We start from the raw sequence: 141,902 nt of genomic DNA, 5'->3' as shown, positions 1-141,902 counted from the left end.
CTCATCCTAAATTGTGAAATTCATGACCCCTCGGTCAGGGGTTCAGGCTCTGGGATGGGGCCGTCAGGCCAAATAGTAAAAATGTATTAAATCTTAGAAAATCTTCTTCTCTACTCCCATATATATTTGTTAAAAACTAAATGCATGATTATGATGTCCATGAGGCTCTCTACTAAAATTGTGAAATTCAAGACCCCTGGGTAAGGTGTTCATGCTCTGGGGTGGGGCCAATATGGCCATATAGTAAAAATGATTTAAATCTTAAAAAATCTTCTTCTCTACTCCAACACATGTGGGCAAAAAACTGAATACATGGTTATGATATCCACAATCTCCTTTACCTAAATTGTGAAATTCATGGCCCCTGGGTCAGGGGTTCAGGACATGGGGGGGGGGGGGCAATATGGCAATAAAGTGTTAATGCATATAATGTTTAAAAATCTTCTTCTCTATTCTCACACATCTGTATTAAAAAAAAACGACTAATAATTATGTTTACCAGGAAGTCCTCTACTGAAATTTTAATGTTCATGTCCCCTGGGGTATGGGTTTTGACTCTAGGGCAGGGCCAAAATGGATGTATAGATGTTAATGCATATAACGTTAAAAAATTATCTTCTTTACTCCCACACACCTGAAAGGAAAACTGAATTCATTATTTTGTAGACCAGATCTTTTAGTTTTTCACCAAAATTATAGGTTTCACAGTTTGAATTAAATGTGGTTGTCTTTACAAATTTATAATTTTTCTACTCCAGTATGAAACCAAATTAATTAGATGCATATATGAGACTCCATGACAAGTTTGTGTATTGGATATATGCTACTCAGGTGACCGTTAAGGCCAATTGGCCTCTTGTTAATATATATTCCTATGTAAAACTTGATCCCCCCATTGTGGCCCCACCCTACCCCCAGGGACTATGATTTGAACAAACTTGAATCTACACTACCTGAGGATGCTTCCGTTTTAATTTGATCTTTTCTGGCCAAATTGATTTTGAGAAGAAGATTTTTTATAGATTTTCTCTATATATTCCTATGTAAAACTTCATCCCCCAATTGTGGCCCCACCCTACCCCTGGGGACCAAGATTTGAACAAATTTGAATCTACACTACCTGTGGATGCTCCCATTTTAATTTGAGCTTTTCTGGCCCAATAGTTTTTGAGAAGAAGATTTTTAAAGATTTTCTCTATATATTCCTATGTAAAACTTGATCCCCCAATTGTGGCCCCTCCCTACCCCTGGGGACCATGATTTGAACAAACTTGAATCTACACTACCTGAGGATGCCTCCACACAAGTTTTAGCTTTTCAGGCCAAATAGTTTTTGAGAAGAAGATTTTTGAAAAATACCAACAAATTTTCAATAATTCTCAATTATCTCCCCTTTAAAGAGAGCGTGGCCCTTCATTTGAACAAACTTGAATCCCCTTCACCTAGTAATGCTTTGTGCCAAATTTGGTTGAAATCTGCCCAGTGGTTCTTGAGAAGAAGATGAAAATGTGAAAAGTTAACGACAACGACGACAACGACGACAACGACAGACAACGGACAAATTGTGATCAGAAAAGCTCACTTGAGCCTTTGGCTCAGGTGAGCTAAAAAGCCCTTGATTAAAAAAGAATACACTGTTATCAGATTCGGCACAACCCAAAATAACATGAATGTTTCTACAAAGTCTGCACTCCTATCAATATGTATAAACAGAATCAAATAAAAGTGAAATGCCAAACAGTTTCCATTTAAAAGTTCAAAGTCTCTATTTCAGAGAACTAGCTTATATTGAAGAATTAAAGGGACCTAGACATGATTTGAGATAAAAAAATTATAAATTTTTCTGTATCAAATGATTTATATGTGTATTTGTATGTGTATTTGGTATGATTTACCAAAATTTCAATGCTAGAAATCAAGTTACAAGCAAGATAATGAGGATGTTTACAAATTCTGTAAAGTAATTATCATTTTTTAGACAAAAAAAACTTGTGGCAACAAGATAAACTGATTTAATTTGTTCCTGAATACTTTTATGAACAACAATAAGCAACATTACAGTGAAACTTATTCCAATACAATGCATATGTAAACAATAACAAGACTCGAGCTTTGTTTACAGAACAAAGAATTTCAACCTCTGTAACTTGCTTGTAACTCTATGTATGACTTTCAAATTTTGACAAAGAATTAAAAACATTCATATTAACCATTACAGTCAACAAAAATGAAAAAAAAAAAAAGGAAAAATTTGAGCTCAAAGGACTATGTGCAGTATGGTCAAATATCTGCCCCCGATTTCAACCAATTTTTAAAGAGTATCGTATAAAAATAAAATCTTCACAAATCATTGTATGGAGGATGCCTATAACTTTAATCTTGATTTTAGTCATCATTGCTCATTCACTGTTTATCTATGACGTCACCTAAATGACCTATTTCCCGCAAATTTGCAAACAAATGAAAATATTCTCATTTTTGCTCTATATTTTGCATTCGGAAATATAGAGCGCAGGTCTGCTCAAGTGCGATTTTAATATATTTTTTTCTTCAGATAGCTATACACATTATACTAACAAATGGTACTTGAGCAAGCCTGCGCTCGATGTTTCCCAGTCGAAAAACCATCGGAAAACACCCATATTTTGCTACAAAACATCAATTTATCAAAATAATGCAATCTTTATGACGTCATTTCTACATTATGACGTCACTGTGGTGATAACCTTTTACACCTTTATTTCCAATATTATTTTAACTATCTTTCACCTTATTTTTAAAGCTCTTTCTAAAACTTTGATTTTGGGGGCAAAAAATGCATAAAACCGCACTTAGTCCTTTGACCAAGTCCATTTAAGTATACTTCTATATACATGTAGTTTACATTCTAACCAATGCATACAGATTCTATGATAAAATAATGGTTTAAGATTTATTACCTGATTTCATACTCTTTAGACAAAATTTAAAACTACTTTATGTTTATTCTAAAAAGGAAACCGTGTGTTCTTGTTAAAAGCTAACCCACAGACTTTGAAGAACTATATGCAGTAGCACATTACTGTATTAACGATGAAGCAAAAAGAAGTAGAAAAAACATTGTCATGTAATCTCATCATCTCTTTAACAACACAAAAACAACAGGACCATAGGCCTGAAAGCAAAAAAAAGAAAGAGAAAAACCATAACCATTGTCATGTCATATCATCTCTCTAACAATACAAAACGATAGGACCATAGGCCACATCGCTCATAACACAGTTCCTTATATCATTCTATTTCAGTTTTTTTTTAATATTTTCCCTATATATTTCTTTGTGAAACTTTGAACCCCTGTAAGGATCTCAGTATCAGTCAAGGGGTCACAATTTTAACAATTTATAATCTACATTATTTGAGGATACTTGCATAGTAATTTTACAAATTGTATCATTTGAACTCTTGAGGAGAAGATTTAAAACATTTTCCCTATAATATTTTTATGTTCAACTTTGAACATCTTTTGGGGCTTCAGTATTTGTCTGGGGTCATAATTTTAACAATTTAGAATCTGCACTATCTTGTGATGCTTGCATAGTAAACTCACAAATTGTAGCATTATAGTTTGTTAAATGATTTTAAAAAATTTTCCTTATATATTTCTGTTAAATTTTGAACCCCTCTTGGGACTCCAGTATTGGTCCAGGGGTCACAATTTAAAAAATTTAGAATCTTCACTATATATACAAGCTTTGGTGTAATCACTGGCATTTCTGATGCAATGGTTCTTACATTTTTTTTATATTTTCACTGGTTTGCTATTATTTACCTTTATAAAATGGTTTTGCCCTTCATTTTAACAATTTAGAATCTCCTTCCCATTAGGATGCTTTTTATCAGGTTTTGGATCAATTTTGGTTCTAGAGAAGAAGTAAAAAATGTGAAAAGTTTACTGACGGACGATGGACAACAGGTGATCAGAAAAGCTCACTTGAACATTCCGTTCAGGTGAGCTTAAAATGTAGCTAGATTTATACAACAACTTTATCTGTATCATTTCTATACATTCACATGTACCAGAGACTTCACAGTCATCTGAAGTTAGTTTCAAAGTAAAATTAAGAAGCAGAATGGGTTATTGGTAAAATAAAAAATTTAACTTGCAAAATATGCCGTTGATTCAAATGTCTAGAGAAAAAATTATGTAATTTAAGATTCAAATCACAAAACGGAATAAGGATATCAAAAAACAATACATTGTAATTCCATAAATTCAAATTACAATTTATATATTCATTGTTTATTTTTTTTTCAATTACCCACTGAGTCTCAACCTGAAATAAATTTTGATAGTAGTATTAAAACAATATTTCAACTTTCATTGAATTGACACAAATGATTGGTTGGTAAAACAAAATTAATGAATATGGTGTCTAAAATTTACTTTCCACCATTCGATGACACTCAGTTTGCTAAAATTGCACGTACTACACAAGAATCCTGCATGCATGCCCCTAATTATGAAACATACCACCAAGTCTAATACATATACATAAGAAATAACACTAGGAGTTTTACATCAACACTGATTCAATGCGTACATAAAATTACAATATTTCCAATTGGAAATGATACCCTATAACCAATTTGATTAAAATTAGATGTTAGATCCGCTCGCTTACTCGCTATACACAAAGATGTTCGAGAGGAAAGCGGATCTAAACATCTAATATTAATTAGATTGCCCTATTACATAATAATGATAGATTTAAAAGAGTGTCATATAAGTCATGAATCAAGTTACAGTACGCTTAAAGGCAACGGACCTTTCGTAAACAAAAAAAATAATGATCTGTAACATGTAATTATAAACATGGCAAAATGAATCAAATTTAATAATTAGTATATGTACCAGATAACTTTGATAACAATCTACAGTGGTGACATGCTTATCTAAAGGTCATGGTCATGATATATACTATAAGTCAAAATAGCTTATATTTGAAATTTGTCAAGGTCTTCAACATTCATTTTATTTATATTTCACCATTAGAATTTTGAATTGATTATTATTCTTTGTTACATGTGCATTGCCATTAGATTGTTCTTATATGATCCACAGACACATTCCACTGATGTTTCACAAAGATTTCAAGTCAAGGACTCTGAGATGACTCAATCAAGTCTAATGGCATTAAAAAAGAAAACAACAGCAAAATAGCAAATTTTCATTACATGCAAAAACTGGTAAAAACATCATAGAAAATTGATAATAGGTGAAAAGAACTTTCTTTTTGGTTTTCTCTTTTGACCAAGCATACTAGATTTGTTATATATTTTACATGTATGTGCAACAAAATTCACATTTAAATTTTTCCAAGCTGATTGCTTTAGAGGGTAGTTGGGGGTTGGCTGTACACCTTCAACAACAATGATGTATGTATTACTGAAACCCCACTCGCTTCCTCCCTCCAAAAAAGGGAAAAGTTATTGAAGTGAGTGAGAGTATACAGATATATATATATATATTATACAGGAAAAACAGTCTACATGCAGAGACACTCAGTGACTAGCACTACATTTGTAATGCTTACTCTAGTCTGCTGGTTTCAGTTTTTCCTGAATCTATCGTAAATAAAAAAATACATTTTATTTTTAAATTTCACAATTCCAAAAAAACCAAAAAAACTCTGTTCTAAACAAGGTATGAAATGATTTCATATCTCTTATATTGGAGTAACTAAAATCATAAACATTTTTGTAAATAAATGATCACTCTTTTGAAGCAGATGTAGATTGAAGAGAGTCAGTGTAAAATTATATACCGGGTATATCACAGACCAAATGAGATTTCATTTAATATCAATACATGCTTACAAAAACATTATTACAGCACAAAAAGTGATAAAAAGTTCTTTTGAAGAAACTTAAAGCTAATGAACACCACTCATAAATATGCACTGTCACACAGGTATACATGTATAAATCCTTTGGTTTTGTTACACCCCATTACAAATCTGAAACTTGTGGCCGATGTGTAGTTTCTATTTTTTAGTCTTACATTTTGTGCTTTTATTTCTGGTTTTATGTGCATTTTTTGTTTGTAAATAATGCCTTAACTTGTATATTTGATCTTAGTGTTCTCATTTCTTGGGAAAAAAAAGCATTAAAAAAAAGCATACAAATTTGATTAATTCATTGTGATTGAGTAACACAGCGATGTAAGATGTAAGTCCACACAGGAGAGACCTATACACTGAAATACTTTGAACTGTTAAGAGGTCTGCTGCTCATATAGAGTTGTAGGGATAGCGACAATGAAGAGAACTATAGCAGACAATGCCTTTTACAAGTAGTGTTTAGCTTTAAAACTTCAGCCATGGACAAACATGAGCATATATTTATACATTTACCTGCTACCCTGTTAAGTAAACAAACTTGATTGAAACTGTTACAAAATCCCATACAGTAAAACACAGTTATAACGAAATGTCAGACCATTTTGCTTCGTTATAAGCATAGTTTGTTATATCTGTCAAGTTTACAACATATAGAATAGTCACAGGGAATGAAAATCACTTCGCTGTAAGCATCAATTCATTATATGCATGTGTGCTATAACCGTGTTTTACTGTACTTATGGTACCCTATTATAAAAATCATACATTTTGTAAGTACATTAATTACAATATTTCTATATAACAATATGTATATTTTTCAACAAAAGTATCAGAATAAAAACCAATGATTGTTTGCAGATAATGCCCTATACGACTTCAATACAACCAAATAAGTATCATTTTGGCATAACAATCATTGAAATTATTTATAACTGTTTAACAGACATTTTGCAGAGGGATACAGTAAATACTGAATTTTAAGTCAGGAATTAATTTTGACATTAATACATAGCTTGTGTGAGAGTTTTGCAAATTTGAATATTTCTTACAATTCATTTACCGATATACAAAGGTTATAATATTACATAAAATACTTCATAAAAGTTATTATTTTGGTTAAAACTACGTAGATATAAGTATCCCACGTCAAAGTCTGCTTATACAGGGTTTTTTTTTTCTTTTTAATGAAAAAAAAATATATTTTCAAATCTACAAATTATATATTTATGAAAATATAAAATATGAATAAGGGTATTGCATGAAAGACATGAATCTCTACTGCTTTCACAAGTAGGTCTGGGGCTCTGATCCTTTGTTAGCTATGTTGTTTACCTCCCTGGTCGTTGCTTTGTAGCTCTCCTCTTTTCTGTTGAATGCAATTCTGGCAAAAATCATCAGCAGAAGCATCTCAATAATCAATATGAAGTAATTGGTTCCTGAAAAAAATATCTCTTTTATAGGACATCATATACATGTATTACAATATCAAGGCAAACAAGAGGCATGGACATCATAATCATGCATTTAGTTTATAACAAATATATATGGTTAGTAGAGAAGAAGATTTTCTAAGATTTAATACATTTTTACTATTTGGCCATATTGGCTCCACCCTAGAGCCAGAACCCCTGACCCAGGGGCCATTAATTTCACAATATTGGTAGAGGGCTTCATGGATATCATAACCATGTAACCAGTTTTTTCCTCACATGCATGGTAGTAGAGAAGAAGATTTTTGAAAATTTGGCTTTTTTTTGCATATTTGGCCCTGCCCGTGGCACCCCAGGGGTGGTAGAGCCATGAATTTCACAATTTAGATTCTTCTTACCATAGAGATGCTTCACACCAAAAATGGTAATGATTGGCCAGGTAGTTTTCAAGAAGAAGTTAAAAATGTAAAATTGTTAACGCACGACGCACAACGATGGACGAAGACCAATTGCAATAGGTCACCTGAGTGACTCAGGTGACCTATTAAAACTGTTGAAAAACTAAAAAACAAGTACTGTAGATTCCTAATTATAAGCGAAGAATTACCGGTAATATCCGCATAAAATTGTGATAAGCACTTTTCACGAATTTTTTAATCTCACCATTATTTTTGAGAGTTGAGAACTTAAGAAACAAAGAGAAAAGTTCCATGTTAGCGATTTCACATTCTTGCAATTTATTAGTATACAAACCAGCGAGATCGTGGAATTAAGTACTCGCATAATATAAAGAATTTACAGTATATTACACTCACTGTATGCCCTAACTGTGGAGCTAAGAGCCCTGACACACTCTGGAATGTTGTACTTGGCCAGAATTTGGAACAGAAATCCTTGGATGTTGACCACCACAATGGTCAGCTGAAGGGCTGCAAACTTCTTTCCAATATTGTAGTCCTGTAATTGACTTCTCAAGGACCTGAAAGTGACCATCATGGCCCACATAGCAACCAAACTGGACACAGCACCAATCAGGTTCAGATATAACGAGGCAGCTGATGGACTCATCTATACAGCAGGCAAAATTAAATGTTTTCCTAAATTTTCTATTTCACAATCCATACATAAAGTATACAAGCAGTCTTAAAATCACATTTATCATACAAACACTGCATTTAAGAGGGATTAGTTTTAAACTTTCAACTTTATTCAAATTTCAAATATCGGTAATATCATCGCTTATTGTTATTTGTTAAAATATCTGTCTACTGCAATTCTTCACTCTCTCACTTACATCTTCTCCTAGGATGTAGCGTTTATCAGCCCAGAGAATCAAAGCTACAATGGTTATTATTGGTCGAACAAAAGCTCCCTGTAATGTCATCAGGTTTACTCTTTTGAGGTTTGTGCTACAAAATTAAATGAATATTACAAGCATAATTTTCAGTCAGATAAATACTTAATTCTCTTCTACCAATAAACCATGTGGGTATAATGAACATATGGATAACCAGTAAATATAAACATGCATCTCCAAAAAATAATTTCAGACATGATCATTTTAACTACAATTTTTTTTGTCTGATAAATGATGCCCATAGTGGTACATTATCTGCAATGTTCTTTCCTATTTTACATACAGAATGCTTGTGAGCTTCACACCAGTAATAAATTGCCCCAACAGTCTAAGCAGACATTCTTTTTAAAACTTTAAAACTTTCCTATTTTTGCTTACTGTAGATTCCTAATTAAGGTCAAGATCTAGTAAATGATTCAAAACTGTCTTTTTGGTGCTAGAACCATTATGACGTCATAATTGATTTGATGAATCTTTTCCCGTATTTTACGGCTTTTAAGGAATTATGTAGTAAATAAAACAATATTTTGACATCCTGTATTTAATCACGGGAAAAGTAATCCCGGTACCTATATTCAATTTGACATTATTTTAAAGAGGATGACAAGGGCTTGGTTAATGTCGTTTTTGGAGAGACTGTAGGCATTCTAGATATATTTCATTAGTCAAAAATGGACAAAACTCCTAAATTTGTAACTTTTATCCTTCATATTTCATTGAAAATGACAGATTAAAACATGATTTAATTTTCACTGTGTTTACCAAAATTTTAAGCCCCGGAACACCCTATGAAACAAAGATATTGTTATGAAGTATCATTAAAAAAATTCATATCTTGAATTTCATAAACCTGTAGGCACCTTTCATTTACTAGATCTTGACCTTAAAAGCGTGGAATTAATATCCACGTAAAATCACGAGAAGCGCATCTCGCAAATTTTAAAATCTCGCTTTTATTTTTCCGACATTTGTAAACTACAGATTATTCATGATTTTATGTTCTCGCAGTTTAGTGGAAAATGGGTGAATCACGAAATTAAGTAGGGTGATTTCACCATGCATCGGACGCCTTTGGATTTTTCCCTTTGTTCACGCATTAAATATCGTCCAAATACAAATAAAACTTGTTTTACAAGTTAAAGTTTTCCCCTTGCTTAATTATTGGAGAAAAAATTGTGAAATTGTTAAAAATGTAGAAAATAAAGCAAATTAATGAAGTGTTGAACTATTTCACCATGGATCGGACAATATTTACCAAGCATCGGACAGCTATAGCAGCACAGTAGAGTTTAAAAATAACAACATTTTCTGGATAAATGCAAAAATACAAAGGTTCGAAAAAAATTAATTTATTCAATTGCTTTTCAGATTTTTTTTAATGTAAATCCCCAAACCTACATATAGGAATTTAGACTAGTGCTTCTGTTTAAAGGAATATTTATCATAAGGGGTTCTTTATCGTGCCAGCTCCTACAGGAACTTTGGACTAAAAAGGCTGTGTCCGTAAAACTCGATTTTTAAGTGGTCTGAGGAAAATGTTTGTATCAATTATTTTTTCAATTTTAATTTTACTTCACATTTAAATTATATCACAAGGAAAAGGGCACATAATCTCCATATAATTAGAAGAAACCATGCAGTGAAAACTGTCCGATGCATGGTTAATTTGTGTCCGATCCATGGTGAAATGAACATATGGTGCAAAAATGACCTTGACATTAATTGTTTAAATTTCTTGGACTTATTTTAATCAAATTTTGTTTCAAAACTTACTTCTTTCTAATTAATTTACGCAGAGAGTGCATTTTCACTGATTCACAATCAAACGCACAACATTCAAATAATGCTTTAGTGTAAAATCTTCGTAACTAAATTTTCATAATGGCGTATTTGATGTCATTTTACTATGCCTATATTGCTATTTCTTTGACAATGTGACTGTCAAATTCTTAATAATGATAAAGTTCATTTGTTCTAATTCAGGAATATACGAAACAACACATGAGCGCATGCACATTTATGTGCATATTTATAAACAAAGTTGTCCGATCCAAGGTATGTGTCCGATGCATGGTTAATTCACCCTACTCGCGTAAAATAAGGAATCTACAGTAATAGGAAGCTAACTGTCCCTGACCTGTTGACCTTCTGTTTGTACACCCCGGGACAGCAGCAACAACAGCAGCAGGGCGGGGTCCTGAAGGACATCTCTTCCCCCTCCATCTCCTTACACACCGCTTTGAATCCACCCATGTAATCCACCACCATTCTTACAAACATTAGAATGCACACAGCCATGTACCTGAAAAATACCATCATGTACGTAAAATACATTTATGTACAATGTTTACAAAGTAACAGGAAAAGATCTAACCTTCAACACTTATTGATCAACCATGTAACACCCCATGATTTGCCATGTCATACTGATCTACTAAGTAACTCACACATGTTTATAATGTAACACATAATGATTTCCTAAATATGGCCTACCATGTAACACACACTGATCTATATTGTAATCCATAATAATCTACCTTGTAACACACATCATAATTTACTATGTACCACACAGCGATAATTACCTTTAACACATACAAATCTTTCTTATAACACACCATCATCTACCATGCAGCAATGCAACACACATCTCACCATAGCATATAATGGTCTTCCATGTAACACACCATATTTTACTTTGTACAACAAATGATCTACTTGTTGTAACAAACAAGGCTCTATGATGTGAAAGACAATGCTCTAGCATATTACAAACAAAGGTCTACCATGTAACACACAATGATCTACCATGTAACAAAACAGGCCCACCATGTAACATACAATGCTCTACCATGTAACACACAATGCTCTACTATGTAACACACAATACTCTACTATGTAACACTTAATGATCTTCCATGTAACCTACCATGATTTACCATGTAACACACAATGATCGAACATGTAACAAAACAGGCTGACCATGTAACAAACAAAGATCTACCATGTAACACACAATGATCTTCTTATTGACAGTTTTGAATAATTGATCCAAAAAATGTAAAAATAAATTGTGGTATACCATATACCAAAAATAACCATAAGCACATATATGCACCTCTATATAATCGTGATATTGTTTATAGTCTATGCAAATGCACATGAGTAATAAATTAGTGCAAAAAGCTGATATAAGCAAAAAAGCTAAGTAATGTTGCTGCTACATAGTATGTTCTCTAAAAGATGAATAATATGTGCAAGTCATTTAAATATGTATATAAATAATTTCTGACTTCAGTTTTTCACAATTTTTATACATGTATAATACACTAGCTATCTTCATTTCACTGTGAGGGAATGAGAAACTAGACTATAATATTTGTACACGTATTATGACAACCAAAGTCAGATACCCAAGTCAGCCTTGCTTCTGTCACTAAAAAAATTAAATACTATACCCATAGTCACCTTTAAATGAGATGGGCAATATTGCTCACCTGAGCAAACAATATCCATATCAGCTTACTGATAATTTATGGTATCAAATACAAATAAATGATAATATAGTAAAAAATATTTTATTATATAAGATCTTCAATTTTATCACATGTTTAACTTAATATGCGATGGATATCACTCATGTGATAAATTTTTGATATTCCACTGTGTGTTTTTACACCTTGTGTCATCATTATTAAACATTACCTAGCTTTTGGCAGATGATTGACTTGGAATGCAAAAAAAATAATTCAGTTGAAAAGTGTAGCATTATAAATTTAAAGCATTAAATGCTGTTTCATTTTTTTCATAAACTGATAAAAGTATATGTCAGAAAATGAAATGCTTGTTTGTTAATCTTCAAGGAACTTTTTTCCATGTGTGAAGTTGTTGACCTCTTGTTGTGAATGTGTTATGTGGCTCACAATTATAATGTTTACAGAAAAGACTGAGGTTTAACAAAAGACATGGTAAAACATGTGAACAGTGATATAAATAGAATCTCTCATGATCTGCGATGGTATATGATTTTTATCTAACCAGTTGTGTGTATTCTATCCCCGAGCCTTACTGAGGTCAAGATTTTAATACTGTACAACATGATACATGTACAAGAAAACTAACTTACAGATGGATAAGCCCACCACAGAAGGGCATATGTAAAATGGTAAGAAATGCAAGACTCACTGGGTTTCAGACAATGTATACAATTAACTCTGCATTGGATTTAGTAGGATCTAACAAGATTAGCATAGATTTAGGATCTAGCTCTTTCACAATGGTTGTCAAACACAGCTTTGTACGGTACACATGGAACAGAAATTATAAACTATACCTGAAAGTTGACTTGCACTTACATTGCAATCATAAGCTCGGCTATCATTGTCGTACGGGGCAGTAAAAGTGACAGCATACAAACACAAGACACTAACTGAAAAAGTATGCAATACGACAATTTACAACATTCCTGTCCTATTGCTGCAAAAAAAACATTCATAGAGTGCATCATTTCAAGACCTCTGTCCTGTATCTAATTAATTATGATTCAGATAAAATTCTTCAATATGTAAATTAAATTGTTCATATGCTGTTTCCACCAATTCTAAACAACCTTAAACACTATAGAATACCCAAACATAGGTCAATGTTAGCTAGATTAAAGAGGTTGGCACAGTGCACTGTTGGATACTTCTCTGTAGACAATTTGTCTACCAATACATTTCAATTTAGGATAAAGACTTGAAGAGAAAGGGAATGAATGATTCACTGTGTCAATTGTTTGCCTTCTTTTTTTACCAAAATTGTTATAAATTGGTATAGGTTAAAAAGGCATCTATATGCTAAGCTCTTGGACAAATTAACACAAGATTTCCTAACAATATTCTTTTTGTTGACTCAGGGTTTTTAGTGCAACATAAATGGCTTCCTCAACATACAAACTAAAATTTAACCCACTGAAACTGTGCAAAAAATACAACTTGAAAAGCATGCAATTCATCATAAAAATTAAAGAATGTAAGATTTATATATAGATTATGATCAATCAAAGATGCTCAATGAAGCTTTTGCAAAGGCATATTACACATGGAAAATAAAGCTGAAAATGCAATTACAACAGATAAGCAAAAATGTTCTACCATCATAGCACAAAATGGCAGTGTAATATGTTGGGTGTTGCTAAAATGCAAAATGTAACATGGAAACAAATCAATCTTTAGCTAATAATGAGTTATTGTTTTGGAAATGATGTCTCATTCATGTATGAGGTTTCCTTCAATTATGGGCATAGCACTTGGTCTGTATCAATACTAGTAGATTAATATAGTAGATTTCCATTTATTTTGTTTTCCATTTCACATTTCAGCAACATCATCATATACCGGTATACCATCTCTCACATCATCATAACAGCACCTAATGTGTTGTACAATGAGATCAAAGTTTTCACTTTTCTTATTTTGTTTGGTTTTTTTTTTTAGTTTTTCTCTGATACTTGAATAATCATGTCATCTTATATGACATCCTAGAATAAACAAACATGTATTTTTACACTCGGAATGATAATGAATGGATAAATCTATTTGTCTTGTTGTTTGAACAAAAATCATAATAAATATGTTTTTCAGAGATTGCACAGCAGGTAGACATTAGGCTGTATATCACAGTACAGAATAGAGGAGGACCACTCCTTACAGAACAGTGGAGGACCACTCCTGACAGAATAGTGGAGGACCACTCCTAACAGAATAGTGGAGGACCACTCCCTACAGAATAGTGGAGGACCACTCCTTACAGAATAGTGGAGGACCACTCCTTACCGGGTAAAGTCCCAGCATTACTATCACTTTGTACTTGTTGATTTTGATTCCCTCTAGCCGGCGGTGGCTATACAAAAACCTCAAGGTGACAAAGTACAGGACCACTGTTGCTATACACATGAATCCTGCTGCAATGGTCAGGCCAAGAATCGCAGGCTGCCTCTCCAGTTCTGTATTTGAGAGAGAAAATATGTGTATACTCTGAAATTCCTATTTCTATAACACATGCATGTGTATAAAGTATAGTTAATCACGTTTACATCAGACAAGAGGAACAATGCACAATGTACAGTATCAAGAATTTCAGCATCATATACGGTGAAAAAGTGTACAGTCTGCCTAAATTATTTCTTTTTTAAGCTTTTTCATGTGATATAATACTGTAAACCAACTTTTATTCGCGTGTGAGAAATTTTTGCGAGGTCCGCGAGGGCCTCATTGTGGCGAATATTTCTCGCCGCAGACCAGTATATACCATATAGTATAATAATATACTAGTCTATATGATATATACAGTACTATATAATAAAAGAAACAGGTGTGGATAAGGTTAAGTCGCGTATTAGTCGCCACCGACCAGTTCATCTCTGATATATTGCAAAATAAAGTTGTCGCAAATAATAGTTGGTTTACAGTATGTAAAATGTAGGTAAATTTTCTTTAAAATATAATTTGCATATTGTGATATTGGCATATTGTCAATAAAAAAGTTTAGGTTCAAAATCCAGTTCACGTTATCACTGAAGCCTTCAGATTACTGAAGTTCAAATCACTGAATCCATACTTTATTTCCTTGCAAAATTAAAATTTTACTTAAACTGGACTGCAAAGTTGTGAATTAGTAACACTGGTACCAGTGCTTTGGATCAGTAATAAAAAAAAAGTCAAGTTTCTGTATCTTTTACGTCAAAACATGAACTTACAGTACCTGAAAACAGAACAATGGAGACGGGGAAATCAGTGTGTCTACAACTCACATCTTCTTCAATACTGCTGTTTGTCATGGTTGCTGTAAATTAAAATTGACATGGCCAATGATATATATATTCAATCCTTTATTTGTCTACTATATAACTCAGCTGCAGATCTGTAACTCTCTGGTTGATAAAATTTGGATAGACAAATCTGTTTTTTTTTCAACCAGAGAGCTACAGATCTGCAGCTGCTATATACTTATGAGCAGAGCATATGATTATATATAGACTTGCCTTTGAATCAAATGCACATTCTCATCCATAAATGTTAAGGTGGACTAACACATCATCACAAAATGCCTGACCGCTGATCGAAACAACATTTCGTTTTATTAAAAGGATTTTATGAACTGAAACAAGTAACTTACTCCATAGCCAAGTGGATAAAGTATCGGACTTGTGATTCGTACATCCCGAGTTCGAATCTCGCAGGGGCTTTTGTTGTTACTTACTGGAATATTCATTTTTCATCCCCAAACTGCAAATTTTTCACTTATTTGACATTTGTACAGTTTATTTATCATTATATCTTTCATTATCAAAAAATTTCCTGTTAATTTGAGTGACTTTTTCCAGGTATGCTATTCCACCTTAATGAAAACAAATGAACAACAATATAGCATTTTTAAAAATGATGAACTATATATGATTCAAAGCTTTAATTAAAAAAAAAAAGGGGATTTTTATAATTACATCATTTTTCAAGGCTAAGTTTAATTTAAGTTAAGTCTACTTATCAATATGTAACTGACTCAAAATATGATGAAAATAGACAAACCATATAGCTCAATTAAAGTCATAAATTAAGGGGGGTATGTATAACAGTTTAATTTTTTATTACTTAAAAGTCATACTTTTAAAATTACACATTTTCATCTGAATTAATTAAATAAAATAATGTACCGGGAGTCTGGGACAGAAATTTAATTCATATTTATCCTTCTGTATTATATCTTATTCTCCCTCTTTTATCTGAAAATAGACTATTGCTTATACCTGTAATTAAATCTTGTGCATTGTGTTCCCCACCTGCACCCATTCCCACTTAACAAACACAGATCTACCTGTATTTTACCTGTATTTTTTCAGACTGTTGGCTAAGTGAAAAGACACCCAAAGTAATGACAATAGTTCTTGCAGGCCTATATTTATACATGCTTAATTAACGTTATATAAAATATAGATATTCATCTTACAGTGTTTACATTTTTATAAATAATTACGAGCAAATGATATTTTGTGCTGTTTTTAATTAGGTCCAACTAGACTAGTCACATCACATCACCTGTTCAAAACAAAATCCTCTACCAAATACACATGCTGCATAAAGTTGAAAAACTGGGTGTTTACTCTCAATCGGAACTCCTCAGATGTTTCCCACACTAAACATCCGAGGAGTTCCGTCAATGTTTACACCAATCGTAACTACTCGGCCATTTTTCGCCAGCGGAAATGGCCGAGTAGTTACGATTGTGTTTACACAAAGGGGGTAGACTGGGAACCAGTTTAAAAGTTACTTAGGTAAACAATATGGCGGCTAGTGGAGGGAAGTGGCGAATTTTCTGTCGAGTTTCTTTGGCAGTCTTATTTCTCGTGATTCTGAATTGTGAACTCATTTACACAACAAAACCAACAATAGCTGTTAAAGAATCGAAGCCTCTTACATGGGGTAAATAACTATAAAATAATATTTTATGATCATGATGATTATTGAAACACAGGTATTTTGTATTTATAAATAGAGGTGGTAGAATTTTTTAATATTTGGCTTATTAAGTGACTGATTGATAATAATTCAGGTGTCTGTGATTGAATTTATTAATCCGACCTAAAATCTGGTCCAACATATTTATGCAGCACATTTGGACGATTTTTAATAAATATACACATACCTGTGAAAGAAGGGTATATGTAAAGTTCGAAATCGAAACGAAACGAAACCGAACGAAAGTAAATTTTACCTACTGGTATACAATGCCATTATATACATGTGCAAGTATTATCAAAAATGCTTTCCATACCTTCAATTAGGATTGAAGGATTACATTTATCTCAGAGAGACTGAAAATTTTCTGAGAAGACCTCTGTTGAAAATGTAAAGAATCATTACTTTTCAGATTGCACAGATAACAACGGTGCAGTTGTTGGACATGAAGCAACATGGCCTACATCAACAGGTTCCTGTGATAAGAATAAATGTTGGCATGGAACGCTCAAGAAATTTGTCCTTACATACAGGTACTAAAGTATATCATTATTATCAAGGCCAAAATAAAATTATAATTGTTTGAAATTGCCTCCCTCCTCATTGAAATATGCCCAGCTGATAAATTTTATAAGCAAAAAAAAATTATTTGGATATTTTTATTTTTTAACCAATTTTTTTATTAGTTATACTTCAAGTTTATAAAATAATTTAAAAAATTTCCTCCCTCCCTCCTCGATCTGGAAACCTGCTAGTGCCAATTCCAAACAAAAATATTTTTTAAGGATAACCTATGGACAAAGGACCCCACAGGTCACTTTGTTTTTCTCGTGTAATTGTGCAGCTAAAAAAAGTGATAATTACAATAGACATGACTCTAAATATGACATTACAATCACTTATATTTTTCATTAAAAAGTCTTTTATGATGCAATATTTACATACATGCAACTATGTGAATATGTTTCCCTAGATGAGCCATTATAAAAAGCAAAAACGTTCATTACTGTGTAAACTATAAACATAACATTCTTTTGCAAAGTTAAAGTTGCTAAAAGATTCTATTACACGTATAAGTAATGTAAAGTACACTTTAATTAGCCTTTTAATAGTTTCATAAATCAACTCAATTAAATTTTTCCTTAGAGTTTGCCCAAATAATTCTTTATCGAATATTTTAATTAAAGAAGATATTTGATGTTCATGTAGTTGTGCAGTAGATATTGTTTATGAGATATTCTCCTTCATGTTTTAATGCAGATCTCAGTGTGATTATTTAGTGAAAAGTTAGAGTGACTTACTTCAGGCAAGAATTTGGTTTAATTTGAATATTTTTGTTGCAGTTGCCCTTCATTGAAATCGGGCGAGAACCCTGACACAGATAACTGCTTTGAGACGTCCAATTCAGCTCTGAGCTTCCCAGATTGCTGTCCAACTCTTACCTGCAATTCCTCCGCTCCACTGACAACTTTAGCCCCAACAGGTCAACATTTTATACTCACAAATTAAAAACTGAAAAACAAAAATGATGACATATGAATTGGATATTTAATTTTGAAGTATTTTAAAGCATTTGTCTTATCATCTGAGGAAGTGAAAAATAACTGTAAACTTTTTTGTGTGTGTACTTTTGATACTTCAAGGGTTAGTAACGTTATGTTTGTTGCAAGTACTTTTTTGTGATTTCCAGCCTGCTATGACTTGGGGTCAGACTTTGCCTGTAGCGTGTGGTCCAACATGACCGCGGGCTGTGTCAGTGGGACGGACGGGTACGGGGACAGGATATACAACTACACGGTCGTCTACTGTAGAAAGACTTGCAGGTTAGTGTCTCCAACGTCAGTCATGAGAGAGAGAGAGAGAGAGAGAGAGAGAGAGAGAGAGAGAGAGAGAGAGAGAGAGAGAGAGAGATCTCGAAATCAATAACAAGTATTGGGCATAAAATCCTAATAGTTTAGTTATGTCACAGGAACCGAATATTATAATTTACATTTCATTCATAAATTATATAATATATGCCTGATTTTAATGTTTTTTGTCACAATATTTATATGTATTACTATATAAAGAATTCTTTTTTTTTATTTTAGGTTTTGTTGAACAAGACACTCATCAAGTGACAGAGGGATAAACATGTATTGTGCTCTGTCCAGGATATTGTAATATTGTACAATCAATTCTATAATCACCCTCACAATTAATACACATATTAACCAAATGAATTTTATAGCAAACATTTTGTACTTTTTTAATATTCGTTTGTTTTTCTTGTCATTATTCCACATACTTTGTATATTTAAACTCTTTATGTTAAGCAGTTATGCTTAATTGCATTCAATCAAACCAAAAGACCAAAAACTGTAAAATTTTGTAAATATTCAGGGAGTAAATATATGTAGCTTGTGATAATTTTTGCAGGTGTTAAGACTTGTAACAAAAAATTTTGATTTTTTTTACCCGAAGCTTTTTCTTTTCATGATGATTTTGCAAATCTGAAGTTATTTTAAAATTTGAAAAGCACCCTAGAAATGCCTCCACAATATTGTAGTTCTGGTCTTGTCTTTCAGTTTTGTTTCATCTTGTCTTACAATTTAATGTTGATGGATTTCTTTCTGTGATAGTTTTTTTTTTTTAATTTCTTCTTATAAACTTTGTTATACATGTTTACATTATATTTTAATACTTTATATTTTATGAGATTATCATTATCCACCAAATGCTGTATATTAGGGCAGGTCCCAATGTATATAAAAGAAATTTCCTTGTTTAATAAATCTTATTTAATACACATGCCAGGTTGGAGTGGGGTGTTTTTTATGCTGAACGACTTTGAGTCGCTTATAGTTGACCAACTAATCTTTTTCTGCAACATTTTAAATAATGTCAACCTACTTTAATCTTGGCATCCCTTCCACCACCCAAACAAAGCAAAAAAACATGCACACACACCAAAGTCAATGTTTTAGGTCCCTTACCAAAGTAAAATTATTGCTGCAACAATGCGGCAATATTGCAGCAACACATTTTTGTTACCAGAAACCAGATTTTGAGACAAGTGAAATGTTGCCACTAGCAGCAATAACTTCTGGCAACATTCTGGCAATACTATTAGAGTTATTTCTGTAAAAAATTATATTAACATGCACCTAGAATATTGCCACTAGCTGCAACGACTTCTGGTAATATTCTGGCTATACTCAGTATCATACTGACAGAAATAATTTTCTGGTAACATCTACATGTATTTGATCATTTAAAATCATGAACTAATTAATTTATACATAATGTATAATTCTGGCAATACTGCTAGGCATCATATTTGATTTCTGCATTAATTATAACAAGCTGCATTCCAGCTCGAAATAATTTGTGTCAAATCTTCTCTGATCAGAATGCAAACATGCATTTAAATTAAACCACTTACTTAATTGAAAAAAAAATAAATGCATAAGTAATACAATAAAAATTTCATTTTAATTTTTCTAACAATAATAAACATTTTAATTTAAGGAGAAGCCGAGCAGTGGAGGGGGGGGGGGGGGGGGGGGTTAACAAATTGTCAATTATTTAGATATGATTTAAATTATAACACCTCAAAATTTGCCAGGAGTTTACCACAAACTTTTCTTTTTTCTCTGATTGATTATGCTTACTAAGCTTGCAAAAGCTTTACCAGAATTCAGACTTATAAAATTTTACACATTCAGCACAAGTCTAAAACTGTCAATTATAATTGCATGAATTGCTTTTGTATATTTTCCCCAAAAAAATAATAATAAGTCGAAAAATTAAATCTAATAAAGATTTTATGATTAAAGTCTTATTCTAAGAAAATCTCAATTAAAAAATCCAATGATATTCCCTTCCATCGCATATAACTGTTATGCATGGTTACGATGTTTCAAGCATCTGATTGAACGAGATTAGAGTTAAATATTGCTTGGATCCAGACATGTGTACAATTTTTAGAAATATTTCGATTACTGATACATAGTTTGATGGAATTAATTTTATCTTTTAATACTACACAACATGATTCATATGGGGTTTTCTCGAAATTCTTGTCGGAAATGTTCGAGAATACATATTATAAAAATGTGGGTAATTCAAATACAGATTAGAAACTGCTTGCCTTGCAAAATAACATATCGTTGATTTAAAATTAATAATAATCGATAAAATCAACTCCCGTCAGTACTTCAGTACTTTGATTTTTCTTGGATGTGTAGTTGGATCAGCACCAGAGCACGTGACAGAAGTTCACACCCTGATGAACTTATCACAAGTCACATGACTTTATAGTACAAGTGAAGTCGCCAGGTGTTGTGTTGATTTATATTGACCCTTTGATAAGTAAATCACAGTCATACATGCTTACATTTCTGTACAATTATAACGAGAAATTTTAAAATTAAAAATTAGATGAAAATAATATGACATCCATGAAAGTCCATTTATTATAACAAGTCTGTAAAACACAGCAAAAAAATCAAGAATCTACAGACCATCAACATACAGAGTATATGAATTCATCAAACAATTTACGATTACATCAGAAAATATTATAAGTCGGTCATTTTTAATAAGAAAAAAGATCATTATGTATTTCATAGTAAAGTCTACAATTCAAATTGATCATTTTTTTCAATAGAATTCTATCATAATATACTTCGATTAATGTAAAAAAAAAAAGTTCTATTTAGCCATAAAAGGTTTTCTCAAGCCAGCAGGGAACAAACAAACAAATTACATAAAATAAATAAATATCACACAATTCTTGCACAACATGTGTATTACATATAATCGCTATCACGCGACCCCAGATCATGAATCCACGACCCGTGTTATCACATAGTCAATTGGACGACCGTGCTAATTGATTTTGAACTCTCTATTTATATAGATTACTGAATCTGGAAAATATATGTTTTGTGTGTCTAATTATAGAAATATTTGCATTACACAAAATATATGCAATTGATATTTCCCCCAAAAAACCTCTAAAACATAAAAATGTTCATTTCACGTAAAAAAGTACAATATTTTAGATTCATGAAAATAAATAAATGATGTTTATATAAAATGATTATTATATAAACAGTTTCAGTGCAAGGCGTCCATTCAGCTCAAATAAAAAATAAGCAATTCTTAAACAACACAGAGACTTCAGCAAATAAGGGTGGCAAGCAGAATACGTAGAGTTCATAAAATATTGATAAATAATAGTAAAGCGAGAAAGGATTACAATCCTTAATCCCTGTGACCTTTCATAGCTTATGAATTCTTTTGGGTTAAATATATCATATAAGGTAAATCGCGCTTTACTGAAACCTGTGTTTTTCATCTTAAATTGTCATTTTGGACATAACACAAATATTAATGAGAAATCATTTCATCTTGTGTTATCCAAATATCACTTCGTAATGTAGCTTTTTGAACCATACGAATAATACACAATATATGTATTGACGTAAAACTTTGGAAAAAAATGGGTGTGGGTTTTGTTCCTTTTTTTGGGGGGGGGGGGGGGGCAATGGAAGTCAACTTTCTAAATATCACGTTTCTGTTGTGCATTTGACGTTGTCGTCTGCTTTGAGATACTGATCAAACTCCGTGCTGTCAATCTCTGTCACATCTCTTAGTTCTTGTGACGACAACACGTAGTTTTCCGGAGTTTCCAACTCTGGACACTGAATTGCAGACGACATGGCTCCGTGCAAGAAGGTCAAAGGTCGCTCTTGCAAATAATGACACATTTCGACACGAGTGTTGGAACAACCATCGGAAAAGTCAAAACCCTTAAATCTGTTGTAATAGGGTGGAGTATCCGGGTATTCTCGGAAGTTCAAAGTCGCATCGGTCATCGTGTGGTCAAAACTCATTTCCTCCGAGACAGAGAACGGGATTACCATCTTCGGATGTGATGGCACAGGACTGGCAGGAGGCGTTAGGTGACCAGAATTAAGCACGACACCTTCGATTTCCCCGAAATCGTACGCAGTCCGATTGTCATCATGGGGTACTTTGAACTTGGCCTTTCTCCGACGCGGGCGGTACTTGTAATCCGGGTATTTTTGCATGTGGAGATCTCGCAACTTGTCAGCCTCTTCGCTGTAATACTTCTTTTGAGAAGGACTGAGCTCTCGCCATTTTTGTCCTAAGAAAAGATTTTACAATTTAGACAGACTGATTTTAACAGAAGTGAATATCAATGATCTTGGTTTTTTTGTTTTTTTTGTAAATTAGATTTTTATCATTTTTTAATTATGTTACCAATATTGGTGATGATTTTATTGAAATCTTTAAGAGTTTGGAAAACATGTATTGTTTATTAACGAATAAAAACTTTAATTTAAACAATTATAAATGAAAATGTTTGTGAGAAATATCATTATGTAATGTTTATTCATATTAATCGTTCGGTGTAAGGGTTTTTTTTATCGATAAAAATCATTTTGGGATTTTTTTTTTTTTTTGTGCGAATGAAGAAAATTATAAAATAATACAAATTTTCTAAAGAAAGAGTTGATTGCATAAAATTTGCGTTTTATTATCTGAAGAACAGACAGTTAGTGTCGTTTTCAGTTGTAAAACTTCCAGATATTGCATAACAACAACGAAGTGTTCACAGTATTTTATTACCATTGTAAATTGTCTTTGAATGTAATGTCTGAAGTAAATACGCGACAGATGATTAAATATATTGCGTGTATGTACTTTAATACAAATGATTTTTTAAAATGTTTCCACATGATGTAATAGCCTCTAATGATTTAACATGGCTTTTTTTAAATAAAATAAGTTTCTTACAAATTAATTCTACTTGTGCAATATGAACGATACAGCATTTTTTTCAAATAAAAGAATTATGCAAAAATGTCATTATTTAAAATAATGTAGAGAAAAATATGTGTCATTTAATTTTTTTTTAATTAAAAAAAAATACTACTTTGTTGGATAAATGGTAAATTTCTAATACAAGCATACCGGTCATCATTCATTATGCGACAACTCACCGAGGATTTTACTCAGGTCAGCATTGTGAACTTCCGGATTTTCCAGGGCTAATTTCTTCCTTTCCGTTTTGGCCCAGACCATGAAAGCGTTCATTGGGCGTCGAATGCGTTCCTCCCCTCTTTTACCCTGGGGTGGGTTCGGTATAAACTCGTGACTAGAACCAGTCTCAGGCATCTGGTACGAAGTAAAGATATCCTTAATCGGTGGCAACTTCATTTTGTTATCCGAATTATCCATAGCTGGGGTTATTTTTTCAGTTTATTTCCCTGTATAACAAATCGGTAGGCACACGTAGTCTATGCAGTGAACTCATAATTTTTTGTAAATAAATACCCAGGTAAATTGTGTATGTCACTTAAAATAGCAGGGGAAATTGCTGTACATATATCAGTGGGCGAGATTCATGTCAATCATCTACCTTTATTATCTTATCACAAATTTCAAAGGGCAGTAAAAGTGAAACTTTTATATACAAGCACATCCATACCCGTAAAAACCACAAAGATACAAAATCCAGTTCGGGCGTCACGAGTCTCATTACATTAGCTACATGTATATCAAAATCACCCAGAGTTTAGGAGCGCTTTTTTCCTTTCCAGTACTCTTTTATATGTATATATTTTTAAAGTTTTGTGTTGTTTTGTGGGGGTTTTTTTCATGAAGTTTTAGTTATTGATTCATAAATTCATCTTATCAATTTATTTATCATTTACCTATATATTCAGTTGAAAAATGAGAAAGACTGTAACGCTTATAACAAAAAATGTATAAAAAAAAAATAAAAATAAAAAAAAAAACAATTTAAAGGGACCTAGGTACGATTTGGGGTCAAAATTTTATTTTATATTATTTTTCATGCATAAAATAGTTTACTTGAGCATTTTGAATGATATACCAAAATTTAAATGTTAGAAGTCAAGTTAATTACAAGCAAAATAAAGAGGTATAACAAATGAATTGTTATGCAAAAAAATCTCGAGTCTGCTATTTGTTTACAAACAATATGTAAAGAAATTGCCATTTCCTTGACAAATTAATGAGTTGTGACAAACAAGATAAACTGATTCAATGTGTTTGAAAATAGTATCATCAACAAAAAAGCAACAGAGAGAGAGAGAGAGAGAGAGAGAGAGAGAGAGAGAGAGAGAGAGAGAGAGAGAGACTTCAGATTTTTATAAGCATGCATCGTTTCATAAATATTACATTCGTTTTTCACTCTAGGAGTTTTGAAAAGACGTTGTTAATCGGGAAAAAAAGAACATAAATTGAAAAAAGTACATATTCTAATCATATAGACGCCTTGGAAAAAACAAAGCGACATGATCGAAGGGATTCTTGTCACAACTTTTTAAGCATTTAATGAAATGCCAAAAAGTAATCTCATAGTTTCTGTTCGCCCTTGAACAACACTGATCATTATTGACGGATTCCTGGTAAATATAGCGAGGCATTCTAAGCCATCGCGGAGGATGAGCATTTGGTTGGGGAAAAGTGGAAACAAATGTATCTACAGCACGCGCACTGTCATGCAGGGAACTGAATAGGATATCTTTCCTGTCTACAGTGGGGATCTGATTTCTGCATGTGCGCGCACCTTGTTGCATTAGACATCACATACTACACAAGCCGACCTTGCCGGACTCTCTTCCGTGAAGGTAAACTGACCAGCAATGTTTTTTTGCTTCATGTATGCATGTTTACCTGTTCTTAATTAAGGTTCGCTAGATCCAAACCTTATTAAACTTTTTTTTATTTTTCGTTGATGTATTTACGGATATTTCGCAAGGTTTTGGATAAGTTATCAACGTAATTAATCAAGAGCGATATACTTATTTTCATGAATAAAGTCAAATTATATTAACCCTTATCGTAAGTAAGAAATTAGATCTGCGATGTCTTGGCAGCAGCGCAATAAGCTTGTCTCAGTTTGGTGCTAGAAGTGGTGTCGTAATTGAATAGTGGTTTGTGGATGATGATTTTTGACGTCAATGCAGTTGACGTATAATCGAATTAGAAAAAGAGAAAAGAAAGCTGAATGTTATTGCCTACACCTGCTGATGCTGCTGAAGTAGTTGCACAAACATTCCTTGTTCCGAGGTATGCACGTGTGGCTAAGAGGATACCAGGAAGTATAGGTATAGAGCAAAGCTCGCCGCTGACCGGACTGTGTGTATAACGATAAAAAGCGGAATGTCGATTGAAGACTACTATAAATAAATAGAGAACAATTGTTCTTATTGAAACTTAAGTAGAGGTTGGATGATACTTATAGATATTTTACACGAGAGAGAGAGAGAGGGAGAGAGAGAGAGATTTTTTTTTAAAAACACCTTTTTAATCAAAATGTTTTGCTTCTTTGTTTCAGTACAATATAAGTCATGGCGTCTGGACCATTAAAGATTTGTGTCTGTGGGGGTGACAACAACACTCATCTCGTCGCAGCGTTCTCTGCATCCAACCCGGAAGCTGAGACGCGCATTCTGGTCCTTAACGAAGAAGAGGCCACTAAATGGGAAAATACACTGGACAAGAAAGGGGGTATGGTTCTAACCATCAACGAGGAGTCTGGTACTAAGAGAGATGTTAAGGCAAAACCTAGGCTGGTGACAAGCAATCCAAAGGAAGCCATCAATGCTAGCGACCTTATCATCCTTACAACGTCAGCTCTGGACCACGAGAAATATCTCCAAGCAATTGAACCGTTTGTAAACAGGAACGCCGTCATTATTGGTTTACCGGGAAGGCCCGGATTTGAATATCTGTGTTATAAAATTTTAGGGAGCAAAGCCGATCTTTGCACGTTTCTGTCTTTCGAAGAACCGTCTTGGACATCCAAGCTCATAGAATTTGGTTATCAAGTAGAAGCCCTGAGTGCCATGAAGGTTTTGGTCGGTTCAATTGTTCGTGGGCGAGGAATTTGCAGACGACCGCCCCTGATGTGTCTTCAAATGATACATGGAAGTCAACCGTTGTTTCGACCTTCTAGGCATTTTTTAGAGGTCACACTATCGCCAAACACGTTCCTTCGCCCAGTTACTATCTATGGGCAATGGGGCAAATGGGACGGAAAACCCGTATCAGAGGCACCACTATTTTACCATGGAATTAGCCAAGAAACAACCGAAATTCTAAACGTCTGCAGCCAAGAATGCCTGGATATAGCACAGGCATTAACGACATCCGAACAAGTCCGAGTTGATGTGACGGGCGTGCAGGATTTGTACCAGTGGTGCATGGAACGATTCAAGGGGGACTATAGTAGCAATGCCGATTTGCACAGTATCCTCACTACCATAAAGCAATTCGCCGATTTGCGGCACGTGATGAAAGAAGCAGATGGCGGTCTGGTACCGGATTTCGACTGTCTTATCGAGGATTTAGAAGCGGGATTAGTGGTCATCAAAGGTATTGCACTGATAGCCGAAGTACAAACTCCTAAAACAGATGAACTTATTACGTGGTGTCAAGAGAAAGTCGGCAAACAGTATTTAGTGAATGGAGAATTAACTGGAAGTGACGTTGCAGCTTCCAGATGCCCCCAGAGGTTCGGTCTATCAACGCTAGAAGCAGTCGTAAATGGAAAGCTACTAGATCAAGAACTTTAGCAAATTACGTTTAAAAGAATCTTCATTCCATTAACACTGTCCATTACCTTAAATATGAAATGCTAATATAATTTTTCACCCGCCCTCATTTATGTATAATTGAGTGATTTTATATATAAAATATATATCGATAAACGAAGGTTTGAACACACTCCTTCCAAATTTCAGAGGTACACGTGTAAACAAGCATACACTGTACTGATTGGTAGTACAATACATGTATAGTACATCAAGAGAAAGCGAGACAGCGTGAAGTCAGCTACTAATGAGCTGTCGCGATCGTTATCGGGGTAACTATGACGGTAGGGGAGATAATGCTGTCAGACGGCCTTGGTGTAACTTATCAACAAGGTAATCCGAGAATATCCTAACTCCACTCACAAACAAACCCACAAACATACGAAATTTATTATGAAACTTAAAATTGACCAGAGACGCTTTTTCAAATACGCTTACTATGACACGGAAGAGCCACAGAAACCTATATTAATTAGGGGGAAACATCAAAAGAAATTAATGAATGTTAAATTTTCTAATTTCAAATAAAGACATATCAAAGTTCATTTTAGGTTTAGTTGTGTAAATCAACTTGTAAAGATCACTATTTTGCCTTGGACCTAAATGACGCAACGCCATTAGATAAAGCGCCTTGTGCGTTGCCGTCGATAATTCTGTAGTCAGCTAGTACATGTAGTAAACTATAGACTGCAACATAGCGATCGCGTCTTCAATTTGTTAATATTAATGAAGTTTGAGTCCCTGAGTCCTTGAGTCCAAAACAAATCACTTATTAGGCTAGTTCCTGAATGTCCAGGGAATATGTTTGGTTTCAACAAACCTAATATAATACTAGTATATGCATATTAGGTATTTCTATAAAATTCTTACAATTCAAAGATCATAATTTCAAACTCAGACTCTCAGTCAAAACTTTAATGATAACATTGACAAAAAACAAATATTGAATGTTCTTTGCAACCAAAAAAAAAATTGCTTAAAAAAAATGTGAAATAATATTCCACATTTCAAAGACAGACAGTTTTAAATGAGTATACAGTGTATCAACTTTAATATTCTCAAGAACAGTAATAAATAAATAAACTAACTCTGAAAAAAGTAACATATGCAAATAAAACTGATATCAAAGGATTGCACATATTTTAATGTCAAAAATACACTGCCACATGTTTGGTGCACATGAATAGAGATCAGTGGGAAATAAACATATATATGTATGTTATTCACAGCGATTGGCCCATTTGAGGACAGAATCAGTTTCTAGATACAAATTCAAAAGCATTATACAATTAAGTTACTTATAACAAATGCTTACTTTTTCACTATAGCACTTTTAAATTTAGACAGAACATTAAAGAGACAAATTACAAAAATTTTACATTTGTCAATGAATTTGAAATAATATCCCACCTGTTATCCTATTGCACACATTCTTTTAAAATATTTCAAGTTTCATACATATATAGAAATATAATAAGGGGAAAAATAAATAAAAATAAATGGAATTTGCAAAACACTGTCTTTCTGTGCATTCCTAAATTAATAATATAAATATTGTAAATTATTCCTAACATTCATTTTCACTCTTAATTAATTCTACATTTTCTTCATGAATTTCATCGATATCGCATAACAACTTGCATATAATAATTATCAAAAATTTAGTAGATGTATAACAACATACAAATGCTAACAAAGACTACTCTACATACTTATACTGGTATCTATACAAACATCTTCCAATAATTAAATATTAACCTCTTTATATGAGAGTTTGATGTATATTCTAATTTAGGAATGTAAAACATTTAACAGACACTGTACTACATCACAATTCTATGATTTGTATATATAAATCTAAATGCTGTTCAAAATTGTTTACTCACTTTATATACAAGTGGTGGTATCAAATTAAGAAAACTAAAAAAATAATATCAAATGCTTGTTCTTATTGGTAGCAACTATATAAAAAGTAAACTGCTCTTCTGACTTTTATTTTTACACCTAAATCTTTTTAAAATTAGACTCGTAAAACCGCTCCTCTACGATATGCTGTTCATGATCTAACAATATCCCTTACAGGGTCATCTCAGAGTGACCTTTCAAATAGCCAATGAAATCACTGCTGTCGAAATCTTGACTGGTAGTTTGAACATGTGTTTCTTTATCACTGATGAACTTCAATCCCCGAGATGCCTCGTAAAGTGAACAAAGTTATGGCGAAGTTTCTGAGTTTTTGTACGGTAATTGTCATTTGCATTATTCAAGGAAAAATAGCAAATCAGAAGGATTTTACACACAATATTGGCAGAAAAACTTAAATGGGCACAAAATAGACAACCAAGCATTAGAGATAGTTATAAGAAATAAAGCTATCAAAGTATGTAAGACTTGTTTACTAAAGCTTGAATCCGATTGGTTTTCATGTATATGTTTATTTATACTTAAAAGGTCGTCCTGAGATGACTTTGTATGGAATGTTGGTGGATCTTGTATAGCTTATTGTAGTGGAGTGGTTTTACCTGTCTAATATTAATCAGATTTCATCTAAATCGTAGTTAATATCACAAAAGTTTCTATCAAATATTCATTTCCACATTTAGATGGAAGTACATAGTGTCTTCCATCCACAAATGACACCCACCCTTTCTTTTTAACTACAAGATGATGATTGTTGAAATATTGGAGATATGTTGCTTTCAAAGGGAATCAAACAGACAAATTGGAATCAACCTTTTATGGCAGTGGGAACATGGTATACTTATCTGAAGAACAGTTGATTTCTACACACTACTCCTGAGAAATTGATGAAAGTAGGGACCTATATTTAATAGTATACATGTTTAGGTCTCTGATGAAAGCCAGCACTGGGTAATGGGCGTGTCTGCCTGTCTCACACAAGTCTGTCAATCAGGGCGAAGAGAATATTGCCCGGCAGTCTCTGATGCTGATATATCAAGGTTCCTACGGAATTCATTACCTAGCAAATATACACATATACAGTACTGATCAGACCCAACTTAACAGAAAGTAAACCCCAACTAAACCCTGGGTTTACTTTCTGGGTTTACTTTGGGTTTTACCCCAGGGTTACTAAAGTGGACCCAGAGTAAACCCAAAGTAAACCCAGATTGGACACAGAGAGTAAGCCTGGTCAGAAGTATACCCCTGAAAACAGTCGCTAAATGTGTATTCGGAATATACAAGGGACAGGGATTACAGGCAGTAGGATGGTAAAATAAAAGACGGGTCTGCTTCACATTTCAGTGCGTACAGTTGACCTCAAAAGCAATTTCCAAGTAAACCCAAAGTAAACCCAAATTTTCAAAAAGCAAACCCAGAGTAAACCCCAAGTAAACCCCAGGTTCAGTTGCGGTTTACTCTAGTGTTAGGTTGGGTCTAATCGTTACTGTATGTACACTCATAAAAATTTCTAAAAAACTTAATTGTGAGCAATTGCAAGATCCATTGAAAACATACAGATGAAATACAGAGCTTTGTTATAAACAACATCATGCAACATTTTTAAAGATTCAATACAGATAAGAAGCAATATAATTAATCAACAGGTTTCTATCAACTGTCTGGATGAACTCCCAAAATGGAGTTAACGGAAGTGAATTTCTGCAAGCATTTTGGACTCCGTTTTGGGAGTCTACGCATGCGCACTGGTACAAAATATGGCGATTTTTCGATGAAAACATGGGGTCAACAAGAAATCGTCTTGCAAAGTGCTGCATGTGTTGGCAGACTTCTTATATGTTTTAAAAGACCCAGAATATAATTTACTATCGATCGAATTTGCACAAAACAGGGGTTTATTTGCACTTAAGAAAGTTATTCATCTACGAAGTTGGACGTTTGGACGATGCTTAAAAAGTTATATTTTTGTGTTTTCCATGGAATTTTATTGTTAATTAAAGGTAAATTGCATTAAATTTTACTTTTTTCATATTGTGTTACAATTTAAAATCACCAAACATACAAATTGATAAGTGCGTAAACGAAAAAAGCTTCGATTACTAACAAAAACTGGCTGCTTTAGCAAAAAGTCTTATTTGTATTTAAAAAATAGGATTGATTGTTTAAAAGCCAAGAAAATTAAACAAATTGTCACTCTAGATAAAATATTGAACTGCTAATTATCATTAAAACAATTATAGTCGCTCGCAGCATTTGCGATGTTAGAAAACCATGTTAATTATATAATCATTCAAGATAATTGAATAATTTAGCATGAAAATGATTGAAATGAAACTAAACTTTAAACAAACAATGATAAATAAACATATCGAAGTTTTCGGTGACTTTTTCATTTTAAAAATTAATCTTACGTAATTCAAGTAAACGGCTATGAACATAGGATATCAATATGACACATAAACGTTCAGAAATGTTTTTTAAAGTTTAGAATTAATTTTTGTTGTGTTTTTGGCCAATTTTAGAGATTTATTTAGAACCAAGGGGCATAACTCCCATGTTTACACTAGAAACGCCATTTTACCGCAATGCATGATGGAGCCAAAGACTTTATTTTGGGAGTTAACTCCGTTTTGATAGTCTTGTCTAGACTGATCAAGATTTGTTGTTAAACTTTGTAGGAATATTTGTGTAAGTTTGCATGTACCTCATTAGAAAGTGATTCTGAAGTTTGGTCCTTTTTTGGATAAATGGGATCCCCTATAAACATCCTGGAAGAAACAGAGGAATACATCATCATCATCAAATCTAAAACCTTAATATGACAGAGTTACCTTTGCTAAAATTACATGTATGTTACTTTGATGCCCAGATTTAATTTCAAAACACAGATAAAATGAGCTAGAATGCCCCCCCCCCCCCACCACCAAATATTTTTTTAACTCTCTTAACAAAAAAAAATTATGCGGGAAAATTTCTTACTTGAATTTAACAGGAAAGAATCCATAGATTGGAACAAGAGGAAGGCGAGTCTTTTCATACAACCTTCGTAGACAAGCTTCAAGAAAAATTGTAAATCCTGAGACATCAAACTTCATCAAAATTTCTAAATTTGGTAGAGATTTACAGTATGGACTAATGCCTTAGCCATCTCAATATTTGGATTGACACCTTTCATCAACAAGAGTGTTAGTCCAAATATCAAGCTGAGCCAAATTTTTATCAAGATTATAAATTTAAAGTTCTTCTATCAAAATGAATACTTTTCATTTGTTTGTGATGTAAATTACATGTAGGAACAGTAAAGTATTTTTGGCAGATATCTGACTGCTTAAATTCAACATATTTAACATTGTACATATAACTACAAAAGGCACTTCAGTCCTACTACATAGTACTTGTAATTTAAAGGGGGAATAACTCACCCCTGGTAACCTTGGGGGTTCTAAAGGCTTCTCTAACATTCTGTGTGAACACTGGAATTATTGGCTGTAAAATGAAGACAAACATTACATATCAAGGGTTGTGGAAATTTGATTGACAGGATCAGCCCTCTTCTGGTAACACACATTCTCTAATTCTAATCAAAGATCAAAACAAACCTTAAAATGATATCAATGAACCCTTCACAAATAGTCATACCACATTTGCTTGTATAGCAGCTTTGGCAAATCCCTGACGTTTTCCCCACAATATGGGATAGTTCTCATCACCAAACAACGCTTCTCTCACCCCACCTGTAACGCACATGTACTGCATACAGAAAACCAAGCAGATTAAGTCACATAATTAATAAATGATAATCTCATAATTCTCAAATACGCTGCCTACAAAAAGGATATATTTGCTTATCAAGTTATTTTCATAATAAAAAACAAACATTTTGAGAGTATGGCATAAGCAATCAATGTCTCTTTCCTGCATCCTGATTATTTTATTTATGTACTAAATAGGTTTCAAGAAAATTTGATTGAAGATTCTTTTCAAATGACGAATCCCATTAGTAAAACAACGAGATGTTTTATAGTAAAATTAATTTCTTCATCATCTGTTCATCAATCTTAATAAAACTTAAACTTTATCTGTAGTTTCTCATTTTAAAGCTACACTGCAAGTTTCAAATAGATTCACTAAACCATAACAAAAAAAAAAGGTTTGGAAAAAAAGTTGGTACAGAATGACCGACAGATAGCAATAAAGACTTAAGTCCCCTCCAGTTTCACCAGCAGGGGACTAATGAAATTAAACAAGTATACCTGGAGCAATGGCCAGCAAGTGTCCATCATTCAAGACACTAACACAGCTTTGTAGTGTGCCAGGGGTGACTCTGAAGACCTCCAAAAACCTTCTTAACCCTGTCAATATATGATTTGGAAAAAACAAAATTACAAATTCTACCGTTATAGATTTGAAAAATAATACATTTTGAAAACTTGAAGGCATTGACCTGGTATGTGGAAAAGGAAGTTGTCGCCTACTGCTCTTATATGTCTCTTCTTTTCCAGTAAACATCTGGCAGCAAGGTAATAGAAGTCAATGGGTAAAGTTCCATGGTAGTACACAATCAATGCTGCACCCTTGTCAGGGATCTTCTCCAAACCATCTATCTCAAAACCTATCACCGGTATATTATTAAGTACCAGTACCAGTATATATTTCAGAAAAAAATACTGTGACCAGAAACAGCATGTAAATATTTCATTTCTGTTATCAAACAAAGTTTTCATATGATTATGATTTTTATAGTGTAAAGTTTATATGCAAATCAAATGTCAATTTTAAACAATGTCATCTGATACATGTACTAATAAAAAAAAAACTAATCAATAAAGTTAGAAAGATACTCATGCAGATAATGCATTATTAAGTGAAATCCTTACCATGCCAAATTCTTCCCTGGGCATCCCAGGCAGCAGCTATGGCTGTCCTTGCACCATCCCATACATCATGATTGTAAGCCTCTCTGAAGTTGTGTCGGTAATTGTATAAATGAAGAAAGAATGCTGAACAGTATAGAAATAACAGGATAAAGATTGGAAGTAGAAATGAAAGAATAATGGGATATATGACCCAAAGCACCCAGCGCCAGTAGTCTATGTCAAGGTCACTCAGCGTCTCTTGGAAACCTTCCCAGTAACCAAGGCAATATTCCCAAGTCCCTAAAAAAGTGTAAGAAAAATTTATTTTTTTGTGTAGGCTCTTTTAGTAAAAACATATTTACTTATTTTTTTGTGGGTTGGGGGGGGGGGGGGGGAAAGGGGGGGGGGGGGGTTAAGAGATAAGTAACTGCCTATGCAATTGAAGATTTGGAAAAAGATTTTTAGTGTCTTATTGAACAAGTTAGGCCAAATTGTCAATTTTCCCTTTACCACAGGATTCAAATTCACTTATGATTCTTTCATTAGAATGAGTTGAAATAAAAAAAAAGGACAGACAGACAATTATCTTATATCTACAGCTATTTTATACTATCCCGTCTTTGAAAAATTGCTGTTGTAATAGCAATTGTTTCAGAGTATGTTTTGGACCGAATTTTCTCTATCTTTAAATGGGAGTTTATCCATTTTTCACAAAATAATCAAGAGATTCACATTTTCTTTACCTTCCCATATTCCATTATTAGAAGCTGACATCATCTTTATACATCGAAAAGTCCTTCTACCTTCTTAACACTACATGTTTGTTGAGTAGTTGTGTTCAATCCGACTCTTTGCCGATTGAAGATTCAGAGTTGGTTTTATCTTTAATGAGGCCTACGAAACTTCCGGTATACAATCTTTCTATCAAACACACACAACAGACTGTTACCATTTAGCTACATTGACTCTCAAGTCACATAGAATATTCCTTTTCACAGACAATTACTATTTCTATGTTTCCTTCAGGAAAAATAGTGCGATATGGTATGCCGACATCTTAATTGACTCTAATCTCGACTTTTATCAGGGCAAAAAAAGAGGTGTGCATCTGCACGAAATGGACAAGTACACGCAATAGGATGTACAGCTATTACTATTTGTGCAAAAATCGATGTAGTACGTACATGGGTTGTCACAATCATACTATACAATCGAAGAATTGTCAAACTCAGGCATAAATGACTAAAGATGGACGATAATGTCCAGAAAAGAGGAGAATTAGATCTGCCACTGTCATCTAACTTCTCGGATATACAAGTTCATCACTACTTGATAAATCTCAAATGTGATCTCTGTAACAATTTTTTTCAAGGAAGTACATCTGTTTATTTTACCACACAAAGGAAGAGAGATCGACTTCCAGATCCACTTGATATCGACTCTGGTATCTCTGAAAATACAAGACCAAAAAGTGCAGATTCTGATAAAACCCCGCTAGAGGAGAAAGAGGACCTCAAAAGTAAAAGTTTTGTTGCAGAATTATCAAGTGAAACTGAACCAGTTAACAATTACATTAAAATTGTAGATGAGAAATGTAGAGTGATTTGTGATGAAGGAAAAACAAGTATGAAAAGAAAAGTCAACGACACAGAAAATTCAGCAGCTGTACTCCCAATGAATAAACATTTAAAGCAATCAGTTTCTTTAAAAGATGATACAAATATATCTTATGATGCAAGCCTACAGAGGTTTGACTGTGAGGAAAGTAATAATAAAGATTTTATACTGATATTAGACTGTCATGAACTGGAAATACAAAGTGTATCAGAGACGGAAGTAACTACAAGCATTGATGCACAAACACTAAGCTCACCCCATTGGTCAACAGACGTGGGACAGACGTCAGAGAACTCGCTTCAGTATGATTTGGGAGATCAGTGTTTAAAAATTAAGGTTCCATGTCAGAAAGAATCTGAGGACAATCTCAGAGCAATCAAAATATCGTACAAAACAACCACAGATGGTCTGTCTCTGAAATGGACCAATGATCAGGATGGCAAGTCAGTACCATTTCTGTTTATGTTCTTGAATATAATAAAGCATGCCGAAACTTTATTTTTATTTATATAGCGTCCATACCTTTAAAAGTCCAGAGATGCGCTAAGAAAATTTACGAAGCCCAATCAATATCAATTTTAAATCCTTTATATTATACGTGTTTATAAATTAAATTGATTGCCATCCAAAATGGGTAAATCATTTGTTTGAAAATCCAATATTTTGCTCTCTTTTTATGATGCAGAACTCTATTTTATGGTTGCAGTGATTGTGTGTACACACATGGGCACTGGGTCAACAATCGCTCACTGTTTCCAAGTCAGGATGTCCCAGAAGCCCTGGCTACTTGGCAGGCCTACATAACAGTACAACAGGGACTCACTGTCATTATGAGTGGAGACCTAGAGCCACAATGTAGAGAGTGTAGTGATGGTGAGTAGTCTTTCACATCAGGGGGAATTGAAAAAAAGGAAGATACTATCAGTCCTTCTTCATTGCCAGGAAAATTTTTGTTCTTTGTGATGCTCTCCCTTTTTTGAATATTCTTCTAGAAAGTAGGTTATGAAGGAGTCTCTCATCAAAATTGAGTGGATATTGGTTTGTTTTAAAAAAGGTGATACAATACAATGCCTTACTAGTATATGGATATCCACCCATTGTAAGTACAAATGTATATGCCTTGAACTTCACTCACTCATTTAATTTTCTTTGGGTATAGGCTTGGAATGTTTCTACTTTTGGACAACCTTCCCGATGCCTAGTTCTACTCTTTCTCTTGCTGTTGGATCTTGGAAGGAGTGCAAAAAGCCAAAACTCCAAAATCAGTCAGTCATTGTTTGAACTGCATCATGAAAAGATACAATCAATCGTGTAAATGACTAGCATAATAGAATTATTTGGTACATTTGACATGTCATTTCAAAGACAAAATTCCATTTTGATTTATGGTAGGTCTGCCAATGAGATTATCCCCTACCGTGTCTTTGGTCCCGAGACATTGATGACCAAAATGAATGACATTCATAGATACATCCCTCTGTGTCTGAAGGAAGTCACCACTGTGTTGGGCCCACATCCCATGAAAAGACAGGATATTCTAGTGGTGCCCTCATCTTTTGACAGTCTAGGAATGGCAAGGCAAGGATTAAATCCTTTTCCATTCTGTACACTAATTAATGCTTTAGTAATGTAACAGGGGTCCTATGTAATGAGTATAAACAGACACCTGCGGGTTCGTTGATATATGATTTATTATATTATCACAATAAATCACCCTGTAAATATGCATAGATATAATTCAATTTCATATACATGTTCAATGAACATAATATTTATAATTGATTTCACAAGTCATAAAATACATGGTTTATAAATGCTATAAATAAGACAGAGTTATTCCCCTTGTCACAGCATTTTATAAAACACTTAATTCAGATCTATCATCATGATCAGTATTGAACATTCATATTTCAATTATGTATTCTTGTAAAAAGTATAAAATTAAGCATATATTTATGACAAGAATAAGTACCTGTTTACGGAACAGAGCTTTCAGTCTAATTTACTGAATCTACTGTATGAGTATGAAGTACTATGACTGTAATTAAAAACAAAGTACTGAAGAACTGACGGGAGTTGATTTTGTCAATGTTTATTTATTTTAAAATCAATGATAAGTTATTTTGCATGACAAGTACACGTAGTGTCTAATTTGTATTTGAATTACGCTTATTTTTTTAATATGAATTTTTGGACTCTTTCGACAAGAATGTCGAGAAACCCCCATATGAATCATGTTAAATAATATTTAAAGATAAAATTAATTCAATCAAACTATGTATCAGTAAGAGAAAATATTTCTCGAAAATTGTATGGATCCAAGCAATATTGTACTCTAGTCTCGTTCAACCAAACGCTCGGCTGACACCGTAAATCTCCGACAAGCAAGAGAGACTCTCTGCTTGTTGGAAATTTACGGAGACAGCCGAGCATCGAGTTGAACGAGACTATATTGAACTCTGGCGTAGGAATATATACGACTACAAAAAATATCTAAATTGTTCGTGCCATTTAAAATCTGACTATTTTCAAGGTATTTATAAATAAGTTTCCTTGAAAAACAGTGCTTTAGCATACATTTTATCGAATTTATTAATTATTTCCAAGAACTAAGTCTTGTCAGCAGCGATGATTTGTGCTGAGGTCCAAACACTGTTTCACTTGTGGTTTGTCCAAGTAACTGCATAGGAGAGTTGATTAGAAACAACTACCAAAAACACATTCACTCTAATATCTTTCACACTTTATACATTGAATTTAGTTTGATAACTCAGAATAAAGTATGAGATGATTAATTTACAACTTGTTAATTAGAAGAGAAAAGTTAGTACTTACATAATTATGGGTTCTGCTCAGTCTCTTATAATATTTCAAGTCAGTCTTGATTGGCAGTAGCTTGTCTTAGGTCAAAGTTTTGGAGGTAAAAGTTTTAACCAATGAAATTTTAGGAATAAATAAAGGTTAAATACTACTCAGGTACCTCTTACAGGTGTACTGAGAGTATCAGTGGTGGATCAAAAGTATTTTATTTTATTATTTGATTAATTATTATCTTTATTCAATGTATACACAATGTTGATAAAATGATACATACATTATTGCTGGTCAATATTAATTGACACATAGCTTTGTATATTATTAATTAATTAAAATAGAGTTACATATTCATAAATGTACAATCATGAATTATTTAAAATATACCAACTTTTACAGTAACACCAAATAAGGACGTCTGCATTTTATTCCCTTGCAACCTTAAATGATGTGTCTTTGCCAAATTGGTTTATTTAAAAATTTTCTATGTTGCTCTAGATTTTTTCAGATCTTCTTACTATATGCAATTTATTTGAAAATACAATTTTTATATTTTTGGATGGTTTATTTTTCAGCCCAAGTGTTTTGTACATCTCCCAGTCCCTCCTACATTCAGATTTGTCCATGTTTTACCGGCTGGCACACGAGGTTTGTCACACATGGTTCGGCATTGTGATTGGTCCGTTAGACTGGACAGAGGAATGGCTGACCGAGGGCTTCTGTACCTATCTAGAGGACATCATACACACCAGAGTCCTAAAAGTAAAAAAAAAATTATGCTCTGTGCTTTCATCAGTATTTGTTGAAATTCGTTGGGTTGAACTACGAAAAGAAGTGATCTTTGAGCTGCAGTGTCTAATAACAAATTGTATTAATAAGATAATTTGAAATTAATTTATGTTTGCTGTTTTTTGCATTAAGTCCACCTGTCTAATTTATTGCTGTTTTTTGCATTAAGTCCACCTGTCTAATTTATTTCTTACTGAAGGCCCCCTACACCTTTATAAATATTTTTACGATACATACAGTAAAACTCAGTTATAGCGAAGTTCTAGCAACCAATGAAATTACTTCATTATATCCGTAATTCGTTACATCCGTATAACGAATTCGTAATGATATCTATAGCGAATTCACTTTATATATATACATGTTTTCTTTCACCAGACTTAATTTTTGCTAATTGAGGCTAAAAATAAAAATTCATTCCTTTGATACCTTTAATACTGTAGATTCATAATTAAATGTGAGGAATTAATATCCGTGTAAAATTGCGAGGAGCACCCTTCGCGAATTTTAAAATCTCGCCATTATTCCTTGAGAGTTGAGAAGTATGAGAAATAAGGATAAAAGTTCCACTTTTGGGATTTTATATTCTCGGGATTTAATAAAAAACAGCGGGATTGCGGAATTAAGTACTCGCGTAATATAAATAATTTACAGTAATCGGATTATGAATTGAAAAAATTATATGAAAATAAATTCATTCAAACTATTTCGTTAAATGGTAGTGCAAACGTTTTAAAACTGTAAAGAAATTTGTTATAAAGGTATTAAATTTTGTTATTACTCACCTCTACAGGACTCAAAATAATTCTGCTATATCAGTAAATTTGTTATATCCGGATTTGTTATAACTGTAATATTTTGCAAAGATTTGTTAAGAATTTTACCGGGGACTCCAAAAAACTTCGCTATATCCAAAAATACGCTATATCCATGTTCGTACTAAATGAGTTTTACTGTACATGTATTCAAGAAAACAATACAGACTGAAATAGAATATATAATTTCTGCTTTTATTTTCGTAAATCTGGGGTTTTGAGAATGCATGCTTACTGTAATTTAAAAAAAAATAGCTGAGTTATTTCAAGATAAAAATGTAATGTACCAGTAGTTGCAAATCACTTCTTTTGTTTTTTGCAGACAGTTGGAATGATCTCTGAAAAGGAGGAGAGTGATGTTCGATACCTGAGAGATTTTGTGAAGTTAAGAACTCTGACTGCTGAACAGCAAAATACAGAGGAAAGCCTACAGACTCTGAAGTATGTTAAAGTTTTATTGGTAGCTGAGTATTAAGTATTTTGCTTTGTTAAACATTAAAAACTTGTGGGGGGGGGAGAGAGAGAGAGAGAGAGAGAGAGAGAGAGAGAGTTAGGTTTATGAACTTGTATATTTTATTTAACAGATTACCAGGTATCTTTCCATTTTTATAGACCTGATTGCTGTGAATTGAACACCAACAAAACTTTTGTTAAGAATGGAATGAACCCAGAGAAGAAGTATTTACAGGTTCATTATCTCAAAGTAAGATACTTCAGTAACCTATTATTTTGAGTCTTATATTCACATTCAGAGAGAGTACATGTATGTTATTTATTTTAGGGATATTTTCTACTAAGATACCTAGAAAAAATGGCAGGATCTTTAGAGTTTCTTGCTTGTCTCAGGAAGTATGTGCAAAAGTATCATGGAAAACTTGTTTCATCTCAGGTAGGTTTTGATTGTATTTTTTCAATAAATTATTACATGTACCAGATTTTCATAAAATGAATGCAATATTTTGTTTGTAGGAAGTGCTGCAATTCTTCATTCAGGAATGTGAAGAAATTTCGTAAGAATTTCATACTCTCGCAAGCTGCTGAATGAAATGCTCTTCTTATTAATTAATTGGGCTTTTTGTTTTGTTCGTTTTGTAATAAAGGTAAATGATTGTTTTAGAGCAGCAGAAGTTACAGCATCAGAGTTGTCCTTAGTTTGGTTAAAGTGCTCAGGGATACCCTCAGTGAGTCAAACTTAGAATGAATCTTTTTTTTTAAAAAATATGCTGTGGAATGGAGCCAATTTTCGTGGATTGTGTTTTTTTTTGCTTATTTGTGGGGATGTAATTTCTTGGATGCGTCAGCTTTCAGTTTCAGTAGGAAACTACTGGTAGATCTTCTTAAAATTAGTTTTTGCTGGGGGTGTTAATTCCTGGGCGAGGGCTACCCACGATTACCACAAAAATTGAGCCACCATGAATTCTAATGATTCCACAGTACATGTAGATATTAATGAAAGTTTACGAAAAAAGGAAAGATTCACAAACAACGGAAAAACTGTGTCAGAAAGTGTTTTTCAATTTTTTTTTTAAAGCCTCTTTTACAAATGATGGAGACAGAGAGTGGTATAATGTCCTCATTCAAAAGACAGGTATGCCTTTGTAAAAAAACAAAATCAAAAACAACAAAACAACTAGCTGTTTAGTTTTGATTCAATGTAAAATATCATTTTGTAGGTGATACATATTTTTAAAACTTTATTGCTTTTTATTATTACCGGCAATGTCTTTTCTCTGTCTTAGGTTAAAGAATTTTGCAAAAGCTGTAAAAGAAAAACAACAAAGTTTGCCCAAGATACTTTAAAAGATGTGAGTTTTTATTATGTCATTTTCAAGGAATTAATTTACAGAAATATTCGAACAAAATTAGCTTTATCTTCAATTCCTTATTACTTAATATTTCTGATAATATTTTACAATTTTGCTAAAAAAAAAAAAAAAAAAAAAAAAAAAAAAAGAGAGACAAACTAACGCAATAATGTAAATCTTTGTCAAATATCAGCTTATCTTGCAGAAAATTTATTTTTTAATGTTTCAGTTTAACCCAGATGAATTATTACTATTTTTGGAGCTACTCCTGGATGTAAAAGAGATACCACTGATTGCTTTGTCTTGTCTAAAGAAAAAGTACAACATAGATAACTGTAATGCAGAGGTATGGAACACTTATTAATCACATGTTGATCTATAAATCAGTGTATAATGAGGAAGACAGACGTATTTTACTTTTATTTTGCAAAGGGAAATAACTCAATTTTTGTATTTTAACTGAAAATTGAGTTATTTCCCTTTCTACATGCCAAAAAAATTAACTTATGTGGCAGCATCTTACCTAATGCGGTGGTACATAAAGGCCAGAACATTAATTTTATTTTTAGCCTAAGCTGCCAGTCTGGAAAATGTTTATTTCTAATATGCATATTCTATTGGAGAGGGAAGAAGTGTGGCAGAGGGGGGATAATCAGACTACCCGTATCATGCAATGTTTCTTTATTTAATTCTAATACTGTGCTTTTATTTTTTCTTTTAGATCAAACATAGGTGGTGTGAACTTGTAATAAAATGCAAACAAGGAAATAAATTCAATAAAGACATTCAGAGTTTTCTCCTAGACCACCAGGTAAAGAAAAATTGTACTCAGGTCATGAAAAGAAAAAATGTTTAATTAAATAAATCTGAAACATGCGTTTTCTTCATAATGTACTTGTTCAGATTGATGTCTACTGGTACTTTAAATTAAATTACCTCTATGACCTACTGTGTATTTATTTCATCATTCTAGGGCATGGGGGTGTACCTTTATGGTGAAATGATGTTGAGTGGCAGGAGAGCGTTGATTGACCTCGCACACAAATGTTTCCAACAACTCCAGCACAGTATGAGTACAGACAATTACAACACAGTCCATACCATGCTGTTTGGGGACTGAAGACCACTTTTGGGTATCCGATGCTCAATGCTTATTCTCATAATCACTTAGGTTGCTGAACCCCATTGGGAAGAATCATAGTTTCCAGCTGTAAGATGGGTTTCACATGTTTTCAAAAGTTTTATCCAGACTCCGAGAAAACATGCAGGTAGCCAGAAAGCATCCCAATATTTCGTAAACTCAAAGGATTGACATTATAAATGTTGCATTACGTCGGAAAGTGCAGACTGAAATAACCCTCCTTCAAGATCTTGGCATAAAATTCTTATTATTACATATTTGTACAAGTGTGTTACAATTTTTACAAAATAAAAGAAATTGAATGCCTATATTACAGTATATGTGAGGGTCATTATGGAAATTACATGTCTGAAAAAAATAAAATGAAAAGAAAGTGAATATATTTTCTCTCTCTTTTTTTTACTGAATATCAAAGATTTACCTTGCAACAAAGTTATTTGTCTTTTGAAGATACCTTCATTAGGATATCATATATATTTCTCATATACATAATTAAATTGATTAAATGTTGCATAAAAAGTTTAACATTTCTATAAAAAAAATTCAAACTTAACAGACTTCAAGCTGAAGGAACTTTTCAACTTAGTGGCCTAGCCGTTGACTGTCTTTGCATAAACATCGGAATTATTAAGATTATAGCGAATTTTCTCAGAACCCAAGAATCTGTTCAGATTAAAATATGGTGTACTGTTAAGGTAACTCTGTACCTATAAAATTATGGGTTCAAAGTTAACAAACTTAACTTTTTTTAGCTTATTGGACTTGAATTTCATCAAAAAATAAATAAAATATATATGTATCCATACTTTTTAAGATGTAAGGTAATGAAAACCAAAGGCTGAAATTATCATCTGAAAATCACACTTTTTTGTTTAAAAATTAAATATAAGTGGCTGGATACTTTTTTGTCTATTTATATTTTATTGCTTACTAGCCAGAAAACTAAAATTAATCTAAAAAAAAGAGAAAAAAATGTTTACATTAGAAAAATTATAGCATTTAGATATATCACTTAGAGAAAAATAGAAAAGAGTTATTTCCCTTTGTCATTATTGAATTATGTTGAATATATGGGTAAAAAACGCTTATTAAATATCTCCAAGTAAACAATGATTTAAGTTTTTGATGTGCACCTATAATAACATAGAAATTATAAATCTATTTGCAAGAATTTTAATGAATTCATGGTTTATGAAAAATGTATGACGTCACAGGACGGTGGATTTACTTTAAATACATGTATGTGTAGCATCAAAGCCATTCCAAAATATTTTGACTTTAATTATGAGTAACCCCCCCCCCCCCCCCTTAAAAAAATTAAATATTAATAAAAGAAGATGGATTAATAAGATGGTGCATTTGCCTACTTGGTTCAATAATTTATAATATATAATATAGAGATAATTTTTTCCATTGAAATTTACCTTACTACATAAAACAATATTTCAAACGCAAAAGTTCTAATTATACAGTATATAGTAAGTTTGAATTTTTTTTTTATAAAATAAAAAATAGATTATCCCTATTCTAGAAAAAAAAACACATCAAAGAATGGACACATATAAAAATACAACCGAGTCAATTTGAAAGGATGGATAGGGGTCCAATTTCACTTAATAGAGATTTTTTCCGAAGTTGAAGTATTGCAACAAAATCCTTTTGTACGTACATGTATATGTATGTTACAAACATACCGGTAGGTGATCACAGATTACAGAGCTCAACGAGATGAGGCATCGCCTTTTTGAGACAGTCTTAATCCTAATACATGTACATGTATAGGAAAATCATAGTTAATGATCTCTTATATCAAAATATTAGATAATCATATTGTGGCGGGGCTTGACACAATTTCATAGAATACAAAATTGTATGATAATCATACTTTCTTTGAATATCAATTAAATATTGGTTTACTTATAAATATGATGGTCCACAAAACTTGATGCAATATTAAAAAAATAACTGATTGAGCGATGGTTTAAAGTGAATCTATAATGAAAAAAAAAATTAAATCTTAATACATACTTGTAGCCGCTGGAAGAAAATTGAAAGGGGGTATGTATACCAGCCAAAATATACATGTATAAAAAAAAAGGTTTGTTTGGCTAAGCCATAATTTTCTTTTCCTATATTATGTACTTTTTCAAAAGACATAGAGTGGGCGCTGGGGGGGCTTAACCTCCCTTTTCCAGTTCCGACGCCTATGTACATGTACATATGTAATACGACTCAAGCCTAATTGACCAATTTGTGGTTCGACGTAAAATTTTTCGAATGGCGTTTCCTTGTTTACTTTATAACAATCGGGCTTTTAGTCAAAAAGGAAAATAAAATGAAAAATTAAAGAATTATAATTATCTCTATTAATTAAAATTTTTTTCTATATATAATCCTATGTAAAAAGTCGACCACCTATTGTGTCCAAACACTACAACCCCATTGTACCACCAGGGATCTTGATTTGAACAAAATTTGGTCTGAGGATACTTCCGCATAAATTTAAAGTGTTCCTAATCGATTAGATATTCAGAAAAAAAAATTGAAAATTACTCAACAAATTTTCATTAAATCTGAATTATCTCCCTTTGAAAGAGGGCGCGACACTTCATTTGAACAAATTTAATCACTTTCACCAAATAATGCAAGTTTGGTTGAAATTAACCAAGTGGTTCTGGAAAAGATGTCGAAAATGTAAAAAAAAAAACACCCAAGTTTACGGACAGACGGACGGACAGACATACGGCGCCAGACAAAAAGTGACCAGAAAAGCTCACTGGAGCTTTCAGCTTATGTGAGCTAAAAAGACTATCGCCAACAGAAATACATACTTTTAATTCAGACTCTACAACAAAAACAAAACATTGATATCTACAATTATAGAAATCACAGTGCTTGGGGCCATTCGTTACAGAACACATGACAGTCATCGAATCATCTACTAAACTCGGAATTTCATCGAATCATCTGGTCCAGTGCTAAGGTCGATGACGACTGTCTCCGAAGGTGATCGCGATTTTCTGGAAAACATTCCCAGATGCACATCATTTCATCCACTCCCGCAGAAGCTGCAAAAGACAAAAGCATGAAAATAACGAAATAATGATCAGAATGCATTCCTTATGGGATAAAAAAAAATGGCGGCAATTAAGAGTACGAACTATATGATCAAAATGCATGTCATGCGGGACAACAAAATGATGGTATTTTTTTTCAAAGAACTTACCAATAGTGGTACCATTAGGACTGAGCGCCATGTGAAGTGGTCTGGCGAGATGCTGCTGAAGTCTCGTCTGGGGTTCGAATTGAAATCTGGACATCCTCCACAGGACGATGTCGTTATTTTCTGGAGTTACTGAACCGTGACTAGAAGCAAGTTCTTGATACTCTTGGGACCACAACAAACCACATATCTAATAAAAATCGGCCGTTTTAAGTGACTGATATAATAGCCTAAGTCCTTACTTGTGCAAAAAAGAAAGTATCTGGGCTGCATTATGCAAAAGAACTTACGAAAAAGTAGTAAATATTAACAGTCTCGTAAATTGATCTTTAATGAACAAAATTGACATAAAACCATTTGTTTACAAACATTTCAATTCTCATAATTATATTTTCCAGCCATAAGAATAAATCATTGATTAGTTGGCGATCAATTACCATTACCATTCGGTCGTAAGTCGTAAGTTCTTTTGTAAAACGCATATCACATATTTTTGCTAAAGCTTAATTAATGTTTGCAGTAGTTATAGACCATTTTTGCAAAATGATATACTAATATTTGATTACCTGGTTCTATATAAAACAGTTCACTTGAAAATTCACTCAGGACTGTCGCATACCTGTGAGTTGGTTGAAACCTCACCAATCATTTCCCCGGTATGGATCTGCCATAGTCTGATGTACCCATCCTGTGCGCCGCCACCCGTTGCTATAACACTACTTCTCCAAGGACACCATGCAAGTGCCTGTGTATATTTCGAATTCAAAATTATCGATATTGACTTTCAAATAATGAGAAAAATTAAACCAAAATTCATTAGAGTGTAAAAGAACCGAACCATACCTTAGCACATGCGCTGTGCGCTTTGATTGTTCGAAAACACTGATGCGTGCGCAAATCCCATAACCGCACCAGTCCTCCATTTCCTCCAGTCACCACATGGTGGGAATTATGGGACATTGCCATGCCGCAGACATCTTGTCCGTGTCCCAACCGTCTACCACCAAGATTTGGACACCTTGTATCGTACTGGATAACACCCCCGTTACGGTTTCCACTAAAAGAGAGATAGGGAAGTGTCTGGTGAAAAAAAATGACGTAAGCAAAATAAGAAATATTTAAGTCAAGGACTGGGGGTCAGGGTCGGAAAATTTGGACAGTTCAATTGCTTTCACTAAAGAGTCCTCCACATCCTTCCATATTCCTTGGAGACTTTGAATTCTAGCATGCGATCGACTTGAAAATGACAGAAAAAGGGTGCAACCCTTTGGGGGTCAACTTTTAAAGACTCATCGTTATTCATAACAACAAAACCTTGCAGTATTTGATATCGGGTGCTGTGGGTCAACAGACCAAAATTATACCAATTGTGCTACAAAGATCCGGTGATATGTATTAATATATAAACACGTATATAAAATTTGCGTCAAAAAAGTTATAATTGACAGTATTTATTATCAACTTTCCTAATTTTAACTTGTATATTGATCAAATTCAAAATCGACGAATATCAGTGCAAAATTTGGGGGTGTCCAAAGTATGACACAATAATGTCAATCAACTACCGTTCTCCCTTTAGCTTTTCATCGCATAAGTTAGGCAGAAGATGCTGATTGAGGGGTGATATTTATTAATGACAGGTGTGTTTTGCTGTATACCTTCTGCACACTTATAGATGTAGAAATTTTTATAATGAGGAAAATATATGACGTCATGCGCCTGTCATGCGATTCATTAACTATGGTTTTCATCTATAAAACTATATGTAACGGTTGTTAACTATAGTTAACGGATGATAATCTAAGTTTATCTGTCTGCAAATAACGTTAACAATAGATTTTGCTGTTAATATATATAAAATATAGTTTAAAAGAGTTGTAAATCATAGTTTTACAATCGTGAAACTATATTTATCATATGAATTATGTTTTGTAATCACAGATGGTTGTTTTCAGTGTTAATCATAGTTTTGCTCTTCTGAAACATAGATGATCGCGTTAAGGACGTTGTTTACTCAGGGTTTGAGTTATCAAATCCGGATTGTCAAAAAGTTCAATTTCATGAGTAAACTTTGTTTTAAATACAAAAAGTATTTATGAAATGAATTATTATTGGCATAACAATCGATATTTGTTCTTAATTATGGAATTAGGGTCTGACAAAGTTTGACTTTTAGCAAAACAGAGGAAATTCGGACTAAATTTTTCAAATTTTGTTTTCCACTGAAATATTTTTGGTAGTACTACAATATTTAAAGTTAAGATTTTATTTGTTAGTCAACATAATTTTGCATATTTTCTGTTGGTTTTATCTTGCTTTTTCGTTTAGATAATCGTATGGCACACACTTCAAAAATATTGAAAAATGCTTAAAAATGATAAAAGACACCATACCTCAAAATTTTGATCATTGACCTCATATAAATTTTATGCCAGCAGAGAAAGGTCAATATACTTAGTTTGATACTATAAATGTTTTAGCATTATCATCATTCAGTTTTTTGTTATATTGAATCAAAAATGGGTAGTAATTTGAAAACTGATAGAGGAAATTCGGACTAGAATATCTATAAAAATTGTGAATGAAAACTTAATGCTTTGTATCTATTTAATGTCACTATCATTCATAAACTGTATTTCATTAGTTAAAGAGTTAAGCAATGTGTATTATTTTCACAATTAAGGAAATCTCAATCAAAGTGTGAAATTTTTATGGATTTTTCTTAAATTTTCAAAAAATATTCAATGGCCATTAACTCAAAAAGTAGGTCATTGACCTACTTTTTTGAAAGTAAAGAATTACACTTCCAAATAAGGTCTATAACACACAATAGTTGGTTTTTCATTATCATCAGTGGAATTTTTTTTCATTCTGAGTAAACGTCATCCTGGTTTACAGATGTAAAATATAGACTATCGTCGTTAAACCGTTAAACCTAGTTCATCGACTGTGAAACTATGATTAGCTCATTTTTGTGAATTTGGCGTGCCATACACACCGGAGAGTGATGTAAGCGCAAAATATGATATACATTGTAGTGAGGTCACGGTGAAATGTCTGATCAGAAAAATATGAGTCGATTCGATTGCTATCATCTATACATTTCGATAAGAAAATCATGATTTATTTTTTTTTAAATCTCAGCATAGAAAAAGTCTATTAAGTCTATTAATGCCGGAGTGCCTCAAGGCTCTGTCCTTGGTCCATTGTTATTTCTTATTTATGTAAACGATATAGCAGATAACATGTTAACATTTTGCAGACTTTTTGCAGATGATAATAGCCTTCAACATGCTGCAATCAATGTACACGATATGGAATCTTATCTTAATCGGGATCTTTTAACTTTAGAGGCTTGGTCTAAGAAATGGCTTTTAAATTTTAATCCTTCAAAAACTAAGGCTGTTTATTTTAGTAATAAACCTAACACAGTAACCCCTACGCTAAAATTTCAAGGATGCGATTTGGAATTCGTACCCACCCATAAACACTTAGGTGTTATATTTTCTGAGGACCTTTCCTGGTCATCTTATATAAATTCTATTATAGCAAATGCTCAAAAGAAATTGGGATTAATGAAAAAACTTAAATTTAAACTTAATAGAAAATCACTGTCACTATTATATACTTTATTTATAAGGCCTCAGTTAGAATATGCATCTGATGTATGGGGCGGTTGTTCTATTAATGATTCAGACAAATTAGAAAAAATACAATTGATTGCAGCAAGAATTGTTACAGGTTTACCTATTTTTGCATCTCGGGAATCTCTTTACTTTGAAACAGGGTGGGAAACGCTTTATAGTAGAAGGAAAATATCCAGGCTAAAAACAATGTATAAAATTGACCGAAACCTTTTACCCAGTTATGTAATGGATATTTTTCCAAATAAGCGTGCTAATGTATCTAACTATTCTACCAGAAATGCACATAATTACATTATACCAAAATGTCGTTTGGAATTGTATAAATCTTCGTTTGTTCCTACTGTTGTTGATGAATGGAATGCGCTTTCAACGGATGTCCGTGGAAGCGACTCTGTTCGCATTTTTAAGGAAAAAATACATGTTTCTGTCAAAAATGAAAATGTACTTACATGTAGAACTAGACCTAATTTTTTTACATATGGGGATAGATTTTTGAATATCATTCACACTAAACTTCGTCACAATTGTGCACTAAATAATGATTTATTTCGATGTAATATTATCAACAGTCCACTCTGTTCGTGTGGTAAGCTCGAAGATACTTACCATTATTTTTTCACATGTAATAAATATAAAGATGCTAGAAATGTTCTATTTAATGACGTTTTTCAAATTGTAAATCTTAACATTGTCAATACTCATGTTTTACTTTGGGGTGACAGTTCAATAAGTGACAATGAAAACAAGCATTTATTTACATTAGTTTATAATTTTATCAAAAATACTGAAAGATTTAACTGATCTTATAACTACTAGTACACCGTTGTTAATTATATACATGTCAATTGCATTTATGTATACGTCCATTCTATCCACTGACCTTTATTTATGTTGTGTACACATATTTTGTATCATATCGTTATAGAACTTGTGCCCAATCCCAATTGTATTTTGTACAATAAAAATATGTTCAAATCAAATCATAGAAAAAGTGTGTCGGACAAACAGAAGAAATAAAGAGGAAGATCATAGCAAACACCATAATCATTTGTCTCGGTCAAATACATGGAAGACTTATAAATGAATAACAACATGCTTAATCATTGTGTTACTAATAAAGAATTTTCTATTTTCAATCCCATAATTTACATGGTTTATATTTACGTGTATAGTTCGTGCGTTCTCCATCTTAAAACGCTGATTGTGGCATTTCCATTTACTCCAATATTCTGTATAATTTTCTCCGTTTCAGGGTCGAAAACCTGCCAAATGATAAATTATGCTTTATATATGTACAAAATACGATATGCTACCTCACAGTAAAGGCTGGGTATAGGGAAGACGCAGGTGTTTTGATTTTTGTTTTTTCGTTTCAAATTACTCCAAGCGTCTTCTCGAGGCATGGTATGTATACATCTATACCAAGCATAATTTCCTCTATTTCTTACTGAAACTTATAGTTAATTCATAGCTCTATAGAAACAACTACGTTAGACTGAAATCTACACGCCCTATTTATCGATTGGTCGAAATCTACAGCGGCTGAAAGTGACAGGACTGAAATTGACACGCCCTGTTTATCGATTGGTCTGAACCTACAGCGACCTTAGTAAAATCCCGGACTGCACGAAAAAATCATGACGATGCCAGACTCAAAGATTTGGCTGTTTCTTTTAGCTAACGTACTTTTGTACATTAACAGTAATTTAGTGAATTTACTAACTTTTCATAATCAGTTTATCAATTAGTTAAAGAAAGATGTTAATATAAACAATAAAATGCTTTCTTTGATGATTCATGCGGGTTATGAAGGTAGCGATCATTGCAGGAAAAATTTACATAACCCGCGTTATGTATTTTTCCTGCAATGTCGCTACCTTCATATATCCCGAATGAATCACCAAAGAAAGCATTTTATTGTTTAAATATATTTGGTAAACATATTAAGTAATTTTTTCCTTTTTCTTATAGATTGTACTAGATGCTTTTACCTTCAGATGTCCCTTGTTATCTCCCGTTGCCACAAGGTGGCCCTCGTTGTCCCAGCAGACGGCAGATACAAAATACAAGCTGGCTTCCTCTTCCTCCGAGGCGACATTTATCTTCTTGCAAATTTTGGACTCTACATCCCAGATGTATGTCGTCTGCTCTAAAGCCACAGCAATTTTGTTGGACTGTCCCCAGTCAAGAACATTGGTATCTGTATGGACAGAGAGTACATATTTATAGAACGTATGAAAGTATCTACTTGTTAATATTTATTTGGTAAAATGACTTTTTGAACGATATTTTTTTTACAAAAACTACATATGGTTACTTACAGAAATCGTTCCTTATTTTCGGCATATCCAGGATATTTTTGGGGGATGATGCAACCCTCCTTCTGGTTTTTCTTGAACATGATTTTGGGTCATCACAGAGTGGTGTTGTGGGACCTAATTCGATTGGTCAATGTCAGTTTAGGAAATAATGATCTATTTTACAAATATTGAACAAGCTACCAAAAAGATATTCTTTATATAGTGGTTCGGTAGTTGTCTACTTACTTGTTGCTTCCGGGCTTTGTTGAAAGATGGGCAACACTTGTTTGTGTCCGGGAGTATCGAGAATTCCACCCAGAACATCGCTGTAGATTAACAAGCGCTCGTCGCACCAGGGGGACGGACAATTCCTGGCACCACTGGGAGGGCTCATCACCCGAGCGTGGGCCACATCTACATTTAGGTGTGGTCGATAGGGAATAAAACGATCGTACGTGGAAACTTTCGGAGAACTCAGCTTACCGGCAGCCATTACTTTGCCATTCTTTGCCTGAATACGATGATCACTCAAGTGAAACGACTAGAGCATTCTTTACTCAATAACAGGATCACTCATGTGAAACGAGTTGTGTTCGTTTCTAAAAGTAGACACATGCCACGGACTTTCTTAGCTGATCTCATATACGTTGTTTTTTCTTATACTAGATGATATCCCGTGAAATGACGGGAATTAACACTAATTAATACATAATAATATAATACAATGCAGCATGCTTAATATTTTGAACTATATTTCTTTTTCATTTTTGTTTTTGTTTTGCAGCTGACTGAGGAAAAATACTTTTTTACTTTATGTCAAACGAAAGAGTGTGTGTATAATGCGTCGTATCTCTCATATTATTTTGTTCTTTATATCAAATTTCACTATAACTTTTATCACTGTCCCAAATCAGAAACTTTCAGATAAAAGACTGCAACCACCACCCCCTGAACTCAACTTCCCCGTTTTATGCATATATCATTTATTCATATAGACAGAGTTGTTAACACAATTTGTATTTTGACTGCCACCCCTACCTGCGTATGTGCTGTCCATGTCACTGACTCATTTTAGTGGATTCGCCTTGTTCTGTGCATGCGCAACCATGATCCCGCACAGCCTCCTAGCGCTGCGCCACAAAGGCGCTTCGAGTACGTCGGCAACGCCAGATCATGTGTTCCTTTCTTTCTACCTAAAAATAAATGTGACCAACAGAAAGAGCATTCAATTGCCATTCTGAAATGTGTTTGAACTGCGAAATTCGTCCAGATTAAGCAAAATACGAGCAATTTATGTATCGCTAATAAATTCATCATAGTAAGTAGTAACCATTGATCCTCCATGTATCCAAGGGAGGCTACTATGACGTTCAAGTGATTCTTCTATTTTTATACAAACTTAGTAACAGACTTTAATTCAACGCCAAATATTTATTTGTGCACCGATTTGAGTGCGGTTTTCGATAATGTGTTCTGTGCGCAATTTTCTAGCAATTCCAATGAATCTAAACAAACAATTATCCTAACGCAACTAACGCCGTAAAAAAAAGCACACTCCCAACCCTATTTTCAGCCCCGGAAATGAGTAGAGTGTCCGCGTATCTCATATATCTCAGCTTTATTTACATACTGAGTTGTATATTTTGACTGCCACCCCTAACCGCGTATGTGCTGCCCATGTTACTGACTCATTTTAGTGCATGCGCCTTGTTCTGTGCATGCGCAACCATGATCCCGCACAGCCTCCTAGCGCTGCGTGACTAAGGCGCTTCGAGTACGTCGACAACGCCGGATCATGTGTTCCTTTCTTTCTACCTAAAAATAAATGTGACCAACAGAAAGAGCATTCAATTGCCATTCTAAAATGTGTTTGAACTGCGAAATTCGTCCAGATTAAGCAAAATACGAGCAATTTATGTATCGCTAATAAATTCATCATAGTAAGTAGTAACCATTGATCCTCCACGTTTCCAAGGGAGGCTACTATGACGTTCAAGTGATTCTTCTATTTTTATACAAACTTAGTAACAGACTTTAATTCAACGCCAAATATTTATTTGTGCACCGATTTGAGTGCGGTTTTCGCTAATGTGTTCTGTGCGCAATTTTCTAGCAATTCCAATGAATCTAAACACACACTTATCCTAACGCAACTAACGCCGTAAGAAAAGCACACTCCCAACCCTATTTTCAGCTCCGGAAATGAGTAGAGTGTCCGCGTATCTCATATATCTCAGCTTTATTTACATACTGAGTTGTATATTTTGACTCCCGTCCCTACCCGCGTATGTGCTGCCCATGTCACTGACTCATTTTAGTAGATTCGCCTTGTTCTGTGCATGCGCAACCATGATCCCGCACAGTCTCATAGCGCTGCGCCACAAAGGCGCTTCGAGTACGTCGGCAACGCCAGATCATGTGTTCCTTTCTTTCTACCTAAAAATAAATGTGACCAACAGAAAGAGCATTCAATTTCTATTCTGAAATGTGTTTGAACTGCGAAATTCGTCCAGAAATAAGCAAAATACGAGCAATTTATGTATCGCTAATAAATTCATCATAGTAATCATTGTTTCTCCACGTTTCCAAGGGAGGCTACTATGACGTTCAAGTGATTCTTCTATTTTTATACAAACTTAGTAACAGACTTTAATTCAACGCCAAATATTTATTTGTGCACCGATTTGAGTGCGGTTTTCGCTAATGTGTTCTGTGCGCAATTTTCTAGCAATTCCAATGAATCTAAACACACACTTATCCTAACGCAACTAACGCCGTAAGAAAAGCACACTCCCAACCCTATTTTCAGCTCCGGAAATGAGTAGAGTGTCCGCGTATCTCATATATCTCAGCTTTATTTACATACTGAGTTGTATATTTTGACTGCCACCCCTAACCGCGTATGTGCTGCCCATGTCACTGACTCATTTTAGTAGATTCGCCTTGTTCTGTGCATGCGCAACCATGATCCCGCACAGTCTCATAGCGCAGCGCCACAAAGGAGCTTCGAGTACGTCGGCAACGCCAGATCATGTGTTCCTTTCTTTCTACCTAAAAATAAATGTGACCAACAGAAAGAGCATTCAATTGCCATTCTAAAATGTGTTTGAACTGCGAAATTCGTCCAGAAATTAGCGAAATACGAGCAATTTATGTATCGCTAATAAATTCATCATAGTATGTATCCAAGGGAGGCTACTATGACGTTCAAGTGATTCTTCTATTTTTAACCAAACTTAGTAACAGACTTTGATTCAACGCCAAATATTTATTTGTGCACCGATTTGAGTGCGGTTTTCGCTAATGTGTTCTGTGTGCAATTTTCTAGCGATTCCAATAAATCTAAATACACACACTTATCCTTACGCAATAAACGCCGTAAAAAAAGCACACTCCCAACCCTATTTTCAGCCCCGGAAATGAGTAGAGTGTCCGCGTATCTCATATATCTCAGCTTTATTTACATACTGAGTTGTATATTTTGACTGCCACCCCTAACCGCGTATGTGCTGCCCATGTTACTGACTCATTTTAGTGCATGCGTCTTGTTCTGTGCATGCGCAACCATGATCCCGCACAGCCTCATAGCGCTGCGCCACAAAGGCGCTTCGAGTACGTCGGCAACGCCAGATCATGTGTTCCTTTCTTTCTACCTAAAAATAAATGTGACCAACAGAAAGAGCATTCAATTTCTATTCTGAAATGTGTTTGAACTGCGAAATTCGTCCAGAAATAAGCAAAATACGAGCAATTTATGTATCGCTAATAAATTCATCATAGTTATCATTGTTTCTCCACGTTTCCAAGGGAGGCTACTATGACGTTCAAGTGATTCTTCTATTTTTATACAAACTTAGTAACAGACTTTAATTCAATGCCAAATATTTATTTGTGCACCGATTTGAGTGCGGTTTTCGCTAATGTGTTCTGTGCGCAATTTTCTAGCAATTCCAATGAATCTAAACACACACTTATCCTAACGCAACTAACGCCGTAAGAAAAGCACACTCCCAACCCTATTTTCAGCTCCGGAAATGAGTAGAGTGTCCGCGTATCTCATATATCTCAGCTTTATTTACATACTGAGTTGTATATTTTGACTCCCGTCCCTACCCGCGTATGTGCTGCCCATGTCACTGACTCATTTTAGTAGATTCGCCTTGTTCTGTGCATGCGCAACCATGATCCCGCACAGTCTCATAGCGCTGCGCCACAAAGGCGCTTCGAGTACGTCGGCAACGCCAGATCATGTGTTCCTTTCTTTCTACCTAAAAATAAATGTGACCAACAGAAAGAGCATTCAATTTCTATTCTGAAATGTGTTTGAACTGCGAAATTCGTCCAGAAATAAGCAAAATACGAGCAATTTATGTATCGCTAATAAATTCATCATAGTAATCATTGTTTCTCCACGTTTCCAAGGGAGGCTACTATGACGTTCAAGTGATTCTTCTATTTTTATACAAACTTAGTAACAGACTTTAATTCAACGCCAAATATTTATTTGTGCACCGATTTGAGTGCGGTTTTCGCTAATGTGTTCTGTGCGCAATTTTCTAGCAATTCCAATGAATCTAAACACACACTTATCCTAACGCAACTAACGCCGTAAGAAAAGCACACTCCCAACCCTATTTTCAGCTCCGGAAATGAGTAGAGTGTCCGCGTATCTCATATATCTCAGCTTTATTTACATACTGAGTTGTATATTTTGACTGCCACCCCTAACCGCGTATGTGCTGCCCATGTCACTGACTCATTTTAGTAGATTCGCCTTGTTCTGTGCATGCGCAACCATGATCCCGCACAGTCTCATAGCGCAGCGCCACAAAGGAGCTTCGAGTACGTCGGCAACGCCAGATCATGTGTTCCTTTCTTTCTACCTAAAAATAAATGTGACCAACAGAAAGAGCATTCAATTGCCATTCTAAAATGTGTTTGAACTGCGAAATTCGTCCAGAAATTAGCGAAATACGAGCAATTTATGTATCGCTAATAAATTCATCATAGTATGTATCCAAGGGAGGCTACTATGACGTTCAAGTGATTCTTCTATTTTTAACCAAACTTAGTAACAGACTTTGATTCAACGCCAAATATTTATTTGTGCACCGATTTGAGTGCGGTTTTCGCTAATGTGTTCTGTGTGCAATTTTCTAGCGATTCCAATAAATCTAAATACACACACTTATCCTTACGCAATAAACGCCGTAAAAAAAGCACACTCCCAACCCTATTTTCAGCCCCGGAAATGAGTAGAGTGTCCGCGTATCTCATATATCTCAGCTTTATTTACATACTGAGTTGTATATTTTGACTGCCACCCCTAACCGCGTATGTGCTGCCCATGTTACTGACTCATTTTAGTGCATGCGTCTTGTTCTGTGCATGCGCAACCATGATCCCGCACAGCCTCATAGCGCTGCGCCACAAAGGCGCTTCGAGTACGTCGGCAACGCCAGATCATGTGTTCCTTTCTTTCTACCTAAAAATAAATGTGACCAACAGAAAGAGCATTCAATTTCTATTCTGAAATGTGTTTGAACTGCGAAATTCGTCCAGAAATAAGCAAAATACGAGCAATTTATGTATCGCTAATAAATTCATCATAGTTATCATTGTTTCTCCACGTTTCCAAGGGAGGCTACTATGACGTTCAAGTGATTCTTCTATTTTTATACAAACTTAGTAACAGACTTTAATTCAACGCCAAATATTTATTTGTGCACCGATTTGAGTGCGGTTTTCGCTAATGTGTTCTGTGCGCAATTTTCTAGCAATTCCAATGAATCTAAACACACACTTATCCTAACGCAACTAACGCCGTAAGAAAAGCACACTCCCAACCCTATTTTCAGCTCCGGAAATGAGTAGAGTGTCCGCGTATCTCATATATCTCAGCTTTATTTACATACTGAGTTGTATATTTTGACTCCCGTCCCTACCCGCGTATGTGCTGCCCATGTCACTGACTCATTTTAGTAGATTCGCCTTGTTCTGTGCATGCGCAACCATGATCCCGCACAGTCTCATAGCGCTGCGCCACAAAGGCGCTTCGAGTACGTCGGCAACGCCAGATCATGTGTTCCTTTCTTTCTACCTAAAAATAAATGTGACCAACAGAAAGAGCATTCAATTTCTATTCTGAAATGTGTTTGAACTGCGAAATTCGTCCAGAAATAAGCAAAATACGAGCAATTTATGTATCGCTAATAAATTCATCATAGTAATCATTGTTTCTCCACGTTTCCAAGGGAGGCTACTATGACGTTCAAGTGATTCTTCTATTTTTATACAAACTTAGTAACAGACTTTAATTCAACGCCAAATATTTATTTGTGCACCGATTTGAGTGCGGTTTTCGCTAATGTGTTCTGTGCGCAATTTTCTAGCAATTCCAATGAATCTAAACACACACTTATCCTAACGCAACTAACGCCGTAAGAAAAGCACACTCCCAACCCTATTTTCAGCTCCGGAAATGAGTAGAGTGTCCGCGTATCTCATATATCTCAGCTTTATTTACATACTGAGTTGTATATTTTGACTGCCACCCCTAACCGCGTATGTGCTGCCCATGTCACTGACTCATTTTAGTAGATTCGCCTTGTTCTGTGCATGCGCAACCATGATCCCGCACAGTCTCATAGCGCAGCGCCACAAAGGAGCTTCGAGTACGTCGGCAACGCCAGATCATGTGTTCCTTTCTTTCTACCTAAAAATAAATGTGACCAACAGAAAGAGCATTCAATTGCCATTCTAAAATGTGTTTGAACTGCGAAATTCGTCCAGAAATTAGCGAAATACGAGCAATTTATGTATCGCTAATAAATTCATCATAGTATGTATCCAAGGGAGGCTACTATGACGTTCAAGTGATTCTTCTATTTTTAACCAAACTTAGTAACAGACTTTGATTCAACGCCAAATATTTATTTGTGCACCGATTTGAGTGCGGTTTTCGCTAATGTGTTCTGTGTGCAATTTTCTAGCGATTCCAATAAATCTAAATACACACACTTATCCTTACGCAATAAACGCCGTAAAAAAAGCACACTCCCAACCCTATTTTCAGCCCCGGAAATGAGTAGAGTGTCCGCGTATCTCATATATCTCAGCTTTATTTACATACTGAGTTGTATATTTTGACTGCCACCCCTAACCGCGTATGTGCTGCCCATGTTACTGACTCATTTTAGTGCATGCGTCTTGTTCTGTGCATGCGCAACCATGATCCCGCACAGCCTCATAGCGCTGCGCCACAAAGGCGCTTCGAGTACGTCGGCAACGCCAGATCATGTGTTCCTTTCTTTCTACCTAAAAATAAATGTGACCAACAGAAAGAGCATTCAATTTCTATTCTGAAATGTGTTTGAACTGCGAAATTCGTCCAGAAATAAGCAAAATACGAGCAATTTATGTATCGCTAATAAATTCATCATAGTTATCATTGTTTCTCCACGTTTCCAAGGGAGGCTACTATGACGTTCAAGTGATTCTTCTATTTTTATACAAACTTAGTAACAGACTTTAATTCAACGCCAAATATTTATTTGTGCACCGATTTGAGTGCGGTTTTCGCTAATGTGTTCTGTGCGCAATTTTCTAGCAATTCCAATGAATCTAAACACACACTTATCCTAACGCAACTAACGCCGTAAGAAAAGCACACTCCCAACCCTATTTTCAGCTCCGGAAATGAGTAGAGTGTCCGCGTATCTCATATATCTCAGCTTTATTTACATACTGAGTTGTATATTTTGACTCCCGTCCCTACCCGCGTATGTGCTGCCCATGTCACTGACTCATTTTAGTAGATTCGCCTTGTTCTGTGCATGCGCAACCATGATCCCGCACAGTCTCATAGCGCTGCGCCACAAAGGCGCTTCGAGTACGTCGGCAACGCCAGATCATGTGTTCCTTTCTTTCTACCTAAAAATAAATGTGACCAACAGAAAGAGCATTCAATTTCTATTCTGAAATGTGTTTGAACTGCGAAATTCGTCCAGAAATAAGCAAAATACGAGCAATTTATGTATCGCTAATAAATTCATCATAGTAATCATTGTTTCTCCACGTTTCCAAGGGAGGCTACTATGACGTTCAAGTGATTCTTCTATTTTTATACAAACTTAGTAACAGACTTTAATTCAACGCCAAATATTTATTTGTGCACCGATTTGAGTGCTGTTTTCGCTAATGTGTTCTGTGCGCAATTTTCTAGCAATTCCAATGAATCTAAACACACACTTATCCTAACGCAACTAACGCCGTAAGAAAAGCACACTCCCAACCCTATTTTCAGCTCCGGAAATGAGTAGAGTGTCCGCGTATCTCATATATCTCAGCTTTATTTACATACTGAGTTGTATATTTTGACTCCCGTCCCTACCCGCGTATGTGCTGCCCATGTCACTGACTCGTTTTAGTAGATTCGCCTTGTTCTGTGCATGCGCAACCATGATCCCGCACAGTCTCATAGCGCAGCGCCACAAAGGCGCTTCGAGTACGTCGGCAACGCCAGATCATGTGTTCCTTTCTTTCTACCTAAAAATAAATGTGACCAACAGAAAGAGCATTCAATTGCCATTCTAAAATGTGTTTGAACTGCGAAATTCGTCCAGATTAAGCAAAATACGAGCAATTTATGTATCGCTAATAAATTCATCATAGTAAGTAGTAACCATTGATCCTCCATGTATCCAAGGGAGGCTACTATGACGTTCAAGTGATTCTTCTATTTTTATACAAACTTAGTAACAGACTTTAATTCAACGCCAAATATTTATTTGTGCACCGATTTGAGTGCGGTTTTCGCTAATGTGTTCTGTGCGCAATTTTCTAGCAATTCCAATGAATCTAAACAAACAATTATCCTAACGCAACTAACGCCGTAAAAAAAGGCACACTCCCAACCCTATTTTCAGCCCCGGAAATGAGTAGAGTGTCCGCGTATCTCATTTATCTCAGCTTTATTTACATACTGAGTTGTATATTTTGACTGCCACCCCTAACCGCGTATGTGCTGCCCATGTTACTGACTCATTTTAGTGCATGCGCCTTGTTCTGTGCATGCGCAACCATGATCCCGCACAGCCTCCTAGCGCTGCGTGACTAAGGCGCTTCGAGTACGTCGACAACGCCGGATCATGTGTTCCTTTCTTCCTACCTAAAAATAAATGTGACCAACAGAAAGAGCATTCAATTTCTATTCTAAAATGTGTTTGAACTGCGAAATTCGTCCAGAAATTAGCGAAATACGAGCAATTTATGTATCGCTAATAAATTCATCATAGTATGTATCCAAGGGAGGCTACTATGACGTTCAAGTGATTCTTCTATTTTTAACCAAACTTAGTAACAGACTTTGATTCAACGCCAAATATTTATTTGTGCACCGATTTGAGTGCGGTTTTCGCTAATGTGTTCTGTGTGCAATTTTCTAGCGATTCCAATAAATCTAAATACACACACTTATCCTTACGCAATAAACGCCGTAAAAAAAGCACACTCCCAACCCTATTTTCAGCCCCGGAAATGAGTAGAGTGTCCGCGTATCTCATTTATCTCAGCTTTATTTACATACTGAGTTGTATATTTTGACTCCCGTCCCTACCCGCGTATGTGCTGCCCATGTCACTGACTCATTTTAGTGCATGCGCCTTGTTCTGTGCATGCGCAACCATGATCCCGCACAGCCTCATAGCGCTGCGCCACAAAGGCGCTTCGAGTACGTCGGCAACGCCAGATCATGTGTTCCTTTCTTTCTACCTAAAAATAAATGTGACCAACAGAAAGAACATTCAATTTCTATTCTAAAATGTGTTTGAACTGCGAAATTCGTCCAGAAATAAGCAAAATACGAGCAATTTATGTATCGCTAATAAATTCATCATAGTAATCATTGTTTCTCCACGTTTCCAAGGGAGGCTACTATGACGTTCAAGTGATTCTTCTATTTTTATACAAACTTAGTAACAGACTTTAATTCAACGCCAAATATTTATTTGTGCACCGATTTGAGTGCGGTTTTCGCTAATGTGTTCTGTGCGCAATTTTCTAGCAATTCCAATGAATCTAAACACACACTTATCCTAACGCAACTAACGCCGTAAGAAAAGCACACTCCCAACCCTATTTTCAGCTCCGGAAATGAGTAGAGTGTCCGCGTATCTCATATATCTCAGCTTTATTTACATACTGAGTTGTATATTTTGACTCCCGTCCCTACCCGCGTATGTGCTGCCCATGTCACTGACTCATTTTAGTAGATTCGCCTTGTTCTGTGCATGCGCAACCATGATCCCGCACAGTCTCATAGCGCTGCGCCACAAAGGCGCTTCGAGTACGTCGGCAACGCCAGATCATGTGTTCCTTTCTTTCTACCTAAAAATAAATGTGACCAACAGAAAGAGCATTCAATTTCTATTCTGAAATGTGTTTGAACTGCGAAATTCGTCCAGAAATAAGCAAAATACGAGCAATTTATGTATCGCTAATAAATTCATCATAGTAATCATTGTTTCTCCACGTTTCCAAGGGAGGCTACTATGACGTTCAAGTGATTCTTCTATTTTTATACAAACTTAGTAACAGACTTTAATTCAACGCCAAATATTTATTTGTGCACCGATTTGAGTGCGGTTTTCGCTAATGTGTTCTGTGCGCAATTTTCTAGCAATTCCAATGAATCTAAACACACGCTTATCCTAACGCAACTAACGCCGTAAGAAAAGCACACTCCCAACCCTATTTTCAGCTCCGGAAATGAGTAGAGTGTCCGCGTATCTCATATATCTCAGCTTTATTTACATACTGAGTTGTATATTTTGACTCCCGTCCCTACCCGCGTATGTGCTGCCCATGTCACTGACTCATTTTAGTAGATTCGCCTTGTTCTGTGCATGCGCAACCATGATCCCGCACAGTCTCATAGCGCAGCGCCACAAAGGCGCTTCGAGTACGTCGGCAACGCCAGATCATGTGTTCCTTTCTTTCTACCTAAAAATAAATGTGACCAACAGAAAGAGCATTCAATTGCCATTCTAAAATGTGTTTGAACTGCGAAATTCGTCCAGATTAAGCAAAATACGAGCAATTTATGTATCGCTAATAAATTCATCATAGTAAGTAGTAACCATTGATCCTCCATGTATCCAAGGGAGGCTACTATGACGTTCAAGTGATTCTTCTATTTTTATACAAACTTAGTAACAGACTTTAATTCAACGCCAAATATTTATTTGTGCACCGATTTGAGTGCGGTTTTCGCTAATGTGTTCTGTGCGCAATTTTCTAGCAATTCCAATGAATCTAAACAAACAATTATCCTAACGCAACTAACGCCGTAAAAAAAGGCACACTCCCAACCCTATTTTCAGCCCCGGAAATGAGTAGAGTGTCCGCGTATCTCATTTATCTCAGCTTTATTTACATACTGAGTTGTATATTTTGACTGCCACCCCTAACCGCGTATGTGCTGCCCATGTTACTGACTCATTTTAGTGCATGCGCCTTGTTCTGTGCATGCGCAACCATGATCCCGCACAGCCTCCTAGCGCTGCGTGACTAAGGCGCTTCGAGTACGTCGACAACGCCGGATCATGTGTTCCTTTCTTCCTACCTAAAAATAAATGTGACCAACAGAAAGAGCATTCAATTTCTATTCTAAAATGTGTTTGAACTGCGAAATTCGTCCAGAAATTAGCGAAATACGAGCAATTTATGTATCGCTAATAAATTCATCATAGTATGTATCCAAGGGAGGCTACTATGACGTTCAAGTGATTCTTCTATTTTTAACCAAACTTAGTAACAGACTTTGATTCAACGCCAAATATTTATTTGTGCACCGATTTGAGTGCGGTTTTCGCTAATGTGTTCTGTGTGCAATTTTCTAGCGATTCCAATAAATCTAAATACACACACTTATCCTTACGCAATAAACGCCGTAAAAAAAGCACACTCCCAACCCTATTTTCAGCCCCGGAAATGAGTAGAGTGTCCGCGTATCTCATTTATCTCAGCATTATTTACATACTGAGTTGTATATTTTGACTCCCGTCCCTACCCGCGTATGTGCTGCCCATGTCACTGACTCATTTTAGTGCATGCGCCTTGTTCTGTGCATGCGCAACCATGATCCCGCACAGCCTCATAGCGCTGCGCCACAAAGGCGCTTCGAGTACGTCGGCAACGCCAGATCATGTGTTCCTTTCTTTCTACCTAAAATTAAATGTGACCAACAGAAAGAACATTCAATTTCTATTCTAAAATGTGTTTGAACTGCGAAATTCGTCCAGAAATAAGCAAAATACGAGCAATTTATGTATCGCTAATAAATTCATCATAGTAATCATTGTTTCTCCACGTTTCCAAGGGAGGCTACTATGACGTTCAAGTGATTCTTCTATTTTTAACCAAACTTAGTAACAGACTTTAATTCAACGCCAAATATTTATTTGTGCACCGATTTGAGTGCAGTTTTCGCTAATGTGTTCTGTGTGCAATTTTCTAGCGATTCCAATAAATCTAAATACACACACTTATCCTTACGCAATAAACGCCGTAAAAAAAGCACACTCCCAACCCTATTTTCAGCACCGGAAATGAGTAGAGTGTCCGCGTATCTCATTTATCTCAGCATTATTTACATACTGAGTTGTACATTTTGACTCCCGTCCCTACCCGCGTATGTGCTGCCCATGTCACTGACTCATTTTAGTGCATGCGTCTTGTTCTGTACATGCGCAACCATGATCCCGCACAGCCTCATAGCGCTGCGCCACAAAGGCGCTTCGAGTACGTCGGCAACGCCAGATCATGTGTTCCTTTCTTCCTACCTAAAAATAAATGTGACCAACAGAAAGAGCATTCAATTTCTATTCTTAAATGTGTGTGAACTGCGAAATTCGTCCAGAAATAAGTAAAATACGAGCAATTTATGTATCGCTAATAAATTCATCATAGTAACCATTGATCCTCCATGTATCCAAGGGAGGCTACTATGACGTTAAAGTGATTCTATTTTTTTTAGTCAATTTTTGCTTTTTTCACGATCACTTTTACATTGCAAACTATTGAATACACAGAAATTAAATCTGGTATAATAATCTATAACGAATAAACTGAAAAACAAGGACAAACTTTGATGTTGTGCAAGTGTTTATTATTCTTAAAAGTAACACATTTCACTACATCTTCAGAAGTTCCTAGGGAAAAAAAACAAGAGAAATATTTTAATCTTAAACATGGTGAAACATATTAACATTTTAAAAAAAAAAGCTGATTTCTAAAATGCAATCAATTTGAAACAGGAAACTGTTGAATTAGCAATGCCTTTATTTCAAGTAAAACTTCTAACAACAAATACTTTAAAGCATTTTAAATTTATCACAAATACATCCACTTCACAAATTGAAAAAACTTTGAATGTAACTTGACATTTTATAAATCAGAGTACTTACTGGGCTATGAGGTGATCTCTTTTAGCCAGTCTGATCAAGGAGTCATCTGATTCTCCCTACACAACAACAAAAACTTATCTTAGTTTTTGACGACAATTTTACTATTAACAATACCTTTAAATATAAAAACTGTATAAGCACTATGATGGTAAGTGAAAGATATGCTTTATGGCTTGATTTTAAATTTATGCACTAGACAAAATACAAATAAAAGTTGACCAGTGTTTTGCACTTTAAGAGTTGATGCTTTTCTGCAACCTTAGTGCTTAAACAACCTGTCTTATGTATTTTCAAGAAAACATGTCCCATCAGATTTTACTCCCATTGAATAAACTTATCTTAATGAGGTATTGAAGAAAAAATTACTGTTATATCATGTTCAGATATGCAAATTTGGTTAATAAAAAGAATGCTAACATGAGCAGCGTGTTATAAAACATCAAGTTGCAATGCCCACAAAGCACTATCTGAGAATGGGCAGTACATGTCATTTTGCAATAATCACTTTAGTCCCCATCAACAGGAATGGGGTAATCATAATTGGTTAACTGTAATCAATTGCAATGATTACTCTTTTTTAAATAATCCACAGTAATCTTTTATTGAAGAGATTTTTTACTTTTACTTTTTAATCGTGATTTAATCGATTACAGCTAAAAATTTCAGTGTCATTAAGGTCTTCCGTTTCCAGCGGAAGACCTTATTGTTTTCGTTCGGTTTCTTTTTCCCTATTATTATTATTTTTCTTTTTTTTTCTTACAAATTTTGAGCACGCGATTTCTCAAAAACGACTCTACTGATTTTCACGAAACTTTCAGATATAATAGCTAGCGATGGGAACCTTATAGGTTTTTGATTTTATTGATGACGTCACTTCCGTTTTTGAGATATTGACGTTTTAGCGATTTTCAGAGGGGTGGCTTGTACCTCTAAGTTCTCCTAAACTATTAAAGATATTGAGTTTAAACTTTCAGGGATAGTAGACGAAATATTGTAGATTTGTATTTTTATTTTCATTTTGATCTAGCTTTAAAGGCGCCGAAGCTCGCATGGACCCGAAAATTGAGATGAAAAAAACGTCTTAATTTTTTCTGGTTTTCTTTAATTATCTCTTTTCTGAAAAATATTTTGTTAAAACATGTAATGTAAAAATAGTTTTTATTTACAAGACCTTTCTTTTGAAATCAAGAAAAAGGGGCTGGCCCCTCAAACAAGGGGACTAAAGGGCTCTAAAGTCTTTTATCTGTAGCACTTTACTGAACAATATTTTGTGAACTTTTTTAGAAGCAAATATGTTTATCTCACAGTTATGTATCTAAGCAATGTAATGATTTTATTATGTGTTACGTAATTAAGGGTTTTTAGGGACCGAAAGTCCAAAATTTCGATCACCCATATCTCAGAAAGGAAAACTATTTTGTAATGCAATACATAAGAAAAGTTGTTCAAATTAATGTTCTTAACAAAATGCAACCTTCAAAATTTTGTTAAACGGCCCCTAAAAGGAGATAAGGGATTGGCCCCTAAAACATTCTTTCTCATATATCTCCAAAACGGTAACGAACTTTTAAACACTTGTTGAACAAAATTTGTATAGAATTAAATAACCTTTCATTTGATATCAAGAAAAAGGGGCTGGCCCCTAAAATTAGGGGACCAAAAAGCTCTAAAGTCTTTAATCTGTAGCCCTTTACTGACAGATATTTTGTGAAATGTTATACTTATAGAAGCAAATATGTTTATCCTACAGTTATGTATTCCAGCAATGTAATGATTTTATCATGTGTTACGTAATTAAGGGTTTTTAGGGGCCAAAAGTCCAAAATTTTTATCATCCATATCTCAGAAAGGAAAAATATCTTGTAATACAGTACAGAAGGAAATTTGTTCAAAATGATGTTCTTAACAAAATGCAACCTTCAAAATTTCGTCAAACGGCCCCTTTAAGGAGATATGGGATCGGCCCCTAAAACCTTCTTTCTTATATATCTCATGAACGGTAATGAATTTCTAGACACTTGTTGAACAAAATTTGTTTAGAATTAAACAACCTTTCATTTGATATCAAGAAAAAGGGGCTGGCCCCTAAAATTAGGGGGATCAAAGGGCTCTCAAGTCGTTTATCTATAACCTTTTATTGAGAGATATTTTGTGAAATGTTATAGAAGCAAATGTGTTTATCTCACAGTCATGTATCCAAGCAATGTATTGATTTTGTCATGTATTACGTATCTAAGGGTTTTTAGGGACCAAAAATCCAAAATTTCGATCACCCATATCTCAGAAAGGAAAAATATTCTGTAATGCAATGCAGAAGAAAAGTTGTTCAAATTAATGTTTTTACCAATATTCAACCTTTGAATTTTCTTTAAACGTCCCCTATAAGGAGATTAAGGATCGGCCCCTAAAACATTCATTTTCATATATCTCCAGAACGGTAACGAATTTCTAAACACCTGTTGAACAAAATGTGTTAAGAATTATATGAACTTTAATTTTATATCAGAAAAGGGGCTGGCCCCTAAAATAAGTGGACCAAAGGGCTCTAATGACTTTAACCTGTAGCACTTTACTGAGAGATATTTTTTGAAAGGTTATAGAAGCAAATATCTTTATCTCAGAGTTATGTATCGATACAATGGATTTGTACTTTTTCCATATTATGTTTTGCTGTCGAAAATCAAAGTCGATGATGTCATATTTCCTTCTAAAAATTGGACGGAAGACCTCCTCGTTGCTCGCAACGAGATCGTGTCTAGTTATAATTACTTTTTCAATTACTCTTCACATTAGTGGGACCTTAAGACCTCTAGGACCTACATAAATAAGCGTTATACATGCTAAAACAATCTATAAATATTCTATATATTTTAAATATATACATTTTTTATAATATATATTTTAAATATATAAATATTTTCTAGCAAGAATTAAATGCACATACCATTCGCCTGATATTTCCACAGATGGCATATGTTGTGTTGGATCCAGTCATGCGTCCAGTGGTGGGATCCACCTGTAATTTTGAATTCAAGAAAAAATATACGTAGTCCTGTCAAAATGCCAGTTAAGGTAATGAATATGGTAGCCTTATCAAAAAATAAAACATCACATTAAAATATATTGAACTTACATCAGCGATGTTGATCTGGATAGAAGCATGGTCCTTTGCAGCAATAATTCTGTTACTTGCAGAGCTGAAAGTATGTATTTAATGTTAACAGTTTTGTATCATGCAAGCTATACTTATATGTATCCAACATGAATCACCAAAGAAAGCATTTTATAGTATAAGTGTTGACATTTAATCATTACTGGCACTGTACCAGTTATCGGCTAAATTTAATGTTTTCTTTTCGTATTTCCTTATTTCTCGACACTTTGGATAAAACTTGACATGCTTTACATGGTGCACTCCTTATTTATCTATCTGTTAGATTATATCATTATTTAGAACCCAAATCATCTTGTTTTTGTGATTTTAGCATGCCTCAAACTTGCAGAGTTTTTACGACTTACTGTACCAGTTATCAGCTTCCTGATAAATAGTAAAGCCCCTGTACATGTTGATTTTATAGTAATACTCTGCAAAATGTAATTTGAATTATGCACTTTCAGGGTCAGAATAAAGCTCGTAGGGGTTATGATACGGCACATTCACAAAACTCATAAACTTATTCAGTTGTTACCATACGGTAATACACAAAATCGTAGACTATTCAATACATAATTGTGCAATCAGGCGTTCAACTGCCCTATGAATCTCTCGGAATTTAGTGAATTTCTTTTGCTTACACGTTAAATATGTCAAATTAAAGAAGGGATGTAATAACGTATCACAAAGAGGTAATATTCTAATTTTTAACTTATTACGTCACTTCCCTCACTGCTAAAAGTGCAAAGATGATAAACATCAGTAAACAATGATTGTTTAAGCTCATGTTTAAAACATATTTCATGCAAACTTACTGTTTTTCATCTGAAAAAGATGACTGAATTGAAAAATCTTGGATTGTCGGGTGCTATAAACCCGAATTCTTAGTTTAGCCGATAACTGGTCTTAGCCGATAATGTTGGTACAGTTATAATTATTCATTGAAAAAAACGTTGAATATTAATAGTAAAAGAGCAAATAAACATGAAATTATGAACACAAATACATGTTCTTTTAAAAGACATGAACTACTAGAAATCAAAGATTTTAGTTGCATTGTGATTTGTAAACAAACCATTTTCTTGGGATGTACATATCCACAAACTCTCCAGTTTCGTTCTGCATGTTGTCAACTTACTGAAAGATAAGTTAAAATTTCGAAAACTACATCACACTTTAGTAGGGGTAAGTCTATGCTAAATCTACTGAAACAAATACATGTCCACTCTTATTTTAGGAATGAATATTATCATTCTTCACCAGTATTGATAATAGTTGTGAATGTATAATTGAATTCAATATCCGTAAAAAAATTATGTGAAGTATACTTATAACTATTTGAGCTTCAAAAACTGACACAGAGAGAGTGACAAAATAAATACACACGACTGCAATGGCTGTTATAAGCAAAAAGGAAGCACATGGGATAATTACCCATAATGCAATAGTTCCTAATATGAAAGGGTTGGTATAAAAACTCATAAAATCATAAATAAATGAGTATAGAAATGGGCCGTCTTTCGTCATTATATAAATTGATTAATTTTATTAGTAAGTTCTCATGAAAACATATAAAACATAATCAATATAGGGGATCTCTCATTAAAACTTTCACTGTACTGTAAATCAAATACACGTACGAGTTGACAACATTTTTCAAGCGTCTCGGTGAGTAACTTTATTTTCACCCGTGCGCTTTTGGTCTGCTGGAGAAGTTGGAAGTTGGAGAAGTTTTGGTTCCCTCCAAGATGTCCTTAAAGGTTTGTATTTCAGTTAAGCCCTAAGTTTGCATTTATTTGTTGTTATGACATTATGTTTTATGTTGAATTGAATATACTATTTTCTGGAAGGGTGAATGTCTTTGGAAAGGTACCGTGGAAGGGTGTACTGCAGCAAAAGATATCTGGAAGTCACTCATCCGTGACTGACATGACTGTCAGTGACAGTAAAGTTGATCATGTTAATAATGTAAAGATGTAGAAAAAAGTTAAAATTTATTATTTAAATATATATGTGAGGGAACCCATAATAAGAGAACGTTTTAGGGTTGCTCTTATCACAGTTCACAGAGTTTTAGCCATAATTCGTATACTGTTATCTTTGATCCGACAAGCATTACGAGTGATAAGACCAGTGAAAGGTGCTCAAGGGCAAGAAATCATAAACCTGCCATGTTTAAATTGCATTAGTCTACAAAACTGTCGTAATCAAAACCGACTTTCACTACAACTATGAATTTAACACATGTAACAGATGGAATAACTAATGTGATTTCATCTCAACACATGCTATTCATTATGATACCAAAACTGCAGGCAAAAAGATAACATAGCAGGATTAGAAGAATTAACAGCACTAGAGATGAAAAGTATTTACATTTACCTACAAATACTTCCAAAGCTCTTAAAAAGGAATTTGAGAATTTGAGAAAAGTCTTTTAAAAGTTAATAGAGATGTCTAAATTAACCAATGATAAAAAATAATACCGGTAGTTTTTATCATGCAGTAACAAAATTGGGTAACTGGGGTGAAAAATAATGTCATAATTTAAATCAGTTGAACTTTGGCATTTCAAAAATTGATATCATGCATTCCTTAAAAGAAAAACATTTGTTTGGAATTACCGTCTGTTGGTTTCTAGACCCAGGAAAGAGGGAGGGATTTTTTTTTTTTTATTTTTCAAACTTGAAGTTTAACTAATTGAAAATTGGTCAAAAATAAAAATGTCCATATAAAAAAAAAGTTCTTTACTTTTTGCTAATAAAATTTTATCGGGGGGGGGGGGGGGGGGGGTATTTCAATGAGACAATTCCAAACAATCAATAATTTCATTTTGGCCTAGATAGACTCTGATAATATAGGGTTGGTTTGTATGGAACTTAATTTTTATTATGAGTTGAGTACCTTTTGCTAGTCAGTCAGAAGACTGCAAATAAATAATTTTTGAAAGCTGACCCCACTGTTAATTGTACATTTTTGTATCTCAATTCCTCTGATATTTATTTTTGGCCCCATTGAGTTTTAGATGTCAAGGTATGTGTCCTTTTAAAGATAATGGAGACTTTGTTCTATGATAATTTGGTAAATATGTCAGTTGGCCAAATCAAAAGTAGCACTATCTATTTTTTGTAGAAGGAAACACCCTCTGACCAGCAGCTTCATTTAGCTGCTTTACAAGGGAATATAGAACAACTAAAGCGTGTTCTGGACAGTGGAAAAGTACATGTGGATTGCAAAGATAAGGTAACATGATGTAATGCTATATAATTTAAATGAATAATTATGCGAATAATTATAAGGATAAATTTTATCAAAATGTTCATTAGGTAATTGATTTGAAGTCTTCGTTTCTTTATGAAAATGTTGTTGGACATGCAGATAGTCTATAAACATTTGATCGAAGTTGAATGCCTTGATTTAGATGAGACTGTTCTGAAATATTTTTTTACTTGGACTATAGTTATCTGATTTTGGCTTCCTTTTAGGAAGGAACAACTCCATTGATTTTGTCTGCAGCGAACAACCATCTTGAGTGTGTGAAAGAACTCTTGAAGCAAGGTGCAGATCCATCAGCTCGAAGACTGGTATGCTGCACAGAAAATTGGTCAACTAATTATATACTTTAAAATGAAGTTCAAAACTGCATCTCTCTCTCTCTCTCTCTCTCTCTCTCTCTCAGAGAGAAAACAAGTTAGGTATTTTAATTTTATGGAGTAACTTATAAAAAAAGCCTACTGTGAAATCATTAGGATTCATGGTGGCTTAATTTTCATGGTATTCTTGTGTATCCCTCATCCATGAATTACATTGAAAAAAAAATTATAAAAGTGTTACTTTTCTCTCCAAAATTGAAAACCAATGCATCCATGAAATTACATCCCCAATGAATAAGCAAAAAACCCACAATTTACGAAAAATTGGCCCCCACAAATTTAAATGATTCCACAGTATATACCAGTATTGATTTTCAAATTTATGAGTGTTTTACAGACAGGTACTTGTGCCCTGTTCTTTGCCGCTCAAGGAGGATTTTTGGACATTGTCCGTGTTTTGTTGGACAGTGGAGCTTCTCTGGATTTGGCAAGCTATGTAAGTTTACAATGAATTACAATATATATGTTTCCTCATTGATTCTGATGAAAGTCCAATGTAAATGAGGTATAAAAGCCTCATTTGAAACCCATGGTGAGTTATGCTATATTGTTCTCACCATCACTGGTGAAGAGAGGAACGAAGCAAAATCACTAATCAACCATGGAATTCCAAAAATGATGCTAAATTACAAGGTCACTCACGAAGTTCATGATTATTTTGATAATAAATGTGACTAGCTTCGAGGTAATGTGTTTCAATTCAATTTATTTTTCAATTTATTTACCATTTTCACTCAGACCATCTGGATTACAAGCACTACCTTTATACTTAATATCAATGAAAACAAAGGGAAATTGTATGGTAAATGAATTTGATATCCTTTTACATATAGTTGTATGGATGGATTGTGGTTTATGGTTTTACATTGATTTGATTTACATTGTCTGATTTGCTGTGATTTTGACAGGATGGAGGGACCCCCTTGTTTGTAGCCTGTCAGTGTAATCACCTGGATGTCGTGGAGGAGTTACTCAGCCGGGGGGCAGATCTCCACGCACAAATGATTGATGGGGCCACACCTCTGTTCATCACTGCACAAAACGGTCACCTTCATCTGTTGAAATACCTCATCAGTCGTGGGGCTGATGTCAATGTCAAAAGACAGGTAGGTAATAGGAACATAAGAACGGTATAATGCTGTTACTTAGCGGTGCAAGGTGTAGTTAGATTAAAACTGTAGTAGTTGAATGAACAATTTTACTAACCATTTCATAATTTAAAATTTATAATGATGATTGATGCTGTAAACAGGTAAGATAAGATATACCAGTGAATCGACCAGACTTGAGTTGTTAATCTAAATTTTAAAAAAATTCTAGTTCTTAAAACAGATCATTTCATTTCAAATTACCCAAAGTCCTGCAATAATTTTATATTTTTTTTTTGATAACAAGGTTAGATGTTCCAACAGTAAATTTTCTATGGTTTTGCAGGATCAAGCCACACCTTTGTGGATAGCTTCACAAATGGGACATACTTCTGTCGTCAAAGAGCTTCTGTCATCTGGTGCTGATGTAGATGCCATAAGAGAGGTAAAAAGTCAACTTTCATTTATTCACACCACCATTTGTCTCAAATGGAACAAGGTTAGATTGTGTAGGTTTTCTTTTATTTAAAATTTTAAATCCAAATGTCACTTGAAATACTTATTAGATAAGTTATTGATTGTTTTTTAAAGACTTATAATATTCTGCTAAAGCTAGTACATGTATATTTATAGACATGTACAGGGTGTGTACTATCTTTTCACAGGATGGAGCCACGCCCCTCTTTAAAGCCTGTCACAAAGGCCATTTAGATGTTGCGGAACAGCTTCTGAAACACAAACCTAACTTGGGACTATTGCAGGTTTGTTGGTTTTAGGAATTAATTTTTTTTTTTAATTCAGTACCACGGGATTTAAAGCTAACAGTTAATTTTTGATTGCTGGTTGTGTTTAGAATGGCGAGACCCCACTCCATGCTGCTGCCTTGTTTGGACACATGAAAGTGATGAAGCTCCTCATGTCCTATGGTGTAGACACAAGGCTCAAAAACAAGGTGGGGAAAATAACAGGAACTCTTTCAGCCATAGTCAAACACAGCTAATATAACGTAAGAGTTTTTTCTAATCGAATGTCAAAGGCACATGCATGCACAGACCTTTTTTCTATTTCAGGAGGGAAAAACTGCAGGAGAACTTGCTCAAGATGCTGGATATGACTACATTGCCAAATTTATCAACAGTTACCAAACCAGTCAAGACAGAAAAAGCCCCACTACTCCTCCTTAATGTTCCAGCTGATTAAGGAACTTGATTATAACCCCCACCGGCTTCCAGCTAAGCAAGCTTTCTGTTTGTCTGTGATTCTACCAAGGTCCCATATTTACCATCAAGTGTTTCATAATTACGCAAATTTAGATTTTTTTTTTTGGTAGGTTATGAACTACTTATATGTACATGTAGGCCATTTTCTTTGTGTACATGAATTTTATGCAGATGATTTATTATTACGCATTCTCAAACTTTTTTGTTGAAAAAGGGGAGAGAGAGGGTTGTATATAGAAACCATCATCATGGTTAATGTCATTTTTTTTGTTGAAAGAAGTTATATATGAATATAACCTTGGATTTTTTTCCTGATGAGAAGTTTTTCAGACATTGTGATTCCTACATAAGTATGGTTTAAAGTGTCAATGCCTGACTCCTCTATGTGTAAACATGTAGTTTAAAGTGTCAATGCTTGCACTTTGATTTTTTCTGAATGATCTTGCCCTTGTTTTCAAGGCTTTAAAATTGTTTTTGGAAATGTTTATTAATGTGGTGCAGGCCACCGTGTCAATGGCGTTGGTTCATCCTGTGAATGATTGTATTTATGTGTTTATATATTTTGAAGCCAAAAGTATTGTGACCACTTAATGTTATAAAATTGGCTCTTTCTGACATATTACCATTACTTGCAGCACATCTTGCAAATCAATTCAACTGAAAGTATCAACAACAAACAAGTTTTAAATACCGGTATTTAGAAAGGGGAAGAAAATCTGCATTTGTATTTTGTTGGGGGTTTCAAAGGGATGGATTTTAAAGTCAAAGATGATTCAACATTCAATGCAGCACTGCAAATTGTGATACATACAAGATCTGCTTTCTTTTAAAGTATACATGTATATATATTTAAATATTTATTTATATTGATGTCTTTATGTAATACTCTTAACTGATACCTTTGATAATCATAATTTGAATACTTTATGCACTTCCAGTGCGACATGAGCTAGGGAATTGTAGTGCAATTTTATATTTCTATGCTAGTCATTACCAGCATGCACAGATCTTGTGCAACAGCAGTGTACTGAAGAAGAAAAAATGGTAGAAATAGTCCTTGTAATATATACATGTATATTGAAATACCTCAACATTGATAGTAGTTTCTGAGACAATAGGAATTGATTAGTTGGATGTAATTGTGTGCGTTTGTAATGCAGAGAAATAATTGAAATTGGTGCATAATATTTATGGGTGGTATTTTCATTTTTAATGTCAGTTTTTGTAAATATCATCCTCCAAGTCTTTCCATGAAATGAAGGCTGCCTTAAATGTTGTGCTGGTGCTTCTTTGGCCATTTGTAGATATTGAAACTGTTGATGCTTTTTATAGACGATGTTTATTTGGACTAATTAGGTACTATGCTTGAATAGTTGACAATCAAAAAACCGAGCACAATGGTGAAACTGGTTTTGTTTCTCTTCTTTTACAATTTGTATAACCAGTGTGAATACAAATATCAAAATACAAAGTACTTGTTTTAAATTCACTTCAAGATATTTGATAGATTTAATTTCATTGGTTGTGAGCTAGTTTACATAGACATGGATAGATATACGTATTTCAAGTAACATGTATTTGGTTATTAATTAATGATGCAACATGCAATGACTCTGACTGCTAGAAATGTAATGAATATCGATATATATTTTTTTGGCGGAGCACTGTATATCAATGAATTGACACAACATATATTTTTGGGGTTTTTGTACAGTTTCATGGTCTCAAGTCGAGAATGGTGCAGATATGAATCCTTGCAATTCATGTATAGTAGATTCCCATAAAATCCAATTATTTTTTACACCACCCCTCTGTAAAGCACAATCTCTCAATATTAAAGAAGTTTATGCAATTTAGCTTTTTAGAGTCAAATTCAAAAGGAAGGTTGTGTTAAAGACTACAATATTGAATGCATGCTTTTTCAAACAGAAATTATATTTTATGTTTTGTTCAACATTTAATTACTGTAATTGCAATTTTCATTTCTCTGAATAATCAAACATTTATAGTGGCCTGATACTGGTGTCATTTATCTCCAGATTATTTATTTCTGAATATACTTTTGAGATCATCTTTTTCTAGAGGTTAGAAGTACTTGATGTAAACAAACTCAAATTACCTGGTTTCAATATTCTAGCTTGAGGATGTGAAATCTAAATGCTTTAGTTTGCAGGCTGCATCATTTGTTCAGTGACTATAGTGAATAGTTTAGAATTTTTTTTTTAGATATGCATGTAGTATTGTATATATTAGTATAAAACGCATTCATACTTGTTATTTAATTCTGTGATTAAAAAAGAGTTTCTGTGAACAGTATTAGCTTTTATTAATACTGCATTTTTTATTAAAACTACATGCATATTTTTGCTACCTACATGTATTTGTGTTGAATAACGAAATATAACTGTGCAATAAAATCCCAGCATTCAGAATGATAAAACCGTATGAAACCAGTGGATATGGAATCAGCAATGGTGGTAACTGATTATTTATTTTCTGAGCTTAATACATCAGCCGATCTTTTCTTTTAAAAAAAATACCAAAACAATAAAATGGACCAATGGTATAGAAAACCAGGTACTTTTATTAACATAACATGCGTCTGTTAACAACTTTTTGGGGTGCCATTGGTTGAATATTGTTTGATTATGAATGATGCACTCTATAGTCATGATTATTTATACTATAAAAATAATGCCTCAGAACTTTTTATTTACATGTAAGTCATTGTAATAATAAATCTTTTTATCTTGTTTTCTGCTAGTTAATAATCACAGTAGTTTTGTTTGAGAGTTGTCGCCCATTTATGAATTGATATTAACTCATGTAGTCCAAGTCATATGTACTCATGTGTTGTGAAAAAATCAAAACAACTGGATCATCTACTTAATTATTTGGACAGTTTTTGTTACATAATTGTATTATCGTTATAATCAATATAATTTTAATTATACAGCAAATAAACCTTATGCATTGGCAATGGTTTTGATGTCTTAATTTGAATTCTACAACATTAAATGCAATTTATGCAATTTTTTTTAAAATTCTCTTGCACAACACAATTTACCAAGCAAATCTATAATCATTTGATGGCTTGCAACTTCTAGCATTGTCTCTAATAATCCTTTCATGGCTTGCAACTATCACTAAAAAAATCACAAAAACGACAACACGCTTTCTTCATTTCAACTCTGTCATATTTGGGCGAACAGCAATGATATATTGTGCCTGACCATTAAGAAATTCATCCCATGTTACTGATCTGAAAGAAACAAATAGTTATACATGTAAATTTAAGCATGTTATTCGGAAAATATGAAATGTTTTTATCTGCAAATATTGAACATTAACAATTAAACAATACTAATAAATGTCTATTGAAAATTGCTCATACTGACCCCATTTCTTTTACATCTAATGACATGGCACGTTCAAGGGCATGCTTGGCATACGTCTCTGAACCAGTATTCTTCCTCCTTCAATAGAGATCAACCATGTCCAAAAATAAACATATCAAGGAGCATACCAATAATAGGTAACACTGTGATTCTATGTATATACATACCCATCAGATATGTTGAGACGACTAAAATACTCATCGAACACCTTCCGTGCTTCGTGTTCCGTAATGCTGCCATCATTGTTGATGTCCAACCGGGAGAAGGCAATCTTTGCCATCATCACTTCTTTTTCCGTCAGCAAGTGAACTAACTCAGCCTGGTGTACAAAAAACCCACTTCAATTCTAGTTTTATTTGTATATGAACCAGCGATTTATATAATATGTCAAAGGTATAATATTATGAAATCTACTTTAAAACAAACCTGTTCCCTTGAAGCAATTTTCGTTTTTGCTTGGAAATTAAGAAATTCCCACCAATCAATCGTCCCGCTGCCGTCTGTATCAACCAATCGAAATTCGAGATCAAACTGTTTGCGTTCATCCTCTGTCACATGACGTCCATATTGTTTTTTCTTGTATTCAATGAATTCTTCAAATGTGATTTGTCCTCCTGTAAAAAGTTCATAATCTTGCAATAATTTATTACAGGGGTAATGAAATTTAACATTAAAAGCGGTGAACTAAATTGAATGTAGATTGATAATTTACATAGTTCATCGTCCGAAACTTAGCCAGTCTCGAATATTTTAGCGAATTCGACGATGCCAATACTGATCCTTTACCTTTAGGATTGATTTCTTCATCGAAAGTATCTATGATGCTTTGTAGATCCTTTTCTTTTAAAAGTAAACTCAGGTCGTCCTGTCAAAACAAAGGAGTTTGTGTTGAAACTACAATATCTTTTTCATGCTTGAACTTATCCAAATTTCTGTTTCTCGGACTGTTTCATTGTCTCGGTTTATCCGTCTTTTCTTTCGATCTTTCTTTCTTTATTCCCGAATGACTGTTGGATTTTAAATAATCACAGTATACATGCCCTTTATTACAGGCACCTGCCGTTACATATGTTTTCATAATGAAAAAGATATACCCTCTTGCTTTTATTATGATCGAGATAAATACATAACGTCAGGTGCATGTGCCCTTTCTATAAAGAATCTTACACACTCTGGGCAGCTCCAACCGACACTGGTGTTGGCTCTCTTTATGGCGGTAAGATGGGACGGGTGCAGTTCCTTTAGGGAAAGAACACAATCTTTGTGGAACACTTTGTCACATATTCGACATGGATACTGCTCTTCACAGGCTTCGAACTCTTTTCTACAGATGTGACAAACCTCATTCTCCTTGAAAAAAGAACAAAAGTGGTGTATACCCATCCTTGAATACATCAAATAAATTAACAATAAAAATGACGCAACTAATCGACAGTACAAAAGGGTTTTTTTTTTATTGTTTTGATATTTGTCCATTGAATTTTTTCCACTACATGTACTTTAGAAAACCCATTGTTGTTCATTCCGCTACTGGCGAAACCAAATCTATTTCCAGCCAGTTTAAAAGTATAAATCAATTTGTCCGCCTAAGAATTATACGCATCCTTTGAACTTTTTACAAAGCTTTCAAAATAATGAACTTGAACTTGGGAATAGGGAATACTATTAAACGCCGACGGACGCCAGACTTGCACTTCTTTATTTGGAAGAATTTGCTCTTCTTTCTATGTAACGTTCCGATCAACAATAATTTGTACATACGTTACTCGTTCTACACGAATTCATAAGAAGATGTAATATATAATATTATTTATATGTTCTTTAGTGGTTGATGCGGCTATGAATGTTTCAATTACTGCAGAAAAATTGTAATAACCCGCTGACGCGACGCGTGTTTTGTGATTTTTCTGTAATGCTAGCTTCTTTCATACTCTCATGAACCACCAAAAATTTAAAAACTAGAAATATCGGAAAAGGTATAATTAATGACTCAGCATTCTGTTACTACATGGTACATGTCTATAAACTAGTTGACGTCCATGCTTAACTCATAGTTCTGTGTCATCTTAATTGATATTAGCCAATTAAGGTAATTTCTGTGCATGCAATCACCATAAAATTGGAGTTCTAAGGACATCATTTTCTTTATGAATAGAACTCTTTCCTTTTTCTAACATGTGGATGAATAACATAAGTTTAAAAACAACCACAACAGACTAAAATTCTGTTCGAAATTACATGTGTACCCCCGACTCACCTGGTGACGCATCAGTAGGTCCCTGTGCGTCAGACCGACGGACGCCGCGTTCGATTTCCTCCTGATGTACCACTCCCGTACCACAGAGTCCTCGTCTTTGAGGTCCTCCTGTGTCTTCTGGGAGTCCTTTTTCATTTCATTCATAAACTCCCTCAGCTCCTGTCGAATTTGAAGATGATCTTTGCAGTGTTTCAGAAGCGAGCCCACAAGGGCCGCTCTGGGTAGGAACTTGTGCCATTTTTGTCCGGTTTTGTCCATGACTGTCCACGAACTTACTACTGGTACTTAGTCAGAACAGCTAGGTCATTCAGATTTTTCTTTTTCTTTTCAGCATTTAAAAAGAAAAGATTTAATACGATTATGATAAACTCTTACAGTGCGAAACGTTAAGTTTGAGTACTACATTTAGTATATTGGTATAAATAAGATATTTTAGGACTGTTTTTGAGTGTTCGTTTACAAACACGTTAATCATAAATTAAATTTAATCTTTTAATTTCTTTTACCCGGAATTGCGTATTGAAATAAAGAATTAGATCATCGCACGTAAGCTTTTGTGTTCTTTGACCAATTAGCGAGAGAAGAATTACTTACATTCTTTAGAAAACCGATTTTAGGTGACAGTTATAATTGGTTTGTTGTAACTTTTGAACTTATCTAAAATATCAATCTATATACCATGAAAACTTTATTGTGAAGTGAAAAAAACGACATTAGTTTTCCAATTTTCTACGCATTTAATTTATTGAAAATTCGGTGTTCAGGTTGACAAAAGCATAGAGTTCGAAAATTAAAAGTGAATACATGTAGTGTTGGGGCATGATGATAATCGAAATATTGTCTTGTAAAATTCAATTGAAGTTTACGGACAACATTTTACATCATTTACGGACATCAATTTACGGATAGTATTTTTAAGTTTAATGTTGCAGTAGCAGTAAGTACTAACTTTAAGTCTGGCATTGTTCCAGTTAAGGAATAATGATTTTTTGTTTTCTACGAAAGCCAATTAAGGGTGTTATTTACTCAGGGTTTGAGTTCTCAGATTCCGATTGTTAAAAAGTTCAATGAAATGAGTAAAATTTGTTCTAAACACAAAAAGTATTTATAAAATGAATTATTATTGACAAAACATTCAATAGTTTTACTTTATTATGGAATTATGCTCAAACAAAAATTGACTTTTAGCCAAACAGAGGAAATTCGGACTAAATTTTGCAGATTTTGTTTTCTGCTAAAAGTTTTTTGGCAGTAGTCTAATATTAAAAGTTAGGATTTTATATTTAAGTCTACGTAATTTTGCATATTTTCCGTTGGTTTTACCTCAATTATTCATTAAAATAATCTTATGACACGAATAATAAAAATATTGAAAAATGCTTAAAAACGATAAAAGCATCATATCTTAAAATTTTGATCATTGACCTTATATAAATGTTATGCCAACAGAATAATGTCGATATAAGTAGTTCAATAAAATAAATGTTTTTGTATTATCATCATTCAATTTTTTGTAAAATTGAATCAAAAATGGGTAGGGATTTGAAAACTGATAGAGGAAATTCGGACTGAATTATTTTTTAAAATTGATGCTGAAATCTTAATGTTGTGTACTTATTTAGTGCCACTACCATTCGTAAACTGTATCTTATTTTTTAAAGTGTTTAATTATTTGTAATATTTTTATAATTAAGAAAATCTCAATCGTAGTGGAAAATTTTATGGGATTTTGCTTGATTTTGCAATAAATATTCAATGGCCATTAACTCAAAAAGTAGGTCATTGACCTACTTTTCTGAGAGTGAAAAATAACAATACAAGCAAAGATCTATAACACACAATAGATGGTTTTTCATTATCATCAGTGGATTTTTTTTTCATTCTGAGTAAACGTCATCCTTAAAGGCAATGCAGTGATGTCATGCAGAAGAAAGAGGCTTCCGAAGGAATATCTTTGATTTTAGCGGACAAAAAGGAGCCGATAATAAACCGTTTTGGTTTTTTTTTTTTGTTGTTGGTTTGGATTTTTTCCCTTGTATTCAACAACTAATCAGGGAAGATGCTGATCGGAATACATTTGAAAGAGTGCAAATATATACAGTGTAATATTATTGAAAAAGACCCATTGAAATTAAATTAGGAATTTCGTTCTATCTCAATTGCTTGGTCATATAGATACAGGCAACTGCATATTTACAAATTTCACAGCATTTCAAAGTTTAATTAATTAAGGGCTAAGCTGTGATTTATCATTAGATATGTACAGTTAACACCAGATTACTGTAAAGTGAGATATGAATGGCTAAGAAAGCGCTGTTTTGGCCGAAACAAGACATTTAAGTTGTCTTCTTCTATAGTTCTACAAAACAAGGATTCAAATATTGTATAGATAACAATATTGTAAAACGCATTTCGTTTCATGATTTACTGTACATGAATTGGTAAATGACAACTCTGAATGTGAGCATTGCCATCGCCCGACTGAGATTTTGAGTATATTCTGATTATGCTTTTTTCATTTGTAGAGATTTTTCGTCTCTTTGTTCCAAACATAAAATTTTGATATGGAATTACACCCATTCAGTTCGAGGGTAGAGTTATCCAAATATTGCTTTGCTGCATAATGGAATTAGTATTGTTTCTTGTCCCGTTTCACCACAAATAAAGCGGTATCAATACCTAGAAAATAAGCTAGTCATCTCTGTTACGCTCTGTGTTCAAATTTTGTATGTAATCAGGGATTTCAGGGGCTTATCTTCTGACATATGACCAGTCAGGCGCCAAAATTTTTACTATAAGTGATACGGTACTGATCCGCATTGTAAATCCTTAGAGTATAATCGTCTTGCTTTTAAAATACTTAGTTGCAATGACTTTTCTTGACCAAAAGAGTCCTCCTTCTACTGTATTTACTATGGTTTAATTTTCCGTTGCTCTCAAAACAATCATTTGAAATGAAATAGAAGGTACAATCTATATTTTTCTTTTATTTAAGTAACAGTTATAGTACCAAACGAATAAGTCAAATCGTTTGTATTCAGATTGTAATTTAAAAGAAAAATGTTGATTCGTAGAGAATTAAAATAACGTTTCAAAATAACAATATATAATTATGATTTCGGTTACTTCAGTTATTTTTTTCTTTTGTGTTATGCTTCTTTTATTGTCCATATTTTTGTATTTACAGGAAACTAGTATATCTATAAATTATAAAAATGATCATTAAATACATCTAAAAGTGTACAAAGGCTGGGTATATTTAATCATCATCTTCTGTCAGATATCAAGAGGGCCGGGTGGTTGTGTCCATTGTTGGACTATATTGGTCTCTTTAAGAAGGAGAGCTCGTTATACCGATATAGCAAAATAATTAAATGTAAAAGATAAAATATCTGGATTTTTTCTTTACTAACTGAAAATTTAAAGCGAAACAAATCATATATGGAGGTTAAAGGAAGTTCTGCTGGTTAATTCGTTAACCAACGAGCCTCCTTTAGCCGTGGAGTTTATATTATCAAATCATGTTATTGTTCAAGATTATTATTTACTGTCTTTTTCACCGTTTTGAATAATATTGATAAAACCACACGGATTAACGTGCACAAATACTGCATGCGTCAATGGTAGCATTGTTGTCTGATTTCTTTAAGACGTTCGTTGAAACATTGAGTATTTAAGACGGCTCGATGGCCGAAGCTATTTTTAAACTGTATTGATCTCCTTTTAAAGAAGAGCTTCCTATCAAAATATAAAAGAATACCCAAAGTTTAAAGACTAAACAAACGGATATTTTTCTTTGTTGCTTAATTAACAAATCATATCTTAAAGTTTTAAGAAGATCTGATGGTTAACTTGTTGACCGACCAGCCTCCTTAATAATCAACTTGCCGAAATTCCACATAACCCGTTCTCCGGCATACGGGTAATAGTCAGATAGGCAGCAATACCACTCTCCAAAAAAAAAAAAAAATGCGGAACAAAAGGTGTTAACTACAATAACACGTTTAACGCACAATAACTTTTAAAAACAAGGTTACATACTTCACCGGCATTTTATTCTATATCAGACATCACAAATAAATATTTTCATGTATAGATTTTTTTATGGATTCTGTTTTTGTTTAGATCTTAATAATGTTTGGACGAGCACCAATTATGTATTTGGCTTGCCCCTTCAGAAAGTCATTCCACGAAATAGACCTGAAAAAAAAGTTCAAAATAAAATGGTAAACATTGTATTCTTAACGAAAAGATTATTATAAAAGTTTCTTTTTCATTTTGGATATACGTTTTTCTTAGAAAATAACGTGATATTTGCAATCTTCTGCATTAATTTACCATAAATGTGAAAATATAAACTTGAATGGTATAAAATTTACGCATTCAGAATGTTTTTTAACCAAAAATAGAATAATGATTGAAGCGTACCCAGGTGGAGTATCATCTAGCGCCATAATTCTTGTAGCGGCAAGGCTTGCATAGTGATCAAGCATTTCACGTTGTTCGCTACGTTGAACGAAAGAAAAGAAAAATACATATCAAAGTTGGTCCTCAATAAAAATTTATTTGGCATAGTGCACGACTCGGTTCATTGAGCACCACTGACCCGTGACTGTCCAGAAGTCGGTACCACTCCGACAGAACACGCTTGGATTCCCCAGGGGACACTCGTCCACTTGTGTTCAGTTTCAAGTGGGAGAAGGCGGACTCTGCCGCTTCTATCTCCTTTGCGGTCAAAAGATTCACGAGTTCGTCCTACAACAATGCAACTGACATCATCATCATCATCATCATCATCATCGTTATCGTCACCATCATCAACAACAACAAGAACAAACTCGATCGACAGATTTTCTGTCATATGACAATGCAATGATGATTACCTGATTCCGAGAGAAGAGCTTCATTTTGGCCTGGTAGGTCAGAAACTCCCACCAGTCGATTCTTCCATTGGCGTCTGTGTCGACCAATCGGAACTCCAGACGCAGCCTCTCCACGTCTTCCTCTGTTGTGTCGCCATGGACGCTTTTAAAAGCCAAAAACTCTTCAAAGGAAATCTGGTCACCTTGCAAAGACAGCAACAATTTTTTGGTCCGTAATACCCCTCTCTCTCTCTCTCTCTCTCTCTCTCTCTCTCTCTCCAAATACCTTTCGGGTGAATTTCTTCATCAAAAGTTTGTATAATTTGATTCAACTCGTCTTCAGAGAGTAAGAGGCTTAGATCGTCCTAAAATATTGGAAGCAAAGTTACCCTAATCAAGATTTGAAAACTATCATTTACTTTATTAAACTACTCATTTTTCATTTTGTAAATAATCTAATGTAATGTACTAGATATAAAAACTACATTTATTACAAACTGTTAACACGTGGTACAGAAGCATTCGTCTTAAATTATAAAGAACGATATTTCGTACGTGTGTATGAAGTAAAATAATTGTTAAAGAGCAATCCTTAGCATAAGAATAAAAAGCTCGGTTTTGAAACGGTATACATGTATAAAGAAGTAATGGAAACTCTAAACAAAAACAATGGATAAGTATACTATATAACTGACACAAGCCGGACAACTCCAGCCTATTTTAGAGCTGGCTCGTTCGATGGTGGATGCGTGGGATGGGTGAACATCAGTGATACCCAGGACACAGTCTCTGTGGAACACCCCCTCACAGATCCGGCAGGGGTACTGTCTGTCCGCCTTCCGGAACCGGCACTGACATACCTCACAGTATACGTCATCTGAAACCTGCAAGAAAAAAATTCTGCACTGCGCATACTGTCATTTTCTATGATAACGATGATTTCTTTTAAAATACCATTGAAGGGAATTTAAAGTCGAAAGACATGATGAAGACAAGAAACTAGCAAAGTAAAACACAAGTGTTGCATCTGGTAGTCCCCTCCCTTTTCATTCACTTTACATGCAGGCCGACTCCCTTACTCAAAACTTGCAAACAGTCATTAGGACAAGGGGAAAAAAACCCAGCATGTATGCAACCAAATCAGTTACCTTACCTTTTTGGCTTTTGGAATAGAGCAAGGAGTAAGCCTAGTCTCGGACCCGCGCCGGATGAGCCATCGATGATCTCCGGGGCCCTCCTTCTCCAACTCCGTGCTAATTTCTCTCGTCTGCTCCTTCATGTCTTTAATGAAATCCTTCAGTTCATGATTACTCTGTCTTCTCGTCTGCAAAACCTCTAGATTCTTGCGACAGTGCTGTACTAGGGAGCCAATGAATAAGATGCTGGACGAAGCAGACGACCACTTGGTATGAGAACTCTCCATCGGACGTTCTGTTGACTTTTATGTTTTCTGTTAGAACGATGTACCCTCTTCGGATTAACTGCAGAATCGGTGTTAATCCTTGTTGGTAAATTTATCGGATTATCACAGTCAAATTGACCCAACCAGTAATACTAAACCCACAAGGATTTTGACAAGTATCAAGTACATGTATACCTGTATTATTTTCAAAAACAACAAAGTTTACGGCGTTATGAATTACAGTTCTCCTCTTGGCATGTTCCATGATGTCCGTAAACGCCTCATGGATAATAGTTAAAGGGGCATGGCCACGATTTTGGTCAAATATTATTTTTCCGATTTTATTATTTACAATGCTTCAGAAAGGCATTTTAAATAGGCAACCGAAATTTGAGTGTCATTTAATGAGTTATATGCGAGTTACAGAGCTTGAAATTCTTCGCTATTTAAACAAAGCGCTTGTTTACATTTTGAACATTGAAGTAAAAATTTCAGTTTTAAACGTTAGGAACTGTGTATCTATGATAAAAATAAATAAAAAGATAGACAAATAAGCTGGAAAAAGATTTTTTTTTTACTGGTATATTGAACCTACGTAAACAAAAACAGGGCACGAGCCTTGTTTACATGACAAAGAATTATGAGCCCTGTATCTTGCTTTTAACTCTACGAATGACTCTCAAATTTAATTTGATCATTTGAAATGCATTTCTGAAGCATTGTATATAATAAAAACATAAAAATAATATTTGACCAAAATCGTGACCACGCCCCTTTAAAGGGCATGGTCACAATATTTTTTCTATCTGCTAATTTGTCTTGGGCATGAAAAACAGTTCCTATTGTTTATCACATTCTATTTAGGGCTAAACCTGGAATTTTCCGACAAAATGTAAACAAAAACATGATCTGAGGTTTGTTTACATAACAAAGAACTATGAGTTCTGTATCTCGCTTATAACTCGACGACTGACACTCAAATTTCGGTTAACTATTGGTAATGCCTTACTGAAGCATTGTAAACATTTAATATCGGTATATTCAACAAATGTAAACAAAAACATAGCACGAGCCTTGTTTACACAGCAAACAATTGTGAGCTCTGTTTCTTGCTTATACCTCTTCGACTGACACTCAAATTTTGGTTGATCATTACAAATGCTTTGATAAACCATTGTAAACAATAAAAACAGAAAATTAAAATTTGACCAAAATTGTGACCATGCCTCTTTAATATGCCTTGAACAATTGTTGGTCATCATATCAATTCACTTTAATAAACGTTCTTTAACATTTATGTTTGTATCTAAAGTTTAAAAATCATTAACAGAATGTATTTATAGGAGCAATTTCATTTATTCAGTTAGTAGTTCCAAGAATTTTTCAATTTATAGGGATATTAATATCAATCAGTCACATGATAAAATTCCATATGTAAAGCCCAGCTTAGGGTACATCACAACCAAAGACGTATTCTTTTGGCGTTTACAAATGGTTTAAGTACGCAAATAGAGTATATTCTCCTCTCCGTTTCATAAGATGAAAACATTTTTGTATAGTGATTGTGTGAATTAACAGTATTTTAGACCATGAAATTAAAAGCACAGATAGCAATATTGTGTTTTTGTTCCAGAACATGATTTTAAAAATTATATTTATTACAAAAATTTAGCAATAAAATAATATGACAAACGAAAATTTAGAAAACGATATTTTTTAAACCATTTAAAGTTGACGTGTTTGATAAGTTGTACTGTGTGCTTTTTCAAAACTCGAAAGAGTTTGATTCATTCTAATTACACATGTACGTCAGGATGAACTTAAATTTTACCAAACCAAACTTTGTCAGCTGTAACAGTGAATTCTTTTTAATTTGAATAAGGTTGAAAAATAAATAGTATTGCTGATCTTGTCAAGAAACATTTAAGATATGGCCTCTGCATCTGGGGTCATCCCAACTCCCTTAGAACTGAAAATGGCAAACCATCTTGAAAAACATTGCCTTCTATGGTGGCATATCTCTGCCCCTTGTGTGCAAGTTATTTTTCTATTAATTATGTCGACATTCAAGATAAATATGTTGACTTGCAAGATAGTTACGTTAACATGCAACATAACTATGTTGACATGCAAGAAAACTGCAATCAAATAAGAGTAATAAACTAGACACGATCTCGTTGCGAGCAACGAAGAGGTCTTCCGTCCGATTGTATGACCTTGCCTTTTATCTTCATCAACGAAACATATCAGGAAATGCAGATGTGATCTTAAAGAGCGATGGATGAAGAATTATACACCCCGTTGGATCCCTAATTTGAAGGACCAGCCCCATTTTATTTCATATTAAATAATAGATCTTTTGACCTAATAACACGTCTAATAACCTGTTATAAAAAGAAACCGAAGAAAAAAAAGAGGGTCTTCCTTTGTAAACAGAAGACCCTAATAACAATAAGAATAGAAAGGTCGTCCGCTGAAGACGGAAGACCCTAATAATAAAAGACTGTTTTTGTCAAAAATCTTAATTGAAGAGTGTTTTTCAACTTGAACTTTAGTCCAACAACCCTTTTATGTTGAATATTTTAGTTAGAAAATTAAATAAAAAGGAGAGAAAGAAATAGAGAGAAAGAACAAATCTTGGCTCCGGCGAGATCAGAACACACAGCCTTTGCAGGTGTCTCAAAACATGGCTGACGCAAAATATTTCCCGAATTTGTCTTTGAATTTGAGGTGTTTCCGCTCGGGAGAAGAGCTGAGTTTTTGTATGAGATGAAAAACAACGTGTAAGATGTCTGACTATTCAGGTTTGGTAACAGTGCGAGGTCATTTGAAATATTGATGCGTGTTTGTGTCTGGAGGGGGATGAAAAGACCTGAGCTTGATTTTCGTCGTAAATAAATCGAAAATAAAATTTTGAGGTGTGGATCTCGGATTCGGTCATTACATGTAGTACAGTAATCTAAAATTGAACTAGGTTGAAAATAAAGGTTCAAGATGAAAGATCCAGTAAAATCAGGCCAAAAAAACTAAATTGTTTTGTGAATAGGAGGAGGGGGGGGGGGGGTCGGTGCGTGACTGTATAAATTTAATTTCCCAGTATAGGCAATAAGCGCCGTTTAATCTCAGGAATTTCGTCTTGATTGTTCAATCCGCTGCATATTTGGCAGAAAATAAGGATGGTGTCCGAGGTTCATTTTCACGAATTTTCATTAGGATTGAGTGAAGGGCTTGGGAGTTATGATTTTTTTTACAGTACATGTCAATCACGACAATTGAAACTCAAATGCCAAAAACTTCATAACTCTGTTAATAATGAACGAATTGGTCTGGTAATTAGTACAGTAATCTAAAATGGTACCTAGTTGAAATTAAAGGCCCAAGATCAAAGATCAAGGAAAATCGGGCCAGAAAAACTAAATGATTATATGAATTGGGGAGGGGGGGGGGGTCGGTCGGTGACTTCTATATTAAACGTAAAATATTAAATTCTAAATATCACAAATAACACAATTTCTAAACAAAATACATATGTTCGAACAATGTATAAGCGTTGTTTGAAAGATGTAACTATTGATTTTTTAACATCTGTTTATCTTAGGCTCAAACACTCATAAACGGCTGGTCAGTTTTCAAACCTTGTCGCAGTCACCCGTTCGTTTGTATAGTTACGCGTATAAACTTTGGAGGTTTTTCTTAATCCCAGACAGGCAACAGACTTGTATCGGTATATAGACATGCACAAAAAAGGAAAAAGTACACCATCTTTAATAAAAATGACTTTTTAGCGTTGACTTCCAATCAGTATGAAGACAATCATTAAACAATGAATTTCAAATTATTTGAATCCATAGACATTATCCCGTAACTTGAAATAAATACATGTATAATTTTTTGACGCCAATGTACATTTAGCCTATATCCAATTGACTGCATGTTACCTGAACTAGTTCTTATTCAAATGCTAAAACATTTGTAATTTAAATAGAGAGAGAGAGAGAGAGAGAGAGAGAGAGAGAGAGAGAGAGAGAGAGAGAGAGAGATTTTCTAGTTTTTATAGTGTTTAGGGAATCAGTATATCAGCAACGTATGACAATAAACAAATTCATATACATGCATGCGTGTATCTATATATGTGAATAAATACTAATCAGTCCTCTTTTTAAGGTCATGTAGAATACTTACTTAAACGTGGGTGCATTGCTAAATATTGTGTGTGTCATTGAGATGGCGGCATTTCTTTGATGCCGACAAATAACCCACTGCAGGGGTACGTCGGCGGCGTGTCTTTGATGCCGGCGATGCGACGAGCGTTTGAATTTAACGAACTGCTGACAGAAACAAGCTATCTATTTGTAATGGAAAAAAAAGCTGCTAATAAATAAATATAAAACGGAAAACATTGAAATCCATCATTTTAAAGATAAAATCGTTAAACAAACCTCAATTAAGAAAGAAAAAAACGTTCGACACTCGGGGACTGAACCCGGGTCGCCTGGGCACAAGTCCACCACTTTAGCGACTGAGCTACGCGGACTCTCGCTTCAAGACTTTGAAGCCTAAAATCTCGAGAATGCGTGGATCGATTTTAAAACGGATTTCATATTCTGAAGTTATTTATATGTCTCTATCGAATAGCAACAAAAAATATTTTCAAACCAAAAAAGTTAAAAAATGACTTTTTTTCGTTTCCTTCCGGTGACGACCGGAAGTGACGGCGGACGTTCGGATATGCGTAGTACATTGCGGCTGGACACTTTCTACCATCCCTAAAAATTTTAAAGTTCTATCTTAAATACTTTTGGAGAAAACTCGTGAACAAGCAAAAACATTAAATCTTTAATATCTCGGGACCGGAAGTGACGACCAAAAAAAACCCACGTACTTTTCTTACAAATTTTGTCATAAACAAGATTTGAAAGTTTTATCAAAATCGGCTGAAGGGTTTTTGAGAAAACGTGGGAGAAAAAAGAAAAGAATAATAACTAGACACGATCTCGTTGCGAGCAACGAGGAGGTCTTCCGTCCGATTTTTAGAAAGGAAATGACCTTGCCTTTTATCTTCATCAGCGAAACATATCAGGAAATGCAGATGTGATCTAAAAGAGCGATGGATGAAGGATTATCCACTCTGTAGGATCCTTAATTTTAAGGACCAGTCCCATTTTATTTCATATTTAATAAGAGGTCTTTTGACTTAATAACAGGTCTAATAACCTGTAATAAAAAGAAACCGAAGAAAAAAAGAGGGTCTACCTTTGTAAACGGAAGACCCTAATAACAATAAGAATAGAAGGGTCTTCCGCTGGAGACGGAAGACCCTAATAATAAAAGACTGTTTTTGTCTAAATCTTAATTGAAGAGTGTTTTTAACTTGTACTATAGAAGTATAGTTTAGTATAATTTGTACTATAATTAATTGTAATTAGTACAGTAATCTAGAATGGTACTTAGTTGAAATTAAAGGCCCAATATCAAAGATCAAGTAAAATCGGACCAGAAAAACTAAATGATTTTATGAATGGGGGGGGGGGGGGGGGGGTTGGTCGGTGACTTCTACATTAAAATAGAATATTAAATTCTAAATATCACATATTACACAATTTCTAAACAAAATACATATGTTAGAACAATATATAAGCGCTGTATAAGCCACTGTACCATTGATTTGAAATTTAAAAATCTCAAAATCTTAATTATGATTTTTTCTTTGATATTTACTTTTATTCTGATATATGTATAGCATTAACATTAGGTACATGGAGATGAATGCAACAGGTCAAAACGTTTGAAATGGGCGGGAACAAATTGACGCGGACGTCTGATATATGAAGCGTATTTTCAATCCACCTCAGCATTTTTAATTTGCTATATAAGTTAATAGAAAAACATTTTATTTCATCAATAATAGTGATTTTATTTCATCAATAGTAATCGGATCCCCATCCGAGAGAGATTATACGCAGGGCAAAGCATATTGTCCCATGACTCGTCAAAAGTCTGAAACCAAGTGAGGGCGATTTTGAAACGGGGTTTATTCCCAGGGGAGAATAATTAATTCAAATTCCGATTTAATAAATTAATACATATATTATACCCATATAAAAATGTTCGCTAGGCTAATTTATACGGATATGCACATTCATTGTTTATCTAGCTATAATGAGAGAGAGAGAGAGAGAGAGAGAGAGAGAGAGAGAGAGAGAGAGAATTATTGACCCCGCTGCTTAATCACTAATCCCGCTTTTGGGCGAACATGTACATGTTTATAGACTTTTTTAAAATAAATCTAAACTTTAAAAGACTGATTGTAAATGATTATAATCCCAATCCACCCTGCCGTAATGATTTTTATAAATCAAAAGTGAATAATCAGACTCTTTGTTTCAACAGTGTATATCAACGATCAGTGTTTACATCTGTTAATACATAGGCCCAAACACAGATACAAGGGTGGTCAGTTTTCACACCGTATCGCAGTCACCCGGTTGTCAGGGTGAGAGAGAGAGAGAGAGAGAGAGAGAGAGAGAGAGAGAGATTTCATAGTGTTTTATAGTGTTCAGGAAATCAATATATAAGCAACCTATGTCAATAAACGCATGTATTCATGCATGCGTTTATCTATATAATTATGTAAATAAATACTAATCAGTCCTCAAATTAAAGCCATGTAGAATAACGTTTGTGCATTGCTAAGTAAATGTTGTGTGCATTCAGTCATGGAGATGGCGGCATTTCTTTGATGCCGGCAAAGCGACCCAGTGAACTCTAATGTAGGGGAGCTTCGGCGGCATGTCTTTGATGCTGGCGATGCGACGAGCGTCTGAATTAAGCCAACTGCTGACAGAAACGAGCTCTATATTTGTATTAAAAAAGCTGTTATTATCTTTATTTATTATAAAAATAAAACGGAAAACAATAAAAACCATCATTTTAAAGATAAAATCATTAACCAAAACAAAATTAGGGAAGAAATATAATCGGCACTTGGGGACGGAACCCGGGTCGCCTGGGTACAAGTCCACCACTCTAACGACTGAGCTACGCGGACTCTCGCTACAGAACTTTTGAGCTCAAAATCTCGGGAATGCGTAGATCGATTTAAAAACGAATATCCTATTCTGAAGTGTTTTAAGTGTCTCTATCGAATAGTAACATAAAAAAAATTCAAGTTCAAAAAATTGAAAAATTAAGGTTTTTCATTTCCTTCCGGTCAACGAAACATATCAGGAAATGCAGATGTGATCTAAAAGTGCGATGGATGAAGGATTATACACCCCGTTGGATCCCTTATTTAAAGAACCAGCCCAATATATTTCATATTAAATAAGAAGTCTTTTGACCTAATAACAGATCTAATGACCTGTAATAAAAAGAAACCGAAGAAAAAAAAGATGGTCTGCCTTTGTAAACGGAAGACCCTAATAACAATAAGAATAGAAGGGTCGACGGAAGACCCTAATAATAAAAGACTGTTTTTGTCTAAATCTTAATTGAAGAGTGTTTTTCAACTTGAACTACAGTCCAACAACCCTTTTATGTTGATTATTTTAGTTAGAAAATTAAAGCTATACACGCTATAATTTGCGTCAATTTTGAATAAAGGGGAAAATGTATGTGTTTGATTACTAATAAAAGTTACCTTTATGCTGTTAATTATAACGCTCAATTCGATCGCGTAACAAATATATCAAATATTAAACAATAAAAGATATTTATTTTCCTGCCAGGAAAGTAATGCCTCTTCGTGAATATCAATCTATCACGTGATATCGACAGCTAAATTTAGTCTATCATACCACAACTGGTGAAAGGTCACCATCTTTATAATTGTGATAGTTTCACAAAGGAAAGGATATTTTCAGTAAAGCATAAATTTGTCCGATATACGAGTACAAACAAAAGAAAAAATACAAGCCTGTAAGTAGATATGAATACTTCCTTTAAAAAATGACGTAGACCTGTGTTTTTCCCCTATGTTCTATTTATAGATTCTATGAGTGTTAATGCAGAAGTAAGGGTATCGTGAATGACAAACGTATTTTACTCATTATACGTGTATGTATTTCAAAATAACAACTGTTAAGCATATTAAAAATCAAGTTGGATATTTAATTAGGCAAACAATAACGACCACCTAGTTCTCTGCGGACATGCGCAATGAGGTCGGTTTCGCTCTTCCTTCATCAATATTCATGAAAAAGTATATTTTCCTGGCAGGAAAATAAACAATTAAAAATCTATATCTTTGTAACGAGATGGAATTCACCATTGTAATTTACAGATTAAGGATACCTTTCTATTATTAGACAAACACATGCGTTTTCACTGTCATTCAAAATTGACGTAAATTATAGCGTGTATAGCTTTAAATAAAAAGGAGAGAAAGAAATAGAGAGAAAGAAGAAATCTTGGCTCCGGCGAGATAAGAACACACAGCCTTTGCAGGTGTTTCAAAACATGTTTGACGCGAAATAATTCCCGAATTTGTCTTTGAATTTGGGGCGTTTCCGCCCGGGAGAGGAGCTGAGTTTTTGTATGAGATGAAAAACAACGTGTAAGATGTCTGACTATTCAGGTTTGGTAACAGTGCGAGGTCATTTGAAATATTGATGCGTGTTTGTGTCTGGAGGGGGTTGAAAAGACCCGAGCTTGATTTTCGTCTTAAATAAATCGAAAATAGAATTTTGAGGTGTGGATCTCGGATTCGGTTAACAACAATTAGGGGAAGTCCAAAAACAATGACTGATGCATTTTACCCATGTATTTCAGTTTTGAGAATGTTTTTTCGTGTCGTTTACTATTATGTTTGACTGTTTTATTTCAGCAGGATTGATAAAATCTTTATAAATGTAGAAATAACGAAATCAGTAACACGTAAATTTATTCGGTAAAAATTTGATGACAGTAATTTCCACAGTAACTACATTCATATGTAGTTCACATGCTATCGTAGATACAGACTAAACGGAAATATAAACTTTGGAGGTTTTTCTTAATCCCAGACAGGCAACAGATTTGTATCAGTATATAGACATGCACAAAAAGGGAAAAAGTACACCATCTTTAATAAAAATGACTTTTTAGCGTTGACTTCCAATCAGTAAAAAGACAATCATTAAACAATGAATTTCAAATTATTTTAATCCATAGACATTATCCCGTAACTTGAAATAATTACATGTATAATTTTTGGACGCCAATGTACATTTAGCCTCTATCTAATTTACTGCATGTTACCTGTACTAAGTTCTTATGTACTTTAGAGAGAGAGAGAGAGAGAGAGAGAGAGAGAGAGAGAGAGAGAGAGAGAAATTTTCTAGTTTTTTGTAGTGTTTAGGGAATCAGTATATCAGCAACGTATGTCAATAAACGCATGCATACATGCAAGCGTGTGTCTATATATGTGAACAAATACTAATCAGTTCTCCTTTTAAAGCCATGTAAAATAACGATGGTGCATTGCTAAATGTTGTGTGCATACAGTCATTGAGATGGCGGCATTTCTTTGATGCCGGCAAAGCGACCCAGTGAACTCTAATGCGCAGGGGCGCTTCGGCGGCATGTCTTTGATGGCGGCGATGCGAACTGCTGACAAAAACGAGCTCTATATTTGTACTAAAAAAGCTGTTATTATTTTTATTTATGATAAAAATAAAACGCAAAACAATAAAAACCATCATTTTAAAGGTAAAATCGTTAAACAAAACAAAATTAGGGAAGAAAAAATAATCGGCACTCGGGGATGGAACCCGGGTCGCCTGGGCACAAGTCCAACACTCTAACGACTGAGCTACGCGGACTCTCGCTTCAGAACTTTTGATCTCAAAATCTCGGGAATGCCTGGATCGATTTTAACACGAATTTCATATTCTGAAGTGTTTTAAGCGTCTCTATCGAATAAAAACATAAATAAAATTCAAATCTAAAAATTTGAAAAATTAAGGTTTTTCATTTCCTTCCGGTGACGACCGGAAGTGACGGCGGACGTTCGGATATGCGAAGGGCACTGCGACCGTTCATTCTCTACCTTCTCTGAAAATTTGAAGGTTCTATCGTAAATACTTTTTGAGAAAAATCGTGAACAAGCAAAAACGTAAAATCTTCAATTTCTCGGTACCGGAAGTGACAACCAAAAAAACCCCGTGTACTTTTCTTACAAATTTTGTCATGAATAAGATTTGAAAATTTCATGAAAATTGGCTGAAGCATTTTTGAGAAAACGTGACAGAAAAAAAAAACAATAAAAATAATAGTGAAAAAGAAACAAAGCAATAACAAGAAGGTCTTCCGTTGGAAACGGAAGACCTTAATAATAATAGAGGAAAAGAATCAAAGCAATAACAATAAGGTCTTCCGTTGGAAACGGAAGACCTTAATAATAGAGGAAAAGAAACAAAGCAAAAACAATAAGGTCTTCCGTTGGAAACGGAAGACCTTAAAAATCTCAAATATTGCCAACATGTGACATCCAAGATGATAACTACGCTACTATTAATGTCAACATGCAACTTATTTATGTCGACATGCAACTCATTTATGTTAACATACAAGATAGATATGTTGACATGCAATATATTTATGTTGACATACAACTTAGTTATGTTGACATACAACTTATAAGTTGCATGTCAACATATTTATCACGCATGTAAACATAAATAAGTTGCATGTCAACAAAATCATCTCGCATGTCAACATAAGTAAGTTGCATGTTGATATAAATAAGTTGCATGTCATCATAAATAAATTGCATGTTGGCATAAATAAGTTGCATGTTGACATAAATAATTTCATGTTAACATAAATAAGTTGCATGTCGACATAAAAAAAGTAGCATATAGCATATTGGATGTCACAGGTGGGCGATATTTGAGATTTTTTTTGAGATTTTATATAATTCTTATCTGATTGCAATTTCCTTGCATGTCAACATAATTATGTTGCATGTTGACATAACTATCTTGCATGTTAACATATTTATCTTGCATGTCGTCATATTTGATAGAAAAATAACTTGCACACAAGGGGCAGAGATATGCTACCATAGCCTTCCTCACCCCAACACATATATTTTTTGTTCCTTGTCAGCATCGAACCCCCCCCCCCCAAAAAAAAATAATAAAAATTGATAATTATATATTATTCCCGTTTACTTTCTTTTAATGAAGTACTATATCATCATATACTAGTATTCGATCTACTTCCTACATCATCATATATTATCTACTTACTATATCATCAGATATTATCTACTTGCAAGTATATCATTAGATGTTAATTATTTTTATTCTGCTGTTGTCTTTCCAACTTCTTTAGTCAGGCAAAGAATGAATCTTTCACATCACATTACAATTTTTTTTACTTTCAATTATCAGTTAATACACCCTATCAAAAATATTAAATTGCTTTACAAAAAATTGTAAAGAGTTAACTAACAAATCCAACATAATTTGACACAATCCTGGTCTTAATTACTGTTATACTGAAGACTCTACAGCTTGAGTTGAGGAGGTTATGAAATCTGATAAAAGTCTGAATATAGCTGGATGAAGTAAAGCCTCTTTGCGGGGAAAAATAAAAATAAAAATAACCCCAAATCCAATATAAGTTAACAAACTCTGGTATTGGATTTAAATTGTGGTCTCTAGAAAACTAAAATGATTATGAACCTTTGAATAATCTTACTTCTAAAGGTCTCCGGGGAAAAAACCCAAGTATGACAAAGGTCAAACAAGATTGTTCATGTAAAAAGCTCTAACATGACCATTGAATGTTTTATCTATGTAAAAGCGTTGAAATTACAGAAAGTAAGAAATGTAGCACATGGGGGTGGGGGGTGGGGGGTGGGGGTGATTGATATATGACTAGCAATGACTTTTCAAAATTTAATTACCATGCAAACTAAACAATATGAGATGGTGACCATCTCAAAGGACCCCACTTAAATAGTGGACAAAAAATTTTTTTGTTTGATCTGATATGACCTTGACACTTAATCTACAAACATCATATAATGTCACTGCATACCCTTTGATCAAAGGCACTATGTGAGTGAAGCATGAGCCAGATTGGAGAACAGGGAGAGAAGATATGCTCCGGAAAAGAATTTTTCATATTTTGCTATGACCTTCGCTATTGACCTTAAAAATTGATTCAAGGTCACTACACACCTGCTATTCATAAGCTCTCTGTTTATTTGAAGTATGAGCCAAATAGGGCTAAGTGGAAAGCATATAAGCTCTGAAAAAAGGATTTTGGCACAGTACGATATGACCTTGACCTGCAAACTTTATTCAAGGTCACTGCACACCCTATTACCATAGACACTATGTATGAGCTAGATTGGACTGAGGGGAGAGAGGATATGCTCTGGACAAGGAATTTATTTATAACTCTGCTATAATCTTAACCTTAGACCTAGAAACATGGTTTAAGGTCACTTCACACCCTTTACCCAAAGGCACTCTGTTGGTGAAGTGTGAGCCAGATTGGGCCAAAGGGAGAGAAGATATGCTCTGGACAAACCATCTCCGACAGACAGATGGACAGAAAGACAGACTGATCACTATAGAGCACCCGCAGAGTGGGACCCTAAGAATTTTGTTCAGCTTACCATAACACAATTAATATGATTTACACTTCTTGTGAGTATGTATTTGCAAAAACTACCCATATGCACAAACAGAACTTACAAAATTTGACCTCATTAAAAATTTAACAATATGTGTAATTGTATGTACAAGTACATCACTCTAATTCATACGTTGTGACGAAAACAATTTACACCACCTGTTCCAATTTTAATGTGTTTATACATAAAGAGTTCTTAAAATAATCGCTAGTGTCATGTGACAGGTTTCCGTGAGCTGAAAACTTTGATGCCATTCATCATGGAAGCTCTTGCATACTTTGTGAGCAGACCACCAACATCCACTTTTAGTGTTGTCAAATCCCTGAAACAAAGAAAATATACAAGCATACAATTCTGATATATCTAAAAACGTGCAATTGTTAATGCAAGATGCAAAAATGGGCAACAAAAATTGAATGGAATTCCAGGGTCCCCTGCCGATCAAGCAGTATACTAGTATCGAGTCTATCGACAAGGCTGATTTAGGAACTTGACCAAGGTATTAGTGGTATAAACATTTGGTATAAATTTAATGAAAATCCGTCAAAATTTGAAGGCATGAGCGCGCTTACAAGGTCAATTTTTGGAAAAAAACGCAGTCATTATTGTGGTCAAAGTCCCATAACTCCAACAAAAAGTATCGACCAATGCTGATTTTCAAACTTGACCAAAGTATTAGTAATATAAACATTTGGTATAAATCTAATGAAAATCTGTCAAAATTTGTAGGCATGAGAGCGCTTACAAGGTCAATTTTTGGATTAAATGGAGTCATTATTGTGGTCAAAGTCCCATAACGCCAACAAAAAGTATCGACTAACGCTGATTTTCGAACTTGACCAAGGTAATAGTGGTATAAACATTTGGTATAAATTTAATGAAAATCCGCCAAAATTTGTAGGCATGAGAGCGCTTACAAGGTCAATTTTTGGATAAAACGGAGTCATGATTGTGGTCAAAGTCCCATAACGCCAACAAAAAGTATCGACTAATGCTGATTTTCGAACTTGACCAAGGTATTAGTGGTATAAACATTTGGTATAAATTTAATGAAAATCTGTCAAAATTTGTAGGCATGAGCGCGCTTACAAGGTCAATTTTTGGATGAAACGGAGTCATAATTGCAGTCAAAGTCCCATAACTCCAACAAAAAGTATCGACAAATGCTGATTTTCGAACTTGACCAAGGTAATAGTGGTATAAACATTTGGTATAAATTTAATGAAAATCCGTCAAAATTTGTAGGCATGAGAGCGCTTACAAAAAAGTGTGACGGACGGACGCACGGACACACGGACCCACGGACGGACGCCCGGCATTTCTATGTCCCCGCTCCGCGTTGCGGCAGGGGACAAAAAGGCATAAGAAGGCATTAAATACCTGATATACAAGCACCTAATGAAATAGGAGATGACACACCTGATATAATGGGAGATTATATAAAAGGGCTGTGTAATGAACAGAACTGATACAATACTAAATCTTATAAGGAAAAAATGTAAGGGGAGATAACATACCAGATGTAAAGGGGGGAAGGGAGGTGATGTAACTGATAAAATGAGAGATGATATTTATGATATAAAAATAAAAGGTGATATAACTGATATAATGGGAGATAATAAATCTGATGTTAGGGGGGTGGGGTGATGTAACTGATATAATGGGTGATGATCAATATAAGGGGAGAAAACATTTGAGTGGCATTAGGGGAAATGATATAATTGATATATGGAGAGCTAATATACCTGATATAAGGGGAGATCTCAGCAAGAGACCACTTCTCCCGTGTTTTGAACAGTGTGTTGAATCTCTCTCCAACATCCTCTGGTAAATCCTCCACTGGAAAATACCAGATGACCTCTGGCATACAGTTTCTGTCTATCAGTGCAATTCCCTAAAAAAGGAGAGATGTTTGACATGTTAAAAATAATCCTTTCACATCAACTTTCATGTAGAGCCTTGTACAAGTAAAAGTAACTGGTACTCTAAAGAAAATAGTGAATAGATACAGTTATAAGGTAAAGGTCCTTTCTCTGTTCAACACACATCTTTTTGTTTTGCACAACTACATGTACATTCTGATGGTATGATCCTTCTGGGGTTTGTGAAATAATGTAAATGTAATGCACATCTGAGCCAGGATGACCTCTTGTGTGTCTGATAAAGGCCCCCACACCACATTAAGGTACTGAGGCTTGAATGTTAAATTTGAGTTGGTTACCGGTAATCAGTTGCATTTCTCAAAAATCAAATATTTAAGGAATATCAACATATGCCAAAACTTATTTTCTGTTTTGCAATACACAAAATCATGAGTAGCAAGTTCCTATTTATCCATTTAATATTATGTTCAAAACTTTGCGGGCATAAGAAGAATTGGAGTATCTTTTTGAATTGAGAAGATGATTTCAGAAAAATATGTTATTCTCTTTTTTTTTCATAATTTAATCTACTTACCGGTACATTTCATAACAAATGCAAAGAAGAGTAAAGGTACACAAGTTTTTAAAAAATATTAATTTCTAAAAAATTATTCTCTACCTCTAATTGGGATAAACTGGTTCTCATGCCTTGTGGAACTGTCTGCTCCCAGACTTTCAAAAACTCTTTCAAGTTGAACTGTAAAAATATTACATGTCATTAAATAAAAGAGGAATACTGAAAGTTAAAATAACATGTAAAAAAAAATAATGGAAAGTTGACAGAGGAACAGGGGAAGTTTGAGTTACATGTGTTCATGTGTGTAAAGAGAGAGAACTGAAGGAGAACTGTGCAAGTTAATATAGCATAATAATCTAGCAAATACATGTACCGGTACATGAATGGTACTAACCTTTCCTGAGTTTTTTAAAACCAGCTCTGCAAAGAACTGACAGATTTTATCTTCGCTGAGAGAAAAGAACTTGGCATCTACAAGCAAGAAAAGCTAAATAAAGAATTGTAAAGAAAATAATATTTTAACTTTCAAGAACTGTTGTCTTTATCGTATTACATGTAAGATTATTGTGGTTAAAAACATGAAATGACAAACAGATTGCTCACCAATTTGCATTGGTTGATCATCTGGATCATGATCTCCTTGCCCTCCTCCTGACTTCATTTCATTAGCATAGCAATCTATAACATGGGCAATCACTTCCCTGAAAATGATATCATTTGTGGTATTTATATTATCTTACAGATTCAGTATTTGTACAAAACAACCGTGAAACAATTTGTGTGGAATTTCTCTTTTCATTTAAACTGTGTTGTAAATAAATTAAAATCTTGTGAAGCCATCTCCTTTTTTAATTGTATATTGGTTTACCTCGGAAAGAGTTGTCCCAGAGTTTCAAGACACTCATCCAGAGGTATGCCAGTAGAGAGCCAATCATTCTCTTCACAAAGCTGGATAATATGGTTCAGTACTTGAGTTAGGAAATCAAAATCCAGAACTCGCCATAAACCTTTATAAGAAAGGAAACATTGCTTTTAAACATGTAACACTAAATCATAATTTCATTCGCATTCAAGCAATGCATAGAAGAAGTAGAGTGGTTTTTTTTCTCCATTATCTAAAAGTGGTTTAACTCAAAAAAATGTTTCACATTCACCATCAGATTAATAAGGACTGACCTTCTATTTGACATGCCTTGAGTTTCTTTAAAGATTCCTTTATTTCCACTTCACTTCCTTGAACAATATTCAACAGATCCTCAAAACAATACTGCAATAAAAAATAAAATATCAATGCAGGCATGCACGTTTTGTTAAGAAAAAGCCATAGCATTCATCAAAATTTCAGTTGATTTAATTGCTTAAGTATGGGTAAAAATATTAGGAAAAGTAACTTGACTCTTTGACCCTTACCTTGTGACCTTGATGTTGCTCATCTTCCTCACACTCTTTACCACTATACATATTCTCCTCCAAAAGTTTTTTCAGTTTTGCAACTTTTGGTTTGCAAGGTCGCAGTTCGTAGTAGTTATTCATCACAGAAATAACCTATAAAAAGAACTTAATTGTTGTACATCTCTATAAGATGTATAGCTATTGTAGGTTCAAACCTGTTATCATTTGAATTGCATGCTGTTGCTAAAAGATAAAGGTTGTGAAAATGTCATACTTTTGAGACTTTGGTGTTTTGAGGACCAGAATCATCCACATCCTCCCCTATGTCTAACTGGGGAGTTATCAACATGGAATTAGAAATCTCTGCCTCCTTAATTTCAAATGTATTTGTTTGTGTACATAGCACCGCCATATCATCTGTGTTGCCACGAATCACCACCCTGCATATTTTTATAACAATGAAATTTAATTACTAAGCTTTCAAATTTATTATATCTATGACATGTAATTTTGCACTCTTAAATTATGTTGAACAGTTTTTAAAAGTTAAAAATACATTGTACATGTAGTTGTACGTCATGAACTTGATGAAGTCATGTTAAAACGTACTTTTCTCCATTGGTGAGGGTTTCCAGTACAGTATCATCCAGTTCCAAAAGCTTAAATGACTGGTTATCCAGTTGTTGTGAAAAATAAATACACTGGACTGTTGGCTTAACATCACTCAGTTCCAGTTTAGCATATTCTAAAACTGTATTAATGTCTTCTAGAGACCTACAAAATAAACGAACTTTATATAACTCCTTCCATTTAGTTGGATTTTCATTTTTTTTTTTGAAATAATTTAAAAGATGCATACTTTATTCATACATTCGCTTATTACTTACCTTTCATTTTGATCGCAATCCATTCTTAATTTTTCCGCCAAATAAATTGAAAATGAAAGTAAAGCTATGTTTATGTTTAGTTTCGTATTCGTAAACAAGTCGTTCCATTTGTTTTTCGATTACATCTACTAATAATCTTCTTTCTATCTTTATAATACGCAAGAAATTTCTGTTGGTATTTAAAATGAAAACCTAGTTTAATTCAAATTATATAAATGATTTAAGCATATGTGAAAGAATTTTAAAATAAAAACATTATTTTTGCAACAACACTATTTATATGATTTATGCTAAACATGTGTGCAAACTTAATCTTAAAATTATCAGGGATGATCCCAATTTTTATCATCACATTTTGCTACAATTATTTCGCCACTCTCTACCATCGGCTAATAAATTCTGAGAGAGGAACGAACGACAACTCTGCATGGGAGATTGTTATCTGATAAGTTGAAAGAGGTCCATGGGCCACATCACTCACCTGAACAAAAGTTCCCTGTAACATTTTATTTCGTAGCATATGCTCTCTGAACCTTCGGTTCAGGTGAGCTAAAACCCAGTTTCTCATTCAAATTTACAAAAAAAAAACAAAAATTGTGTTTTTTAATTTTTTTTATTGCACTTTTTTCACGTTTGCACTTTGAGAAGGTGACTGAAATTGGAAATAGTGAAAAGCTGCCAAAAACAATACAAAGTGAGCACAAGAATAAATGGAGACAAGGACTGGGAAAAGATCTGGGTATCTTGGTGGTGGAGTCAAGATGAGGCTGGCAACTGTCAGCAAAACTGCTCCCATCATTGACAATTTTAGCTAAAAGACAATAAGATACCATATGTAAAATGATTTTGTACAACTGCATGCAATTTAAATAATTTAAAATGTATAGCAGATGAATATTTACTGTATAAAGTGTGGAAACAATTGAAATATTTGTTGCAGATTATCAATATTAACTTTTCTTAAATACACTTAATGATTACATTTACCAAAGGTGTGTTCAGCTTAGAGAGTGCTTGTCAAAATTTGTGTTGTGGGTATAGGGCATTTTGGCGAGTGCTCACGAGCATTAATTCGCTCTGAATACTTAGGTCTCGGAAGTTTGTAATATCAGCTAGTCTTCAACATTGTTAAGATAACCTGTATAACAAGGTGTCTGAGTCATTGCATATCACCTATAATTTTCACTTGTCGTAAAACATACCAATGTGGTTTTAGCTCTATCTAAAAGCTGATCATCTTTTGTTGAACTTATGTTCAGGCATGTCTTACATATGAGAGCATGTAAGACTGTGGTTGCCACAGCAGCCATAACCAAATCGTCTTTCACAAACAGTGGAAGCATGCTGTAACACAAATTATCCAAATCATAAAATGAATTAGAACCAAAAAGTCAATTTTGTATGGAATGACACACGTCATTAATTCAATATCATTAAGACTAGTTTTTTTTTTTCATTGGCCATTAGTAATCCCCGAGAAAATTGCAAACACCTACCTAAATGTTGATATAAAGTAGAACCAGACACACCAAAAAGGGTAGTCGTGTACAAGGAGTGACACTGCCCTGGAATGGAAAGACTCATATTCTAAAGTAGGCAAAACAATGACAACCCCCATCCATTACTAAAATAACATAAAAAACATCAACTATGAGGGTCAATATAAAAATACAAAGACTTTTGCCATGATAGCTTTTTTGGTCACAATGATAGTTCAAAAAATTGCTCTGCTTTTATCAGATTTTTAATTTTACTGGAAAAGTCCACTTCATGACAAGTAGATTCTTTCAATACGAAGCAGTATATTTGACAAAGTAAACTCCCACTTATTCTCATCACTAAGATAGCCTGTGTTAATTATTAAGTGGCAGAACATGATTCATGAGCTGAAAGACATCACTTACAGTGCTGGTATCAGAATGGATTTCTCGTGTACATGGAATGAGAAGAGGAAGAAGACTAAGGAGGAATTGACCTGCAAGTAATAAACAGATTTCATGTGCATTTGTGTCTATTTTTTTTATTCATTTATAGTAACATGACATGGTTCATAAATAAGCAAAAAAGATTAAAGAATATGATTTACCTTTTCTATGCTTAGAGTGAACATTAATAACAAGTTGTTGATAATTATTTTGATATAGCTGTTCACACAAAAATCTGTATGAAAAATAAAACCAGAAAAAAATAATTTCATGAACACCAGTACAGTTACTTGTGTATAGAACTTAACTTGAATTAAATCATTTAAGTTATGTAGCTATAAGTGTATCAGTACACAAACAGTGTACATTAATAAATATGTTTTTTAATTTTGACTTCCAATTGCTACGTAAATGATTGTGTTTATAAATACAATATATAAAATACAATCATTTATGAAGCAATAAGAAGTCAAAATAAAAATACAATACTGTGGAATCATTAGAATTCGTGGTGGCTCAATTTTCGTGGTATTTGTGGGTAGCCCTCCCCCACGAATTTAAATCCTCAACGAAAAACAATTTTAGGAAGAGTTATCTTTGTTGCTGAAACAGTAACCGACACATCCACGAATTTACACCTCCACGAATCAGAAAAAAAGTCATAATCCACGAAAATTGGCCCCCACGAATTTGAATGATTCAAAAGTAAATGATGGTAGTTTAAACTATAGCTCTGCACTTACTAGAGATATTTTGAAGTTTCTGGTCGTTGGAAAACAAAGCAGATGAAGTGAAGATGGCAATAAACACACAAGAGTGCTCAGAAGGCTGGAAAATACCCCAAAAAAATAGTTCTATAATAAATCCATAATCCAACAAAGGACCATGTAATCCATCAGACAAGAACTAACTTTGCTGGTAATGTTTATCTTATATGATACACACCAAAGTGAACCTTTTGATATTCGGTATTTTTGGAGTGGTTGTGTGTTGTATATTGTTTTCTTAAAATATTATTTCTTCAATTCTTATTTTCACCTTGAATTTCTCTTTCTGAACATATGCCTTAACTTTTAAAAGCACTGAATTCAAATTAACAAAAATATACATGTACTATTTTTCTTCTTCTAATTAAGTAGTGCTGACATTCTTTTTTTTTTTTTTTAAATTACCACCTATCAACTTAGCTAAAGTAGCTTACCTACATTTTCTAGATCTTACCATATCAAAACCAGCTGATCTACTGTAAACATCTGCTTCAACTTGATGAGGACTGACAAACTACACCATACATTGGCAACCTTGTCCTAAAAATATAATTTTTCCTTCTAATAAAAAACTTACCACTAATCCATTTATATGCATATAATATTTTTTTACAATCCCTAAAATCTTTTTTTTAAAAGGAGATACATAGTATTTGCATGAACATGATACTCTGAAAATAAAATCATTTTATTTTGTTGATTGCAGCAATCTATGCTTTGTTATACCTCATACAGTCCTCTGGCCAGTGGAAAAACTCTGTGGAGAACTTGTAGGACCATTTCTTTGGATCTTAAAAAGGGCAGCCAACAAACCAAGAAGGTTGATATGACAGTTACAGCTATTCTAAACAGCTGAGGTATCCTAAAAAGTATGTTATTAGTTTATATAACAAAACCCTCATTATTTGTTATGTTCAATACATGTAATTCTTTCTTAGTTTGAAGCATATCTTTCATTTTTGTGATACATATATTTTTGTTGAAAAATTGTACAAACTTTCAAAGAAAAGTGTTTTCTTCACAGAAAAAATGCTGAGAACATAAAATGTGAACATAATACCTGGACCATTTCTGAAGGCACCACCCCAACAAATAACAAAAGAATGGTAAGGCATGGTACAGCTCCATTTGCTTGTAGTTCAGGGCCAGAGAGAAGCATATGGAGCCCCAAAGATGGAATCCCCTGCAAATCCAGACAACTCCAAACAAGGCAAATCCTAGACTGACACAGTTGTATCTTTGTACAAGTTAAGGAATCGGCAAGCTTGTTTTAATTTCCAGAATATGCTGTCTTTTGAAAACACTATACATGTATTAATATTATATTGTATGTTATATTCTTAGGTACATGCATAAAGCAAATCTATTTACAATTCTAAAATGTTTAGGGCACAAAACTTATCCAATACATATATTTGTACTAAAAGGAATTTCTTCAGTTATTATTTTTGTCTTATTTGATTATACAATTATCTTTTATTCCTGGAGGATACTGAAAATGTCCATGGTCAATCAGAATGAAGCCGGGATACATCAAAACAACTAGCGACATCTTGACCTAATGAATCAAACAGTATGCAGTTCAAAGGGCAGTAACTCTGAAATATTTACTTAAAACTATTGTAAAAAAATTTTCAAAACTTGATATCTTTTTGTTGATAATCATCTTACCTTGTCTTGTAGTTGAAGTTTTTGTTGAGCAAAAAACAAAACAACAGCAGGGAAAAATATGAAAACATCAGCCAATATCACTAGATATGAAAAAAAATATTTAAGAAGTGCAGATTGGCAATTACCGTAATCTTTTCGTACCAGGTACTTTTCATATTTGAATAATTTCCAATATTCTGGTTTTTTTTTCATAAGTTAACAAATTGAAATCAGTTGTGTACCTGTATATCTCATGAACAATTTGTGAGCATAGCTTTCATGCCCATGTGACTCTTTCAAGGCAACCCAGGATGGGTTTATTTTATTTGCGCTGAAACCAGAAAAAAAATCAGTTATGATCATCATTTAGAAAAAAAATAGGGTTCTGTTAAATATGGACATCTCTCTCTCTCTCTCTCTCTCTCTCTCTCTCTCTCTCTCTCTCTCTCTCTCTCTCTCTCTACTTACACAAATCCACATAGCCAGCTATGGTATGCTGTTAAAGGGGGGTAATCCAGCCCCCAATACAATAAATTGTTATTTGTACTATTGAAGTACCTGCAAAAATTAAAACATATATACCAGTAAATAATCTTTATTGTATATCAATGTATATATGATACATATTTGGGAATGTAATAAGAGATATTGAAATCCTTTCCACTGTAAATTAACTGTCACAGAAGAAGACATATAATGGTTATAATGTAACATATAAATTTTCTTCTTCTTTTTTTTTTAACTCAATACCAATTGAGGAAACAAGTTTACCCATAATATCTTTATAACGATGGTCTGGAAAACAAGATTTCAACAATACCAATAGACACTAAGACTATACACAAAAGACATTTCCTGGTACTTACAACAACAAGAAATTTAAAACTCAACATGTTCAATAGAAACCAATCTATAATCATGAAGAATTTAAGATTATTCATTTATGATCTTTGAACTTGATTACCTTGAACTTACCGTATGAACTTAACATGCCTCTCAAAAAAATGAAACCTGGATAGATAATGATGTAGGAGTGCCATGATAAATTGCTGACTTTTGAAATAGAACTACCCAAAAAGCAATGTATCTTATCATTGCCATGACTTTGATCTTGGAGGTAACCAAGTATAACTGTTCAAAAGGAGTGATGTACAGGTTTCAGACAGATAGAAAGTCCAGACACATCATACTAGTATTGTAAGAGGTGAGTGCTTGAAGAAATTTTGAAACTAAACTAGAATGAATTGTGAGCTGAATTGCTTATAACTGTTGTATCAACTTAATAGAAAGGTCTAATGCATAGATGCAAAAATTTGGTGAATTAATGCATACCGTTTTCATATTTACAGAATATAATAATGCAATATTTTCACAAATAATTCAGAAACTTTCATGAATAACATGAATGCATTACATGTAGTTCCAAAAATTAATTTAAAAGTTAAGCAAATAATTTCATATCAATTCACATTGACCCCCTTCCCCTCCACACCCAAGGTATAAGGTTCATTACCAAGACCCCTTTTGGTCTACAATTAAGATCCCAAGTTTAAACTTTGTTTCTAATAGCATTTATTTAACAAAAAATTAACGCATTTAATACTCTGGAAAGTTTATTATTCATTCACCAAAGTTATTCAATTCCAAATGTGATGCAATTATTGCAAAAGCTTTTTGAAAATAATATGAAAATATTCAAAATAATGCATTTATTCACTATATATAAACTCTCTTATGAGCTTTAGTCTTATCTGGTTTCTGTATACCATTGCTGTGGAGGCAGATGGTATGTTATTTCCATCCAATGTCTCTGGGCTTCAAAGTCACCATACATCGGAGAATTGCCAGCACCTTTAAAATCAAAACAGATAAATCTATAATTTACATGCAGCAAAATATCTAGATTTTTTGTGGTTTGCACTATTTATCAATCTTTTTTCTTCTCTATGTATTAAATACTGGTTCCAAGATGAGTAAAATTTATGTTGTGGAAAAATGAAAAAACTACAAGCAAATCTTAATTTGGCAGTGATAATTTCATTTAGTCCTGAGCTCAGGTGAGTCGATTATCATTGTTTTTTCATCAAACTTATTGAAATTATAGATGATGAGACCAATGAAAAAAACCCAAAACACTATGAATCTATCAATTGCAGTTTAATTATCTATTAAAATCAGAGACAAATATATAAAAATAAAAACTTGAGATTTTTTTTAAATTAAGGCGATTCATAACAGCTGCATTAAATAAGGAACCAGAGACATAAATATTATTATGTCTCTGGTATATACGTCCCTGGTATAATGAGCGAATGAGAGTACATGTATTACGTTTCGAATTTACTCTGTCAATTTTCGAATTTTTCTCATGTAAATAAAAACTTGCTCATATCCAACCAAAAAAAGATCTTTAAAAAAAAGTTATGTATACAATTAGTTGTTCATACCCGAGTATTTGTGAAGCGAGACCAGCCATCTCGCTAAAACAGCAACGAGCAAAGCAACTACGTATCCCGACTTATACATATTCAGTGTTTATAATTTGCTTTTAACTTAACCATCTTGACGTCCAAATTTGTCCTTTTATTAAACGTTCACCTGATTATAAGAAAACAACAATTTTTCGTAGAGCGTTCGTAAGTATATTCGAAGTCGCCTGGAAATTTACTTTATTCGATAAAGTCAGAATTAATTCAAAATAAGGTTTATCTGCTCTAAGTTATAGTTGCTTATTGTAAAATGATTCGCTTTCCAATTGTAATGACATTATTTTATACATTTAGATACTTTTAACGAATCAACTATGTACAATTAATTGTATCGAAACAGGAACAACTTTTTGCGCATGTTCGGCGTTCATGGTTTCCTTCATTTCTTCTAACTCTGTTTAATCTTGTTTTTGTATGTGTTGACACTGTTTTAAAAGGTATGAAAACTACGCTTTTTAATCATACAAGCTTTCAATCGTTTACAAATGTTGTTTAAGAAATAATTGTGTGTCATTTTTAGTGAATGAACATAGAAAATTGAAAAAAACTGTTCTTTGACTGTCAAGATTCAGGAGCTTTGAATCTTAAAATACTTCACAAATATGCACGGACTTTTATGAGTAATAGCAATCTTAATTAATTTGTTAGTGTCATGCTTTATTCAAGTTTCCATGGATAAGGTATCTCCTTTCCATGTTTTGAAGTTCTGTCTTTAAAAGTTTACAGTGTTTGGAGGACCCTTAAAGGACATATCGCATGTTTTTCAATTTTCGGTATTTTTTAAATTAAATCATTCTATACTCATTAAAAATCAAGTTTATTAACGTTTTCATAAAATATTCTGCCTAATTCGTGAGTTTGAAAGCGGTGAAATTCAAATGTCGCGATATGCATATTTTTTCTCTCGATCTACCCGCCATGATGTGTGACGTCATATGCGACCTCGAGCGAGAAGGTGCTGTTAGCCATCTTTGTAATTGGATTAGGTTTAAACGACAATTAAACTAATTATCACCTATTAAATTGTCGATAACGGGACATGATGGTGTTCTGTGCCTCCTGTGGGTGATTTAGCCACCGAAAATGGGGATTTGGACTGTTGTTTTTTTAAGTTTCCCTTACGAAAGTATGTGGAAATCTTGTGACAAATAGGGGTCTATCTGTCGACGAGAGGATTTATGAATAAACATTCAGTTCATATATTATTAATTATATGGTACATTTTTGTAATTACAGTTTCATAAATAAATCGTATTCATTTCTCAAAAAGAAAAAAATAGAAGTTTATGCACAGGGGCCTGTGTACAAAACGCAAGTTCATCGGAGAAAAATAACGAGAGGGGACGCCATTTTGGATACCGCCTCGCTTCATTAGCTGTTTTCTTTTTCATATTGTTAAACTATACGTTCATGTATGCATCGGTTTTGTATACATGATTTCTTCATTCATACATGTAGCTCACCTCTTCAGAAATCATAATTTTAGTACTGTAGGTGAGATTTCTGTGAGTTTTATTTTTTGTGGGAGAAGTCATGGATCCAGTTGTCGATATTGATTGTTTACGCGAGAAATAGACAAAGTTTGTTGATATACATTTATACGTAAATGGATAAAAAAAATACGGAGATGGGATCTTACAGAAATAAACAATAATTAAGGGAAACGTTCTTGCCTGCTTTTATAATCCAGTGTAATATAGAGTAAACAACCTTAGAAAGTTGTGATCAGTTACTGCCGAAGAAACAAACTTCTTGTGCACCACAGTTTTACAATAATGAACATTCTGAGTAGTTAGGAACGCGAAAAACCAAGACTGTTGAAGATTTTAATAAATAAACACCTTTAACAGATTTATTTGAGCTACAATCCTTATTAAGTTGTGTTTACAATGTTTACACGTCGATCAATTTGATCGTCATTGCCGACTTCATCGTCGCTTTTTCGGCAATATAATCGTTTTTTATCCGTACTAGTGGCTCAAACATGTACGACTGAATTATAAGATTCTTTTAATTTAGTCAGCATGTAAAAAAAACAACTTACATGGTGAATAAATGTCAAAATTTAAAGAAGATGGTGCTAATCCTACAATTTGTTTACAATCAGCTGTTCGAAGAAGGTCGCATGTGACGTCACTGTACCACGTGACACGCTATCTAATTAACGAGTTTTTAAATGATCGGGGCTATAATTTAAATTGATATTATGGCTAATTACCACTTTTATACCGTTAACAAACTGTTAGGAGTAATTATTAGATACACAAGGAAGCCAAAAAATGTAAAATGTCGTATACTTTAGAAACATGCGATATGTCCTATGCGATATTTATAAAATTGAACAACAAAAGTTCATATTGTTAATTGGCATATAGTCAGTAAGACAAGTCTATATACATGATTGGTTATTGGGTTTTCAGTGTGTGAGGTAAGGGAAATTGTCATCAATTACCATAATCCGAGATTCTTCTGACTCCAAACCCCCCTTTTAATATTAATGGGACGTGCGTCCCAATATAAAAGCGGAGGTTAGAGGAATCTCATGTTACAATTTTCAGAAATGGGAAGTGACAGGGACATATAAATATACTAGTAGATTTGTCCCTGGAAATGAACAGTGATTAAAAATCTTTCTTCTTTTTTTTTTTAATTAAGATAAAGATATTTAAATTTGTTTTATGTAGATTATGTCAAGACGGTCCAGTCGAGTCTCCATGACTGGAGATAATGGGGAGTTTTATCTTGAGTGTAAAGCAGCTTACCTCTCCATCTATGAAAGTGTCAAGGATGAGATTGATTCTGTAGAAGACCTAGTGCAAGGTGTGTGATATATACCGGTACAGTGAACTACTAATCCTAAAATGCTAATGAAAACTTTGAAATACATCATTCAAATGTAACACAAAATCTGACCAGTTTTGAGATCAATTAATTAATGGTTACTACTACCAATACATGATTCTATGCATGAATCTTTACTTGAAATATGTGACTAAGTCTAGAAAAATAAGACATTACTTATTTTGAACTCTTATTAAACTTTGAGCTACCCCTATAAATCCTCTGAATTGAAAAATATGATAATGGGTTGCATTTAATTTGATAAATCATCATTATTGGTTTTATTGGTTGGGGTTTTCAGTCTGATTATCTACTTTTGTCCTTTCAGTTTTACAGCAGGCAGGAAGAAATCCATCAAAGAAAGTTTTAGCCAGATACTGGAAATCTGACACAGGTAAATATGAATTATGATAGCATGATAATTCAAATGCATCCACATGATTGAAACTATCCTCTTATTTTGAAATTTGAAACATTATCAGATTTGAAATTTTGAATGCTGTTAGAAATTTTAAATGTTATAAATATAAAATCATTGATGAACATACTTTCGTAAATTGACATGATTTTGCAGAGCACTTGACATTCGATGAGTTTGTGGACATTTGCAAAAAAGAAAAAGCCACCACAGCGGATGACTTGATGAAAGCATTTAGGAAGATAGATATTAATGGAGATGGTTATATTTCATTAGAGGAGCTCTACAAAATAATGACCACTGTAAGCCTACTACCCCTTTTCCCCTCCCAAATAAAAAAAAAAATAGATAAACAAAATTAAAGAAAAATAAAATTGAAAAATGTTGTAACATGTACATGTTCTTCCTTCAAAGTACATGTTAATATTGTTTGTTTTATGTTGAAAACTTTGTAGAAAGGTGAAAAGATGAGCCGTTCAGATGTCAAAAAGATGATTGATGAAGTGGACGAAAACAAAGATGGACGTCTGGACTATGGAGAAGTAATAAAACTATTTATATTGAAGACCACTAAAATTTAATTTGAAGCATTTGCGATCCAATTGTTTTCTCTTTTAAATGAATTAATATCTTGAAAAAAATATTATTTATAAATATCTATCTTTGGAGTTTGACTATGCCAAGGTATAACATTTATGTGTATTGCCTGTTTATATAAAGTTTTCACATGTTCATGCACCGCATGATTATGAGTACAACTCACTTATAAAGCTTTACAAGTCACAACATAAATGTATGGCCAAAGTAGAGCATGCTGTATTTTTTGTAAAAATTGATATGAAATTTGTCAGATGAAATTAATTTGCAATTTTTTATTCCGTATTACTGTCAAATTCAATTCAGTTATTACTTTAAATTTACATCTCATATTAAGATATATCCATGTTAAATTTTGGACCCTCTTTGCCAGCCTTCTCTGATCCCCATGAGTCATGCTACAAACCAGGTACTGTAAAAGTGGCTATTTACGCTCGTGGTTATGTACCGGTACTCCTTTTCTATAGTCAAACAATAGTTATACGCATGGGTATTAAATATGCGAAAACTGGATTTTTTTACCGTACATGCGGGGGTATTTTATGTGGTTTTCATCTTACTGCGAAACTAGTGTAAATTTCCCCCATGCGTAAATTACCACATTTACAGTAGTTAGGTGTCCAAATGATGCATGTATATGGGGATTGATAACTTGAGACCATAATTCAGTCTCTTGTCTTCTAAGTTTTGCAAGATGATCATGGAAACAACAGAGGAATGTAAGAAAGTATCAAGGAAGATCATGGAGAAAAAAGAACTTAAAAGAAGGAAGGAAGATCAGACAAAAACAAGTAAGGCATTCAAAAAGGAAATAAAGCTACACGAAAATATAGAATTAAACAAAGCACCTAAAGTACCAATTATCGTAAAGTTAATCTTAGTTTGGCTTTAGTTTTAGTCAATGGTTTTTTTTTATTTTGGAGAAACAAGAATGAGTTCTGTGTTTGTTGAATGTTAAAATAAAATCTTGTACAAACAGGTGACTCTAGGTCAGGTTCTCAGGTCTCAGTGAGATCAGCAGCATCTGTGAAAAGTAAGATCCCCCCCAACAGTTTTCACTGGCGTGGCATCACAGTCTTTGCACACTTCCCATCCATTTTGCTAATACTAATCAAAGCTTCATTTTTTAATACATGTAATTTTTTAATTACATTTTTTTTCCCCTACAGGAGTTTGATATTCCATGTCATGATAGAATTGCTAGTCAATACTGTGATACATGTATTAGATTTAAGTGTATTGATTTTTAAAATTTGCATTGTGAAATTCCATATAAAGATACAAAGATAAATTAGATCCTATATTCATATGTATATTCACAAGCTCTCAACAAACTTAATTTTGGCTTTTGAAATTGCCTGTAAGTCAAAAAATCTATCAGAGAAAAGCTAAAGAGTCGACAATCATGCTTGAAATATATCTTTGTAAATGCAGTTTAATAGTACACTGTATGTTTTGCTTGCAATATATCAGATGCAATTTAAACATCCTTCAAGAGGCACAATGGTGCCTAGCTTTGCAACCAATTACTTTTCTTAAGAGAGCCATCAAGAGTTTTTCTCTAGCCTGAAAGCTTTCATATATACTAGTATACAATGGTACTGTGTATTGTGACATATCACTGTGTGGAACATACTGGTATTGTACTGTTATCATGTAATGTACATGTATACCACCTTTTCTATGATATCACTGAGTGATCCAAGCAATATGTCATTCATGGTGTGGTAAATGTGTTTTCTCTGAATGGTCAATGATTCATTCTACACACACTTGATGAAATGATTCTTATATGTATTCATTTGAAAGTATTTAAAAAATCCCTTACTGTTCAGTGAATATTTATATTTCTCTATAAAATTAGCAAGTTTTATCGTTTTATCATATTTGGTTCCATATATGGTGAAATTTTGTGATTTTCAAGAACATTTTTGTTCTTGGAAAATTAATTTGATATATCCTTATAGAAAATAAAACATACGAGTTCAAGCTAATTTAGTGTACATGGGAGTAATGAAACTTAATTGATATTTAAGACTCCCTATGTAATTAAAAAAAAAAATTCCAATACTGATACATATACATAGATATATATTTTGATGTTGACTAATAGACCCTTTCGCGATAACTGCGGTACTGCTCTCTTGCAGGGCAAATTGATATACTTTGCGTAAGTTTTGCTAAGCAGATAATTAAATGATGTAATTGAGACAATTGATGTTACGTCATATTTCACCAAACTATGTCATTTTGCCCTGCAAAAGAGCAGTACCGCAGTTACCGAGAAAGGGTCTTTAATCAACACACTATTCTTATTGTTATTTTTAGTACATTCTTATAGTCTTGAAGAATGGAGATCTAGATGGAATACATTTCATGTTTCCAAGTTCTGAATTTAAATTACCATAACCAGAAAATTAGAAATTCTTTTTTTGCCCAGTTGTTTTTTTGTCCTTACCCTTTCTTCCCATCTTTATATTTTGTGTTTTGTTTGTTTCTTATTTTCCACCTTTAAAAATGTATTTACATTCCTTTTATAAAATTCTCTCTTTAGTTTGTTTATTTAGTTTTTAAAAACCCTCTGTTTATCATAGTTTTCTTTTTTAATATGTTTTTTTTTTCCTTTAATGATCTTTTAAAAGAGATATTATCAATGACCAAAAATTTTCATTAATTAGAGAGTAATTTAATTTATTGACATATTGAAACTTCGTATATTTCAATAGGCTATGTGGCTATATATTGTTTGGTCTTTTTACAGGTTACAGTGAGAGACCCATGTCTGCCTCTTCCAGATCAAATAAAGGTAAAGAAACACATTTTTTTTCCGTAGTCGGTACACTTAGAGAGGTTTCCTGATTAAGGTGTTAATTAATTAGTGCATGGTTGTGGTCATAATCAGATTCCTAATCTCATTGATATCTAGTGCATAATTAGTTTAGATGAAATGCCCTTTGTTTGGGTCAAATAAGAGAGCTGCTTGGTGAGAGCTGCACACATCATTGTGGACCATCTCTGATGTAGAGTATTTAAGTTTTCTACTTTATTTTAAAATTGATAGATCCTTTTTTTTTTGATAGGTCATTTAATTAGTCTGTTTTTTAAAGATTTTATGATAGATACATGTATGCATTTTTAATGGAGGAAACAAATTTTTTCATGCGTGAAAATTTAATAAAATTTCAATTTGTATAAACTTGTACAAGATAAAAATGAGGACACACCTGCAGATCCAGAACCGTCAGAATATCCTAGCAAAGAAAATGCCACAACAGAAAAGGAAATGGGGTCAAAGGTTTCACTGAGGTCAAAAGGAAGTGACCAGGCATCTATCAAGGGATCAAGGGTTTCACTGAAATCAAATAAGAATGAAGACCAGTCCAAATCCCAAGATATGGGGTCTAGAGGTTCAGTAAAGGAAAATGAGGAAGAAGGACAAGAGGAGGAAAATATGGGATCTAGTAGTACACTGAAAGAGACAGAGCCAGCACCAACAGACCAAAACATGGGATCTAAAGTGTCAGTCAAAACCACAGAGGAAGGAACTGCATTAGATTCAGGGTCAAAGGCTTCTTTAAAGTCTGACACAAAGAAAGATAGTTTGGGTTCCAGAGCTTCACTGAGGTCTAAAGGTGATGGGATCAGTAGCGAGGAAGTTAAAAAGTCTTCTGCCTCCTTGAGGAGCAAGGAAGACAAACCTGAAGGCATGGGATCCAAAGTATCATTGCATTCAAGAAGGGAATCCAAAGGAGAAATTGAGGGATCAAAAGCATCTCTGAAGTCAAAAGACAGTGATGTTATCATACAGGAAAATGTGGGGTCTAGAACATCACTCAAGTCCCATGGGGAAATGGGATCTAAAGTTTCCCTGAAGTCTAGACCAGAATCCAATATGGGATCGAAAGTGTCTATTAAATCCAAAAGTGAGTCTAATGCAGCATTAGAGGCAGCAGCTACAGATGATGAGGAAAATCTCAGAGTGAGGCCAACTGCTCGTGCTAGAAAGGACAGTAAATCAATGAGACAAATCAGTAAGCACTAAAACTGGGGTTCATATTCAATGAAATTCAAATTCAGATTTGTTTACCAAGGTAAAAGGGTCATATATCATTGAATAGTACGGCATAGGCAATGATTAAAGATGGGCATTTTTTACTTGGAACAGCTTTTAAAACATGAATCTAGTGTATATGTTTTTATGATCTCCAAAGTAAACTTAATAATATGGACATATTAAATAATATTTCTGAATTCATCAAACCTAAATGAGTAACTGGGTTGATTGACATGAAGGGATTGGGAGAGCATAAAATGTAAATGGAAGTATGCATATTTATGATTGGCACATTACCGGTATATACTTTGCTTTTCTTTGGACATCTTGTTTGAATCGAAAATTTTGTTTGGGTAAAATATTCTTGAATCTTGATCCATACCCTCTTCCGTTATATTATACCATCCGCTTTAACTGATTGTGGACTCTTTTAAACAGATGAAGGGAGTATGTTTGGTTCATTTGCCTCCGTAAAATCAGGTACACGTCCATGTGGTCTTTATTTTTTCACCTGGTTGATAAATTGCTTTTTTTTTTCTCATTCTTGATTGCCATAACTTATATCAGTAGACACGAGTTCTGCTCTCCATGCTTTCATTAGCACATCATTTACCTCCCCTGCAGGCACTCAGTAGCTTACTTCCAATTCAATGCTGCAGTGTGTCAATTTCATTCATTTTTGAATTTTCATAAATATCATTGTTTTAACAAATAACTGATACCCATTTTTGATCATTATAGATGTCAAAATACTGTTATTTAGCTTTTTTATTTTCAAGAATAATTACAGGGAATATAAAAACTCTGTAGTTTGATTTTTCAATGTGCCTGACAAATTTTTTATTGTTATCTAAAACTTGTTTTGGAGTACTGTTAAAGTGTTTATTTATGTGTGGGGGAAATTTACACTAGTTAGCTTTAAACTGCATAAAATACCACGGCACGTATGGTAAAAAAATTAAAACTTTAATGTGGCAAATAGTATTTATTACCCATGCGTATTGTTTGACCATAGAAAACTTGTGCTTAATCACCAGCGTAAATAAAAACTTTACAGTATCATATGTATAAATAACAGTATTTATTCTTAAGGAGTTTAGCTCTGACAATGATTGGGTTATCATATTGTACTGGTATAATTTTTACAAAGGATGAATACTCATGTCATTTATTATAACAAAATTAATGGGAATAACTGTGCCATGCAAACCATTTTCCACTGTAAAAGGTCACAGATATACATCATTGTCATGGGTATTGTGTTTTCAACTTCATAACAGGTGTTTTATTTTGTATAAAAAAAAATCACTGATTTGGATGGGACACATGCAGGAATATAACAGTATGCTTTTTGACTGAATTTTAACTTTGAGGATTCAGTGAGGCGTATGACAGTGTTTCAAACCTTGAGGATTTTCTAACAGTTTGTCTTCATCATTCATTTGACTGGCTGATTTCTTCTTTTCTTACAAGTTTTATTGCAGCAACATGACACTATGATTGAAACTATATGTCTGTAGTGTGATGTTTTAATTTCAATTTGGAATTGCTCTTTCCTGGTATATATTTTCCAATAATACATATATAGTAGTAAAGAATTGAACATGTTGTATAAGTAATTATATGTATTTGGTACCGCTGGTTTCATTTAATGCAAACAGTTTGCTTAAAATGCTGAGCTCCTAATATTCTGCTGGCATTTCCTTGAAAAACCCTTGAAAATAGAAAAGCTTAAGCTCTTAGAATTCCATATCCCTTTCTTGCTTTGAGAAAAAATGACTTCTATTATATAGATAAAGAATTACATATATATAAAAATCTTTTACTTGCCGATAATCTTTAAAAGAAAAAATCATTTTGGTCATAATAATTCCCCCATAATTTCCTATATTGTATCTTTCTTTTTAGGTGCATCATTGGCAGGATCAAGGAAGTCTTTGCTTAGTGTTGGTATGTGTTTTTAATAAGAGTACACAAAACTATTGAACTATTGAATGGGTTTTCTAATTAAACTTCATTACTTCAAAATTGGTATAAAAAAAAAAAAAAAAACTCAGTGGATTTTTAAAAAAAAATTGACAGATGATCTTCCAAAGCCCTCTCCACGGAACAAGAAGTCCAAAGGTCCGGCTGCAGCTTCCTTGGCTAAACTTTCAGAACCCAAAAACCTAAAGGTTAGCATTCACAGTCAATCAAACCTTCTCTACGGCAATTAGAATAAAACTGTTTTAATTTTATCAAATCTGGTGTCAGTGAAATGATTCGAGATCATGTGCAATACTTGTAACAAGTGTTTGAAGTTCATTGACTTGTGATATCTGCATGTTCATATTTCAGAACTATGATGCAAAGAAATATTGAATCTGAATTGGAAATATCTTTTCCAATATGTGTTAGTCTGTTTGTAAACGCAACTTTTCCAACACAGGAAATCAGCTGTGGAGAGAGAGAGAGAGAGAGAGAGAGAGAGAGAGAGAGAGACTCCACTTGCTCTTGAGGTTTTATTTCTGCTGCTAATTTGATGCAACTCTTAGGACAACTATGATTGGTTGCTCTTTAAGAGATGACCCTGCATTTTAAATTTCAAAATTGCTATCAAAACATGCATCCCAGACTAAAGAGAATAGATATATGATTAACAATCAAATTTTGTTATGAGTTTTTTTTCTGTGTGGTAAAATTTTCATTTCAAGTTTACAACATACTCTTTTTTGTTTTCAACATGTTTTTCAATGCATAACAATTGAATATCTTTGAGGATTTCAGCCATATGATTATACATAGCAGTGTGATGCCCATCTATACCATCCTTCTGTAACGTACAAAGAGTGATCAACTTTCATTAAGTTTTGATATTTTTGTTTTTTCAAGGAATGGACACATGCAACTAGTAAAGGGATGTTTTACATTGATGAAGAGACAGAAAAGCTTCTCTGTCATCAGTATAATCTTAAATTGACAGAGGACACATCCGTGTGGATCACAATCCAGCCAATCAAAACTCGCTGTCAAGGTGAGTTGTAACCAATTGATTCATAGCAATCTTTTTTTTTTCTCTGTAACGGTAAAGTATGTTGTGATAGATTGAGTTTTTAGACACTATTGAATGCCATATATTAGATAGTTTACAAATGCATGTACTTGTATCCAGTTCACGTAAATGTTTTACTACACATGTAATCTATCAGCATTCACATATGACACAAGTACAGAGATGATATGTGAATGCTGAATTTTTATGTGCATTTATGTTTTAAACTGAACTGTAAGATGAAAGCTAAAATCTGTAACATTTTGTTCAGCTGATTCGGACCAGGTCATAGACACAGGCTTATTTATCCTGAGAGACAAACCGGATGAAGATGGCAATGTCCTTATAACGTTTACAAGGCACAGAGATGCAAAGGGGGTCAGTAAAACTCTTCAGTTGACAGCTATAATTTGATTTGATGTATTCTTTGTACATATATTTTCATGATCAAATGCCTCCTGTGAAAATATCTACTGTTAATTTGATTTTTGGGAGTTGATTTTAATCAACTCTCCTATGCAGTTACTCTGACAAACCAAAAGTGAAACAGTGTTTGGGCCAAAGCACAAATCATAGCCGCTGACAAGACTTAGTTCTTGAAAATAATTGATAAATTCAAAATAATGTACCCTAAATTTTTTTTTAAGGAAACTTATTTATAAATACCTTGAAAATAGCCAGATTTTAAATGGTATGAACAATTTAGATATTTTTTGTAGTTGTATGTATTCTTACGCCAGAGTTCAATATAGTCTCGTTCAACTCGACGCTCGGCTGTCTCCGTAAATCTCCGGCAAGCAGAGAGTCTCTCTTGCTTGTCGGAGATTAACGGCAATAGCCGAGCGTTTGGTTGAAGGAGACAAGAGTTCAATATTGCTTGGATCCCTAAATTTTCCAGAAATATATCTATCGCTGATAGATAGTTTGATTGAATTAAATTAATTCTACCTTTAAATATTACTTAACATGATTCATATGGGGTTTTATTTATAAGTTTGTTCGTTGTAGGTAGACAAGCATTGTTCAATGATATTTGATCACAGATGAGTAAAAATTTCATTTTTAGAAATATGGAGTGAAATGTTCTTTGGACGCAGGAAACTACCGCATCATTCCCTTCACAACAGCATCTCGTCTTAAAAAACGAGAGAGCGATCCTTCAAGCGCTGCAAAATTGCTACAACTCAAAGATGGAAAATATACTATAACAAAGGCCTTCAGGTTTGTATTAGCTTCATTCTGAGTGAATTCAGTATTACAAAAAAGAAAGAAATCATCAAATTACAAGTTCATGGGAATTATATCAATTATCGGTAATTGAGTTTAATTCAATTTCTTTGCAAAGGTCTGTTGACATACATGAATTACATAGTCTTAAATAGTGTCATGTTTGGCAGTAACACTGTATGTAGCTTGTCCTTATTGAAAGTGACACTGTTAGTGTTTGCTGATGACGGAGAGGTCTGTTTACAGGAAAGTGCTAGAGGACATCTTTGACCTGTCCGACCTTGACGGGAATGGGACAATGAGTCGGGAGGAGTTCAACTGGTACAACATCCGGACGAGTGATGAGGAGGTCGGCGATGATGAGTGGGAGGTGGTGGAGGGTACGTTGGATATTCCTCCTCTTGAAAAAATATTGATTCATTGTTGTTATGTTTAATAATTACAATATGTAAAAGTACATGCACTGGAAATGAAGATTTTGACTTCTTGTTATAAATGTGATTAGGTATTCTGAGCAGGGCATGTACCTGTGTGAATTTTTTATCTGCACATTTACTGATAAAACTATCAAATTAAACTCAGTCATTGATAATTCAGTTTAACATATGGGACATAGCAATTACAACATATACATGATGTATATTATGAGTATTACATGTAATAGATTCTTTAGGTGCAAAAAACGTGTCTACATTTCAGAGAGACTGGAACTTGAGGATGGCGAAATCACAAAGAATGGTTTCCTCCAGCTGAATGATATGGAGGCAGAGGATTCTAATGGAGACGAGGACGACATGTGGGTGACACTGGAGAGTCTGGGCATCAACAAAGAGCTGGTCATGGATGAGGTAGTTTGGTCGACACAGTTGAATGATTTCTCTGCATTTACACACTCAGAAAGTCCTTGAGGATATCATGTGATGTGTTTTGTGTTGCAGGCTTGTCCATTCGTAATTGATGTCTATACAGAAGACTGTGATGATGCTGAATTCAAAGTAGACGCCATTGAAGACATGATGGATAAACTGCAGCGTCCCTTGTGTCAGTCTGTGATGGAAAAGGTAAAGGAAAATTAGCTAGTGTCTATTCCTTTTATTTTCTCATTTATGAGTAATATTGGTCAGGGCCTATGGTTCTTGACAAATAGTCAGATTGTCATTATTCAATATGCATTTCTTGTTGCCTACAAAATCTGGATTCTAAGTTTTTAACCGGGTTTTCATATGGAAAAATCCGGATATTAAAATGGTGAAAATGGTGGGCAGGCGGCTGCCAAAAGGGTACCCTCATTGTATGGATAACTCCTCCTACAGTTTTCAAGATAGGAAGTTGTTCTTTTGTAGATCAATTGTACATATATCAGAGGTGTGCATATTGCTAGGATTTTGATTTCCAATAATTTATGAAAAAAATACCAGCTTTTGAACTTAGTCATTTTTTGGCAAAATATTGCATATAGGGTACCCTCTTTGTACGGATAACTCCCCCTACAGTTCTCAAGATAGGAAGTTGTTCTTTTGCAGATCAATTGTACATATATCAGAGGTGTGCACATGCTAGGATTTTGATTTCCGATAATTTATGAAAAAAATACCAGCTATTGAACTTAATCATTTTTTCGGCAAAATATTGCATATAGGGTACCCTCATTGTACGGATAACTTCTCCTACAGTTTTCAAGATCAGAAATTATACTTATATTAGAGGTGTGCATATTGCTAGGATTTTGATTTCCGATAATTTATGGGAAAAAATACCAGCTTTTGAACTTAGTCATTTTTTGGCAAAATATTGCATATATGGTACTCCATTTTTCACTGGATACGGGTTGACATGGATTATGGATACAATTCACATAAATGAAAACCCGGTTTGCTGTCACATTGACAGCATTTCACTTGTGTATAACCTGATATATACATGTAATTAAAAGACCGTGACAATTAAATTTTTGTTGAATAACCTGTAAAGGCATATTGTTTATACAGAAAATTAACACCAAACACAAACAACAAGAAAAGTATACCTGTAATATGAAATGTTAAAAAAATGATAATCAAAATTTATAGATTTTGTTTCTTCCTCAAAGATTGAAAAATTATTTTTTCCCATGCTTTCTACACAGGGTGAAGCCACCAAGGTGAAGGGAATGAAGGATTTGACGATGTACACATATATGAGTGACACCAGAGCAACCATTGTAGTAGACAACAAGGTGCGCGACAAAAAGCAAATGTCAATACACTCACTTAATTGTGTCAATTCTGCAGTCAAAGGAAGGTTACCTTGATAGAATAAACAAACTTTTTGTGTCATTTCAGTCTTACAGTAGTGTCCGTTTAAACCTCGATTGTTCTGGCAGCCGAAATTGTCTGACAAATCAACCCTCATTGGATGAAACATTCTCTGTCAAATCACAGTCTCAGATCGTAAGTTTCTTTTTAACTCATCTTCTTTAATTGGTAACTTGATGGCATTATAATTCGATGTATGGATTTCAGTTAATATTGGTTAGAAACAAATGCATAGAGTAGGTTTGGAATTCACATTTAGAAAATTTATTGTGCATGTACTCAAGAATACATTATGTAATAACAAGAATTTCTATTTGACTTGGAACCATGCGAACAGAAATATTAAGAAGTATATGATCATTTTTCAGATTGCGTATCATTTTACACCAAAGAATGAAGATGATGAATGGAATGTCAAGTGCGAAGAGAGTATTCAGAAATAACATCATGCAATTAAGAATAGATTGATTGTATTACAGATTCCTTAAAGTTTCCAGTAATTGTAATTCCCGTAAATAGCAGCAGGACTGTGACTTAGAGGCAGATTTTGTCCAACTCTTTTAAACTACAACAGTACAATAAGCTGCAGGGTAGCTAGCATTTATTTTTTTTTATTATTGGCATTTACATGTAGTTTTTTGAAAGGGTTACATGTACAATAATAGTGAGACATTAATAAAAACAGATAGCAAGTCATTTAGATATTGCATGTAGATATATGTACATGTATTTGACTCCCAAAACTGTCTGTATATATATAATGAATTAAGGTACATTGACCCTTACATATAGATTAAAGAATAATTTATCCCAGAAAGGGTTTTTTTCCCTAGCAGAGGGCCAGTACGCCTTAAATTATTTTTTAAAATATCATTCAATACATAAAGTTTGTTTTAGAATTGTGCAAAATTTGACTGAAATAAACTTTGAAGTTGACAAACATATAGATTAAAGAATAATTTATCCCAGAAAGGGTTTTTTCCCTAGCAGAATTGTGCAAAATTTGACTGAAATAAACTTTGAAGTTGACAAACATATAGATTAAAGAATAATTTATCCCAGAAAGGGTTTTTTCCCTAGCAGAGGGCCAGTGAGCCTTAAATTATTTTGTTTAATATTATTCAATACATAAAGTTTGTTTTAGAATTGTTTTGTGTCATGACAGGCAAGCTATCCTTTTTAGTTTGTAATTATACTTACAATTATAGTATTTTTCTTCACAGAAAAAAAACCTTTTTTCTTTCTTTCATAAAACGTTAATTAAATTTCATTTTAGCTTGTAAAAAACCCAAAATGTTTTAAGCATATAGACAATGGTAATTAACATTGTGACACTCATTTTCATCATGTTGCAGTGACTATAATCAGCTAATTATTTTCATCATTATATAAATCCAAAGAGCAACAGGGATTGGTTTTTTTTTTGTTTACTAGGTAATGAAAATTTAATTGTAACCAACAAGATGAAATACCAAAAAAAATTAATTTGATCATCTGCAAATCAAAAGAAAAGTATACAGAATGAGATTTTATATATTCCATGTTTTTAAAACTTGCAGAATTTAATTTGTTTCATATGGTTTTTATATGGTACATGCACTGCAGAAAAATTGAGTCTATTTTTTTCACATCTATATGAATTTTATGTAATATACATTTTTCTTTTCCGTCCATCTAATTTATTAAAATATTGAATAAAACATTCTTTTTAAGTTATCATTTCTTGCTATGAAATTATAGAGTAAAAAGGTCTCAATCTTCATAAATTATGACATAGTTTAATTATGAAGATTGTGACCTATATACTCTATAATTAGAAGTGACTATCACAACAGAAATACACCAGTCTCTTAATTGTTTTGAATTATAATAATTGGATAGTGATAATTACATGGTATATCAGTATGTTCTAAATTTGAAAAAGTAACTTATTATATACAAAATAACCTAATAAAACTCTCATTCGGTTCTTATACTTAACATATTGGTTAATGTACTTGGAGAGAGATGACTGATTTTACTAACCACAAGCATGATTTTTTTTAAACAGTTGAGTATTGTATTGTTAATTATTACCAAGAACCATACGATTCATATGTTTAACATATATACATAAGTAAACTGAACAAACATATATGTAGACATTTTTTAAAAACATCACAATCTTGGATTGGGCTGCGTGTGCGCATAGAATTTTACATATACAGTTGGTATTGGTTTTGTTAAATATTCTTGTACTTCAAAATTATTCCATAAATGCTTATACATTATACATTTGGGAGAATTTTCTAAGTAGACATGAAACAAATTAATGTTTCGGATAAATCTGATTCAACAATATGAAATTATAAATAATATGCATCTTAAAAAATAAAAACAACGGGGGAAATTTGTCCAACACAAAAACATCCGTAACATGGAATCACATCGTGTACGAGCTATCTACTAATCAATGAAATTTTTTGGCGCCAAAATTTGAGAATGTCAACAATTACAAGGAATCTGTTTTATGGCGTTTCCAATAAAACTGCTTTGAGGTAAGATTGTTAACTTTAATAAAGTAAACTTCAGTCTCATACATGTATAATTTGAAAATGGTTAAGATTTAACATAGTTAAAATTCAATGGATAACAGTTGCAAATCACTAAATGCAGTTGATCAATCATATTTTGGATACACATGTGCAGATGTACAGGTTCTAGAGGTCTAAAGACTGTCCAAAATGGGTTGTTACCTTTTGATATTTATAATATACTCACTTGAAGTCGACTGTAAATTAAATGGTTGTTGACGAGTTTTTCTGTCAACAATGGTACATGTACAGTCAGATGTACATGCAGTAGAAGAAATTGGGAACTTCATATTTATGTGGCTAGGGACGTATATACGACCCTGATTTGGCAAACCTCTGTATAAATGCAATATTTTATTTAATACATAAATTGGATGAGTTGGTCTGATTAATAGTTTCAATCTGGGTTATGGACGATTGATAAATATTGCTCTAATTAAGTAGATTAATTATAGTGCTAAAGTTGCAAGGCATTGTCGGAAATCCAAACAACCAGTCTGGCATATGCTATACTAACCATGCTAACTGGGGGTCAACTTGTAATAAATCCTAATTCATGCCCATGCAACACCTATATAATTATAATATATAAACAACAGCTGAATGTTTTCATACCTCCTTAAAAAGTTTCACATTTTTTAATTGAGAAAAGTGATTGAATGTTAATGAAAACGAGAAAAACTTAATAAGTTGACCCATGGTAAGTAAACACTGGTAAACAAGACTGAATGTAGGTTTCTGATGATGGTTGCAGGGGTGTGAGGTCCATTTAAAAGTATAGAGGTCCAAGATGCCACCTCCTTCAATGTTAATTTTAAAAATTTCCTGAGGGAGGACCCCCTACTGCTGAGAGGGGGGACCCCCCCCCCCCCCAGACCCACCAACATCGGGCCTCTGGCCCTCAGTTCAGGCCTTCAGTCCTCAATAGTGCCCCACACTATTTATTTTCCTCCACTTACTAGCTCTAAAAGATTAATGAGAACCCTGCATTTAAGCCATATATTTTCATTGATATATTTGCTCATTTTCCTTGCCTTTGATTCTACAGGTCCAAGTTGGAGATGAGTTATCAGTAACTGGTGTTTATATTTCCATTTTATAAGAATTTTTGTTTTGCAGAAAGAGAAAATTGATAGGGAAATGCTTAGATGAAAAAGTTAAAGACTTCGAACATTATAAAATTCCAAAGGATTACAAACAAAGGTGAATTTTTGAAGTTTTAACGAAGTACATATAATACATGTTTAGCACATTGTTATGTTTTATAATTATATTATGGAAATGGTTTTAATTGTAAATGACTTGCAATTTATATTTAGGGTAATGTCATGTAATTTAATATTTAAAGTACATTGCAAATTCATTGATGAAACTAGGATTTTTAGTACCCATGAATTTTTATTTCTATTTATTATGCCCTCCTTCGAAGAAGGGAGGGCATATTGCTTTGCTGCTGTCTGTCTGTTGGTCGGTCCACCAAGTTTCCATTCATTTTCTTTGCAGAGGTTGCACGTTTTGAAATGAAATTTGGTATACAGATTTATCATAACAAAAAGTCCCTTGGACTTAGAAAATTTCCATTTTTTTGCAGTTTTCGTTCTTTTTGTTCACAGGGGTTGTACTTACTGAAATGAAATTTTGTATACAGATTTATCATAATAATATCTTGATCAAGTTCAAGCAATTTTTGACAGAGTTATATATGCTGCTCAATGGGCGTAGAAAAATTTCAACTACCGGTATTTGCACTTTTTGTTCATTTCCTTTGCAGAGGTGTCCAAGGGAGGGGGCATAAGTGTTTCACATTCATCTCTTGTTCATTATTTAATTCAGCTTACCCGTAAATAAATACCCCATACATTGAAATATTTTTCTTTAGGATAACAGGACCAGTTGTTGACTGGAAACTGTTTTACAGACAACAAAGTGCCTTTAATTATGCCAGAGACCAGTCTGAGGTACATTTTTATGTTTCAATTTAGGTAGCACAAAACAGATAAGCTAAAAATTTTCCTATAGTTCAATTTTCCTGAAAATTTGATATTTTGTAATTTGGAATGAAATCTATAAAAATATAAATTTTGAAAAAATTCGACCTGAATCTCACAACAGTTTAAAACAGTTATACCACCAGTGAGCAGAGTACCCTAACTTCAATATTGTCTTTGTGTAATTTTTTCACAGGAATTGCATGTAATCGCCTTTGAGAGTTCCAGTGTAGGGTTTGGAGACGGAAAACGTATGTACCTCGTCTCCAGTTATGATGTCTTTTGGAATTATTACAAGTGAGTACACACATTGAATTTCTATGGTTAAACCTATTGATTTATCAAGAATACTAAGGATACAGCTTGATTTAATTGCTTGCCCATTTTCATGCATGTTTTGCTTATTACTTGCAGACAGTTGTCGAGTGAGAAAAAGTTGCATTATGAGATTATTCCTGAGGGTAGGTATTTACTTAATGCAGCACTTAACTTGTGAATTTACATGTATCTTTTATTTATAAAAACACACTGTGAGAACGAGTGAATTTTACTACAGATGTGATAGAAACAAAACAACAAATCACTGAGGTGAAATATGATGCAGTCCAATGGATTATACATTATATAAATTGTGCCTGTTTGGGAGGGTAACAGTTGAAATTGACACCCCGAGAAAACCATTGTCAACCGACGCGAAGCGGAGGTTGACAATGGTTTTCGAGGGGTGTCAATTTCAACTGTTATCCTCCCAAACAGGCACTATTTATTTTGTTATACTGAATGTCTTAATTTTTAAGAAAATTTTACTGCTTTAATATAGGAATAACGTGAATTCTACAGCAAACCGTACGCGCATTATTTTCGCGCATGTAACATTTTTTAATGTTACCCGTTGCTAAGTGCGTTGCTAACGCTGAGGGTAATAGAAAATATTATTAACTGCGTCTTAACCAATTAGATTTCAGTATTTAACATGAAAGTATAACAAGACAAATTAACTTATTACTTAATTGTCCAACGAGATCAAAGAACAGAAATTCAGAGAACAATCTGTCTTTATTCTTTCTGTTAACAGCAAGGGTCATGGTTTTTAATTTATGTTCATAGAACTTTTAGAATACTAAAGTTGATTTAGTATTTTACAAATACATATGTTTTTGTTTATCTAAGTTTCTTTGATTTATAACAAAGAGGTAGTATTAAGAAATCATTATAGTCCATAGTTATCCCTGAATTCTCATTTCATGAATATTGACAGCAAATACTTTTAAAAAGTTCTGTCCCCATCAAGCTGAACATTTTGACAACCCACACAAACAAATGCAGTTTCTTAATAGGTGTCAATTCCAATGCCTATAAGGTTTGTTGTACATTGTATTTAAAAAGAATGTTAACAATTAAATGAAATACATGTATTTTTTCAGGTGCTGTATGCAAGCTGTACTTTGATTTGGAATTTTCCATTCCAGACAACCCTGACAACAATGGGACAGAGATGGTGGCCATATTTATACAGGTCGGTTTGCTATATGGATACTAATTAACAGGATAAGTTCACATATATTCAGGTTTTAATTCACATCAGTAAATCAATAGTTCATCTTGACACTTGTGTGAAATGGGCTATAGTTATGTAACTTAAAACTTTATAGATAAATGTATCTCCTTTATCTTAGTATGTCTGTTTATGGTTAGAGGAAGAATTCAATGTGAAATGTTCAAGAAAAGATGTACTGGATTTGGAAGCAAGGCAAGTAACTGCCCAAAATAATTTGAGAGAATTGAAAATTAACTTCTTAAAACTTATTTCTTCATAGGATTTTAGAGATACTTGAAGCTGTATGACATTTTCCATTTTTGTTTTCAGTACAGACAAAAAGTTCAGCAGACATCTAATCTTCCTTATACCTGATGTAGCTTTTCAGGACAATGTCACCATTGGTTGGTATTTTTACTCTGTCTCCATTAGCTACTGTAGCCAAGTTTAAATACAATTTATTACAAAACAGTTAAAATTTTGTTGCTATCCCTAGTTTTCATGTATCCTTTCATCATGCAGTAAGCAATTGTGCTTATTTACACACAAAGTATTTCCAATTTTCATAAACAAAGGAGACGCACTGTATACAGTTTACCGTACTCATCAGTGTGTCAAGCCATGGTCTTGTGTTTGCATAGCTCTTTCCTACCGCTGGCCACTAAGTCATAAATAAAAAGTAACATGAATAAGTTAAATATTCATTTCACAATATGTGGCATAATGTTAAACTTGTTAGAATTCTTCTGTTCATGCACTTCGACTCCATCAGAAATAAACTGAAATGTATTAATGGTACTTGAATTTTTTTTTGCTCTGGTAAACTGCTATGATCTCTTACAATGCTTCCATGAGGATTTTACATATAAATGGTATAAAGGGAAATATTTGCACCCATTTTAATTTGACCCCTTTCACCCTTGTTGTCAGTAAGTTAATTAAAATTGGGTAAATTCCATTATCTCCAATTACTGTGGTTTCATCAATATTTCTTTGAATACCAATTTTCGTGGATTTCGTTGTTAAGTTGATCCACGAAATTTAATGTCCATTGAAGTGTATAATTTCTATTAACATTTTCTATTGATAGGGTCATTGGCCACGAATTTACGTGATCTCACTATCCTTGAAACTGTGATTTTCACTTTATCCACGAAAATTGATACCCTTGTAAATTAATGAAACCACAGTACTGTATTTCTCTTTAAGCACAACTGTGTATGGGTGAAATCAAGATAGGGCAAAACTGTCTGCAAGTGTAGAAGAGCAAAATTATGGGTGAAAGTAACCCGGTATACAGTTTTGACTGTGTGTAGCACTGTAATTGATGAGAATATACGTGCACTTTTTCCAGGTTGTTTTGTTCATCATATAATCGAGGAACTGAATAAATATTGTGAAAGTTCAGACTCGCCTAAAGTGGAAAATAGACTGTCTCTTGACTCGTGTACTTCTTCTAAAAAGAACAGTGTAACTAATGCTTGTCTTGGAAATCAAATCAATTCTCTTGAAAACTGTGAGTCTGCTGTGGAGGATGCTTCATGTTGTGGAGACGATGGTGTGTTGGACAATGTCAGAAAGAAATCACAGATATCAGACAGGGTGTTGGGACATTTCACCAAGGAGCAGCTCTCATCTTTGATTGTCAGAAACAAACATGGGGAAAAAGCTTCATTTTGTGATATGGGTACTTTCTGTGTGATTTTTTCAGTAATTCAAAAGCAAACAACTTTAGTTTCATTACTTGAAAATACTTTGTGTGCATGCTTAAAAATGTTATTCAACTCCTCTCTATGATTTTTATACAAGTATGAGAAATTACATTGTCAGTAAGAGTAGTAAGCAGATTTTTTTCTTGCCAATGCAGGAGTGTACACCAAAAATAGGAATTTTCGCCTGTACCTGTCCAGGAAGTATGGCAAGAACAACCCTCTTCTTGTGGCTGCAGAGAACGAGTTTGTTCCTCTATCATCGATGAATGATGAGGCCATCTTTATGGACTCACTGATAGCAAATGTGAAGTAATGATCATTTATTAATTTGACAAAATTAGTATGGTTTTTGTTATGCCAGTTTTTCTTTTTTAGGAAAGTCACTTGCTATTCTAGTCAATAAGACAATAACATATAATACTAATTTGTCAGTTATCATATTTTATTTTGTTTTTTTGTAATTTTAACATCTACATGTATATCTCAAATCCTTAATTGAATGTCTCAGTTGAATGTATGTTTTCAGTTCCATCAAGTTTGGGATAACAAGGTTTGCATTGCCTTATGCCATAAAGTAATCCTTCATATTATTCACTTCTGTAGATAATGAATGTGTGATTCTATTTAAAACAGATTTTCATCCAGAATGAAGATATTAAAGTCTAATGACACACATAGAAGAAGTCAAAGATCTTTTTCCAATAAAGGTGCATCTAGTACAGGTATGAATCAAAGGCTTGAAATGGCTCAATGCTTACCCTACTACCAGTAGTTTGATGGAACAGAAATTACTATGCTGAACTGTTAAACACTTGATGAAATAGTTCCCCAGGTGTGCATAAGAATATAAGTTCAATAGCCAGGTGAATAATAATATTTTTTTGCAGGTATGAAATTGCATATGAATATAATGCAATGGATTTCATTTTAGTATTTTAGGTTCTAACATGATGATACTGTATTTTTTTTAATACACATGCATCGTTAAAAGAAATTCCCCAGATTTTTAAATGCACTATACCTACCGGTAATATTAAATGCATAAAAGGAATTTGGATGGTTTTGTATTGATACTTTGTCAACCTTTATGTTCTTATGTTTACATTTTTAAGTGTAACACTATGACTTGATTTTGTAATGTACAGTCCATTAAATTAAAATGACGTATTGTTTGGGTGCAAGCAGAGTTTGCATGATTAAAAGAAATGAAAATCACATAAGTATGTCAATATTCTAATAGTTCAAAAATAGTACAATTGCTGAAAATTTTATTAATACCGTAGATGCAATAAGGAATCATTTTTTGAATATTATTAGGTGATAATTTTGGTGGGGGCATGATCAAATCTATCATAAAGCTGGAAGGGCTTTATTGGTTTTTGACCACACCCCAACCAAAATTAAAATTATCACCACGTAGTACTCAAAAGGATAATTTCTTAATTACAATTTACAGAGTTATTATAACTTGTCAAATATTTCTCATGATTACCAATCACCCTCCAATTGCAAATTTTGATCCAATCTTTTTTTTCAGCATGTTTGGAGGGCTACAAAGCCTCTCCTTATCCAGAAGTGGATGCTTTCCTTTTAGAACATGTACGAAAACTAGAGCCATATGGAGGGATCCGTCATTGGACTTATTTCAGTCAGGGAGAACTTATTGTTTATGAAATGGCCAACTACAGATTTTGTCACAATGTAGAAAGGAGTCACAAGAGCAACAATGTGATGTAATTAGTCCTGTTTTTTCCACTTCTCAGAAAAACTTTTATTTGTCAGATATACCCAGGCTTTATATTTTATCATTTGTTACATTATTTTAATGATTTTGATAAAGTTGGAGGAACAAAAATTTTCATTTTTTCTTTTACTACAGGTTCGTTGTGGACCTGAAGAAAAAAATTTATTACCAAAAATGCCACGATCCTGTCTGCAAGTCACAGGGGTTTAAATCTTCAGGTAAAAGAATAGTGAATTAATTTACTTTAAAACAAACGCTGATAATCCTTGGTACTGAATAATCCAATCAATCATTGATCTTGTAGACTTCCCATTGCCAGAGTCTGTGTTCCCCTCCTTCTTGTGGGAAGATGACCCTATGTTTGATGGAGAAGATGAGGATTTATGTAGTGCTGCTGAAGACATTGAGAAGACATTGCCTTTGTGACACCCTGTACCAAGAGGATTTATGTAGTGCTGCTGAAGACATTGAGAAGACATTGCCTTTGTGACACCCTGTACCAAGAGGATCTATGTAGTGCTGCTGAAGACATTGAGAAGACATTGACTTTGTGACACCCTGTACCAAGAGGATTTATGTAGTGCTGCTGAAGACATTGAGAAGACATTGCCTTTGTGACACCCTGTACCAAGAGGATTTATGTAGTGCTGCTGAAGACATTGAGAAGACATTGCCTTTGTGACACCCTGTACCAAGAGGATCTATGTAGTGCTGCTAAAGACATTGAGAAGACATTGACTTTGTGACACCCTGTACCAAGAGGATTTATGTAGTGCTGCTGAAGACATTGAGAAGACATTACCTTTGTGACACCCTGTACCAAGAGGATTTATGTAGTGCTGCTGAAGACATTGAGAAGACATTGCCTTTGTGACACCCTGTTCCAAGAGGATGTATGTAGTGCTACTGAGGACATTGAGAAGACATTGACTTTGTGACACCCTGTACCAAGAGGATTTATGTAGTGCTACTGAGGACATTGAGAAGACATTGACTCTGTGACACCCTGTACCAAGAGGATTTATGTAGTGCTGCTGAGGACATTGAGAAGACATTGCCTTTGTGACACCCTGTACCAAGAGGATTTATGTAGTGCTGCTGAGGACATTGAGAAGACATTGCCTTTGTGACACCCTGTACCAAGAGGATTTATGTAGTGCTACTGAGAGCATTGAGAAGACAAACTTCCTTTGTGACACCCTGTACCAAGAGGATTTATGTAGTGCTCCTGTACCAAGAGGATTTAAGTAGTGCTACTGAAGACATTGAGAAGACATTGGCTTTGTGACACCCTGTACCAAGAGGATTTATGTAGTGATCCTGTACCAAGAGGATTTAAATAGTGCTACTGAAGACATTGAGAAGACATTGCCTTTGTGACACCCTGTACCAAGAGGATTTATGTAGTGCTGCTGAAGACATTGAGAAGACATTGCCTCTGTGACACCCTGTACCAAGAGGCAGTCACACACTGGAACAAGACTCTTATGTCAAAGATATACTAGTATCCATGACATCACATGCAAAATATATCCTACACCCCAAATGTACATGTATATCTTAGGTTATTTTATATGAAAGAGGGGTTCATAGCATGAAATCTTTTTGAAGAAGGTTAACAGCAGTGCAGTTCTACAGCTGTTCTAATTGATTAAAAAAGGCATTGTTTTGCTATTTGTATGCCTAATTTGCATACAAAACAACATGTAGAATGTCATATGTATTGCTTTTATACAACTGTTTTAGTCAGTTTTGGACAGAAAGAAGCCAGTTCAAGAAATGTTTACATTTTAATTCTCAAATGTACAACTTGGCCGCACATCCCCCTTAATCAAAGAAATCATTGAAATATCAATTAAAACAGCATAGTGCAAGGTAATTTGTTTTTTGAGCTTTATATATAGTTATAACTTGAATATTCCAAAAATAAAGACTGTTCACTTATAATGTTGAAAGGCCTCTGTTTCAGATTGTACTTGGCATCAATAGCCTATGTAATGTAAAGTGATCGAGGCTCTTTATAAAGTTTATAGGTATCATTGACACCCCTGCAAATGTTAATTAATTGTCATTTTAATTTAGACCACATGGTTTTATTGTGACACTATCAGTTTTGCAGTAAAAAGTTGTAGTCTTTTTCCAAGAATCTGAGTATTTATAGTCAAATATAAACTTTAGATGTTTATTGATTTCAAACTTTATATCTTCATTAACAGGTGGATAAAATGAGTTCTGGAAATAAATGTGACCAAAAAGGTTTTTTTGGCATACATGTAAAAGCGACCCCAACTCCTATCGCGACCATTTATTCATTTCGTGGTTTATTATGAGCAATTTAGCATATGTATATCAACATTGTAAGCAAATTTCGATTTAGTATTATTCGGTGACGCCTATGATTTGACAGCGGGTTAGTGGTGATATACGGATGCATAATTAATGTTAAAAATGTAGAAATAGTAGGTCTGTTACGAAAATTCAGGGAAACTGGAGTCGAAACATGGGTCGAAGTGTAAACCATCTTTGTTTCCGATATTTACATGTTTTCCAGAATCAAAATATGAGGGCTTGCGAAGAGAAGTGGATGCAGGCTATGCCTGTCCACTTCTCAAAAGAGAATAATATATAATCATATATATATAACTTTGTACATGTATATATAAGCACAAACGATAACGTCTTCGCAGAACTGAACAAAACACAGAATACATTTGGTATTTTGAGCAACAAAAAAAGCACCAGCAACACAAAATCAGTTAAATTTACATTAAATCATAAACGTTACCTGTTAACTAGATGAAAAATTAAACAATTTCAAAATTTTCAGGATTGTTTACAGTTCTTCGGCGAGTATAATAAATAATGCACTTTACAGTTGATGTTTGGTGATGACGCAACAATGGACTTTGAAATCGTTGAATTCCAATAAAATCTGGAATAGTTATACCATTTTAGCATAGCATCACAAATTCCTGAAAACTAAAATTTGACTGACAACCAATATTTAGTGTTGCATTACTTTACAAAGAGACGCATGATTGAAACGAAAGGTACATATTAAAGGGGCATGGTCACGACTTTGGTCAAAAATTATTTTAGTTTTTTAGCTCACCGAGACGAAGTCGGGGGAGCTTATGCTATACCCTCGGCGTCGGCGTCGGCGTCCGGACCTGGTTAAAGTTTTTGTTGCAGGTCCTGTATCTAAGCTAATACTTGTCCTATCTTCACCAAACTTGCATGGATGATGCATCTGGACCTACTTGTGGACTTGGATGCTGAATCTGAGTCCAAAATTTCAGATGCTGGAGGAGGTTAAGGTTGTTGGACCAGGTTAAAGTTTTTGTTGCAGGTGCCCTTTGATAACAATATCTAAGTTACTGCAGGTCCGTACTTCACCAAACTTGCATGGATGGTGTGTCTTATGATACTGATGCACCAGACAGGCTTGAGTGCTGAATCTGAGCTATAGGTTTCGGATGCTGGAGGAGGTTAAGGTTTTTGGAGCAGGTTAAAGTTTTTGTTGCAGGTGCCCTCTGATAGCAATACAGTAAAACACGCTTATAACGAAGTCCCAGGGACGGACAATTTTACTTCGTTATAAGCGCAATTCGTTATATCCGTCAAGTTTACAACATGAAATAAAGTCACGGGGAATGAAAATCACTTCGCTGTAAGCGTCAATTCATTATAAGCGTGTTCGCTATAACCGTGTTTTACTGTATCTAAGTTACTGCTGGTCCGTACTTCACCAAACTTGCATTGATGGTGTGTCTTATGATACTGATGCACCAGGCAGGCTTGGATGCTGAATCTGAGCTATAGGTTACAGATGTTAAAGGAGGTTAAGGTTTTTAGAGCTGGTTAAAGTGTTTGTTGCAGGTGCCCTCTGATGATTATATCTTAGTTACTACTTGTCCTAACTTCACCAGACTTCCATGGATGGTGCGTCTTATGATACTGATGCACCAGGCAGGCTTGAATGCTGAATCTGAGCCATAGGTTTCGGATGCTGGAGGAGGTTAAGGTTTTTAGAGCTGGTTTAAGTTTTTGAAACAGGTGCCCTCTGATGATTATATCTTTAAGTATAGTTATTACTTGTCCTAACTACACCAGACTTCCATGGATGGTGCATCTTGTGATACTGATGCACCTGACGGGCTTGAATGCTGAGTCTGAGCCATAGGTTTCAGATGCTGGATATCGTTAAGTTTTTTGAAACAGGTCGCATGTTTAATAGATAATAGTACTATTTTAAACTTGCATAGTTGATTAAACTGTATTATGAATGAATCACAGAGGAAGCTTCAGATGCAGAGCTTGATCTCCATTATCAAGGATGCTTAAAAATATATCTTAGTTATTACAGGTCCTAACTTCACCAAACTTGAATGGATGGTGTGTCTTATGATACAGATGCACCTGACAGGCATGGATGTTGAATCTGAGCCATAGGTTGCGGATGCTGGAGCAGTTTAAGGTTTTAATTGCTAGTGCTCTCTGATGATAATATCTTAGTTATTACTGGTCTGAACTTCACCAAACTTGCATGGAGATGCGTCTTATGTTTACTGATGCACCTGACAGGCTTGAATGCTGAATCTGAGCCATAGGTTTCAGATGCTGGATGAGGTTTAGTTTTTTTGGAACAGGTCACATGTTTTATAGATGATAGCTTGCATAGTTGATTTAACTATATTATAAATGAAACGCAGAGGTTGCTTCAGATGCAGAGCCTGATCTCCATTATCAAGGATGCTAAAGAAATCTCCTACCTCACTCAAACCTGCTCGATAGATAGATGTGTTTGTTGATTAATGATATTACATGATTCCTATGATATAGTATTGTATGGTATGATACAATATTGTTTAATATGATACAATATAATATCATGTAATATTATAAAAAGTTATATGATACGATATGATATGATTTTTTTGATATTTTATGTTATGATATCGTAACATGATATCGTCATGTATAGTATTGGATATTATGATACAATATTGTATAATATTATATTGTATTATTAATTTATTAATTTATTATTTTATCACATGATACTATTACATAAGGTATTGCAAAATATAATATTGTATCATATGATACAATATTGTATATTCTATAATATTGTATCATACGATATTGTATAATATGATATTAGTTTCTGAATTATAGAATTATATCACATGAAATTGTATAATATAATACTGTAATATTATATAATATCGTATCATACAATATTGTATAATATGAAATTGGTTTACAATATTATATATTATCACATCACATGAAATTGTATGTTATGATATTGTAAAATATATTGTATCATATGATACAATGTGTATAATATAATATAGTATTATATATTTCACTTTATCATATAATATTGTATCATTTGATATGATACAATGTTGTATCAAATTATATTGTATCATATGATACAATATCATGTTATGTTTCAAAAATGATACAGTATCATACAATATCATACTATATTATACAATATAATATTGTATGTTTCAATGTTATGATGTATTATGTAATATGATATTGTAATATAATACTATATTGTTTTATATATTTTGATATTGTATTATGTGATCAAATACAATAACGTATAACACAATACAATGTCAAATCATACCTTACAATATCATATATCATCATTTTTTATTATGGTATTTTATTGTATTATATGATATATGTTGTAAATATGATAGGATGCAATATTTAATTTTATATTATTGTATTGATTAACATATGAACATATGATTATCATACAATTTTTTAATAGATGATATACAATATTGTGTCAAATCAGAATCCATGAATATCCAAGATCATAAAATATGATTTTCATTTAATATGATAAAGGTGGTCTCGTAAAGGTAAAGTCTCATAAGGGTGATGTCTTGTCTCGGTGAGCTTTGTAATCTGTGATTACCTATGTTTTATTTTAATGTTTTTAATGCTTCAGTAAGGCTTTTTTTTAATAAGCAGGCTAAATTTGAAAGTCATTCGTTGAGTTATAAGCGAGTTACAGAGCTTACTATTCTTACAAAGCTTTTGTTTACATTTTAAATGTTAAAGTACAAATTCCAGTTTAAGACCTAAAATGAATGTGTTAAACATTAGAAACTGTTTAATGATGCTTAAAATGAATAAGAAGATAGACAAATCAGCTTGAAAAATATTTTGAACTGCATGCATGGTATATTGAACCTATGTAAACAAAAGCAGGGCACAAGCTTTGTTTTCGTGACAAAGAACTGTGAGCCCTGTATCTTGCATATACATGTACTAGTAACTCATCCACTGACTCTCAAATTTCATTCGATCATTGAAATGCATTCCCAGAGCTTTTTTAAATAATAAAAATAGAATTTGGCCAAAATCGTGACCATGTCCCTTTAACATATGCACGTGATAAATTAGCGTCATTGAGCACACGCATACTTATACTAGCATACCC

General features: G+C 33.7%; 15 protein-coding genes across 28 annotated transcripts; 6 read left to right on the top strand and 9 right to left on the bottom strand.

Annotated features, from left to right (window-relative positions):
• Positions 1 to 1,996: 1,996 nt before the first annotated feature.
• On the bottom strand, positions 1,997 to 16,845 carry LOC105342432 (organic solute transporter subunit alpha). Of its 4 annotated transcripts, XM_020072755.3 has the most exons (10): positions 16,742 to 16,845; positions 15,411 to 15,491; positions 14,483 to 14,652; positions 13,022 to 13,095; positions 10,804 to 10,968; positions 8,604 to 8,718; positions 8,125 to 8,377; positions 7,212 to 7,315; positions 5,574 to 5,604; positions 1,997 to 4,313 (listed from the first exon to the last, which is right to left on the bottom strand). In XM_020072755.3, exons 2-9 carry the CDS (start codon positions 15,484 to 15,486, stop codon positions 5,575 to 5,577), a joined length of 987 nt encoding a protein of 328 aa, XP_019928314.3. In that variant the 5' UTR covers positions 15,487 to 15,491; positions 16,742 to 16,845; the 3' UTR covers positions 1,997 to 4,313; position 5,574. The 4 variants fall into 4 exon arrangements, with proteins under 4 accessions (XP_019928314.3, XP_011447872.3, XP_065922523.1 ...); XM_011449570.4 differs by having other exon boundaries at positions 1,997 to 5,604; XM_066066451.1 differs by lacking the exons at positions 1,997 to 4,313; positions 5,574 to 5,604 and having other exon boundaries at positions 5,641 to 7,315; positions 16,662 to 16,791.
• A 119-nt stretch (positions 16,846 to 16,964) lies between these two features.
• On the top strand, positions 16,965 to 19,956 carry LOC105342636 (uncharacterized). The gene is made up of 5 exons (XM_034456625.2): positions 16,965 to 17,125; positions 17,574 to 17,694; positions 18,505 to 18,644; positions 18,852 to 18,984; positions 19,252 to 19,956. The coding sequence occupies exons 1-5, from the start codon at positions 16,987 to 16,989 to the stop codon at positions 19,259 to 19,261; spliced, it is 543 nt and encodes a 180-aa protein (XP_034312516.1). The 5' UTR covers positions 16,965 to 16,986; the 3' UTR covers positions 19,262 to 19,956.
• Positions 19,957 to 22,682: 2,726 nt separating this feature from the next.
• Positions 22,683 to 24,705, bottom strand: LOC105342716 (transcription factor Sox-21-A). The gene is made up of 2 exons (XM_011449772.4): positions 24,178 to 24,705; positions 22,683 to 23,318 (listed from the first exon to the last, which is right to left on the bottom strand). Exons 1-2 carry the CDS (start codon positions 24,413 to 24,415, stop codon positions 22,717 to 22,719), a joined length of 840 nt encoding a protein of 279 aa, XP_011448074.3. The 5' UTR covers positions 24,416 to 24,705; the 3' UTR covers positions 22,683 to 22,716.
• Positions 24,706 to 25,618: 913 nt separating this feature from the next.
• LOC105342796 (octopine dehydrogenase) lies at positions 25,619 to 28,237 on the top strand. Of its 2 annotated transcripts, none has more exons than XM_011449880.4 (2): positions 25,619 to 25,833; positions 26,544 to 28,235. In XM_011449880.4, the coding sequence occupies exon 2, from the start codon at positions 26,557 to 26,559 to the stop codon at positions 27,781 to 27,783; it is 1,227 nt and encodes a 408-aa protein (XP_011448182.3). In that variant the 5' UTR covers positions 25,619 to 25,833; positions 26,544 to 26,556; the 3' UTR covers positions 27,784 to 28,235. The 2 variants fall into 2 exon arrangements, with proteins under 2 accessions (XP_011448182.3, XP_065922522.1); XM_066066450.1 differs by lacking the exon at positions 25,619 to 25,833 and adding an exon at positions 26,251 to 26,313 and having other exon boundaries at positions 26,544 to 28,237.
• Positions 28,238 to 28,761: 524 nt separating this feature from the next.
• Positions 28,762 to 35,464, bottom strand: LOC117684434 (DGAT1/2-independent enzyme synthesizing storage lipids). 2 transcript variants are annotated; one of them, XM_034456623.2, is made up of 9 exons: positions 35,324 to 35,455; positions 34,602 to 34,684; positions 34,169 to 34,336; positions 33,978 to 34,076; positions 33,364 to 33,458; positions 33,147 to 33,210; positions 32,704 to 32,779; positions 32,429 to 32,492; positions 28,762 to 30,781 (listed from the first exon to the last, which is right to left on the bottom strand). In XM_034456623.2, the coding sequence occupies exons 1-9, from the start codon at positions 35,329 to 35,331 to the stop codon at positions 30,695 to 30,697; spliced, it is 744 nt and encodes a 247-aa protein (XP_034312514.1). In that variant the 5' UTR covers positions 35,332 to 35,455; the 3' UTR covers positions 28,762 to 30,694. The 2 variants fall into 2 exon arrangements, with proteins under 2 accessions (XP_034312514.1, XP_034312513.1); XM_034456622.2 differs by having other exon boundaries at positions 28,764 to 30,781; positions 34,602 to 34,880; positions 35,324 to 35,464.
• A 364-nt stretch (positions 35,465 to 35,828) lies between these two features.
• Positions 35,829 to 43,922, top strand: LOC105329533 (aminopeptidase O). 2 transcript variants are annotated; one of them, XM_034456621.2, is made up of 15 exons: positions 35,829 to 36,640; positions 36,904 to 37,070; positions 37,357 to 37,462; positions 37,590 to 37,775; positions 39,587 to 39,773; positions 40,938 to 41,056; positions 41,228 to 41,318; positions 41,397 to 41,504; positions 41,585 to 41,625; positions 41,733 to 41,796; positions 42,147 to 42,203; positions 42,355 to 42,420; positions 42,650 to 42,766; positions 43,142 to 43,231; positions 43,394 to 43,922. In XM_034456621.2, the coding sequence occupies exons 1-15, from the start codon at positions 35,829 to 35,831 to the stop codon at positions 43,538 to 43,540; spliced, it is 2,358 nt and encodes a 785-aa protein (XP_034312512.2). In that variant the 3' UTR covers positions 43,541 to 43,922. The 2 variants fall into 2 exon arrangements, 1 of the variants encoding a protein (XP_034312512.2); XR_010707715.1 differs by lacking the exons at positions 41,585 to 41,625; positions 43,142 to 43,231; positions 43,394 to 43,922 and having other exon boundaries at positions 42,650 to 42,725.
• Positions 43,923 to 46,377: 2,455 nt separating this feature from the next.
• LOC105329542 (cell division cycle protein 20 homolog) lies at positions 46,378 to 53,348 on the bottom strand. The gene is made up of 8 exons (XM_034456618.2): positions 52,978 to 53,348; positions 52,753 to 52,866; positions 52,423 to 52,631; positions 51,596 to 51,693; positions 47,628 to 47,841; positions 47,404 to 47,529; positions 46,788 to 46,974; positions 46,378 to 46,629 (listed from the first exon to the last, which is right to left on the bottom strand). The coding sequence occupies exons 1-8, from the start codon at positions 53,222 to 53,224 to the stop codon at positions 46,517 to 46,519; spliced, it is 1,308 nt and encodes a 435-aa protein (XP_034312509.2). The 5' UTR covers positions 53,225 to 53,348; the 3' UTR covers positions 46,378 to 46,516.
• A 12,529-nt stretch (positions 53,349 to 65,877) lies between these two features.
• LOC105344033 (small ribosomal subunit protein eS21) lies at positions 65,878 to 70,798 on the bottom strand. Of its 3 annotated transcripts, none has more exons than XM_011451607.3 (6): positions 70,738 to 70,798; positions 70,427 to 70,488; positions 69,331 to 69,394; positions 69,142 to 69,213; positions 66,198 to 66,253; positions 65,878 to 65,942 (listed from the first exon to the last, which is right to left on the bottom strand). In XM_011451607.3, exons 2-6 carry the CDS (start codon positions 70,474 to 70,476, stop codon positions 65,933 to 65,935), a joined length of 252 nt encoding a protein of 83 aa, XP_011449909.1. In that variant the 5' UTR covers positions 70,477 to 70,488; positions 70,738 to 70,798; the 3' UTR covers positions 65,878 to 65,932. The 3 variants fall into 3 exon arrangements, with proteins under 3 accessions (XP_011449909.1, XP_034312508.1, XP_011449910.1); XM_034456617.2 differs by having other exon boundaries at positions 70,709 to 70,749; XM_011451608.3 differs by having other exon boundaries at positions 70,680 to 70,741.
• Positions 70,799 to 70,984: 186 nt separating this feature from the next.
• LOC105344034 (ankyrin repeat domain-containing protein 29) lies at positions 70,985 to 75,871 on the top strand. The gene is made up of 9 exons (XM_011451610.4): positions 70,985 to 71,111; positions 72,484 to 72,594; positions 72,837 to 72,935; positions 73,342 to 73,440; positions 73,913 to 74,110; positions 74,439 to 74,537; positions 74,758 to 74,853; positions 74,946 to 75,044; positions 75,163 to 75,871. Exons 1-9 carry the CDS (start codon positions 71,100 to 71,102, stop codon positions 75,274 to 75,276), a joined length of 927 nt encoding a protein of 308 aa, XP_011449912.1. The 5' UTR covers positions 70,985 to 71,099; the 3' UTR covers positions 75,277 to 75,871.
• Positions 75,872 to 78,358: 2,487 nt separating this feature from the next.
• On the bottom strand, positions 78,359 to 81,283 carry LOC105344036 (PHD finger protein 24). Its single transcript, XM_011451611.4, has 7 exons — positions 80,968 to 81,283; positions 79,878 to 80,060; positions 79,497 to 79,575; positions 79,137 to 79,324; positions 78,878 to 79,029; positions 78,711 to 78,788; positions 78,359 to 78,574 (listed from the first exon to the last, which is right to left on the bottom strand). Exons 1-7 carry the CDS (start codon positions 81,223 to 81,225, stop codon positions 78,493 to 78,495), a joined length of 1,020 nt encoding a protein of 339 aa, XP_011449913.3. The 5' UTR covers positions 81,226 to 81,283; the 3' UTR covers positions 78,359 to 78,492.
• A 3,716-nt stretch (positions 81,284 to 84,999) lies between these two features.
• On the bottom strand, positions 85,000 to 87,322 carry LOC105344037 (PHD finger protein 24). Its single transcript, XM_011451612.4, has 7 exons — positions 86,983 to 87,322; positions 86,525 to 86,713; positions 86,116 to 86,194; positions 85,851 to 86,032; positions 85,574 to 85,722; positions 85,396 to 85,473; positions 85,000 to 85,167 (listed from the first exon to the last, which is right to left on the bottom strand). Exons 1-7 carry the CDS (start codon positions 87,250 to 87,252, stop codon positions 85,089 to 85,091), a joined length of 1,026 nt encoding a protein of 341 aa, XP_011449914.3. The 5' UTR covers positions 87,253 to 87,322; the 3' UTR covers positions 85,000 to 85,088.
• A 12,634-nt stretch (positions 87,323 to 99,956) lies between these two features.
• LOC105344038 (sister chromatid cohesion protein DCC1) lies at positions 99,957 to 104,683 on the bottom strand. Its single transcript, XM_011451613.4, has 11 exons — positions 104,581 to 104,683; positions 104,303 to 104,467; positions 103,968 to 104,133; positions 103,712 to 103,846; positions 103,478 to 103,568; positions 103,170 to 103,308; positions 102,905 to 103,002; positions 102,696 to 102,772; positions 102,404 to 102,481; positions 101,608 to 101,756; positions 99,957 to 100,184 (listed from the first exon to the last, which is right to left on the bottom strand). The coding sequence occupies exons 1-11, from the start codon at positions 104,601 to 104,603 to the stop codon at positions 100,076 to 100,078; spliced, it is 1,230 nt and encodes a 409-aa protein (XP_011449915.3). The 5' UTR covers positions 104,604 to 104,683; the 3' UTR covers positions 99,957 to 100,075.
• Positions 104,684 to 105,164: 481 nt separating this feature from the next.
• LOC105344039 (dolichyl pyrophosphate Man9GlcNAc2 alpha-1,3-glucosyltransferase) lies at positions 105,165 to 111,527 on the bottom strand. Its single transcript, XM_011451615.4, has 14 exons — positions 111,370 to 111,527; positions 110,689 to 110,773; positions 109,391 to 109,480; positions 109,165 to 109,253; positions 108,944 to 109,023; positions 108,766 to 108,830; positions 108,333 to 108,509; positions 107,999 to 108,134; positions 107,727 to 107,812; positions 107,249 to 107,333; positions 106,485 to 106,555; positions 106,077 to 106,145; positions 105,783 to 105,924; positions 105,165 to 105,391 (listed from the first exon to the last, which is right to left on the bottom strand). Exons 1-14 carry the CDS (start codon positions 111,446 to 111,448, stop codon positions 105,194 to 105,196), a joined length of 1,452 nt encoding a protein of 483 aa, XP_011449917.3. The 5' UTR covers positions 111,449 to 111,527; the 3' UTR covers positions 105,165 to 105,193.
• Positions 111,528 to 111,731: 204 nt separating this feature from the next.
• On the top strand, positions 111,732 to 126,859 carry LOC105344048 (EF-hand calcium-binding domain-containing protein 7). 5 transcript variants are annotated; one of them, XM_034456609.2, is made up of 21 exons: positions 111,732 to 111,848; positions 114,096 to 114,231; positions 114,581 to 114,646; positions 114,827 to 114,972; positions 115,126 to 115,212; positions 115,953 to 116,058; positions 116,247 to 116,300; positions 118,029 to 118,073; positions 118,498 to 119,298; positions 119,760 to 119,801; positions 121,230 to 121,271; positions 121,404 to 121,495; positions 122,193 to 122,334; positions 122,624 to 122,730; positions 123,419 to 123,573; positions 123,826 to 123,959; positions 124,279 to 124,427; positions 124,518 to 124,640; positions 125,705 to 125,794; positions 125,901 to 126,008; positions 126,242 to 126,859. In XM_034456609.2, the coding sequence occupies exons 2-21, from the start codon at positions 114,099 to 114,101 to the stop codon at positions 126,314 to 126,316; spliced, it is 2,697 nt and encodes an 898-aa protein (XP_034312500.2). In that variant the 5' UTR covers positions 111,732 to 111,848; positions 114,096 to 114,098; the 3' UTR covers positions 126,317 to 126,859. The 5 variants fall into 5 exon arrangements, with proteins under 5 accessions (XP_034312500.2, XP_034312499.2, XP_034312501.2 ...); XM_034456608.2 differs by having other exon boundaries at positions 118,474 to 119,298; XM_034456610.2 differs by lacking the exon at positions 116,247 to 116,300 and having other exon boundaries at positions 118,474 to 119,298.
• Positions 126,860 to 128,228: 1,369 nt separating this feature from the next.
• On the top strand, positions 128,229 to 135,884 carry LOC105339045 (DNA-directed primase/polymerase protein). 2 transcript variants are annotated; one of them, XM_066065213.1, is made up of 14 exons: positions 128,229 to 128,410; positions 129,566 to 129,649; positions 130,326 to 130,404; positions 130,631 to 130,731; positions 130,849 to 130,895; positions 131,859 to 131,950; positions 132,111 to 132,184; positions 132,302 to 132,375; positions 133,326 to 133,658; positions 133,839 to 133,992; positions 134,317 to 134,405; positions 135,278 to 135,416; positions 135,563 to 135,645; positions 135,732 to 135,884. In XM_066065213.1, exons 1-14 carry the CDS (start codon positions 128,355 to 128,357, stop codon positions 135,851 to 135,853), a joined length of 1,527 nt encoding a protein of 508 aa, XP_065921285.1. In that variant the 5' UTR covers positions 128,229 to 128,354; the 3' UTR covers positions 135,854 to 135,884. The 2 variants fall into 2 exon arrangements, with proteins under 2 accessions (XP_065921285.1, XP_034312498.2); XM_034456607.2 differs by having other exon boundaries at positions 128,233 to 128,410; positions 135,221 to 135,416.
• The last annotated feature ends 6,018 nt before the right edge of the window (positions 135,885 to 141,902 follow it).

Source organism: Magallana gigas, chromosome 7 (genome assembly GCF_963853765.1).
Source record: "Magallana gigas chromosome 7, xbMagGiga1.1, whole genome shotgun sequence".
Classification (NCBI taxonomy): Eukaryota; Metazoa; Mollusca; class Bivalvia; order Ostreida; family Ostreidae; genus Magallana; species Magallana gigas.
The sequence above is the reverse complement of the archived record's forward strand: the minus strand, read 5'-3'. Positions and strand labels throughout refer to the sequence as shown.

Coding starts and splice junctions, on each gene's coding strand:
- LOC105342432 (XM_011449416.4), bottom strand. CDS start 15,486: ATGACAAACAGCAGTATTGAAGAAGATGTGAGTTGTAGACACACTGAT. Junction 8,719..10,803: donor TACAAACAGAAGGTCAACAG/GTCAGGGACAGT, acceptor TTAATTTTGTAG/CACAAACCTCAAAAGAGTAA. Junction 7,316..8,124: donor CTCCACAGTTAGGGCATACA/GTGAGTGTAATA, acceptor TATTTTTTTCAG/GAACCAATTACTTCATATTG.
- LOC105342636 (XM_034456625.2), top strand. CDS start 16,987: ATGGCGGCTAGTGGAGGGAAGTGGCGAATTTTCTGTCGAGTTTCTTTG. Junction 17,126..17,573: donor ATCGAAGCCTCTTACATGGG/GTAAATAACTAT, acceptor ATTACTTTTCAG/ATTGCACAGATAACAACGGT. Junction 18,645..18,851: donor GACAACTTTAGCCCCAACAG/GTCAACATTTTA, acceptor TGTGATTTCCAG/CCTGCTATGACTTGGGGTCA.
- LOC105342716 (XM_011449772.4), bottom strand. CDS start 24,415: ATGGATAATTCGGATAACAAAATGAAGTTGCCACCGATTAAGGATATC. Junction 23,319..24,177: donor TGACCTGAGTAAAATCCTCG/GTGAGTTGTCGC, acceptor ATCTTTTCTTAG/GACAAAAATGGCGAGAGCTC.
- LOC105342796 (XM_066066450.1), top strand. CDS start 26,557: ATGGCGTCTGGACCATTAAAGATTTGTGTCTGTGGGGGTGACAACAAC.
- LOC117684434 (XM_034456622.2), bottom strand. CDS start 35,357: ATGATGTCAGCTTCTAATAATGGAATATGGGAAG. Junction 33,211..33,363: donor CTGCTATACAAGCAAATGTG/GTATGACTATTT, acceptor TTCATTTTACAG/CCAATAATTCCAGTGTTCAC. Junction 32,780..33,146: donor AACCCCCAAGGTTACCAGGG/GTGAGTTATTCC, acceptor TTTTTCTTGAAG/CTTGTCTACGAAGGTTGTAT.
- LOC105329533 (XM_034456621.2), top strand. CDS start 35,829: ATGGACGATAATGTCCAGAAAAGAGGAGAATTAGATCTGCCACTGTCA. Junction 41,319..41,396: donor TACAGGTTCATTATCTCAAA/GTAAGATACTTC, acceptor TATTTATTTTAG/GGATATTTTCTACTAAGATA. Junction 42,204..42,354: donor TGTCCTCATTCAAAAGACAG/GTATGCCTTTGT, acceptor TCTCTGTCTTAG/GTTAAAGAATTTTGCAAAAG.
- LOC105329542 (XM_034456618.2), bottom strand. CDS start 53,224: ATGGCTGCCGGTAAGCTGAGTTCTCCGAAAGTTTCCACGTACGATCGT. Junction 51,694..52,422: donor ATAACAAGGGACATCTGAAG/GTAAAAGCATCT, acceptor ATCATTTGGCAG/GTTTTCGACCCTGAAACGGA. Junction 46,975..47,403: donor AGGTTTCAACCAACTCACAG/GTATGCGACAGT, acceptor GATTTTTATTAG/ATATGTGGTTTGTTGTGGTC.
- LOC105344033 (XM_011451607.3), bottom strand. CDS start 70,476: ATGCAGAACGAAACTGGAGAGTTTGTGGATATGTACATCCCAAGAAAA. Junction 69,395..70,426: donor ATGTACATCCCAAGAAAATG/GTTTGTTTACAA, acceptor ACATACTTTCAG/CTCTGCAAGTAACAGAATTA. Junction 69,214..69,330: donor TCCAGATCAACATCGCTGAT/GTAAGTTCAATA, acceptor TCAAAATTACAG/GTGGATCCCACCACTGGACG.
- LOC105344034 (XM_011451610.4), top strand. Junction 73,441..73,912: donor CTCTGGATTTGGCAAGCTAT/GTAAGTTTACAA, acceptor TGATTTTGACAG/GATGGAGGGACCCCCTTGTT. Junction 74,111..74,438: donor ATGTCAATGTCAAAAGACAG/GTAGGTAATAGG, acceptor ATGGTTTTGCAG/GATCAAGCCACACCTTTGTG.
- LOC105344036 (XM_011451611.4), bottom strand. CDS start 81,225: ATGGACAAAACCGGACAAAAATGGCACAAGTTCCTACCCAGAGCGGCC. Junction 80,061..80,967: donor ACCTACTGATGCGTCACCAG/GTGAGTCGGGGG, acceptor TCTTTTTTCAAG/GAGAATGAGGTTTGTCACAT. Junction 79,030..79,136: donor AAATTGCTTCAAGGGAACAG/GTTTGTTTTAAA, acceptor TTTGTACACCAG/GCTGAGTTAGTTCACTTGCT.
- LOC105344037 (XM_011451612.4), bottom strand. CDS start 87,252: ATGGAGAGTTCTCATACCAAGTGGTCGTCTGCTTCGTCCAGCATCTTA. Junction 85,723..85,850: donor AGCTCTTCTCTCGGAATCAG/GTAATCATCATT, acceptor GCATTGTTGTAG/GACGAACTCGTGAATCTTTT. Junction 85,168..85,395: donor CTAGATGATACTCCACCTGG/GTACGCTTCAAT, acceptor CTTTTTTTTCAG/GTCTATTTCGTGGAATGACT.
- LOC105344038 (XM_011451613.4), bottom strand. CDS start 104,603: ATGGATTGCGATCAAAATGAAAG. Junction 102,773..102,904: donor TGATCAACCAATGCAAATTG/GTGAGCAATCTG, acceptor TCTTGCTTGTAG/ATGCCAAGTTCTTTTCTCTC. Junction 102,482..102,695: donor TTTTAAAAAACTCAGGAAAG/GTTAGTACCATT, acceptor ATATTTTTACAG/TTCAACTTGAAAGAGTTTTT.
- LOC105344039 (XM_011451615.4), bottom strand. CDS start 111,448: ATGTATAAGTCGGGATACGTAGTTGCTTTGCTCGTTGCTGTTTTAGCG. Junction 108,831..108,943: donor AACTTCAACTACAAGACAAG/GTAAGATGATTA, acceptor TTGATTCATTAG/GTCAAGATGTCGCTAGTTGT. Junction 108,135..108,332: donor TGCCTTCAGAAATGGTCCAG/GTATTATGTTCA, acceptor CATACTTTTTAG/GATACCTCAGCTGTTTAGAA.
- LOC105344048 (XM_034456608.2), top strand. CDS start 114,099: ATGTCAAGACGGTCCAGTCGAGTCTCCATGACTGGAGATAATGGGGAG. Junction 122,335..122,623: donor AATCAAAACTCGCTGTCAAG/GTGAGTTGTAAC, acceptor CATTTTGTTCAG/CTGATTCGGACCAGGTCATA. Junction 124,641..125,704: donor GTCAGTCTGTGATGGAAAAG/GTAAAGGAAAAT, acceptor CTTTCTACACAG/GGTGAAGCCACCAAGGTGAA.
- LOC105339045 (XM_034456607.2), top strand. CDS start 128,355: ATGTCAACAATTACAAGGAATCTGTTTTATGGCGTTTCCAATAAAACT. Junction 129,650..130,325: donor CCAAAGGATTACAAACAAAG/GTGAATTTTTGA, acceptor ATTTTTCTTTAG/GATAACAGGACCAGTTGTTG. Junction 130,732..130,848: donor GTCTTTTGGAATTATTACAA/GTGAGTACACAC, acceptor TATTACTTGCAG/ACAGTTGTCGAGTGAGAAAA.